This window comes from Myxine glutinosa, chromosome 7 (assembly GCF_964187855.1).
Source record: "Myxine glutinosa chromosome 7, kmMyxGlut1.1, whole genome shotgun sequence".
NCBI lineage: Eukaryota > Metazoa > Chordata > Myxini > Myxiniformes > Myxinidae > Myxine > Myxine glutinosa.
Window position 1 is genome coordinate 44,845,904 of NC_136267.1, and position 144,179 is coordinate 44,990,082.

General features: G+C 44.8%; 2 protein-coding genes across 8 annotated transcripts in view; both read left to right on the forward strand.

Annotated features, from left to right (window-relative positions):
- The first annotated feature begins 54,491 nt into the window (after nucleotides 1-54,491).
- LOC137431191 (CD9 antigen) lies at nucleotides 54,492-116,401 on the forward strand. Of its 3 annotated transcripts, none has more exons than XM_068122219.2 (8): nucleotides 54,492-54,872; nucleotides 68,158-68,257; nucleotides 78,876-78,973; nucleotides 91,519-91,593; nucleotides 101,385-101,465; nucleotides 103,919-103,984; nucleotides 106,461-106,547; nucleotides 113,774-116,401. In XM_068122219.2, exons 1-8 carry the CDS (start codon nucleotides 54,807-54,809, stop codon nucleotides 113,837-113,839), a joined length of 639 nt encoding a protein of 212 aa, XP_067978320.1. In that variant the 5' UTR covers nucleotides 54,492-54,806; the 3' UTR covers nucleotides 113,840-116,401. The 3 variants fall into 3 exon arrangements, with proteins under 3 accessions (XP_067978320.1, XP_067978321.1, XP_078637723.1); XM_068122220.2 differs by having other exon boundaries at nucleotides 106,464-106,547; nucleotides 113,774-116,277; XM_078781597.1 differs by lacking the exons at nucleotides 54,492-54,872; nucleotides 68,158-68,257; nucleotides 78,876-78,973; nucleotides 91,519-91,593 and adding an exon at nucleotides 93,515-94,781 and having other exon boundaries at nucleotides 106,464-106,547.
- Nucleotides 116,402-126,268: 9,867 nt separating this feature from the next.
- DNAAF3 (dynein axonemal assembly factor 3) overlaps nucleotides 126,269-144,179 on the forward strand; it is a 66,491-nt gene continuing 48,580 nt past the window's right edge. For 2 of the 5 annotated variants that reach the window (XM_078781613.1, XM_078781615.1), the window contains exons 1-2: nucleotides 126,269-126,329; nucleotides 139,814-140,036. Coding sequence is in view for 4 of the 5 variants with exons in the window: in XM_078781615.1 (XP_078637741.1) it covers nucleotides 140,004-140,036 (33 nt within the window). In the remaining variant the exon portion in view is untranslated. Of the gene's footprint in view, nucleotides 126,330-138,682; nucleotides 138,873-139,813; nucleotides 140,037-143,153; nucleotides 143,358-144,179 lie in introns of those variants that run through there. The other 3 variants (XM_078781616.1, XM_068122210.2, XM_068122211.2) reach the window with 3 other exon arrangements.

A 144,179-nucleotide genomic window follows, 5' to 3' on the forward strand; every position in this document is an offset into this window, starting at 1 on the left:
TACGTTTGAGGACGCTGAAGGATGGGTGGAGTGCTGGAGAGTTTAGGGAATGAATGAAAGATGCACTATAAGAGATGGAATTTTTTTTTGGAATGAATAGATTTGGTGAGCAAGTCGAAAGCATCCTTTTATAGAAGAAGAAGAAAAAGGTGTTATAGAATATGACAGAATACAGGTCTTCAGGGGACAGATTAGACATTTTTTAACAACGTGATCACGTGATCACAAACAACGTGGTCGAAGAACGAATGAACAAATAAGAACGAATAAACGAATAAGAACAGAAGGAAATATTTTTTGGTTTTTTTTTTTTTGAGGAGATTTTAAAACAAGGAAGTATGGGGTGAAAAGACCTGGAAAATCAGAGACAAGAAAGTAATTGCAGCGCGATCGAAGAACCGCTGAGACAAAAACAAAGCCTCAAGCCAAGGTCGGACACGGTAGCCTAGTACTACACTTAGGCCTCAGAATACGCGATACGAAAGACCGACGATTCTGTACACAGGTATGAAAAACCAACACCAAGAATACTATTAAAGACACACCAATAGTTACATACACCGAGAGAAAGATACAGTTTCGACAAAAACACAATTGTGAAAAGTTACTTAACTTCGAAAGCGTGCGCGCATGGACAGCTTTGAAGAGACAAGACCTCCAATCTTGCACATGCGCTGTCCCCCTTCATTTGAAGTGTAGGTTTTAAAGGCCAATCTTTTAAAACGAATGTGTGTTCACTGCAGTCTATTTTTGAGGATAAAACAAACTGGAAAACATTTCCCATAAAAGAGTAATTATGTCTCTTCTATTTGAATTGTAGATGGTGGCTTGTAAACCGAGCCTCAAGGGCGGTGTACAGAAGCGTTAATTTTTTTAAATAACAATAAATACAAGGTGCAGGGAGGTGAAATTATCTGCACGTGATGTGCAATGCTCGCAGTGTAAAATGAGTGTTCATTTACTTCCGTATGATCTCTAATTAATAAAGAAGATATAAGCACACCTGACACTAGGCCGAGGCTTCTGACTTTTGCATGCTCAAGAGGCTGCACCGTTGAATAAACTATTCCAACCCGGCATTCTTGATGGGCTTTTACTAGTATTCTGATAAAACTCCCCAAATACAGGCTGATTCAGTATGATCAATCTCATTCTTTCCTCCATGGCTTCAAGATGACTGTTAACCTCCTCCTAATGTCATCCCCTTTGCATACTCATGATATTTTTCACACTCATTAACTCTCCCCTCGTCCACCCCATCCTTTACAGGTTACTTTGTTTTCTCCTCTCCCGCTCCACCCACCTTTAGTTCATTTGTTCCATTGCTGTTTCTTCCCCAGTTTTCCCTTCTTCCGCCTTATTGCTGTTTAAGCTTTTATCCAGCTGGTGCCCTCCTCCTACTCTCCTTGCTTTCATTCTTCTCCTCGCTCATTCTTCCCTCAAGTGTCCATTTTGGTGCTTCTTCTCTTTCCACTGTGTTTATTATGTCTTGTTCTGCGATTAAGATATTCATAAGCCTCGACGTTGTATACAAAGAACCAGACTCAGTGTTTAATGGTAAGATTGTCCACTCCGAGTCTGGAAGGTCTGGGGTTCAGACCACAGCCAAGTCATAGCAAAGACATTAAAATGGTATGTGCTGCTTTCTTGCTTCTTGATGCTCCGCATTTAAAAGGACAAGGGCACGGACAATCCCCTTACATTGGCATCCATGAGGAGGAGGAAATTCCTCCTGAGTAAAATCCCCTGCTGAGTGCAATGAGAAAAGCAACATTATTGTTGTTGTGGTGTTGCTGGTACCTAGAGTGCCGCAGGAAGTGCCGGCACTTCCCCCAAGCTCAGTGGATGTGGTTGTCTCATCTAACAGCCCTGTGTTGCCTCATGTATTTGTCTGTATGTCCAGGTGTGTGTGTGTGGCATCTCCACTGTAAGACTTAGATCCTGTAAAAAAAAAAAAAAAACCTTTCTGCTGTAACTCAGCATACAAATCCAGGACCTCTGTGGAGGCTTCCCATATTGATGTATTGAGCTCACCTCCCTCTTTGCCTCCAAAGTATGAAGGGATTGGAAACATTCACCTTAAAAGTCAAGCTAATAAGTCTTATGGGAGGTGTACCTCTTAAATAAAGGCCACACTCATGGAAATGAAATCATTTTTACTTAAAATAACGCCCCACATTAAAGTAGTTTAATACAGTTTGCTAAGTGAATGCATGATGAGTATTTTTCAACTTTTCAACATAAAACATAACAATCTGTGAATAGAACTTCATACGATAAGCAGCTGCACAAGTCAACTTAACCTTTAGCTGAAGCACCTCAAGGAATTAAACTGGAAAGACAGATTGTTTACAAAACGACATTTACTCTGCACAACCTCATGACTTATCACCTATTTAGTGAACCTCAACATGGCGAGGAACGGCACACTGACTTCATTCACTTGAGGAAGCCACAGCCCTCAAGCTGCCCTTTCCCTCACTGCACCTTCTGTTAATGGAACTGAGAGACCACTGTGTGTGAAATTTATCCATAGCCATTTCACAAATGGAACAACTCGTTTTGTTCTCTGCAAACCCCTACATATTGAACTTTTGCTTTACACTACAAAATAAAGTGCAAGAGAGCATACAAAAAAACGAAGAACAAAAAAGCCAAATATTTACAAACAAAAGCATTGGAAATTGATGAAGAAATAAATCACTCACAGAACTACCATCACTGCAAAATAGAATGCCAAATTATGCACAATATAAATACCAATATGCAATAAATGTGAAGACTGACAACAAAGAAAGGCGAAAGACAAGTAAAAGAAAATCTACAACAGGGAAGCTCAGAAGTTATGGAAAAATCTCTTCTAGATTTGTTTTTTTTAAAGCTTCAATTATAAGGACTAGCAACGGTACCCGCCCTACGGGTGGCGCTTCAATTGGGAGGCCCAAATAAAAAGGCAAAATATCAGAAATTGAAGGCTTTTTTATTTATTTTAAACGATTTATATAAACATCCGTTGAATCATATCACACGCAAATCATAAAAATCTAAACAGTATTTGTAGAATTTCAATAAAAGCCACATCACTGTTCATATCGGTAAATATTATTCCATCGTGTTTGGAAAAACTGGAAAATTGGAAAATTTGAAAAATTGGAAATTGGACAAATTGGAAAAAAAAAATTGAAAAACAATATAGCCTATTTTACTCCAGGGGGTCCCAGGATTACCCACCCAAAATTTCGTTGCGATCGGTTCAGCCGTTTTTGCGGTACCTGGGAACGGACGGACAGACGGACATTTGGTGAATTTTAGTAGGATGGTAAAGACAGAAGCTTAAATTTATAAAGATTGTAAAGTCATAACCTTAAACAACAACTCTTCTCCAGTGGGGCCAATTTTGTGGAGACGGAGGTACAAGGTATGCACAACATAGCAAGCTGGCTTCTCCATAATTGGAGTTGAATGACTCCTCAAACTCTGTAGTTGTACAAAGATGACTGAAAATGAAAAGGGGCCATCTATTTTTTTCACAAGTGTTCTGAGGGTGGAGTGGTGGGGTATGTGGGAGAGGTTATCATAATTATAACTAGACGCACTTTTAATAATTGTGGGCAGTAAAGGCCTGGGCACAACCGTGGATCAGACACGTGACCCATGACGTTCTCTTGATAAAACTGAATTCAGAATGGGTATTGGGCTGCCAGGTTAAAAAACAAAACATCAAAAAATATGTCGACCAGACAATGTGACTTAAGGTGTTTAAATTATCAAACTATATTCCCCAAGGCTTGGTGATCATGTGTATAAAGCTTCGCATTGATCTAACTAGAACAGCACTCAGTAAAGATCATACCTCCACCTGGTGAGCAGTTTACGTTTTGTATCCCACTGAAAGGCCGGATCTGGATTCGGACCTGAACCAATGTCTAACGGCTTGTTCTTGTAACCCAACCAACTCATCCACCAAGTTTATTCATAACTCGTCTCTAACTTTTTTAAATATCATATTATATATCGATGTTCACCCGATCTTTCAATGGTGAAGAATCACTTAAAAATAAATAATTATTGTAGCCGAATCCATATTCAGATCTTCACAAAAATCGAATCAATTTGTCCTTGACAGACACCCAACCGGTCCATCAAGTTTTGTCCAAATCCGTCCACAACTATTTGAGATATCCTGCTATGTATCGTTTTTGGCCCGATCTCCCAATGGTGAAGATTCACTTTAAAATTCTAGTAGCCGGATCCGAATCTGGATCTTCACCAAACTCTAATCATTTCGTCCTTGTCACACATGCTACATGCGTCCTTGTCTGCCAAATTTCGTCTGAATCCGTCCACAACTTTTTGAGATATATTGTTCACAAACGGACAGACAAACAAACAGACAGACAGGGGTGAAAACATAACCTCTATCCACCTTTGGTGGCGGAGGTAATAAGCTGTTCTGCAAACAATTAAATTTTAAGGTTTATTCTTTTTTTTTTAATGTGGCTGCCAGACCACGTGACCAACGATATCATTAATTTAATTCTCTTGACCAATTTCTCCGTAGATCACTCTCAATAATTTTCATATTGCATGATTGGATAAAGATTTCAATGCATCCAATTGCGGCTGCCATACCACTTCCCCAATGACATCATAATTGTCATTTTAAAAGAGCTACATGAGTAGTTGCTCTTAAAATTAAAAGCTGTTGCAGAGAAAATGAAGTTAAAAGTGAACTAAACGTGCTACTTATAACTGCTAGAAGTTATGCTGAGAACCGAACACCGCCTGTGCCAATGACAATGCCATCGCATGCCGCTGGTTCCGATGATTTAATATTGTATTGAAGGAAAACCTTTAAAAATCACTTTCTCTGAAACCACTTAACCAATGATGTTTTATTTTTCAAACTTTTATCGTCATGGGTCCTCGATGATATACACAACGTTTGGCAGTGATTGCTTCAGTGGTTTGACAGAAGGAAGTTTGAAAAGGTTTTAGCTTCCATCCAATATAGCTGCATGACCGTGCCACAAAGGACATTTTAGGTATCAAAGTTAATTTATCATGGTTAGTCGATCATAGATATGAAGTTTCGCATCAATCTGTTAAACGGTTTCAGAAAGAGTTTTAAAGGATTATTTCTTCAATCTAACACAGCTGGCGACCATATCATCTATGTTGAAGGAGCTGCGCTCCAACACGAGTCGAAAGAATTGACGCGACCAAAGACGGAATTCGTCCGAGTTGCTTTATTGAAACAAAACAGCTCAGGTATTCTGAAAAGCCCGTTTATCGGGCAGCAATATATATACACATTTATGCCCGGGCAAACCGAGACCGGGCATGCCCGGGTGTCAAGGGCGAGTCCTGGAAAGGCGAGTCTGGACATGCCCGGGCGTCCTGGACGCGGCCTGGCAAGTCGAGGCTGGGCGTGCCCGAGCGCTCTGGGCGAGCCATGGAAAGGCGAGAGCGGGCATGCCCGGACGCTCTGGGCGAGCCCTGGAAAGGCGAGTCTGGACATGCCCGGGCGTCCTGGACGCGGCCTGGCAAGTCGAGGCTGGGCGTGCCCGGGGGCTCTGGGCGAGCCCTGGAAAGGCGAGAGCGGGCATGCCCGGGAAAGACGAGACCGGGTGTGCCCGGGAGGTTCGAGCGTGCCCGGGAACAGCGAGTCCGGGCATGCCCAGGAGAGGCGCGTCTGGGCCCGTCCGGACGAGCCCGGCATGGCGATCGCGCCCTGGCCGCGTCCTGGCAGGTGCAAGGCGATTGTGTACATTCAGCGGGAACCGCTACACATGCCCCTCCAGAATCGACCTGCACCGGCAGGGTCAATTTAAGGGGGGTCCGGATGACCCGGCTGAAGCGACCCCTGGAGGGTCGTGGGGGGGGGGTCCTATCCGGTGGTGGGTGGTCGAGCGGGGGGAACTGTAGATGGGGGGCGGCCTCGCCGCGGAGGAAGGGCCAACCGTGGTGGTCGGTCGACGTCCACGTGCGCCGGTTTGAGGCGGTCCACAGAGATCCGGTCCGACCGGCTGCCGACGTCGACGACGAAGGACTTGTCGCCCCATCGCAGGACCTGGAAGGGCCCGTCGTACGGCGGCCGGAGTGGCCCCCGGTGCACGTCATGACGCACAAAGACGTACTCCGCTGTGCGAAGCGCCAGGGGGACGTAGGACTGGGGGCCACCGTGGCGGGACGTTGGCACGGGGGCAAATCGGCGGGCGGCCTCCTGGAGGTCCGAGCGCTGGTGTGCGGCGGACCAGGGACTGGTAGCGTTGGGCACGAACTCGCCCGGGACGCGGAGCAGCTGGCCATAGACGAGCTCGGCAGCGGACGCCCGGAGGTCCTCCTTGGGGGCCGTGCGGAGGCCAAAAAGGACCCAAGGCAGCCGGTCGGTCCACCCGTCGTCCTGAAGGCCGGCCATGAGGGCGGCCTTCATGGAGCGGTGAAACCGCTCGCACAACCCATTGGCTTGGGGGTGGTAGGCCGTGGTGCGGTGCAGCGTGACCCCCAACGAGCGGGCGACCGCGTCCCAAAGTTCGGACGTGAACTGTGGGCCACGGTCGGACGAGATGTCCGCCGGTGCGCCGAAGCGCGCGACCCAGGTGGCGATGAACGCCTGCGCCATGTCGACGGTGGTGGTGGAGGTGAGGGGAACGGCCTCTGGCCACCTGGTGGTCCTGTCCACCATGGTGAGCAGGTGGGTGAACCCCCGCGATGGGGGCATGGGACCCACCAGGTCCACGTGGACGTGGTCGAAACGCCGTGCAGGCACGGTGAAAGGTGCTAACGGGGCCTGAGTGTGGCGGTGGACCTTGGCCCGCTGGCAGGCCGTGCAGGCGTTGGCCCAGTCGCGGACGTTCCGTCGAAGGCCGTGCCAGACAAAACGCGCCGACACCAGCTTCTGAGAAGCTGTCCGGCCCGGGTGGGAAAGGCCGTGGATGGAGGCGAAGATGCGGCGCTGCCAGGAAACGGGCACGATGGGGCGAGGCTGGCCCTGGGAGACGTCGCAGTGCAGGACGGTGCCCGCGAAGGGGATGTCGGCCAGGCGGAGGCCCGTGTCCGCCGCCCGGAGGGCCTGCACCGAGGTGTCGGTGGTCTGGTCGGCCGCCATGAGCGCGAAGTCCACGCCGAGGTGGACCGCGTTCGCGCTGGCCCGAGAAAGACAGTCGGCCACGGCGTTGTCTTTGCCGGCGACGTGCCGGATGTCCGTGGTGAATTCCGACACGGCGGAGAGGTGGCGCTGCTGGCGGGCCGACCACGGCTCCGTGACTTTGGCCATTGCGTAGACCAACGGCTTGTGGTCGACGAATGCCGTGAACGGGCGGCCCTCCAGGAGGTGTCGGAAATGGCGAACGGCCAGGAATAGACCGAGCAACTCGCGGTCGAATGTGCTGTATTTTAACTCGTTCGGCCGGAGCTGCCGGCTGAAAAAAGCGAGTGGCTGCCAAACCCCGTCCACCCATTGTTCATGGACGGCACCCACCGGGTAGTTGGAGGCGTCCGTAGTGAGGGCGATGGGCGCGTTGAGCACCGGGTGAGCCAGCAGCATTGCGTCGGCGAGGGCCCGTTTTGCGCTCGCGAAGGCCGCGTCCATGGCCGCAGACCAAACGATGTCATGCTTGGCCGGCTTGCCCCGGAGGGCCTCGTAAAGGGGCCGCATGAGCTGAGCAGCGCGGGGCACGAATCGGTGATAAAAATTCACCATGCCGAGGAACTCTTGTAGGGCCTTGATGGAACGGGGACGAGGGAACGTGGTGATGGCCTCGACCTTGGTCGGCAGCGGCACGGCCCCGGTCTTGGTGATGCGGTGGCCCAAAAGGTCAACGGTCATCGTGCCGAAGTGGCATTTGGCCGGGTTGACAATTAAGCCGTACTCGCTGAGGCGACCGAACAGTGTTCGGAGGTGGAGGAGGTGCTCGGCGCGGGACGTGCTGGCGACGAGGATGTCGTCCAGATAGACGAAAAGAAATGGCAGGTCGCGCAGCACGCCGTCCATTAAGCGCTGGAACGCCTGGGCCGCGTTCTTGAGGCCAAACGGCATCCTCAAAAATTCATACAGGCCGAACGGCGTGATGACGGCCGTCTTCGGGACGTCGGCCGACCGGACAGGTACCTGGTGGTATCCCCGTATCAGGTCAATTTTGGAAAATATGACCCGTCCCGCCAAACGGGCGGAAAAGTCCTGGATGTGCGGGATCGGGTACCTGTCGGGGGTGGTAGCGTCGTTGAGGCGGCGGTAGTCGCCACACGGGCGCCATCCGCCCCCCGGCTTTGGCACGATGTGCAGTGGTGAGGCCCACGCGCTATTGGAGCGCCGCACGATGCCGAGGTGCTCCAACACGTCGAACTAGGCCTTTGCCACGGCGAGCTTGGCCGGGTCGAGGCGGCGGGCCCTGGCGTAGACCGGCGGGCCCGTAGTGGGTATGTGGTGCTCGATCCCATGCCGCACTGCGACGGCCGAAAACGTCGGCCGCGTGAGGGCCGGGAATTCCGCGAGCAGGCGAGCGAACTCGTTCGCCGTCGGGAGGGCGCACGCCAGTTTGGTCGGCGCAGAGCTGCTCATCGTGCACGCCAGGGAGCTGAAGGTCTCGGTGTTGACAAGGCGACGACGTTTGACGTCGACCAGCAGCCCGTGCGCGCAGAGGAAGTCGGTGCACAGCAAAGCCATGGGGACGCAGGCGGTCACAAAGGTCCACTGAAAGCGCTGGCTGCCGAAGCAGAGGGTGACGTCGCGCGGGCCGAAAGTGCATATGGCCGAGCCATTAGCAGCGACCAAAGAGGGTCGCAAACGACGTCCCGCCTGTCCAGCTCGGAGGCGGGTATGACGCTCAGTTGGGCGCCGGTGTCACAAAGGAAACGCCGCCCGGACGCTTTGTCCTGAATAAAAAGCAAGTTGCCCGAGTGGCCGGCGCTCATGGCTGGGAATGAACGCCGGCCCGGCCATTTCCCGACTTGCCTTAAGTGCATGGGGGTCGGCACGTCCGAGCCTTGTGTCCGAACCTGGCGTGGTAATAACCACGCCTGGTCAGGTGGAGGCCCCGGCCGTCGTGTCGGAAGCGGTCGGCGCGGCGTGGCGGCCGCCAGTTGCACCAGCAGTTCGGCCTCCAACCGCGCAGGGCGCTCGGGCGTCGTGGGCGTCGCCTCGGACGGCGGCAGGCTCCAGGTAGCCGCGCCGATGTGTTGGCCCGCCGAGGAGATCTTATCGGCTTCCCTGGCGAGGGCGCGGGGATCGGTGATCGACGTGCCAGCCAGGGCGAGGCGTACCGGGTGAGGCAGCTGGCGAAGGAACAGCTCGCGGAACAGAAAATCCGGAGAGTGCTCACCGAGCAACGAGAGCATATAGTCCATGCACTCGGACGGGCGCGTGTCGCCGAGCTCGGGCAGGTCGAGCAGGCGCCGTGCGCGTGCCGCCGGTGAGAGGGCGAAAGCGTCGAGGAGGAGCGTCTTCAGCGCGTCATACTTGTCGGCAGCCGGCGGGTGCTCGAGGAGGCTCAGGGCGTGGGTCGCGGTGGCGGAACCGAGCGCTGCCACGACGTGGTGGAAGTGGGTGTCGTCCGCGGTGATGGCTCGCAAGGCGAACTGGGAGTCCGCCTGGGCGAACCAAACAGCCGCGTGAGCCTCCCAGAAGGTAGGCAGTTTAAGAGTCACTGCCGTGTCCATGTCGGTAGGTCACCAGTGAAGGAGCTGCGCTCCAATGCGAGTCGAAAGAATTGACGCGACCAAAGACGGAATTCGTCCGAGTTGCTTTATTGAAACAAAACAGCTCAGGTATTCTGAAAAGCCCGTTTATCGGGCAGCAATATATATACACATTTATGCCCAGGCGTTTGCCCGGGAAAACCGAGACCGGGCATGCCCGGGTGTCAAGGGCGAGTCCTGCAAAGGTGAGTCTGGACATGCCCGGGCGTCCTGGACGCGGCCTGGCAAGTCGAGGCTGGGCGTGCCCGAGCGCTCTGGGCGAGCCCTGGAAAGGCGAGAGCGGGCATGCCCGGACGCTCTGGGCGAGCCCTGGAAAGGCGAGTCTGGACATGCCCGGGCGTCCTGGACGCGGCCTGGCAAGTCGAGGCTGGGCGTGCTCGGGCGCTCTGGGCGAGCCCTGGAAAGGCGAGAGCGGGCATGCCCGGGAAAGACGAGACCGGGCGTGCCCGGGAGGTTCGGGCGTGCCCGGGAACAGCGAGTCCGGGCATGCCCAGGAGAGGCGCGTCTGGGCCCGTCCGGACGAGCCCGGCATGGCGATCGCGCCCTGGCCGCGTCCTGGCAGGTGCAAGGCGATTGTGTACATTCAGCGGGAACCGCTACAATGTAGTCATAAATTTTAATATTTCTGGTCTTCATCAATGATCTCTCCAACTCTCTGGAAAATCCTCTCTATCTCTTTGCTGATGACTCCACTCTCTGCCGCTCCATTCCTCATCCCTAAGATCAGCAGTCTGCAGCCTCCTCACTCTCTGCAGACCTGGACAAAATCACAAACTGGTCAAACAAGTGGAACATGTCTTTCAATCCTGACAAATCTCACACTCTTACGATGTCTCTCTGAAAAGACCGACTGGACAACCCTCCCATCTACTTTCTCAACAATCCTCTCCAAGAAGTTCTGTCGCTCAAGCTTTTGGGTCTCACTATCTGCCATGATCATCCTTGGGAAAACCACATTTCCAAGCTGGCCTCCAAAGCCAGTCGCCGACTGGGCATCCTCCGTCGTGTGAAGTCCTTCCTTGGCACACCTGAGCTCCTCACCAGATACAAGGCTTTCATCGGCAGCTCAATGGAATACTGCTCTCCCCTCTGGCCTGGTGCTCCTGCCTCACACCTAGCTCAGCTTCACGCTGTTGAAACCAAAACATTCAGAATCATTGGAATCTCCTGCAATGAAGCTAACTCCAAGGGCCTTTCACTCATTCACCGCAGGCAGGTTGGTGGTCTTTCTATCTTCCACCGACTCCTCTCCAGCCTTGCTCCCCCAGCTCTCTCCGTGATATGTCCCCCAAATATTCCTACAGGTCGCACAAGATCTGCCAACAACCCTCTTATGGTTAAACTGCCAAAATCTAGGCGCTCTGCTCACCTACACTCTTTCATTCCCCTTTTCTCCCGCATCTGGAACAAACTCCCCCACTCCCTTCAATCCGACTCCTCCCTCCAGGTCTTTAAAACAGCTGTTCACCACCATCTCTTATCTTCCCCCATCCAAAACCTTGAGCTTTTCTACCCCCGCTAATTCACACCAGATCCACTTTTTTGAAATTCCAATTTCTTTCCTGGAAGTCCTTGTAGACTGTAGTGTCCATATGTTTTATACCTGTCCCACCTCCCCCCAAGCCCTCTCCCTCCCACAGTTCTCTCAATGTCCCTGTTGTACAACTTAGAGATGTACAACAACAACAACAACAACAGGCATTTTAAGGACATTTTCCCTGCTAGAGCGGGGGTTAGCCTTGCAAGCCCCATGACAATCTTCTTCATCTTGCCCTATTTTCTGCATCTCCCCTTGTTAACCCCCTTGCCCGCATTTCTTCTTCCACCACCTTTAGCCAAGTCTTTCTCGATCTTCCCCGTCCTCTATTTCCTTCTACATTCATTTCCATCACTCTTCTCAACCAGTCACTTTCATCCGTCCTCAACACATGACCAAACCATCTCAACCTGTTCCTCTTCACAGCATCAATCACAGGCTCTATTCCCATCATCTTTCGCAATTCATCATTTGTCTTCCTCTCTCTCAACGATACTCCGCACATCCGTCGAACCATTCGCATTTCCACCCTTTCCAGCCTTCATTGCTGCTCTACGTTAATTACCCATGTCTCGCTCCCATAAATCATAAGACTGATTGTGACCTGTACGCATAACTGACTGACACATAACACTGATCATAACACTGATATTGAAATAACAATTGTGACCTGTACGCAATAGTGTAGCAGCATAGCAAACCTGTTGTGCATTTTGTGATACAAGCACCAAATTTGGCACAAATGTACATTAATGTGTTGCGAACATTTTCAGATATTGGGCCACTTGAAATTCCGTAATTTTTTTTTTCAAATTTTTTCAAATTTCGTAATTTCAAACTTTTCGGGTGACACCGTCACAATTTCGGTCTTCGAGGCCGGCCGATATAGTGGGGCGGCTTAGCCCAAATATTCAAAAGAATTGTGCATTTTGTGATACAAGCACCAAATTTGGCACAAATGTACATTAATATGTTGCGAACATTGTGTGGTCAGCAATGAAGACGAGAGTCTGAATTACATGTATGCAAAAGACCTTGTGAACCAGTGAAGCAAATACACGGGTAAGCATGAATTAAATCTAGGGCATGATATAATTTCCATGATGTTTACCTCTACACTCAATGGTGGAAGGAGGTAATGTTTTGATCCCAGCTTGTCTGTATGTCTGTTTGTCTGTTAGTCCACAAAATTCCAGACAAAGCTTGTAGTAGTGGTAGTTGTAGTGGTAGTGGTGATAACAGAAATTGTTATATAGAACTGAACTTATATTATTATTATATGCAGAAAATAACTTCATTTCTATATGCCCTGCAGTGGACAGGTTAATTGGTTTATGCACTGAAGGGGTCACCCTGGTGTGCACTGCTGTGTTCTGCCTCACTGAGTTGTTCAGGTATGATGTACTCAGCACAAGCTTCCGGTCGGCCCAGAGGTGGGGGTGCGGGGCCTGTCACGGAACGTCAAAACAAACGGCCTGCCGGGGCCGCCCAAAAGTCGGGCGTGAGGGGCGCGTCCACTAATGGAACGCCTCTCGCTTCCCAGATCGAGGGCCACGTGGTCAGGAGAACCTCGTCCCTTCCGGTCACACTTTGCCTATCGGCCGGCCTCGAAGACCGAAATTGTGACGGTGTCACCCGAAAAATTTGAAATTACGAAATTTGAAAAAATTTGAAAAAAAAAATTACGGAATTTCAAGTGGCCCAATATCTGAAAATGTTCGCAACATATTAATGTACATTTGTGCCAAATTTGGTGCTTGTTTCACAAAATGCACAATTCTTTTGAATATTTGGGCTAAGCCGCCCCACTACAAGTGAAAAACAAGCAGACAAAAACAAACAGACAGAATAACAAAGTCGACCAACCAATACACTTGAAAAATCTTCGATGTAAACAAACAAACAGACAAAGAGACAACGATGTAAACAAACAAACAGACAAAGAGACAACGATGTAAACAAACAAACAGACAAAGAGACAGGGGTGAAAACATAACGTCCATCCACCTTCGGTGGCGGAGGTAATGACTGATTCATTTTTTTCTGGAATCGATTAAAATTGACTTTCAACCCTCAATTAGTATACTATTTTTAAATATACGTTCTAAAATCCCCTTCCTCTCCCATTATGAAAAGGTAAACCTGAAAAAAGGTATTTTTCAGTACGGGCCCCTTGATGGCCTGGACCAAGGTGCCCGAATCCCTGACTGCTCAGTCCGCCCATGGTACCAGCCCGCCCCAGATGTTGAAAACCCCATAGTAGAGTACATAGTGAAAACTACATCACTTTGTGAACTGTCTTTCTTGCCAAATTACAGTTCTCACTCATTATTTATCACCTTGTACCAAAAAGATTGTTGCTACATTCACAGAGAAATATATGAGGTGAGGAAACAAAAACATGAAACGGTTATTTGAGCTCTCGTACACTCACTTTCACTTTGAAATAATCCTGAAAGAGAAAAAAAAATGTCTTGGACTAATATTAGAGCAAACAATTTCCATGTCGTTGTGTTCCATTTTATTTACAGGGACGTCTAAAGCACGTGGCTGAGCTGTCGCACAAACCATGCACATACATGCATACAAAAGACAGACACCAAACAACACAGGGCATGACTTTAGACAAACACGCTAGCTGGTTACCTTGGGAGAAGTACTGCAACCTCCTGGTGCATTCTGGGTGCCAGCAACACCATATTGTGAAGTCCTTTTCTCTCCATAGTCAGCAGGGCAATTATGTAGAAATTAAGTAGCAAAAGCAACTTTTCACAACAATGTGAGACTTTTAGACAGGACAAGAGATGTGTTCTTTTACGTTCAGATACCGACAAGACATATTTGTCCAGCTAGTGAAAAGTTGTTTTTGCTATTTAATGGTCAATTTTCCCCCCACTAATATGATGTAAAGTGCAAAAAGCAACAACAATCGGGCCTCCTAAATCTGAATTTTTGAAATTTATCTCATGTTTCACTTTAAGTTGAAATCGTTAGTTGTAAGAGAGACATCACAACACAAATGTAAGTGATATTGTACAAACTTGGATTGTTTCGTGCAAATGGAAGCGCTGGCTTACGTTCAATATTATAAAATATAAAGCAAAAGTAATGTCTCTTGTGCCTTTTCAAATATAGTGATCACAAATGGTGATTTGAAATAATGACTTTCTCTAAGTGCATCGACCTGCTAATGCAATGTTTGGAAAGGCACCATTGCATTGAGCAGGACATTATCATTTCCATTCCTCAGCAACTACAGGCCGCACGTGAATTTATGATCTGCAAACTCCTGATGTGCAATACATCAGGTGAGGAAGAGGGTAAAGTCAATGACTATGTCGACTCAAAAAAGTAAAGGTATCAGAGGTATTCTGTAGGATCGAATAAGTTGATTCCAAACAAGAGAATTTAAAAGTTGGGAGAGGAGGTGAATTAATTATATATTAAAGTTTGAGTGCACTGAGTAAACAAAATAATATATTTTATCAACTTAAAGATGACAAGAGCAGGTTAACTGCTGTGGCAAGTTAGGAGTTACTTTGCTCTGATGAAGGGCCAATGCTCAAAACGTCAGTAACATCTCACATTCACACAGTATTTAACATGTTTTCATCTGCTTGTTGATTAACTTTTCAGCTGACGCAGACCAACACTAGAGATACATGTTCTCTTTGCCAAACTTATATTGCAAGTAAGAAGATTGCTTGGAAACTTTTAGCCAGCTGTGTAGAGCAGAAACCATATATAAACAAGAAAGAGCAATCAGAGATTGCAGACACTCGCCAGGACATGTTTCTAGTGTTTTTTTAGGCTTTTGTGTTAAAACAAATATGGCGGCCGAACCACGTGACCGATGACGTCATAATTATTTGTTTTTTCCAACAATTTATCCCTACATGATGCTCGACAAATTTCATCTTGATCAGAAGACGTTTTGTACTTGTTGAATTACGACGTCATAATGGAGGCACCTGTGGCATCATTAAAACATGTTATTCCCCATGGAGCGTTCTTTACATTGAGACACATCTCAATTTTTTCTATGCAGCGCTTTTGAAGATATAGAGGTGCAAAGTTTTTCGGTTTTTCCAAGATGGCGCCTGTACCACGTGACCTATGGTGTCATAATTATCAATAAAAGTTGTACAGGAGGATGTGCACGTATGGTGAAAATTTCCTGTCAATTGGACCAACGGTTGTAACCAAAAAAACCAAGACCAGCCAAATTGGACCAATATTTATTCTGTGCGGACAAACAAACAAACAAACAAACAAACAAAAGGACAAACAGACAGACAAACGGACTCAAATGCAAAACCCTCTCCCCTGGCGAGGTTAACCAGAATGCTGACTGAGATTTGGACAAAACCTTCTCCATCATCGGTTCAAGAAGTCCAAATGCATAACCATCATGAGACAAAAAGTTTTACACATCTTTATAGAGAATAAAAATTAGTTTTATTTTTTATTACTGTATCATGTTCTGTCATTAATTTCATATGACAAATGATTATGAATCAAGGGCATCGATCCGTCATTTGAATTACATAAATATGTTGCAAAAACAAACAATGTCGATACAAAAATGAAAATTTTTTTTTTGTTGTTTTGGTATACAAGATCGAGGCTCGTGTAAGAGCTTAAAATAATAATATAGTACATAAATGTGGATGAATGAATGGTCGTTTTAAGGCCATTTTCCCCACTTGGGCGGGGGTTAGCCTTGCGGGCCCCATGACAATCTTGGTTCCCTGTTTGAGGCAATGCTTTTATGGCCGAATGCCCTTCCTGACGCCAACCGCGATTAATTCAGCGATCATCCGGGATTCGAAATCAGGATCCTAAGATCCCAAGTTTGCACCCTAACCGCTAAACCAACACCAGGCTATAACTTCACAAATGTGAAAATAACTTCACTGGTCATGGCTTAAAAGATTTATTTTCTTCTTGATAAATAATGCTATAAAATGTATAATTTGCCCTCAATCACTATGATGTGTATATATATATATATATATATATATATATATATATATATATATATATACATATGTATATATATATATATACATATGTGTGTGTGTGTGTGTGTGTGTGTGTGTGTGTGTGTGTGTGTATACTATATATATATAACATGTTTAATAAATAAAAAGCCATAATTTTGAATAAACTTAAAATAGTGAAAGAACCATGAAACTATCAAACACACTGCATTTAAACCTCACACACATCAATTTTATAACCATCTGGATCACTGGACAATAAAGCAAATAACTAGGTAGTGCCTGCCAATTGAGATGGTCGATGGTAAATATTCCTCCAGTAATTTAACTGCCGCAGTCGTTAATTGGATTCTAAAATTTAAAGGTCTATCCACAGCCATCCCATATAGAAAATGTTTAAAGTAACGAGGTAAACTATTGCATCTAATTCCAATGGTTGTTATCAAAGTCGGTGTCCATTGCCCTTACAAATCGCGTCGACCACATACTCATGCCCGTTACCTGTTACCTGATGCATCAATCCCCAGCAGATCTGTGCAGGTCCCACTTATCCTGAGGCAGGTTGTTTCAAGAGGAACAGGGAGCAATAGCGCTGTAAAGCAATCACCGGAATTAATGGAAAGAGTGAATAAGAACTTTTGGCAATGGCATATTAATATTACAATCTCCCGCCCCTTTATCTCAGTAATAGGACATTCTCCTCCCCTACAATAATTAATATATGTTCTGTCTCTATTTTCAAACATGCCACCCTTTATCTCGAACAACATGGGCAACCGCTCTTCTCCAATAATTCACAACCATGCGTGTGAAATACCCCACCTTGGCCCTTTCATGTTGAGCCCCTGCCTTTGCCACCACCCACCCAACACTATCAACCATACCTTCTCAAGCTACCCACATACCACCTGCTCCTGCATCTATAAGCCTCATTTTGATATTCATCAGGAACAAAAAGAGATCGTTTGACACCTCACTGCACGTACTCGATGAATGAAGAGCAGGAAAGCTGTGTAACGAAAGGGTGCATGACAGCTCTCTCTGCTACCATTAACAGGCCAAGGAAATGTATGGAATTGCACAAATGTGGCATGGAAAGGCAAGGCACATATAAAATATCGGTGGTCCATTGGATTTATACATGTTAAGTTCACGTGTGCTATTAGGTGATTACTTTTCACATGACCTCCATGCAATTAGTTGCACAGAGTCCATCTTAAGGGGCCATTGCTTGCATTCCTTCGTATACAAAGTCATGATGCAACATTACAAAAGGGACAGCAGAGGGAGCAGTGCGAAATACCAACAGCAGCGCTGAGAGAGAAAATACAAGTAAGGGATGTGGGTAACAATTGGGAGTAGGGGAGAGTCTCAAGGGGTGGACAAGATGGCGACAGAAGTAAGATTAGTGTGGGGTAGTAGTGGTTTAAAGGGTGCAGAAAATATCATGATTTTGGATAGGGGATGATTTGAGATCGTGGTGAATATATGTCCTGAAGACCTGGAAGGAAGAATGAGATTGAAGAGAATGTGGAAGTTGTTTCCACAGGTGGGGACACAGATTTGGAAGCAACACTGAATTGAGGCGCTCGGCCTTCTCGCGAGCGGAGTCGGTCGTGGCGCCATTTGAAGCGAGGGGAGCGATGGAAGGGGAGGATACATCGTAGACAGACCGGTCAAGGCACCACCAGGTTTTAGAGGAGGGAGACAAGTTTGAAAGCTCATTCTTGAGAATGTGCAGATGTTGTTTTCTGGCTCTCCTGAGAATAGACACAATTGGTGCAGACTTTGTGGAATGATTTGAGGTTGCGTTCGGGTGGATTCACCTCACAGGAGGAGAATGGAAGTTGTTTCAAGGCAACTGCCTCACCACAGGGTTCAGTGTACCAAGGGCAGGTATGATAACTGAAGATGAGATGGGAATACTCTGTGCACAAGGGAGAGCACCTTGCTATGTCAATTGGCAACTTCTTCCTCTTGTACTGACAGGAATGGTGTTCGTTGCTGTTAGGTCCCGGTGGGCTATTGGTCATACAGTCATACATCCCTTTTGCCAGGATCCTCATCACCGATGGACAAGCAACAGAGCGATGTTCATTTTGTGTAAACATCTTTGGTGACTAAAAAAAAAATGTATACTAGTTGTAAAACTGTATTATCATCCTTTGTGCCACTACAAAGTGGTAAACATGGCACTCAATAAATTGTACTTAATTATATAATTTAGGCTTGAGTTGACGTATTTTACTTTGGCGTTTATAATATGTTTCCAACAACAAATAAACAACTAGAAAGCATCCTGGTGGTGCCTCGCCCATCTGCATCCGTTTGTATTCAGACGTCTTCTTCTTCCGTATGCTCAAAATAATAAAAACAGTTTAACAAAAAATACAAAACGAAAGTTGCTGATTTTATGCAGCCTTGACCTTTTAGCTTTAGATCTACAAAAAAAATCAGCTTCTAGCTTTTGATTGACCCAATATGCAAATGTCAGTGACCTTTGCATATTAGATGTCAGTGACCCAATATGCAAATTATTTAAAATTTCAGGTCAATTGGACGAAAATTGAAGATTTTATGCAACCTTGACCTTTGACCTTTTGATCTAAGAAAAAAACAATCGGCTCCTATATTTTGATTCATGAACCAATTCAACGACCTGATATGCAAATTATTTAAATTTCAGGTCAATCGGGTGAACATTGGTGATGTTACGCAACCTTGACCTTTGTCCTATTGATCTAAAAAAAAACAATTAGCTTGTACCTTTTGATTGGAGAAACCATTTCAGTGACACAATATGCTAATTCTTAAAACTTCAGGTCAATCAGATGAAAATTGACAATTTTATGTAACGCTGACCTTTGACCTTTTGTCAAAATTATTAATTTGCTTTCTCCATATTCTTATAATAAAGCTTTGGTGAACATTTTATGAAAATATCTCAAATGGTAAGAAAAAGTTACGGCCTGGACAGACACACACACATGCACGTACACACACACACACACACACACACACACACACACACACACACACACACACACACACACACACACAAGTGATTACAAAACCCCATCTCCTGCCGTGCAGGGGACGGGCTAATAAATCATACAATCATATAAACCGGGTGTTGGCTTAACGGTTAAGGTGCCTGTGGCTCAAGTCTATGTCTTTTCGTGGAATTTACATCAGGTGGGTGGGTTGACTCAGCCTGTCATCCTTCCGCAAAATGGGTCCCAATTAACTAGTAATGGGGGTGAGGGGTTGCATCAGTGGCACAGCCGGGCCACCAGACAATGATGCAGTCAAGCAACCACAGGCTGCATACGAAGCACCACCACCACCATCATACAATCATGTGAAAAAAAATTAAAAATGCCTTGCAAATAAAACTGCCAAAGATGTGTGGGGGTGTGTTAGTTATTGTTCTTGTTGATTAGCCCCAGACAGTTCTCTTGAACGAGCCCGCGGAACGGAGACAACCGATTGATCTCCCAGGAGCGTCCCAGAGATCACCCACATCCAGGATGGTGTACCCCCGTCTTCACGAAGTCTTTTCAACTTGGAGAGGAAAATAAAGCGTGGGATGCTGTAAGAGCAGGAAAGGCATTGAGCTAGAGAGGCAATGGGGTAGGGGTGGGGAAGAAATAAACTCGGAAGGAAAGAGGAGAAGCAGAAGCAAAATAACAAAATAATATTTGCCAGGGTATAAAGAAAAATAATAATGAAAAGAAAAAGAGGGGGAGGGGGGAATTCAGGCCTGTTTGATATGACTTCCAGCGGCCCCCATCTCAGCTGCAGGCCCGAAAGATTGCGCCTCACCACCCTCCTCTCTCTCTCCCTCTCTCCCTCATCCCCTGCTGGCTGTTGTGATTTGGGTGTGGCGTCATGGCCGCCGTATGCAACTGCTCTGTGTTGTGGTGAGCCGTCAGTGTATTGGTTTTGTACCTACAGCCTCCCCCCCCCCCCCATCCCTTCTCTCCTTTCCTGTTACATCCCATGTGCCTCTGGCGTTTTGTTCTCCGGCTTTCGACTCCTTTGTGTACGAGAGAGATTGAGAGCGGGCCTATTTTGGGTGCGGCCTACCCGATTTTGACGACGTCTTGTATGCCTTGGTTATGCTTATAATTCCTTTTTTGTTTTTCATTTTTGCTTGATTTATTTAGGTTTGATACCTTCTTGTCCGGTTCGGACAATAAGGGGGCGATAATATCGCCGACATTAGTGGGGGAGGAACATGTCGGAATCGTGCACTTTGTGACACCTTTTTGAAATTTGGCACGATGTTTGGGCCGGGCATGATATTTTCAAAAACCACTGGCTACAAGTTGGCGCACCCCCTCCTGGAGGTGAGAGGTGGTTTAGTTTATTATTGATATTTCCTCTGTAACCTTTAAATTTATCTCAAATCCTAATATTGTGGTGCTGTGAACACACAATTCGTTTGCCAAGAAGGTAGGCCACAACGCTTTGTACAACCTGAAAAACTTTAATAACAGCTCGCACGTAAGCACTGGGGGGGCTCGACTTTCGAGCCCGCATATATGTCCCGAGGCCAAGCCTTGCCCCCGGGCATGGCCGGTCGGCCGAAAGGCGGGGCATGCATCTCAGTTCCACCCTGCGCCTGGTGACGCCTTTGCTCCGGGCATGGCCTGAGCTGCACTTCCACGCCCGGACACTCGCGCCACCCACTGGTGTGCGGAATTATTGCCCACTGACATTGTGTCCGCCACACGCGCCCCCCCAGAATTCACGCGCACCTGAAGGGTGAGCTTGCGGGGAAGCCGGATGACCCAGCCGAAACGCCCCCTGGCGATGTGTGCAGGGCTGGGGGGTGGCAGGACGGCGGGGCTGGGGGGTGCCAGGGGTCTGACCACCGGGGGGCGGCCTCGACGTGGAGGCAGAGCTGCTTGCGGGGGGTGGTCCAGATCGAGGTGGGCCGGCTTGAGGCGGTCCACGGAGATACGATCCGGAGTACCGCCGATGCCCATGGTGAAATGCTTGTCCCCGGTCTCCAGCACGCGGAAGGGGCCGTCGTACGGGGGCCGCAGTGGCGCCCGGTGGGGGTCGTGCCTGACAAAAGCGTACTCCACCGTGCGAAGCTCCGGGGCGACGTGGGAGGACGGGCAACCGTGGTGTGCCGTCGGCACCGGGGCGAACCTCCTGGCGGTCTCCTGAAGGGTGGAGCGCTGTTGCGCCGCGGACCAATGGGCCGTGGAGTCGGGGATAAATTCGCCCGGTACCCGCAGTGGTTGCCCGAAAACCAGCTCCGCCGAGGATGCGCGCAGGTCATCCTTAGGCGCCGTCCTGAGGCCCAGCAGGACCCAGGGGAGCCTGTCAGCCCAGCTGCCGTCGCGGAGGCTGGCCCGGAGCGCGGCCTTCATTGAGCGATGGAAGCACTCGCACAGGCCGTTAGCCTGGGGGTGGTAAGCTGTGGTGCGGTGCAGCTTGACGCCGAGCCCTTGCACCACTGCTCCCCAGAGCTCCGAGGTGAACTGGGGGCCATGGTCGGACGAGACGTCTGAGGGGGCGCCGAACCGAGCAACCCACGTGGTGATGAAGGCTTGCGCGACGTCAGCCGCAGCCGTCGCTGCCAATGGCACGGCCTCCGGCCACCGGCTGGTGCAGTCCACCATGATGAGGAGGTGGGTGAAACCCCGCGAGGGGGGCAGAGGTCCCACCAAGTCGATGTGGGCGTGGTCGAACTGACGTTTGGGCAACGTAAACGGGGCCAACGGGGCTTGGGTGTGGCGGTGGACATTCGCGCGCTGGCACGCGAGGCATCTCCTGGCCCAGTCGCGGACGTTCTTCCTGACGCCATGCCAGACGAACTTCGCCGCGACGAGCTTCTGGGAGGCCTTTGTGCCCGGGTGGGACAGGCCGTGGATGGCGTCAAAAACCGGGTGCTGCCAGCCAGCGGGCACGATGGGGCGAGGCCGGCCGAGGGAGACGTCGCACAAGAGGGCAGTGCCCGCGACGTCGAACGGCACCTCGGTGACACGGAGGCCCGTGACGGCGATCCGCAAGGCCTGGGCGTCGGGGTCGGCGATCTGATCCGCCGCCATCCGGGCATAGTCGATCCCGAGGTGGACCCCGTGTGCGACGGACCGGGAAAGGCAATCCGCCACCGGGTTGTCCTTACCCACGACATGACGGATGTCCGCCGTGTACTCGGACACGGCAGAAAGGTGACGTTGCTGCCGGGCCGACCATGGCTCGGCGACCTAAGCCATCGCGAAAACAAGGGGCTTGTGATCAACGAAGGCCGTGAACGGGTGGCCCTCGAGAAGATGGCGGCAGTGTCAGACCGCCAGGTGGAGCCCGAGCAGCTCGCGGTCGAAGGTGCTGTACCGGCGTTCGTGCGGGTGGAGCTGCCGGCTAAAAAACGCCAGTGGCTGCCAAGCACCACTCACCCACTGCTCGTGCACCGCGCCCACCGCGTAGTCTGACGCGTCGGTGGTGAGGGCAATTGCTGCATCGGGCGCCGGGTGCGCCAGCATGGTGGCGTTGGCCAAGGCCAGCTTTGCGCCCGCAAACACCGAGGCCAATTGCTCCGTCCAGGCGATGTCACCTTTGCCCGGCTTCCCCCGGAGGGCCTCGTGCAGGGGGCGCAGGAGCTGGGCGACGCGGGGCACGAAACGGTGATAAAAATTCACCATGCCCAGGAATTCCTGGAGCCCCTTGATCGTGCGGGGGCACGGGAAACTCCTGACCGCCTCCATCTTGGCCGGTAAAGGGATGGCCCCGTGCCTGGTGATGCAGTGCCCCAAGAAGTCGATGGCGGTGATGCCAAAATGGCACTTTGTGGGGTTGATTATCAGGCCATGCTGGCCCAGGCGTTCGAAGAGCGTGCGGAGGTGGAGCAGGTGCTCCTCCCGGGACGCGCTCGCGACTAGGATGTCGTCCAGGTAGATGAAGATGCAGGACAATTCGCGCAAGACGCTATCCATCAGCCGCTGGAACGCCTAGGCCGCATTTTTCAACCCAAAGGGCATCCGCAAGAACTCAAAGAGGCCGAAAGGTGTGATGACGGCCGTCTTTGGTACATCGTCCGGTTGTACGGGGACCTGGTGGTAGCCCCGGATGAGGTCCACCTTGGAGAAAATGGTCGTTTTCGCCAACCGGGCGGAAAAGTCCTGAATATGCGGGACCGGGTAGCGGTCGGGGGTGGTGGCATCATTGAGCCGGCGGTAGTCACCGCACGGCCGCCATCCGCCGCCGGGCTTGGGCACAATGTGCAGAGGAGAGGCCCATGCGCTGTTGGAGCGCCGTACGATGCCCAGCCGCTCCAGCATGGCGAACTCCGCTTTCGCCACGGCGAGCTTCGTGGGGTCGAGGCGGCGCACCCGGGCGTAGACCGGTGGTCCGACGGTGTGGATATGGTGCTCCACCCCGTGTTTTACGGCCACCGCTGATAAGGAGGGCCGGGTGAGCGCCGGGAAACTGGCGAGGAGGCGGGTGAACTCGTCCGCTGCCGGAAGCGTACAGACAAACTTCGCCGGGACGGAACCGCTCAGCAAGCCGCTCGGTGAGCCACTCAGCGAGCTGCTCAACGAGCCGCTCAGCGAATAAGCGAGCGAGCTGAAGGTTTCGGTCTGGACGAGGCGTCGACACTTAACGTCCACCAACAGCCCATTCGCACAAAGGAAGTCCGCACCGAGCAGGGCCATTGGCACGCTGGTGGTGACGAAAGACCATTGGAAGCGCTGCCCTCCGAACCGCAGCGAGAGGCAACGCTTCCCGAATGTGCGGATGGGTGTTCCGTTGGCACTGAGCAAGGCGGGGCCCCGGCCCACGGCTTGCTTGTCGGACGCGGAGGCAGGGAGGACGCTTACCTGCGCTCCTGTGTCGCACAGAAAACGACGACCAGACGAGGTGTCTGTGATGAACAGGAGGCTGCCGGAATGGCCGACGCTCATGGCCGTAAGTGAGCGCCGGCCCGGTCGTTTCCCGACCCGTCGAAAGAACACGGCGGGCGGCACGCTCTAGCCTTGCGGCCGAACCTGGCATGATAGTAGCACCAGGTTTGCCGTGGTGGCTGCCGCGTCGGCCGTGCTGGCGGCGGTGGTGGTGGCGGCGGCGTTACTGGGTGGGGCGTAGCTGCGGCCACGAGGGAAGCAGGGGGTGCTGTAGCCTCCGCACCGGGATCCACTACGGCAGCACCGTACACTGACCGCGTGTCGCAGGCCGCGAAAAATTTGTCTGCATCTCCGGCCAGGGCGCGGGGTTCCGTTAAGTTCGAACCGGCCAGCGCGAGCCGCACCTGCACAGGTATCTGGCGGAGGAAAAGCGCTCGGAAAAGGAAATCCGGGCACTGGTCTCCAAGAAGGGACAACATAAAATCCATCCGAACGGACGGTCGTGTGTCGCTGAGGGCGGGAAGGTCCAGGAGGCGGTCGGCGCGTTCGACCTCCGTGAGCCCGAACATGGCGAGGAGAAGACGTTTGAGCGCCGCGTACTTGTGGGCACCCGGCAGGCGCCGAAGGATGGACACGACGCGGGCGGCAGTGCCGGCCCCGACGTCGGCGACCACGTGGTAGTACATGGTGTCGTCCGCCGTGATGCCCCGGAGCTGGAATTGAGCTTCGGCCTGCACAAACCAAATGTCGGCTTGCGCTTCCCAGAACTCCGGGAGTTTGACGGCGACAGCGTTGGTAGCCATGGCGCGTTCAGGGGTCAGCTATGGCTGAACCAGTCGGGGTCACCAGTGTGGTGCTGTGCGCACACAATTCGTTTGCCAAGAAGGTAGGCCACAACGCTTTGTACAAACTGGAACCCTTTAATAACAGCTCGCACGTAAGCACTGGGGGGGCTCGACTTTCGAGCCCGCATATATGTCCCGAGGCCATGCCTTGCCCCCGGGCGTGGCCGGTCGGCCGAAAGGCGGGGCATGCATCTCAGTTCCACCCTGCGCCTGGTGACGCCTTTGCTCCGGGCGTGGCCCGAGCTGCGCTTCCACACCCGGACACTCGCGCCACCCACTGGTGCACGGAATTATTGCCCACTGACATTGTGTCCGCCACAATATACTCTTTAAAATGGATTATCTGTACTCGAAAACATGGAAAAAGTGGTATTACACTTAGATATATGATCAGTAGAAGCTGAGATATTGTCCGCTCCGTATCTATTGGCGGCCATTTTGAAGTTTGCAGCTACCGGCCATCAGAGGGGTGTGCCAACTTGTAGCCAGTGGTTTTCGAAAATTTCATGACCTGCCCTATCATCATGCGAAATTTCAAAAAGGTGTCACAAAGTGCACGATTCTTGTGTTTTATGACATGTTCCTCCCCCGCTACATGGCGAATGCACGCTCTCAATGTGAGGGTTTCGAGGGTTTAACCCGGAAGCACACGTTCGTGTGCGTTCCTCCCGACGGAGTTCCTGTCGAGGACATTATTCTCGCAGTTGGGAATATTATTGGTGATGAAAATATTCGTGCTGCGTCATGTATGAATCAGAAGGTAGTTGTTTTCGTTTCAGACGATGAACTCGTCCATGACGTTGTAAGTGCCGGAATAAGCACAGCGAGTGGTCATTTTGTGAGGGCGTCGCCGATGTTGACTCCCGTGACGAGAGTCGTCCTATCGAACACACCTCCGTTTATTTCCAATGTCAGGATTATGACCGTGTTATCACGTTATGGTAAAACTAGCCGAAACCCGTGGAACATCCACGGAAGGGAGGATGTGGTGTATGGATAGAGGGGGATGGCATAGGGGATTTGCTTGTCCGAGTAAGAGTTAGGAAGAAAGATGAGAATGAAGAGTGCGTATATGAACAACGATCGCCGACACCGGCACAAATGCATGCTCTGGATTGTCCACTCAGTGGACGGCTTGCTTTTGCCTTCGCCTGTCCAATCAGCGGACGGCTTGCTTCGCCTTCGCCCAGCAGACGCCAATACGATGGCGTCGTAAGATGGCGTCGTATCGGCAGTTAATCGGATGCTTTTTGGCCCCAACGTCGGCTAATTCAGATTTTTCGAGTATGGCTGTACGTGATAAACAAAGAGCGCGGTTCGTAGATCGTAAATCCATTAGTGCCGTGGACATCGGGTCACTGGGTGCGGCGTAAAAGGGATAACAAAGTCGAGTCCTTATGCTATTATTATATAGATGGTGTCTCGGATATCCACAATTCCTCTTGGTTGTCGGAATGAACGTGTTAAACATGCCATGAGTTTCCGAAGGCAGGTGTACATGGTCCTACCAGACCGTGGGGACGATACGGGCCTCAATATATCATTCAAAATAAACTTCGAGGACACGAACTACCAGCTGTACGCATCGTCCGCCACCTTAACGTGTTTTCAGTGCGGAGCGTTCGGACATTTAAAACGGTTTTGTCCCGAAGCCTCGTGCGTCAGGTGTGTAAAAAAGGTCACTGATGCGGTGTGTAAGGAGGAGGTTACCGTGACTCCACGAATTAATATTCCTATTGGGAAGGAGGTTAACGTGACCACACAAATGAACATTCCCAACGAGGAGGAGGTTACCCGTACGCCACAAACTAACATTCCCAATGAGGAGGAGGTAAACGTTACTCCACGGGTTATTGTTCCCAATGAGGGTGAAACCAGCAGCTCAATCGACAATATTATTCCTCCTCGGCAAAGCGTTGCTATGGAAACCAAATCTAAATTGGTGACGAGTAAACGAAGATCACCTGATGAGTCGTCAACACCAGGTGCTGTTAAAAAGGTTGTGCTGGATGTGCAGACCTTCCGTGCAGAAACTCTTCAGGATACTCCTGAAATCTCAGTGCAAAACGTGGACCAAATAAATAAAACGGAACACCTGGAGAAGTGTAACGGGATTCAAACGGTACAACAAAGTGCTTCCATTACCCACACGGACGAGGGTGATGAGGTAAATATGGCTGAGAGTGAGTCAGTGAATGATATATCATCGATCCGATCACATGAAGGTAATCAAAGTATGGTCCAACATAATTTTGCCCATTTAGCACTTGAGGGTGTAAACACAAATCCACAGGAGTGTGGAAACAATGATTTGACTCCATTTGAGGAAAGTCGTAGTCAGGCTGCCGATGTTTCCCAAACCCAACACTCTGGGGACCCCCAGACACTGGCATGCTTGTTCATAAAACAGGAATGGCTGAGGGTGACCCAGACCCCTTTGGGGCAATGTCTGACTTGTCGGAATCATAGGAGGAGGTGGATGTGACGGTTGTATCACCATCAATGGTAGATCATCCCCAAGTCCCCCGTCATCTTGTTCTCTCGTTTCTCAATGAAACGTACAGACAACGGAATGTTGTCATTTTTGATCATTTCCCCGACTTGGCTTCCTTTATTCAGGCTGCAAAACTGGTCCTAACCACACGGACGAGGTTCCGTCACCTTCCATAATCTGAGGAACTAAACCAAACAAAATCACAGTTCCATCGACTAAAGAAAATAATAACAAGGGCAAAGTTTGAGTTTTCTCAGCGTCAGACAAAATTCACAAACAAATATGAAGACACTCACTCTTGCAACTCTTAATATAAATGGTGGTGGGGTGAATAACATCCGCCAGCTCCAAGTAAATCGTGTATTCAAACGGAAACAAGTTGATGTGATCTTACTGCAGGAAACTCATATTATTGAGAAGGTTGAACATGACTGGAGCAGCATTTTTAAAGGTAAATGCTTCTTCAGTAACATGTCGTCTGTATCTGCTGGAGTTGGGTTCTTGTTAAAACCAGGACTTGTACCTGACTCTTGCCTCTTTCAGGAGGTGATAAAGGGCCGGTTTGCTTCCCTGGAACTGGTGATTAATAACCTAAAATTTATTATTTTTATGTATATGCACCGAGTGAAAGTACTGACCGTAAAACCTTCTTTACTGTCGTGGTAAACCATTTAAAATTGTTTGACCTCAATCAGTGCATATGCATGGGGGGTGATTTCAATTGCACGTTTGAGCCCAAATTGGACAGGAACTCACCAGAACCACATCCCGAAGCCCATGGTGACCTCTCCCATTTCCTTTCCGTCGTGGGTTTTCTTGATGTATGGCGCTTGATACACCCAAATGACCAACAGTACACATGGTGTCGATGTTCCAATGGGCATGTGTCCTTAGCGAGACTTGACAGATGGTACATCACCCCACATTTTAGGAATATGCTAACCTTCTCAAATATTGTCCCGTCTATCTTCTCCGACCACCACATGGTCACTATGGGCCTATCCTTTCCTCATTTTAAGCATACTAGTGCCTATTGGAAATTTAACACTTGTCCTTTGGATGATGCCTTTTTAAGGAAGCCTTTCGCAATCTATGGATAGCAGTAGTTGAAAAAAAGCCCCGTTTTGCTTCCATTAGCCTGTGGTGGAACAATATGAAAACCCATATAAGGCTGTTTTATCACCAGTTTAATTCATACGTCACTCATGAAAGTCGAGTCACACTGGCTCGGCTAGAAACTGAAATTCTAAAACTGGAGAACAAACTGGCGAAACAAGATAATGAGGCAAACTATAAGTTACTCCGTTGAAAGAAAGACCCAACTTAGAGAACTATTGCAGGAGAAAGCTGCAGGATTATTAGTTAGATTAAGAATAAAAAATATTAAAGTATCAGAAAGCCCGAGCAAATCCTTTTTTCACCTCGAATCCGAAACGAAGCCAGCTCGGGTTATTTTATCAGTTATGGACCCCAGGGAAAATGTAATTGCAAATTACATGGGGTAAAAAATGGGGTAAAATGGGGTAAAAGTGATGGGGTAACAAAAATACCATTAGAAAGTACTATTCAGAACTGTTTGCAAAAAAAGATGTTTGTGAGGATAAGATGAAACTCTTTACCTCCCATCTCCCATCCCTGACTGAGACTCAACGGCTGGAGCTGGATGTGCCGTTAACCCTTCCTGAATTAGAATGTGCTCTGGCTGAAATGGAATCTGGAAAAGCTCCAGGAATTGATGGTCTACCAGCTGAGTTTTACTTGGAATGTTGGGACCTTTTGGGTCCAGAACTCTTAAATGTAATCCAGGAATCCCTGCGATCTGGTACAATGCCATTAAGTCTAAGGAGAGCAGTGGTGAGTCTCCTCCAAAAGTCAGATCTCCGGCGGATGGAGAATTGAAGACCAGTTTCAGTATTGTGCACCGACGACATAATGTTTTCAAAAGCGATGACAAATCGTTTGAAGAAAGTCATTGGTGACCTGGTCCTACCCGATCAGACTTTCTGCATCCCCAGTCGATCCATTTATGACAACATTTTTTTAGTTCGAGATTTAATGGGCACTTACCACGATCAAAATGATTTTGGGATAATGTTTCTGGACCTTGACAAAGCCTTTGATAGTATTGATCATGTTTTTTGTGGCGTGTTCTCGAAGCATGTGGCTGTGGGGTTAATTTCAGAGCCTTCATTTCTCGATTGTACACTGACATCTCGAGTGTAATTAAGGTAAACGATGAACTCGTTTCCCCATACAGGTTCAGAGAGGGGTACGGCAGGGTTGCCCAGTCTCAGTATTACTTTTTGCATTAGCAATGGAACCGTTACTTTGTACGCTCAGGGAGAATATCTCTGGCCTGGCGTGTTTCCCAAGGAGTCCACCACTGACTATATCAGCATATGCAGATGATGTGTGCGTCATAATCAGAAGCAACCGGGATATTGATGCTCTTGTTAAATCCTTGAGAACCTTTTTCCAGGCTTCTTCCCTGAAAGTAAATTGGAAGAAAAGCAAAGCTATTTGGGTGACATGCCTTAATAGTTGCCTCCCTGTCTCGGCACATCTACCTCCTCTTCCGGAAAACTTAGAATGGAAGGCAGATGGTATCGACTACCTTGGTGTGTCCCTTGGTTCCACACAATTTATGGAAAATAATTGGGAAGGCTTGATTGGAGAAATAGAGAGGAGACTGAACCTGTGGAAAAGAGCCCGACTGCACCTTTCATTTAAGGGCCGTGTCTTAGTTGCCAATAACTTGGTTGCTGCAACTTTATGGCATCGATTTATTTGCCTACGACCGCCGGAAGTGCTGCTTACAATGATCCAGGCCAAACTTGTGGACTTTATTTTGAGGAGGCCATCATTGGCTGCGGCCAAACGTAATATGCTATACTTCATCTGAAGGAGGCCAAGGCCTTTTCACGTGAAATCCCGCCTCATGGCCTTTTGCTTGTGCTCTATTCAGCGCTATCTATATGTTGAGCACCTGCCAAACCACCCATTGGCCTGCCATATTTTGCAACAGGCGAGCAGAATCGGCTATGGTCGTGAAGTATTCCTGACCCACCTCAAGTATGTGGATACATCAATGCTCCCTATATTCTACCAGAGCCTTCTCAATGCCTGGAAAGGTCTTACAGTGAGTCGCAAAGTGGACACATACTCCCCAGGGATGTTTGAAGTTGAACCACTGTTTTTCAACCCTCTCTTCCCTGATGTATTCAAGAGCCATGATTTGTGCCAATGCTTCATTGATGCAGGCATGAACAAAGTATGGCATCTACGGCCAGACTCTGGTGTAGGGTGGAAGACTGTGGAAGAAATTTCAAATATGACAGGAATTCGGTCCAAGAGGACAATCGGCTTAATATTGAGGAAAGTCGTACAAAAATGTCATCAGCTACGGGTATTATGGACTTAGAATACACATGGACATCCTGATGAGTCATACTTCCCTACACTGATTTTTCACTGCTCCCCCAGAGGGGAAAAAGGAGTTACAAGCTGCAAGCAGCAAGAGCCTGTGTAGGTGTTGCGTGTCCCTAATTATTGGTGTTTCTCCAATAAACGGAGTAGCACGCTGGAAGAGACTACTCCCTGCCGGGCCCCCCACTGAACCTGTATGTGAAGCGATGTATTGTAAACAAATCACCAAAAGAACAGGGGATCTCCAGTGGCGCATTGCCCACTGGATCATCCCATGCAATACATATGTGAGGATTTTTTCCCCAATATCTACATGCTGCCCCTTTTGCTCTGTAAATGAGGATGTATTTCATTTTTTCATTGGCTATGAAAGACCTTTTCCATTATTTAACGGGTTGAACTGTGTCACACAAATTGAATTTCAGATTTACTTTTCGCTCCTTTATTTTTGGGTTCAAAAAGAAATGTACACAAGACAAAAAATATGAACTGTTGTGTTTTTTTTGTAGCAACAGCAAAACTTGCTACATACCTGTCCAGAAAGGAGAAGCGTAATGCTAAACCGCTTCACCAATGCAACGTCATGACGTTTTTCACCGCGCTTGTTTCTGCAAGGGTAAAACTTGAATTTAATTTTTCCAAGACCATGGCTGAACTTGTTGTGTTTGTGGAAAAATGGTGTTCAGAAAATGTTTGTGAAGTTCGCCAAAATGAGTTGGTGTTATCTCTTTCTTAAATAATCAAGTCTTTATATATTTTTGGTAGTATTGCTTTATTTTATGTTGTTGTAAAAATGAAATGATTAATTGTTATACTCGTTGTTTCCTTGCTTTCTTTTTCTCTCCTGTTTTATTGGTATTTTTTTGGATTTGTAAATTGTACATACACACTTTTATATTTTTGTAATAAAAGGACCTCAAAAGTCAACGTCTCTCTCTCCCCTCTCTCCTCCCCCTCTCCCCCCCCTCTCCTCTCTTCCCCCCCTCTCCCCTCCCCTCTCCCCTCCCCCCTCTATCCTCCCTCCCCCCTCTCTCCTCCCCTCTTTCCCCCCCTCTCTCCCCCCTCTTCCCCCCCCCCCCCCCCCTTTCTCTCTCTCTCTCTCTCTCTCTCTCTCAAGACGGGTCCTCAATCCTCACGAACCAATGGATTAGAGCAACTCTTGCAACACCAGGAAACAGCACATTGCCTCAGGTTGTGGATGGATTTGGCCAAGATTTGTTGGAGAGCTTGGGTGTGTGACAAGGACAAAATAATTCGATTTTGGTGAAGATCTGGATCCAATAATTTTTTTTTTTTGGATTCTTCACCATTGAGAGATTGGGTCAAAAACGATTTATAGCATGATATTTCAAAAAGTTGTGGACGAGTTATGAATAAACTAGGTGGATGAGTTGGTTTGGTGACAAGAACAAGCCGATTATATTCCGGTTCAAGTCTGCATCCAGATCCCGCCTATCAGTGGGATACAAAAAACGTAAACTATTCAGCCTGGTGGAGGTATGCCCTCTACTCTATAGATGTTTGTGTGCTGTGCATATAAAAGGTTCTAAATGGCCTAAAGGTCTAAACTCTAAATGGTACATTCCAATAGTAGTTAATTTATAAGGGGTCCAAAGGGTCTAATCTCAAAAACATGTAAATGTCGAAAGGGACTGGAGGCATCCAAAGGGATCTAAAGTATCTAAGACGTTCTAAGTGATCTAAAGGCCGAAAGCTCCAAATTGTCGAGGGTCCAAGTAGTCTAAAAATGTCTCAAGGGTCTGAAGGGTGGTGTAAGGGGTCTAAAGGGTCTAGAGATCTCAAAAGCGGTCTGAAGGGTGAAAGGGTCTAAAAGTGTCTAAAGCATCAAAAGGGTCTTAGAGGTAAAATGGGTCTAAATGGTCCACCAGGGACTATAGGGTCTAAAGGGATCCTTAGGGATCTTAAGGTTCTGAAAGGTATAACGGGTCTATAGGGTATTAAGATATAACGGTGTTTAAAGGGTCTATTCAGGTGTATAGTGTTTTAACGGAGTATATGGGGTCTTAAGGTTCGAAAGGGTCTTGAGGATATAAGGGGATTAAAGGGTCTAATGGTTTCTATATGGTCTCAGGGTTCTAACGGGATAGAGAGGGTCTACAGGGTCTTAGTGTCGAAGGGTCTTAAGGTATTCGGGTTCTAAAGAGTCTTAGGAGGTCACCAGAAACCAATTAATGGCAAACAATTTCCCAGCTTAACATCCTATATATTATACCAGAGTGCCAATTTATGGTCGGATCGGAAATCAAACCAAGATTAGATAATTATACAGGTAAGAATGCTAGAATTTGCCTCATCTGCAACAAAATCAGATTAAAAGCTATTGGCCAGAGTTATTTATTGGCCAGATTGGCCAGAGTGTATTGTACTCACATGTCCAATGACCATAACCTCTGAGAGCAGCTTTCCTTGGAAAGACATGATTGGGATTTATGGGGAGTATATTATGGGACCAAAATTTGTGGTATTAAAAATAACTTTAATTAAAGTATGGGGAATAAACCTAGGATCAACTATGAATACAATATTTAAAGGTAATACCCATATTTGGTCGAGAGATGGTGCCCAAAACCTACTGTCATTGAGCTCCCAGTTGTTGTTTTTTTGTATATGTGAATAAAATTAGTGAGATAGATTAGGCCCTAGAGGTATGCACACTCCCATCCGAGCTATCTATCCTGAGTTTGAATCTCAGCACAGCGATAAATATCATCCTGGTGTTTCGCAAGCAGAGCAAGGAATCCATGTGTGTTGTGTGTGCTCCCTCCAATGGACGTTAAACTACTGTAGGTGTCCCGTCTCCGAGTATTTGTTGGTGAATGTTAAAGATCCCATGGTGTCCCTTGTGAAGAGTGGATGAGCTATCACCAGCACCCAGAACAAATTCCAAACTCCTGCTCTGACCTACTTAGCTGAACGTAGTGCTGGGCCTGCTGGTTCGAGAAAGACTTGGGCCAAAGACATTCCACAACCAATTCAAATTGATGGTGGGAGTAATTCATTATAGCTGAGAAAGAGGAATAACAATACCATCAGTTGCTCTTAATGAAAATATTACATATACCATATATATACAGTCACGTGAAAAAGTAAGTACACCCCATGTAAAGTTTTGACTTTTTCAACATATTTCAACATACAGCTATTGATCTTCATTTCAACAATATTGATAGATAAAGGTGATATAATATAACAAATGTCATGAAACATTTACATTTTGTAGTCCATTGTATAATTTAAATAAACATCAATGCAAATTTCGCATGTGGAAAAAGTAAGTACACCCTTGGCTCGAATAGGTGGTATTGCCCCCTTTGGCAGAAACAACCTCAAGTAGGCGTTCCTTATAACTGTCTACCAGTCTCTGACATCGACGGGGAGAATTTTTTTTCCCACTCCTCGATGCAGAATTCTTTCAGCTGTGCGATGTTTGAGGGGTTTCTTGCATGCACAGCTCGTTTCAAATCCCCCCACAACATCTCTATGGGATTTAGATCCAGGCTTTGACTTGGCCATTCCAGAACCCTCCATTTCTTTCTTTTCAGCCATTCCTTGGTGGATTTACTGGTATGTTGCAGGTCATTGTCATGTTGCAAGGTCCACCTTCGGTTGAGCTTCAACCTTCCGACAGATGGCCTCACATTATCCTCAAGCACCCTCTGGTACAATGAAGAATTGATAGTGGAGTATATGATGGTGAGCTGCCCAGGCCCTGATGCAGCAAAGCTGCCCCAAACCATAATATTTCCACCACCATGCTTTACAGTTGGTATCAGGTTATTGTGGTCAAATGCTTTCTTTGGTTTTCGCCAACATGTCTTCTGGTACTGTGGCCAAATAGCTCTACCTTTGACTCATCTGTCCAGAGCACATTGTTCCAGAAGTGCTGGTCTTTGCCGAGGTGTTCATTGGCAAACTTTAGTCTTGCCCTGATGTTCTTTCTGGACAGCAAAGGTTTCCTCCTGGCACACCTCCCATGTAGATCAAATTTGTGCAGCCTCTTTCTAATGGTAGACTCGTGCACTTTTACATCAACAGTGGCAAGAGCTACCTGAAGGTCCCATGATGACATTCTGGGGTTCTTAGAGACTTCTTTCAGCATCTTGCGGTCTGCTCTCAGGCTGAACTTGCTGGGGCGGCCTGGCCCGAATCTTCTCCACTTGTAGATGATCTTCCGGACAGTCGAATGATTGATTTCAAATTGTTTGGAGATCTTTTTAAATCCCTTCCCAGACTGGTAGGCATCTATAACCTTCTTTCTGAAGGCCTCAGAGAGCTCGTTTGATCTAGGCATGGTGACGCCACACACTTCAACAACAAAGAGCAAACCAAACTAAATGTCTGAGGTTTAAATAAGACAGGTTCCTCCAAGATCCTCTCTAATGATGTTCTAATCATTTGCACCTGAGCTGGTGCACCTGATTCTAATTTTAGGTATTTGAAGTAGTGATAAATGTAGGGGTGTACTTACTTTTTCCACATGCGAAATTTGCATTGATGTTTATTTAAATTATACAATGGACTACAAAATGTAAATGTTTCATGATATTTGTTATATTATATCACCTTTATCTATCAATATTGTTGAAATGAAGATCAAATAGCTGTATGTTGAAATATGTTGAAAAAGTCTAAACTTTACATGGGGTGTAGTTACTTTTTCACGTGACTGTATATATATCTTCATCAGTGGCTATAAAAAAATCTATACCCCTTTCAAAACTTTCACATTAATTTGTTGCCTTATGACCAAGAATTAAAATGCATTAAATCAGACTTTTTCCACCTTTATTTACACATCGTAACCCACACCTTCCAAGTGAAAAACAAATTCTACAAATTACAGAAAATTATTTAAAAACAAAACTAGAATATCTTGGTTGGATAAGTGACGCGTCCACCCCCCTGAGTTAATACTTGATGGAAGCACCTTTGACAGCAACTACAGATGTGAGTCTGGTGGGATAGGTCTCTACCAACTTTGCACACATTGATTGGGCAATATTTGCCCAATCTTCTGTATAAAACTGTTCAAGCTCAGTCAAGTGTTCCATGGGGAGCATTGATGGACCGTAATCTTCAAGACATGCCACAGATTTTCAATTTGATTTAGGTCTGGGCTCTGACTAGGCCACTCAAGGACATTTATCTTTTTGTTCCTTAGCCACTCCAATGTGGGTTTGGCTGTGTGATCCGGGTCGTTGTCATACTGAAAAGTGAACCTCTGTCCCAAATTCAGCTTTCTGGCAGAGGGCAGCAGGTTTTCCTCGAGGATTTTTCTGTATTTTCGCCCCATCCTTTTTCCCTTCCATCTGCTTTCCCCTTCCATAGGCTGACTGTTCACCTTCACTGATTTGTTCCTCTTTTCTCTCGCCAGCGGAACCAACTTTCCCGGTGTGTCCAGTCCCATTCTTCCCTCCAGGGCTTCACGACCCCCATCCATACTCATGATCTCTTCTACCCCAAATGACCACATTCCCAAGCACTCAGTTTTGATTGGCATATATTAGCAGTAGGTGGAGTCCCAAATTGTGCTTCTTTCCCAAATCTAGAGGTTTGGTGGACTATTTTTCTATCACCTCACATCTGCTCTTATTCCTCTTATCCGTCCGTCCTCTCTCAGCCTGTCCAGCTTATACACATTTGTGCAGAATCCTACATATAGTTACTGTTCCACCTTCTAAGCTGAATGCTCACCTATATTCCTTCATCCCTCTCCTCTCTCATCTGTGGAACGGGCAACCCGTATATGCTGTACTGTGCCCAATCTTTCAGTCCTTCAAGGGTGCTGCCCCATTGTCAACTCATGTTCTCTTGTACTCAATAACACTATCCCCCCTTGTCTCCTTGCATCATTTCATCCTCTGTTCAGTCTACGAACTTGCTGATCAATTGGATTTTTAATTCCTCCATTCACCTGAGTGTCTGTATACAAAGTGTGGTTGAAACTATGTTCTTTCAGTTTAATGCAATCTCCCACTATGTCTTCTTTTTCATAATATTTTCACTCAATAAAGTGATCTATTCGAAGATCCAATCTTCTATGGAATGAGGCAGATTGAGGTCCAAGCTCCATTTTTTGTTCCTCATCAAACATGGAAAATGAGTGCAATCAGAAAGCCCCCACAAAGAGGCAGGACTGATGCCACGTGCTTTCTAGCATGTGTGGGGACAAACTTTCAAAGCTTTTCTTTGAAACCAGAAGCAGATAAAAAGCAACGTTGTGTTTCATGATGATCATGTAATTTACCTACTTTGGCCCTTTCAAGTGCACCCCGAAATGTTTCAGAAACTGACCTGGCACAGTGAAATGGCAGTGTACAATTTTGTTAATATTGTACAAATTGGCTTCCTAGACTAATTTCTGTGGTTTCCAGATGAGTGTTTGAATGACATGATGAACACTGGTGAGCCATCACTGATAATTGGCTCTTAGTTTCCCACTGCATGCTGTTGTAGTTGTTTTTGTTTACAAAGTCAAGGCTTGTGGAAGAGCTAGAACGCAGAATGGATCAGGTTGCAACATAACAAAATGAACAGCAGAAAGAGAGGGGGAAATTCCAACAGAAGGACCGAGGGGCAAAATAGACAGAGATGGACAGACAAGGGATGTGGGTAAGAATGTGAGGTAGGAGAGGATGCAGGAGGTGGACAAGATGGATACAGAAGAAAACTCTCAGGAAGGAAAAACTGGAAATTTGGGAACCACGGGGGTGGTTTAACGGGGTTAGAAGATATCATGGTTTTGGATGGGGTATAATCTAAGATAGTGGTGAACAGCTGTCTTGAAAAGCTTGAGTGAATAATGAGAATGAAGAGCATGTCGAAGTTGGTTCCACATGTGGGGAAAAAGAGAAACTAATGAGTGAAGGTGAGCAGTGATTCTGCATTTTGGGAGTTTCGCCAGAAGGGTGTTGCAGGTTGACCGCATATGTTCTGCAGAAATTTGCAGGAAACAAAGCATGGAGAGAACAGAAGGTGCAAGACCAGAAGATAGAAGGTTGCGGTAGAAGACAGAGAGACCACCGACCTGTATGTGATGGCAAAGCAATAGGCCCGTAGATAGACTCAGCTTCATCGCAGGAGATTAAAATAATCTTGAAGGTGTTGCTTTCCATGGCATCAAGCTGAGCAAGGTGTGAGGTAGAGGAGCCACCCCATAGGGGAGAGCAGTACTCTATCAAGCTGCAAATGATATTGAGGCCCATCTTCCCTATGCCACCAGAAACACACTGTTACGTTTATAGGGGTGTTTATAAACCTCGCCGGGACGGAACATTTCAGCAAGCCGCTCGGTGAGCCGCTCAGCGAGCTGCTCAACGAGCCGCTCAGCGAACAAGCGAGCGAGCTGAAGGTTTCGGCCTGGACGAGACATCTGCGCTTAACGTCGACCAACAGCCCATGCGCACATAGGAAGTCCGCGCCGAGCAGGGCCATTGGCACGCTGGCGGTGATGAACTACCATTGAAAGCGCTGCCCTATGAACCGCAGTGAGAGGCAACGCTTCCCGAATGTGCGGATGGGTGTACCATTAGCGGCAAGCTATGCGGGGCCCCGGCCCGCGGCTTGCTTGTCGGACGCGGAGGCAGGGGACGAGTTTACCCGCCTCCTCGCCAGTTTCCCGGTGGGTGGGGCGTAGCAGCGCCCACGAGGGAAGCAGGGGGTGCTGTAGCCTCCGCGCCGGGATCCACTACGGCAGCACCGTATACCGACCGCGTGTCGCAGGCCGCGAAATATTTGTCGGCCTCTCCAGCCAGGGTGCGGGGTTCCGTTATTTTGGAACCGGCCAGCGCGAGGCGCACCTGTACAGGTAGCTGGCGTAGCAAAAGTGCTCGGAATAAGAAATCCGGGCGCTGGTCTCCAAGCAGGGACAGCATGAAATCCATCCGGACGGATGGTCGTGTGTCGCCGAGGGCGGGAAGGTCCAGGAGGCGGTCGGCACATTCGACCTCCGTGAGCCCGAACGTGGTGAGGAGGAGACGTTTGAGCGCCTCGTACTTGTGGTCGCCCGGCGGGCGCCGAAGGATGGACATGACGCGGGCGGCAGTGCCGGGCCCGAGGGCGGCGACCACGTGGTAGTACCTGGTCTCTTCCGCCGTGATGCCCCGGAGTTGGAATTGAGCTTCGGCCTGCACAAACCAAACGTCGTCTTGTGCTTCCCAAAACTCCGGGAGTTTGATTGCGACGGCGTTGGTAGCCGTGGCGCGTTCGGGGGTCAGCAACGGCTGAACCAATCGGGGTCACCAGTGTGGTGCTGTGCACACACGACTCGATTGCCAGAGAGGTAGGCCACAACGCGTGGATACAAGCAAGAGTCTTTATTACAAGCTCGCATATCAGCACTGGGCGGGCTTGAGCTTAGAGCCCGCATATATGTCCCGAGGCCACGCCTTGACCCCGGGCATGGCCGATCGGCCGAAAGGCGGGGCATGTATTTCAGTTCCCTGCCTGGATGCTCGCGCCACCCACTGGTGCGCGGAATTAATGACCATTGTGCCCGCCACAGGGGTAGGAATGAAATACTATCGAGGAGGTAGAATTGTATAAATTAGCATGGACCATGTGCGTGTAGAAAGCCCATCTCGATGTACATAGGCAGGGAAACTGTGAGCTTAAAATCGTTTATGTGTCTTCACGTGGGGGGTGGAGCTTGTGTTATCTAGATAGGGGTTAAGATTAATTTCCCCAGTGTGTGATTTCCCCCTGTGACTTTTCCTACGTTATTACCACTACCAGGCCAGCCATAGGAAAACCCTCCGTTACAACAACCGTTCCCTTACAAGCCAAGAAGGAGCCACCCAGACTAAGCCCCGCCTCCACAGGAAATAATAGGTGAAAGCTCCACCCATGAGAGGCAGAGAAATGGGAGTGGCATTCAGGAAAGGCCGTGAGGCCATGCCCCGAGGGATGTAATTTGACCGTTGGATGTGCGCAGGGTGAGCTGGAATGTGGACGCTGCGATTGGCTCTTGAGTTGAAGGAGAAGAGCGCGCTTGGTTCTTGCTCCGACAAGAAGCTGGCCATTTTGTGTTCTCTGGCAGGAGAACGTTTTGTGTGGCAGATACCAAGAGGTGGGTTACTATTGGACTCACCAAGAAGCTGGAGGCCGTGTTGTGCTCCCCCAGACGGTAGAGGAACCTAAAGGAGGCCGTCTAGGCTACTTGGCTACCCGTGGCTCTGGGTGCCTTCGACGTGTGGGCCTTTTGTCGGCCGTCTCCATCTTGTGCGCTTTCTGTGCAGGCACCACCAAGCTTCGTCACCGCCATCGATCTCTAAAAAGGACCCACTTTGGGCCAAAGATAAGTGCTGGCTAGAGGGGCTTTATTTTCATTATCTTTTCCCTGTGTGTTGCTTCTGTGTCTGATGGAGGATCCTCAATGTAGGAGTTTCAATTCGTTTTTACCTCAACATTTATTTCACCCTGCATTTATTTATAATAAACTCATTATTGGTTGCATTTCTGTGTCGTGTCGTTTCATTATTTGTGGGGTTTGGATTAACACAGTGTGCTGCTCATTCAGGTAAGGACCTCACCGCCTTCGGTCCCGCTCGTGCCATAAAAATAACCGCCATATTTTCAGCTTGTCCACCTCGTAGTTAAAACTCTTCAGCTATCTGTCACTGTTGGCCTCAATCGCCGGGGACACAACAATACATAGTAAAATAGATGGTACTGTACATATTTATTCCCACACTTTAAAAAACAGCAATGCCCAGTGTAATAAGCTGCATCTGTCTGTTTGTCTGTCTTTTTGTCCGTATATCCATCTGTCACGCTATCTCCTTTTAAATGGTTGTGCAGAATTCACCAAACTTTGTAGTTTTGATCACCACACGGCAAGGATGTGGGGCAGGGTCAACAGGGTCAAATACGAAAAAATTCAATTACGGGCATATTTTGAAACATTTGAAAATGAAACTTTGAATATGTAATCAACATTGGGGTATACATGAAATATGTAATGATATTGTTACGTTTGTGGGGGTAGGTGATGACATACCATAGTGGAGATAGGATTGTGTAGTATTAGCATGGACCGCGTGCGAGTAGGAAGCCAATCTCGATGTATTTAAGTAGAAAAACTGTGAACTTAAGGTTGTTTATGTGTTCTTCACATGGGGAAGTGGGGGGGGGGGGGGGGTGGGTGAAGACATGCTAATCAGCTCTAGGGTTTAATATTAATATCCCCAGTATGTGATTGCCTCCTGTGATTTCCCCATGTTCTCACAATTATAATGAGCCAGCCATAAAAACCCACGTCATTAACCAACAAAGACGAGTGCTCCATTAACCAATAACAACAACAACTACCGGCCAACAGAAACCCGAACATTCCCGATCGGGCTAAACCCCGACCCAACATTGCTGACAGGACCCGAACATTTGCCGATCGACAATTAAACCCCGCCTCTAAAGGTTCGTAACTGAGAGACCACGTCCCGAGCTTCGTGATTGATCGTGGAGACATGGGATGATTCGACGGAGCTTGGCGATTGGTCGGGGTGACATCAGAGTGACGTCTTCGAGGATGGGGGAGGAAGAATCTCTCTCTCTCTCGCCCCCTGCAGGCCGTTTGTGGTGGGCGTGGCGTCATGGCGGCTGTGAGCAACTGCTCTGTGTTTTGGTGAGTCCGTTGTGAGTTTTTCCCCCTCTCCTGCCCTCCCCTGCCCCCCCCCCCTCCCTCTCCTTTTCCATCCTGTGTGCTTCAGCATTGTGTTTTCATCCGTTCTGCACCCTTGTCTTCGAGAGAGAGAGGATTGAGAGCGAGCCCATTTTGGGTGCGGCCTACTGGCTTTGACGACGCTTTGTAAGCCATTTTTGTGCTTATAATGCACGTTTATTATTTACTTTAGTTCGATTATTTAGGTTTGATACCTTCTTGTCCGGTTCGGACGGGAGGGGGGGGGGGGGGAAATTTCGCTGGTATGGCGAATACACGCTCTCGTTACGAGACGTTCTAAAATTTAACGCATAAGCATGCATTCGCATGTGTTCCGCCTGAAGGAGCTCCTACTGAGGACAATATCCTGGCCGTGGGATCCATCATAGGAGTTGGTAATGTTCGTGTGGCATCACGAATGAACCAGAAATTTGTTGTCTTCGTGTCAGAAGAAAAACTCGTTCATGACGTCGTTAGTACCAGTCGAACCATAAAAGGGGGTCATTATATTACGGTATCCCCTATGGATACGCCAGCGACCAAGATAACAATATCCAACGTTCCACCGTTCATGCCAGGCGAGAAACTCCTATCCGTTCTGTCTCGTTACGGTAAAATTGTCTCCCGAATCTCAATGATTCCGCTCGGGTGTCGCAGCGATCGTGTCAAACACGTTATGAGCTTTAGGAGGCAAGTGTACATGATTCTCCCGGATTGCGGAGCCGATACAGGTTTAAATATATCCTTCAAAGTATCGTTGGACGATCGGGAATACCACATGTATGCGTCCTCAGCCTCCTTAACATGCTTTAATTGTGGAGAATTCGGACACGTTAAAAGATTCTGTCCTAAGGCCTCTTGTCCGAAGTGTAGTGAACCGGGACATAACGAAAGGGTTTGTAAAAAGGCCAATCCCTCCACCGCGCCTTCTGACACCCCGACCATGCTCGCTGACACCCGGACCGTATCTCCTGTTACCCCTACCGTACCTTCCGTCACCCGGACCGTATCTCCTGTCACCCCTACCGTACCTTCCGTCACCCGGACCGTACCCTCTGACACCCTGACCGCACCTTCGGACGCCCCTACCGTACCTTCTGACACCCAGACTGTACCCTCTGACACCCCGACCGTACCTTCTGACACCCCGACCGTACTTTCTGACACCTCGACCGTACCCTTTGACCCCCCGACCGTACCTTCTGACACCCCGACCGTACCATCTGACACCCCGACCGTACCTTCTGACACCCCGACCGTACCTTCTGACACCCCGACCGTACCTTCTGACACCCCGACTGAGTCGTCTGTCACACCGGTGCTTTCCGATTCCAATGTGATGACACCCACCGATGTGACTGACACAACTAGCATTGCCCCCTTTCCCGAACCCATGAACGAAGAATCCATAGTGTATTCTAAAAAGCGAAGAGCACCAGCGCCAAGCAATTTCGCTGGTGCTGCAAAGAAGGCGGTCATGGGCGGCACCATTTCCGGTGCACATGTGTCCGAGTTTCCCTCTGACATTCCCTCACTAACTGAGTACATGAATACCGTTGTCAATGACACCAGCGAGTCTCATCATGTAAATGAGCCGAAAAATAAAATTTGTACCTCTCACCTGGAAGTTTCCGAGTGCGAAACCTCCAGTGAAAGTATTACCATTTCCGAGGTGGGAAATGTTTTTCCGCTTGTCCCCCCTTTAAATACCGAGCAGACTAAGCATTCAATAAACGTTCCCACTGTACAAACGGGGCCAGTAAATCTGAGTTTGCTGGGATCTCAAACCCAAGCTCCAACCCCAGATACAAATATCCACCAAAGTGTTAACGAGTGCTCTCGGGAACACCTTGGGAAACTTGTGAAGGTGCCTCCAGACAAGACCGCGGGGGCAGCGGGTAATACCCCAGATCCTGACGACATGTTATCTGACGTGACTGAGTCCGAAGATGACATTGAGGCAACCGCGCTGTCACAAGCGATGACAGGTCACTCGCAGGTATCCCCTCAACTCATTTTTACCTTCCTTAACGAAACGTATCGTCACCGCAACATTGTCATTAAAGACTATTTCCCTGACTTGGCTGCATTCATTTGCACCGCAAAGTCAATAATCAAAGCGCGTGAGGATTTTGACCTGACGAAATCTCAATTCCACAGGTTAAGAAAGCTTGTTACCCGAGCAGGTACGGAGTGTTCCCAAGCACAGGGCGATTTCATTACCACGGAATGAAAAACATTTCCTTTGCGACCTTAAATATGAATGGTGGGGGTGCAAGTCACCTCCGTCAGGCCCAAGTCAAAAACTTGTTTGATCGTAAAAAGGCAAATGTTCTTTTACTGCAAGAGACCCACATCACACCTAACGTGGAACATGACTGGTGCCAAACTTTCAAAGGGCAATGCTATTTTAGCAATCTGTCAGCCTCATCTGCTGGGGTTGGGTTTTTTCTAAAGCCAGGTCTAGCTTTTGAGTCTTGTCATTTTCAGGAAGTCATAAAAGGCCAGCTTATTTCCCTTCAGCTTGCACATCAAAACTTCCGCTGTACCATTTTCAATGTGTACGCACCTAGTGAGAGCAGGGACCAAAAGGTCTTCTTCACCTCCATGGTAAACCACCTGAAATCAGTTGATCTCGACCGATGTGTGTGCATTGGTGGTGACTTTAATTGCACCTTTGACCCTTCGAAGGACAGAAACTCTGCAAAACCCCACCCCGAGTCCCATGCGGACCTATCCCGTTTCTTTAAGACGGCCGGTCTACTGGATGTTTGGCGATTGCATCACCCCAACATAGTCCAGTATACCTGGTGTCGATGTGCCAATGGCCGGGTGTCTTCGGCAAGACTCGACCGCTGGTACATTAATGTACCCTTTAGGAACTTCGCGGCCTCTTCAGGCTGTTTTCCGTCATTGTTTTCAGACCACCATATGGTAACCTTAGATCTTTCTTTTCCTCGACCCACATGCAGAAATAGTTACTGGAAGTTTAACGTTAAACTTTTAGAAGATAGTTTATTTACAGACTCCTTTCGTGATTTCTGGGCTGAAATGAGTACTACAAAATCTTCTTTCTCCTCAATTAGTCTTTGGTGGGATAACCTAAAGGCCCAAATTCGAGTATTTTGTCAACAATTTAATTCGCACTGTACCAATGTAAAACATATCACGATGGCTTGCTTGGAAGCAGACATCTTAAGGTTCGAGGGCAAGTTGGCCAATGAGAGCAACCCAGTGATCTATCGGTTGCTACTCGAGAAGAAGGCCCAATTAAGGGATTTGATCCATGAAAAAGCAGCGGGCACACTAGTTAGGCTAAGAATACAGAATATAAAGGTTTCAGATACCCCAACTAAGTCTTTCTTTCACCTAGAAACTGTAGAGTAACCAGCACGACTTATATCTTCGGTTTTGGACCCAGGGGGGAACATCCTAACAAATCCGAGTGATATAAGATTAAATGTAATCGATTTCTTTTCTGAACTTTTCAAGGCCAAAACAGTTTCTCACGAAATGATGAATGTTTTGACCTCTCATCTTCCATCCGTGGCTGAGGCCCAACGTCTGGAACTGGATGCTCCAATTACCCTTCCAGAGCTAACCGGTGCACTTGCTGAGATGGAGTCGGGAAAGGCCCCTGGCATCGATGGCCTACCGGCCGAATTTCTTTCGGCATTCTGGGACATTTTGGGCCCAGAGCTGCTCAATGTTCTGGATGCATTTCTTTTATCCAGAGAATTACCGCTCAGTTTTAGAAGAGCAGTACTCTGCCTGCTACCCAAGACTGGCGATCTCCGACACCTGTCAAACTGGCGTCCGATCTCTTTGTTGTGCACGGATTACAAACTGTTTTCCAAGGTCCTTGCGAACCGGTTGAAGACAGTTATTGGGGACCTGGTGTCACCTGATCAAAGTTGCGGCATCCCTGGCAGATCCATCTATGACAACATATTCCTAGTCAGAGATTTGTTAACTGGTAAATGTGTCAAAGAGGATTTTGGATTGGTGTTTCTTGACCTTGCAAAGGCCTTTGATAGCAATGATCATGAGTTTTTGTGTCATGTGTTACAAGCTTGCGGGCTCGGCACTAATTTTAGAGCCTACATAGCTTTGTTATATGCAAACATCTCCAGCTTGATCAAAGTTAACAACGAATTTTGCCCACCCATAAAGGTTCAGAGAGGGGTAAGGCAAGGTTGTCCACTTTCAGGTCTATTATTTGCCCTCGCCTTGGAGCCTCTCTTAATCGCCCTCAGAAAGGATATCCATGGACTTGTTCTTTCTCCAGGACACCCACCTTTGACCCTGTCAGCTTATGCCGACGACCTTTGTGTCATTATAAAAAGAAAATGCGACAGTGACGCCATGGCAGTGTTTGTCGGACTTCAACCTTGCCTCATCATTAAGGTGTAATTGGGGGAAAAGCAAGGCTCTGTGGATCCCCTTTCCAAAAAATGACTTACCTATGCCACCGTTATTACCACCACCTCCCCTTCCTGCAGAGCTAGTGTGGGCAAACGATGGCATCAAGTATTTGGGCATCTTCCTCGGTCCTCCTCAGTATGTCCAGAACAATTGGGACAGGATCATTGACCAGGTAGATGGGCGTTTGAGCCGATGGAAAAGAAACCCCACCTTTCCTATAAGGGTCGCGTGCTAGTTGTCAACAACCTCGTCACTACCCTTTTGTGGCACCGGTTCATCTGCCTGCAACCACCGGAGGTTTTGCTCCAAGCTATCCAGAGGAAACTGGTGGATTTTTTTGGGGGAGGCTACCACTGGCTTCGACCCAGCGCCATATGTTGTCCCTCGGCCGAGGGTGGTCATGGCCTAGTCGATGTGAAATGCCGCCTGTTGGCCTTCCGGCTCCGCTCCATCCAACACTTGCTTTATGCAGCACACCTACCAGGAAAGCCCTTAGCCTGCTCCATTCTTCAACGAGCTGGGAGGCTCGGATACGGACAGGAACTTTTCCTGACCAACCTTCAACACGTCGATACATCTCTGCTCCCAGTCTTTTATCAGAGTCTCTTGAATGCCTGGCAGGGCATTTCGATAAGTTGCCAAACAGACTCGTATGGCACTAACATGTATGCACACGAGCCTTTATTTTTCAACCCACTTTTCCCCGATATCCCGAGGAGTCGCGACTTCTGCCAGCATTTTATAGTGGCCAACATCCTGAAAGTGTGTCATCTCCGGCACGACTCTGGACAGGGATGGAAGCCTGCGAACGAGCTGGCGGACCTAACAGGTGTTCGGTCCAGGAGGCAAATCGGGAACATACTAAGAGCGGTGATCCAAAGGGGCCACCAGCTAGGCCTACATTGGACGCAGGACACAGAGGTTGAGCCCACAGTCCCAAAATTAGTTGTCGCTTTTACCCCAAACGAGCTGCCCCCCATGAGTGCAGGGTCACCCCCCTTCCATGCTATGAGCAGCAAAAGTATTTATAGGTCTTGTGTGAAACTTCTTCTTGGGGACCCACCTCTAGCTGGGGTTACCCGGTGGAAAGGACTCTTGCCTCCCGGTCCCCCCTCTGAGCCTTTATGGGACACAATGTATGCTGGACTTATTTCTAAAAGAACAGGTGACCTTCAGTGGCGTTTGGCCCACTGGATTGTTCCTTCCAATGCTGTCATTCGTTTTTTTCCCCCCATTTCCGGCTGTTGCCCCTTTTGTCCGGTGAGGGAAGATTTGTTTCATGCTTTCATTAATTGTGAAAGACTTTCTCCTTTGTTTCATTGGTTAAATTGTATTTCCCATAGATTGCGGGTTACCTTTTCTTTGAAAGCTTACATATTTGGCTTTCCTCCCAAAAAGGGAACCACATCTATTGTATTCGGGTTCCTAACCGCTACCGCTAAACTGGCCATATACCTGTCGCGGAAGGCGAAGCTGGGCGGCAGACCCATGCAGGAATGCAGTATTATGGTGTTTTTTAGTTCGTTGGTGTCAGCAAGGCTCAAGCTTGAATTTGGCTGTGTCCAAACTGCAAACGACCTTGCAAATTTTGTTGCGACCTGGTGTGTTGGAGGGATTTGTGAGGTCCAAGATAACAAATTGTTAATTTCTGTATAATACAGTGTGGGTGTTTCTTATACACTGTTCCATGCTTCTCCTTGCCCGCTTTTTTCTCCCCCTGGTCTTGACCTACTCTTTCTTTCTTAAGTCTCTCCTCAGGGTTGCAGATGCGATTGTAAATTTGTACATATAAAATTATGCCTAGTTTAGAAATTATGCCTAGATTTTCTCCTCGTGTTTTTTTTGGTATTTTCACCTTTTCTGTTGCTTGGTTTGCAGTGCACTGATTGTTTTTTCCTTCCAGAATTTCTATGATTTTACTGATTTTCCTGGATGAATTGCCTTTGGTGGTACTCTTGTTTTATACTTTTATAATAAAAAGAGTTTAAAAGTCATCTCCATATATATATATATATATCCATCCATCTCTCACTCTCTCTCTCTCTCTCTCTCTCTCTCTCTCTCTCTCTCTCTCTCTCTCTCTCTCTCTCTCTCTCTCTCTCTCTCTCTCTCTCTATGTGCTGGCTTTGTGGTGGGCGGACGTTTTTGTCTTTGGCTCTCCTCTGCGGCTGGAGTTTGTGCACTTTTGGAGGGGAGCTTTTGTAGCTTTGGAACATTTGAATAGTTGGAGGAGGGGGAGTCGTTTGACTGTGGTACTTTTCGGGGGAAGAGAGAGCCGCGTCTCGCTTGGCGGTGGAGGTGAGGAGGGGCCGGCTGGCTGCTTGCTCATGCCTGGGCGTTTTTGGAAGCATTTGTTGGATCGTTTTCCAAGCGGGCGGCTGCGCGGATTGCCACGACCATCAAGCTCCCAGACGCATATTGAGACGCAAGCTGAGTGCCAGCCGATATAAAAAGGACATCATTTTATTTTATTTTATCATTCCCCTTGTGTGTTTTTGTGTCAGTATGGAGGGTCCCTCAAAGTAGCAAATATTTGATTTTACCTCAATATTAATTTTATTCTGAGCATTAATTTCATTAAATCCATCATTGTCCATTTCATTTGTTGTGTCATGTTTCTGTGTTTGTGGGTTTCGGATATAAGCCCCGTGAGAAGGTAAGCACCCTGGTTCCTTTTCCCACACACGATGGACTGACCGCCAGTTTCGGCTACAGGCCTCGGAATTTAAAACCATTACGGCCATTCGTAAACCTGCGGTGTTAACCGTTTGGGCTGACTTGGCAATCTTTTAGATTTGACCCCCAGTTCATGCCCCAGGGGTTGGGATTTGAGGTTGCAAGGGTTAAAATAGAAGAATTTTTAAAACTCAAAATTTGATAATGGGTCATTCCTCATTGAACCTTTTTCTACCTTTCAACTTTTCTTTAGGTGGGAAGTGTGGCACGTGGGCATTTGCGATGGCGCACCATCGACTTCCTCCTGTTGAGTTCTGTGATAATCTAAATCTGACATTTTATTAGACATTGTGGATTTTTAAGAGAGGTTTTCAGAACACACCAACTATCATTTTTATTTTGCTGGGCATTTCGAAGATATCCGTGAGGCCTTCCACGCATGAAGTCCATGTTAAAAAAACAACTGCTTTTACAAACAGCCCATCACTCCCACAAAAGGATACACAAGGAACGTGGGCGCAGTTGGAAGGCACTTGGCTCATCAAGCTTGTGCTGCATCTTTAGGCTACACCATATTCATTCATTCATTCAACAGTGTATCAACTTAAATACACTGGTGAATGAGTGAGAATGAGAACAGTGGAGCAAGCACAGATATCAATCACCAGGGTGTTTTATACACATATACAATATAATTTTAATAATAAATATATGTTGAAGTGAGTGGAGAATGTGGAGGATAAATTAATAAATGTTTAGCATCGGGGAGAACAGCAATGTCAGGATTGAGAAAGATCTGGAAAGACAAAGATGTGACAAAACAAACCCACAGGAGTGTGGTGAACAGTGGAATTTCCAATTGCAACGTATGCATGTGAGTCATGGACAGTGAAAAAGAAAGAAAAGAAGATTGACAGTTTGAAATATGGTGTTGGAGACGAATGTTAAAAATTCCATGGACTGCAAAAAGAATAAACCACAATGTACATTAGAAGCACTGATGCTAAAATAGAAACAACTGCTTTCCAGACCGAAGGAATACTGTTCTCCCCTCTGGGCCGGTGCTCCTGCCCCACACCTTGATCGGCTTCACGCTGTTGAAACCAAAGCTTTCAGAATCATTGGAATCTCCCGCGATGAAGTTAACTCCGAGGGCCTTGCACTCACTCACCGCAGGCAGGTTGGTGGTCTTTCTGTCTCCACCGACTCCTCTCCGGCCTTGCACCCCCAGCTCTCTCTGGGCTCTGTCCCCCAAATATTCCTGCAGGTCGCACAAGATCTGCCTGCAACCCTCTTCTGGTTAAACTGCCAAAATCAAGACTCTCTGCTCACCTTCACTCTTTCATTCCTCTTTATTCCCACCTCTGGAACAAACTCCCTCACTCTCTTCAATCCCACTCCTCCCTCCAGGTCTTTAAAAGAGCTGTTCACCAAAATCTCTTAGCTTGCCCCCATCCAAAACCTTGATCTTTTCTACCCCCGTTAATTCACCCCAGATCCACTTTTTCGAAATACCAACTTCTTTCCTGGAAGTCCTTGCAGTGTCCATGTGTGTTTATATCCCTCCCACCCCCCTCCCCTTCCCATGCCTCCCAGCCCCCATGCTCTATCCCTCCCACAGATCTCTCGATGTCCTGCTCCCTTTATTATATGTTTTATGTGTCCGTTTTTTTTTGTGACTAATGTTAGCTCTTACACGAGCCTCGATCTTGTGTACAAAAAAAATAAAAATCAATAAATTAAAAATTGCCTTTGCAGCCAAATCACTTTGTCATTGTCATGTCCACATATCAGCTTCCTAATTCAAAAGGGCCTGAGATATTGCCCAGAAGAGAAAGGAAATGGTCTTTTCCTCGCGGTCCCCCTGTGCTGTCTTTCCCTCGCGGTCTCCCTGTGCTGTCTTTCCCTCACGGTCCCCCTGTGCTGTCTTTCCCTCGCGGTCCCCCTGTGCTGTCTTTCCCTCGCGGTCCCCCTGTGCTGTCTTTCCCTCGCGGTCCCCCTGTGCTGTCTTTCCCTCGCGGTCCCCCTGTGCTGTCTTTCCCTCGCGGTCCCCCTGTGCTGTCTTTCCCTCGCGGTCCCCCTGTGCTGTCTTTCCCTCGCGGTCCCCCTGTGCTGTCTTTCCCTCGCGGTCCCCCTGTGCTGTCTTTCCCTCACGGTCTCCCTGTGCTGTCTTTCCCTCGCGGTCCCCCTGTGCTGTCTTTCCATCGCGGTCCCCCTGTGCTGTCTTTCCCTCGCGGTCCCCCTGTGCTGTCTTTCCCTCATGGTCCCCCTGTGCTGTCTTTCCCTCGCGGTCCCCCTGTGCTGTCTTTCCCTCACGGTCCCCCTGTGCTGTCTTTCCCTCGCGGTCCCCCTGTGCTGTCTTTCCGTCACGGTCCCCCTGTGCTGTCTTTCCCTCGCGGTCCCCCTGTGCTGTCTTTCCCTCACGGTCCCCCTGTGCTGTCTTTCCCTCGCGGTCCCCCTGTGCTGTCTTTCCCTCGCTGTCCCCCTGTGCTGTCTTTCCCTCACGGTCCCCCTGTGCTGTCTTTCCCTCGCGGTCCCCCTGTGCTGTCTTTCCCTCACGGTCCCCCTGTGCTGTCTTTCCCTCACGGTCCCCCTGTGCTGTCTTTCCCTCACGGTCCCCCTGTGCTGTCTTTCCCTCGCGGTCCCCCTGTGCTGTCTTTCCCTCGCAGTCCCCCTGTGCTGTCTTTCCCTCGCGGTCCCCCTGTGCTGTCTTTCCCTCGCGGTCCCCCTGTGCTGTCTTTCCCTCACGGTCCCCATGTGCTGTCTTTCCCTCTCGGTCCCCCTGTGCTGTCTTTCCCTCGCGGTCCCCCTGTGCTGTCTTCCCCTCGCGGTCCCCCTGTGCTGTCTTTCCCTCGCGGTCCCCCTGTGCTGTCTTTCCCTCGCGGTCCCCCTGTGCTGTCTTTCCCTCGCGGTCCCCCTGTGCTGTCTTTCCCTCGCGGTCCCCCTGTGCTGTCTTTCCCTCGCGGTCCCCCTGTGCTGTCTTTCCCTCGCGGTCCCCCTGTGCTGTCTATCCCTCGCGGTCCCCCTGTGCTGTCTTTCCCTCGCAGTTGTTCTTTCACGAGCCTCGATTCAGTATTTAAAAAAAAGAAAAAAAAGAAAAAAAAAGTATGTACTTAATTAATCGATAATAATTAAGTAACTAATCAATTAACTGATTAATCAAAACACAAAAATACCGTTTTGGACAAAGTACTTGCTCACTATTGTGTCGAAATTTCAGCTGCCTAGCTCAAAGGATGGCTGAGGTATCGCCTGGACAAGCAAACAAGAAAGAAAGAAAGAAACCAGAGTGAAAACTGAGTACTCCCTTTCAGCGTGCGTCATTGCCAGGCCCCCTTCAGTGCCCGGTAATGACATCATGCAGCGCCTGGAGGTGGCATAGGAAAGAAGCGGTGTTCAATTGTATTTTGTTATAAACAAATGCAAAACACAGAGTTCCATATTGAATTGACTTGTATAGCCAGGTTCTTTGTATCAGGGTTTCCCTGTAGAGTCTTTGTTGTACATGTGAATGCAAGTTGCAGTGCTCATGTTGTACAAGTTATTTGCAAAACGGCAGGACATTGATGGCAGTCGATTAACTGGTTCCATTTCTAGAACTAGTAGCTATGTCCTTCCTCTGCTGTGGTGAGTAGTGACCATAACATTGGTGACAAAATCTGTGGTGGCCCAACATGTGGTAAAAAAACGGTGGTGCCAAACCTGTGGTAAAAACTGTGGTGACGAAAACAGTGGTGGCCAAACCTGTGGTAAATTACTGTGGTGACCAAAACTGTGACCAAACCGGCAGTAAACAGGAATAAAAAGACATAAAATGTTATAGCCCCCCATGGTTTTAGTAATTTCGCTGTAAGCAGTTAAAGGCAGCCAGTCGGCCATCTTTAGTCGCATTACAAAACAAAATCTTCCGCAAATGTATACTCTCATGTATTGTCTTTGTGCCAAGTTGCAACAAAATCGGTCCATGCATGTAGATAAATTGATGGGGACACGTTTAAGTAACAACATCGCCACCGGTCCGCCATCTTGGATCTGATGTAGAAAAAAAATGACGTGCATATGTAACGCGTCCTTTCTTTTATGTGTGCCAAGTGTGAACATCGGTAAATGCATATTCCATAGATGGTTGAGGATGTGGTGTATATTGGGTTTTTTTACAACTAAATTGGCCGCCATTTTTCCCGCTGGCCATCTTTCATCAATCACAAAATAATGTGATGTGCACATGTATGCCATCATGTACTGTGCTTGTGCCAAGTTTGAACAAAATCAGACCATGCATGTCCGAGAAATTGTTGGAGACACGTTAAATAACAAAATGGCCACCAGTCGGCCATCTTGGATGTGATCTCGAAATAAAATGAAGTGCATATGTGTACCATCATTCTTTATCTGTGTGCCCAGTATGAACAAAATTGGTCCATACATCTCCGAGATTACGAGATATATGGTTACGGACACGGGACACACACACGGACGGACAGACGGAATGACGAGACCAAATGCATGACCCCCATTTAGCACCAATTTCAACATGGGCTAATAACTGTGGTGACCCAAACTGTGGTAAAAAAAACTGTGGTGACCAAAGCAATGGTGACCAATCCTGTGGTAAAAAAAAACTGTGGTGACCAAACCTGTGGTAAAAAACTGTGGTGACCAAAACAGTGGTGACCAGAACTGTGGTAAACAACAGTGGCAACCAAACCTGTGGTAAAAAACTGTGGTGACCAAAACTGTGGTTAAAAAACTGTGGTGACCAAAACAGTGGTGACCAAACTTGTGATAAAAAACATGACCAAAACAGTGGTGACCAAATGTGGTAAAAAATACTGGTGACCAAAACATTGGTGACCACACCTGTAGTAAAAAAAACTGTTGACCAAATCTGTGGTTAAAAAAAAAAACTGATGACCAAAACGGTGGTGACCAAACCTGTGGTGACCAAAACATTGATGACCAAACCTGTGGTAAACAACAGTGGTAACCAAACCTGTGGTAAAAAAAACTGTGGTGACCAAAACATTGATGACCAAACCTGGAGTAAAAAACTGTGGTGACCAAAGTTGTGGTAAACAACAGTGGTAACCAAACCTGTGGTAAAAAAACTGTGGTGACCAAAACTGTGGTGACCAAACCTATGGTATAAAAAAACTTGTATCCAAGCCTATTGTCAAAACAAACTGTAGTGACAAAAACATTGTTGACCACACCTGTAGTAAAAAAAAACTGTTCGGCTAATCACATCTGTGGCAAAAAAAACAAAAACTGGTGATAAAAACAGTGGTGACCAAACCTGTGGTAAAAAAAACAACTGTGGTGACCAAAACATTGATGACCAAACATGTAGTAAAAAACTGTGGTGACCAAAGTTGTGGTAAACAGTGGTAACCAAACCTGCGGTAAAAAAACCTGTGGTGACCAAAACTGTGGTGACCAAACCTGTGGTAAAAAAAAACTGTGGTGACCAAAACATTGATGACCAAACCTGTAGTGAAAAACTGTGGTGACCAAAGTTGTGGTAAACAACAGTGGTAACCAAACCTATGGTAAAAAACTGGTGACCAAACCTGTGGTAAAAAAAACTGTCGTGACCAAAACAGTGGTGACCAGACGTGGTAAAAAAAACTATTGACCAAAACTGTGGTGACCAAACGTGGTTAAAAAAACAGTGGTGAGCAAACGTGGTAAAAAAAAAACTGTTGACCAAATCTGCGGTAAAAACTGTGGTGACCAAAACGGTGGTGCCCAAAACTGTGGTGCCCAAACGTGGTTAAATAAAACTGTTGTGATCAAAATAATGGTGACCAAACCTGTGGTAAAATCTGTCGTGCCCCACCTTCCTCTCGCACAAACTGCCAGCAATACTAGTATTCGTACATAGATAGACACCGTACCCAGATTTGTGAAAAATCAGGTCGACGCCATCATTGTCGCGTGAGGTTTCAAATGTTAGCCATCTACCTATTCATGTACTTAATGATTTGTTATTTCGGGGTTCGCGACGGAGAAACGTGCCCCCCTCACCCAAGCGGACGTCTTGGCATCACGTCAACCACGTGACAAGTTCTCACCAATCAGCGCGCTCTCATCGTCAACGCGCTGGAAGGTTTCTCAGGCACTTCGCACTTCGCAGCGAACGCTCCGAGATACCGTCCGTTATGGGGCTCGCTGGGTGTTTCAAATTCGTCAAGGTTCTCCTAATCGTCTTCAACTTCATCTTCTGGGTGAGGATATTCTCCGAGTTTCCGCCATATTTGCTTCTTCCTGTTGTTTATTTCCTTTAATTTGCCTCCAGGTACGAGCGATGGATAATAGCCCACCAACTAATAGTATTACAATAGCTACTCAGCTAGCGACCGTTAAATATATAATGGCAGTTTTATTTGTGTGTGACTCGTTTATATCCCCGGAATCCCACAAAGTGTTCATTTTTATGTCTCGTTTCAAGTCTTTTATTAATTTAGTCTCAATTAGCATTACGACTGTGGTGGTTGAACAAGTGGTTGCCCTCAGAACTAGACAAAGAATGCCTTAATCGGTATGTTCTGCGGTTTTCCCCACTATTTTTGGTTCGTATGGCGATAAAGCATAAACACCAGCACTGCATGACGGGATTTACATCATTTACATGTTCCAATACAAAAGCCTCGAGTTCGGATGGACGCGAGTTCGTGTCGGCATTGCGCATGCGCAGTCGCACGACCTGGAGTATACAACATCGATTGCTACTTGCACTCACTTAATGATGATAAGAATCTAAGGGATTGCTTAACTCAATTCTCATACAACTAGTTAAGCCATCACGTGTATGTATATATTACCTACTACTACTACTACGTACTACTACTACTAGTACAACTACTTTTAACAGTCCCAATTATTCCCACATTTTTGGTGCGGAAAGTTGTTGTCCCAAGTCTTTCATGAATCAGCTGCTCAGATTGATATTTGATAGGAGCTGATTTGCGTTGTGCAACAATTTTTGGTTTGTTCAGGATTACAACTCGTGAATCAATTCTTCGTGAAAAAGACTGCGGCTAATGCCAGCAGACGGAACAACCAGCTTAATATCCATCTGAAATAAAATACGTTTTACACATTAAGTACACCATCAGTATGGATTGTCTGATCCATCTTGCTTTTTTATTTTATATGAATCTGTTGTTTTATTTGTCTGTCTGTCTGTCCGTCCATCACGCTCTCACCTCCTAAATGGCTGTGCAGAAATTCACCAAACTTGGTAGTTATGATCATCACATAAGATGCAAGAGCAGTATCATTTTTAGCTCCTCCCCCTGGGGCAGGTTAAGAGGTCTAGCACCAAAAAGTGCAATTGCGGGCACATTTTAAAACGTTTTTAAATCAAACTTTGTATATGTAATCAAAATTGTGGACGCATGAAATATGTAACAACTTTTTGGATTTAACCTCCGGTTCATGCCCCCATGGGATGAGGTCACAGGGGCCAACACAGAAGAAAAATATAACTCAAAGTTTGCTATTGGTTCATTCCTGGTGGAACTTTTTGCCATCTTTTAACTTTGCTTTAGGTAGGAAGCGTGGGGATTTGCATTATGCACCATTAACTTTGCTTTAGTTCATCATTTGCATCGATGACCTTTACAGTTGGTTTAAGAGTAAACTTTACAAATTTGCAGATTGCAGAAATTTTGGAGGTAATGTAGATAGCACATAGGGGGTGCTCAGATTCAGGAAAGTGTAGATACTCAGAGAGTAGTTAATCTATAGAATGGTCTCCCTGGAAGGGTAATGTCCAATCAACGGTCTGCAGTATTGCGAGCTCCACCCATAGGTCCGGGTTCGGCTCGCTTGGTGCCTATCCATAGCAGGAACCAAATTTAGCACGGGTACTTAGGTACGGTACGGTTCGCTTGGCAATGGAAAAACGAAAAAACGGTTTTGGTTACAGTATGGTACGGTATGGTACCGCGGTTGAAAAGCACCATAAGTCAACACTATCAAAGTGACCTCAGCACCATCCTGACACACACCACTGCGGCTGGAGTGCAAATCCTGCCACCAACCTTGAGAGAGGACCCAGTGAGTTGGTAGTCATTTTGCAACATTTATATTTTAAAGCAACATTTTCTTGGGAGCTATTAACCCTCCAAGTTTCACTCTCGATCTGCTCCTGAGTTTGTATGATCTCACGAAAACAACATTGCGGGTTAGTCAGTCTGCAGCATGTGCAGTTCCTATCCTTATCTGGAATTCACTCTGGTTGGCAAAGATGCGCAGATCGAGTGGGTCTCCTACTCTACTCGCTGCAACTTTCAGCTGTCCGTGTGTAAAAACACATGACAGGTTTGACCGCTTCGACGACATGTTCGACCTGTATGGCATATCATACGAAAATACGCAATTTGGCGTCTGTCTGTCTCATGATTTTTGACCGCGATACGCGATACATTCCGTCGCTACTTATCCAATCTCAACCAAACTTGACAGGATGACGAAGGGTTACACAATTACGGTTTTAGCACATTCATTTGCCACCCTCCCCATTCATTCTCCCCACCATTGCTGCCAATGGGGTTGCGTGTTGAGGTGTATATCCGTATTAAGTTAGCTTTATCGTGGCGTTTTTCCAAGGCTGTTTCTAATAACAAAACGAATGATAATAGCATAATATTAATGTTATTACAAAACAATATTAATACTATTAATGGGGGTTTTTACATCCCAAGGGGGGTTTTCTCCTTGAACAAGCGCCGTGTCAACATTTATAAATAGCTTATCATGGCGTTTTCTTGAGAGCAACGGCCTCTACCAGGAGTAAAAAAATATTATAAACCACAAACACATATGATTAGCTTTTTAAACAGTTGCTAATGCTGCATATAACATTAAACAAAGAAATTTGGAGGAATCCCGACATCCTTGAGGTAAGTTGTACTTACAGAACTGAGCGAAGAGCTACTGTAATCTATATACCCCACAAGGTTTGGGTAAATAACATGACCCTTCCTGCCGCTAAAGTGGCGTTTTTTTGTAGCAGCCTTTTGAAACCCATCAATTAAGGTTGTGTTTCGAAAACCACCATTGAAACCCGCTTTTCCTGTTGTTTAACACTAAACTGAAAGGGAGGAAGCCCGGGGTATGCTCATTTACCATGGAGCTAGCTAGCGCTTGCCAAGCCAGCCGTTCCTTAACGGTTTTGCATGGAGTGCTTGCTCGAATGCTTAAACCACTTGGCGATCTTCTCCACAAGAAACTTGGTAAATGAACACACCCCCAATGTTCTTGAGACCTGGCCATAGATCGACTAATCTATATACCCTAAAGAGGAATGACCCTTCCTGCTGCTCCTGTAGTGAGCGGGTGTACTAGTAAATTAAATTACCATCGTACGCCGTAATGACTTCATAGACGTAATGACATAGCGTGATGGACGAACACAAAACTGCCGCTACTTTAATATCTAGAAGATGATATATTTTAAACTTCAGTAACTTTGCAGTCACAACGAAGGGATTAGTGTTACAATTAGATTTACTACAATATTAACGTTATGTTATCATTATTATGAAAATGATATTGCTATCAAAAAAAACTGAGGCCAATTCCTTACTTCCGCAATTATTAGTACCGTACACCGCTTATCCGTACACCGCTTATCATTGATTCATGAACCATAAACCGCTTCAATCCATTAACTTTGCATTCGCGACATTGGGATTAAAGTGTTATGGTTATATTTACTATATTATTATTATTATTATTATTATTATTATTACGAAAACGATACTACTGAAACGATACTACTGTACTAAGAAACCTCGTCTTAATTTGTCCAAAGCGGCCTGAAGGTGAGGTATGAAGCCTAAGGCCTATACGTACTGTGTCGTTGGAAGATCTGTGTTGTCTATGCTTTTGATATTGTCGATGATTTTGATATTTGATGATCATTTTAACAATCGGTTTGTTTGTGTTTCACACTGAATGAAAAACGTAAAGGTAAAGCATGGTGATTGTGATATATCGCAGGTTTGACGATATGTTCAGCCTGAACGGCATTGGAATCAAAATGCCGGAGTGTGGAGTCAGCCGTTGTACGCCGTAATGACATCAGACATAATCACATTACCCTGTCATGTGACCAGATCCTCAGCTCTGATTGGTATACGTTTGAGGGGACATACATACATACTTGCATACGGACGGACAGTCACTGTTCTAGACAGCTTTGCCCAATGGGCTGTGCTGTAAAAATGGTGGCACACACATAATCTGCGAAGGGATCAATCTTTTCACAACTTCCATTGGTGTATTTTCATCCAGGAGACTTTTCAACTTGTCTTTTTTCATATTATCAGATTGTATAATACAGGACTTTTGGAATAATGCAAACCATCTTAGAATTATTTGCACGCATGCTCAAAAAACACTGGAAATAGCGGCTATCTGGGCACGCAGAAATATATCGTACGTGCGAGACTTATGCCTCAGCCCGGCCAGCTGCTGGGGTTTTGGTTGGGCACTCGGCGGTTCCATGCGGGGATTTTCCTTGCTGCACACTTCATTGATTTTTATGCCCTAGACCATATCTGTAACAATATTGTTTGATTTTGAGTATCAGAAAAATATGACGGTGGTGCTTCACAGGCAGAGTTATTTATCAGTGTGTGTGCCATCCGTTGAATGGACGTTAAGCCAGGTCTCCCATTTGCTATCGTTAATTAGTTGGTGTATTTTAAAGATCCCACGGTGTCCTTCACCAAGAGTAGGCAAGCTATCACTGGCACCCTGGCCAAATTACAAATTCCAGCCCTGACTAACTGCTGGGAAGACACTGGCAAACCACCCAGTATTACCCTTGCCAAGCAGCCAAGGACCTGCCTTCAGGCAGAGCACACAATCAATCAATCAAATCAAGCTCCTTCTCTTTTTACGTGCAACATGATGCAGGTGTATAAGAGCTTTGTATTTATGTTGTTGTTGTTGTTTTTGTTGGGGTTCTTTTTGGGGATTGATTTTTCCAAATGTGCACCCATTGGTCGGACAGCTGCCAGACCACACCCACACCTGTCGCTTGACTGCACCCATCATAACACAAAATAATATGGCCACCATCTTGGTTTTCTTGCTGGTCTAATACATTAGGCCTGTGGGCCTTGCTGCTGATTATACACTGCCTAGGGTTGTTGCGTCAGATTTCCATTGGCTTTGTTTTGGTTAAGTGTTATTCTCAATGAGGGACCCCGAAAATGTCGAATGACAATAAGGTAACGAATCTGCTTGCTCTGATATAACCGTGGGGAGGGAGACATAGATGAGAGGTGTCGAGTTAATCCTGTAAAAAATAGCACATTAAATGCGCGTTTCCCAATCGGGCCGTTACCAGCTTTTATCACAGGTTGTGACCACAGTGCGGTCATTTTTGTTTCATTCACAATTGTTATCTTTTCAAATTTTCTATACTCTTGAAGGTGTGTGCATATGGCATGAATGGTGTGTTCCCATTTCTGTCTTTCACTTTCCTTCCTCCACTTCTTTCAAATTTCTGCATTCTGCCACTACCTATGGATTTCTTCTGCCAACTCGCTCTGTACACCTCAAAGTAGACACTCATCAGTGAGAACTTGAACTCGCGCATTACCACGGTCTCTTTTTTTTCTTTTCTTTTTTTAATTTTCCATGGTTTCTATGATCTGTTTTAAGAAAATCAATCCTGCTGATTGTATGCTTATCCAGATGTGTTCAAAGAACAAAAATAAATCGTTAAGTAATATAATCTCCCTTTTGGGCACAGAGCAAGACAGTTTGATAAGAAAACGGACACATTGCACTTCACACAATGGAAACGTGCTGTATGCCACACTCGATAGAAACAAAATTCTCTATAATGAGGCGACTTTCTATATACTGCATAGCAACCTATAGTTTCTATATACTGTATAGGGATTCTAGCAACCCCTCTCACCCCCCCCCCTCCCCCATCTACTTTCTTAGTGAGGAAGTGCAGTCACTCAAATGCCTTGGTCTCACAATCAGCCATGATCTTTCTTGGAAAAGCCATATTTCAAAGTTGGCCTCAAAGGCCACTAACCATGGCAAACCACGGTACAGTTTTGTTGTTCTATGAAATATAAACTCTCTAGTTTGCTTTTTTTTTTTGGAATGGCTTCACTATCATATACGAATCGACCTTTCTGGACACATAGTGTCTTTATTAGTCCCCTACCAGTTTCACCGGAGACGATAGGTTTGCTCTCCATCTGTCTGTCCATCTCACCTGTTGTTTTTCAGCCTTTTTTCCATACCTTTTAACATGTTCAACTCAAACTTGGCACATGGTTTATTATGATAAGCTACAGAACCAGTTCAAGTTTCAAAGCATTTCATCAATTTTTCACAGAATTATGCCCTTTTTGGGCTTGATTTCTATCTTATGAGATGCCAGTTTAATGTCCATCTGAGGGACATCATACACATTGATGAAACACTTGGACATTATTTTAAAGAAACACATCTTACTATAGAAGGTCCCACAATTGACGGCATGCCAGTGCAGAAACTCCACCACAAAGTGCAAGGAACTGTCCGTATAACTCCAAGATAGAATTGTGAGGAGGCAAAGATCTGGGGAAAGGTATAAAACAATTTCTAGAGTGTTGAAGGTTCCCAAGAGCACAGTGAGCTCCATCATGAGGAAATGGAAAGAGTATAGAACGACCCAAATTTTCCTCGAGCTGGCCATCGGACCAAACTGAGCAACAGGGCAAGAAGGACCTTCGTCAGGGAGGTGTCAAAGACACAATGACTACTCTGACAGAACTACAGAGTTCCTTGGCTGAGATGGGAGAACTGGCTGGAAGGACAATAGTCTTTGCAATAGTCTAACAATAGTCTAACAAATATGGGCTTTATGAGAAAGTGGCCAGACTGAAGCCACTCCTGAGAAAAAGGCACATGACAGCACACCTGGAGTTTGCAAAAATCCATGTGAAAGACCGAGACCATGAGGCAAAATATTCTGTGGTCTGATGGGCCAGAAATTGAACTCTCTGGCCTGAATGCAAAGTGCTACAGTCACGTGATAAAGTAAGTACACCCCATGTGAAGTTTAGACTTTTTCAACATATTTCAACATACAGCTATTTGATCATCATTTCAACAATTTTTTTGTTTTTGTTTTGTATACATAATCGACGCTCGTGAAAGAGCTAACATATATCACACAAACGAATCAAACAGACAAACAAACAAAGTATATAAAAAGGGGAGCGGTAGACAAGCTGGGGAGAGAAGGGGAAGCACGTAAACACAACATTTGTGAGGGACATCGGGAATGTGTGGGAGGGAGAGGGCTTGGGGGGAGGTGGCGTGGGAAGGGGGGGGGGGGGGAGGGGTGGGAGAAGTATAAACACAAGGACACCAAGGACTTCCAGGAAAGAAGTTGGTATTTCAAAAAAGAGGATTTGGGGTGAAATTAGCAGGGGTAGAACAGATCAAGGTTTTGGATGGGGGAAGATAAGAGATGGTGGTGAACTGCTGTTTTAAAGACCTGGAGGGAAGAGTGGGATTGAAGGGAGTGGGGGAGTTTGTTCCAGAGGCAGGAGAAAAGAGGAATGAAAGAGTGAAGGTGAGCAGAGAGTCTTGATTTTGGCAGTTTAACCATAAGAGGGTTGCAGGCAGATCTTGTGCGACCTTTAGGAATATTTGGGGGACAGAGCCCAGAGAGAGCTGGAGGAGCAAGGCCGGAGAGGAGTCAGTAGAAGACAGAAAGATCACCAACCTGCCTGCGGTGAGTAAGTGAAAGGCCCTCGGAGGTAGCTTCATCACGGGAGATTCCAATGATTCTGAACGCTTTGGTTTCAACAGCATGAAGACGAGCTAGGTGTGAGGCAGGAGCACCAGCCCAGAGGGGAGAGCAGTACTCCATTGAGGTGCGGATGAAAGACTTGTATGTGGTGCGGAGCTCAGGTGTGCCAAGGAAGGACTTCGCACGACGGAGGATGCCCAATCGGCGACTGGCTTTGGAGGCCAGATTTGAAATGTGGTTTTCCCAGGAAAGGTCATGGCAGATAGTGAGACCCAAAAGCTTGAGTGACAGAACTTCTTGGAGAGGATTATTCAGAAAGTGGATGGGAGGGTTGTCCAGTCGGTCTTTTCGGAGAGACATCGTAAGAGAGTGAGATTTGTCAGGATTGAAAGACATGTTCCACTTGTTTGCCCAGTCAGTGATTTTGTCCAGGTCTGCAGAGAGTGAGGAGGCTGCAGACTGCCGATCTGAGGGATGAGGAATGGAGTGGCAGAGAGTGGAGGACCTTGAGGTGATGTTGGCTGATTTCCAAGCAGATGGCAGTTGACCTTCAGCAAAAGAGAGGGTGAAGAGAACAGAGAGAGGGAGTGAAAGAACGGAAGAACAGGATTTTAGGACCCGTGGGCTGATGCCGTCAGGTCCAGTTGCAGAATCAGAGTCGAGGGTTGACAGAAACTTTTCCACCTTGTCAGGAGGAAAGGACACAGAGTCCAGGAGCAGCTGGGTACGACTGATATTGATAGATAAAGGTGATATAACATAACAAATATCATGAAACATTTACATTTTGTAGTCCATTGTATAATTTAAATAAACATAAATGCAAATTTCGCATATGGAAAAAGTAAGTACACCTGTTATGGTGAGGCTGTTTCCCAGAAACAACTTGCCTTCGTCTCCTGGAAAGCAAATCCAACGGAAGGAAATCTCATTTCCTTTCACAAAGCCCGAAACAAGTGTGTGTCCACCCTCAGGAGAGCCAGGAAACAATATCTGTCCGTTCTCAAGACCGAACTCTCTTATCTGTCTCCCTCTTCCAAATCCTGGTGGTGTCTGGTCAAATCTGTTTCTGGTGTTTGTTCCGCCTCCATCCCCTCCCTTACCTCAAACGGCTACACAGCTGACTCCGCACGTGAAAAAGCTGAATGCCTCAACTCTGTGTTTGCCTCCAAATCTTGTGTCCCAAACCCATCCCTCTATGTACCCACCGTACCCAGTCGTACCCAGCTGCTCCTGGACTCCGTGTCCTTTCCTCCTGACAAGGTGGAAAAGTTTCTGTCAACCCTCGACTCTGATTGTGCAACTGGACCTGACGGCATCAGCCCACGGGTCCTAAAATCCTGTTCTTCCGCTCTTTCACTCCCTCTCTCTGTTCTCTTCACCCTCTCTTTTCCTCAAGGTCAACTGCCATCTGCTTGGAAATCAGCCAACATCACCGCTTTGCACAAAAAAGGTGCAAAAACAGATCCTAGCAACTACAGACCAATCAGCCTTCTCCCAATTATCAGCAAAGTCATGGAATCCATCATTGCTTCGGATATGAAATCTTTCCTCTTCTCCAATGGCTTGATCTCTGATCATCAATTTGGTTTCAGACCAGGTCACTCTACTCTGGACATGCTGCTTCTGCTGTCTCAACAATGGATGGAGGTCCTCAATGCCAAACAGGAAATTAGAGCTGTCTCCCTCGACATATCACGTGGCTTCGATACGGTCTGGCACCCCGCTCTGCTCACCAAACCCTCCTCCTTTGGTATCAATGGAAATCTCCACGCATGGCTGGTGGACGTCCTCTCTCGTCGTAGTCAACGTGTGGCCCTCAATGGGTTTCTGTCATCTCCTCTTCCTGTTTAGGCTGGAGTTCCCCAAGGCAGTGTTCTGGGGCCTGTGCTTTTTCTGGTCTTCATCAATGATCTCTCTGACTCTCTTGAAAATCCTCTCTATCTCTTTGCTGATGATTCCACTCTCTGCCGCTCCATTCCTCATCCCTCAGATCAGCAGTCTGCAGCCTCCTCACTCTCTGCAGACCTGGACAAAATCATAGACTGGGCAAACAAGTGGAACATGTCTTTCAATCCTGACAAATCTCACACTCTTATGATGTCTCTCTGAAAAGACCGACTGGACAACCCTCCCATCTACTTTCTGAATAATCCTCTCCAAGAAGTTCTGTCACTCAAGCTTTTGGGTCTCACTATCTGCCATGATCTTTCCTGGGAAAACCACATTTCCAAGCTGGCCTCCAAAGCCAGTCGCCGACTGGGCATCCTCCATCGTGCGAAGTCCTTCCTTGGCACACCTGAGCTCCTCACCACATACAGGGCTTTCATCCGCAGCTCAATGGAATACTGCTCTCCGCTCTGGGCTGGTGCTCCTGCCTCACACCTAGCTCATATTCACGCTGTTGAAACCAAAGCGTTCAGAATCATTGGAATCTCCCACGATGACGCTTTCTCCGAGGGCCTTTCACTTACTCACCGCAGGCAGGTTGGTGGTCTTTCCGTCTTCTACCGACTCCTCTCCGGCCTTGCTCCCCCAGCTCTCTCTGGGCTCTGTCCCCCAAATATTCCTGCAGGTTGCACAAGATCTGCCTGCAACCCTCTTATGGTTAAACTGCCAAAATCAAGACTCTCTGCTCACCTTCACTCCTTCATTCCTCTTTTCTCCCACCTCTGGAACAAACTCCCTCACTCTCTTCAATCCCACTCCTCCCTCCAGGTCTTTAAAACGGCTGTTCACCACCATCTCTTATCTTCCCCAATCCAAAACCTTGAGCTTTTCTACCCCCGCTAATTTCACCCCAAATCCACTTTTTTGAGGTGACTTTTGTCTTATTTCCTGGAAGTCCTTGGTGTCCTTGCGTTTTATACCTATCCTGCCTCCCCCCAGGCCCTCTCCCTCCCACACATCTCCCGATGTCCCTGCTCTCAAATGTTGTGTTTGTGTGCTTCCTCCCCTTCTCTCCCCATCTTGTCGACCGCTCCCCTTTTTATACACTTTGTTTGCTTGTTTGTTTGATTTGTTTGTTTGATAAATGTTAGCTCTTTCACGAGCCTCGACTCTGTATACAAAAAAACAGGAAAAAAAACCTTGGGTCTAATCGGTGGTATTGCCCCCTTTGGTAGAAACAACCTCAAGTACGCGTTTCTTATAACTGTCTACCAGTCTCTGACATCGACAGGGAGAAATTTTTGCCCACTCCATTCAGAATTCTTTCAGCTGTGCGATGTTTGATGGGTTTCTTGCATGCACAGCTCGTTTCAAATCCCCCCACAACATCTCGATGGGATTTAGATCTGGGCTTTGACTTGGCCATTCCAGAACCCTCCATTTCTTTCTTTTCAGCCATTCCTTGGTGGATTTACTGGTATGTTTAGGGTCATTGTCATGTTGCAATGTCCACCTTCGGTTGAGCTTCAACTTTCCGACAGATGGCCTCACATTATCCTCAACCACCCTCTGGTACAATGAAGAATTCATCGTGGATTCTATGATGGTGAGCTGCCCAGGCCCTGATGCAGCAAAGCTGCCCCAAACCATAATATTTCCACCACCATGCTTTACAGTTGGTATCAGGTTCTTGTGGTCAAATGCTTTCTTTGGTTTTCGCCAAACATGTCTTCTGGTACTGTGGCCAAATAGCTCTACCTTTGACTCATCTGTCCAGAGCACATTGTTCCAGAAGTGCTGGTCTTTGCCTAGGTGTTCATTGGCAAACTTTAGTCTTGCCCTGATGTTGTTTCTGGACAGCAACGGTTTCCTCCTGGCACACCTCCCATGTAGATCTAATTTGTGCAGCCTCTTTCTCATGGTAGACTCGTGCACTTTGACATCAACAGTGGCAAGAGCTACCTGTAGGTCCCGTGATGACATTCTGGGGTTCTTAGAGACTTCTTTCAGCATCTTGCGATCTGCTCTCGGGCTGAACTTGCTGGGGCGGCCTGGCATGAACAAGTTGGCAGTTGTTTGGAATCTTCTCCGCTTGTAGATGATCTTCCGGACAGTCGAATGATTAATTTCAAATTGTTTGGAGATATTTTTAAATCCCTTCCCAGACTCGTAGGCATCTATAACCTTCTTTCTGAAGGCCTCAGAGAGCTCTTTTGATCTAGGCATGGTGACGCCACACACTTCAACCACAAAGAGCAAACCAAACTCAATGTCTGAGGTTTAAATAAGACAGGTTCCTCCAATATCTTCTCTAACGATGTTCTAATCATTTGCACTTGAGCTGGTGCACCTGATTCTAATTTTAGGTATTTGAAGTAGTGATAAATGTAAGTGTGTACTTACTTTTTCCACATGCGAAATTTGCATTTATGTTTATTTAAATTATACAATCGACTACAAAATGTAAATGTTTCATGATATTTGTTATATTATATCACCTTTATCTATTAATATTGTTGAAATGAAGATCAAATAGCTGTATGTTGAAATATGTTGAAAAAGTCAAAACTTTACATGGGGTGTACTTACTTTTTCACGTGACTGTATGTCTGGCAGAAACCAAACACAACTTATCACCCATCTAACACCATCCCTACCATGAAACGTGTTCGTGGTGGCATCACTCTATGGGGATGCTTTTCAGCGGCAGGGACTGCAAGACTTTTAAGGAAGACTGAATGGAGCTAAATACAGGCAAATCCTTTCGGAGAACCTGCTTCAGAGTGTAAAAAACTTTTACTGCGGCAAAGATTTATGTTTAAACAGGACAATGACCCCAATCATACAGCCAAAGCCACATTGGAATGGCTTCAGAACAAGAACGTGAAAGTTCTTGAATGGCGCATCCATAGCCCATACTTGAATGCCATTGAAAATCTTTGGAAAGACTTGAGGATTGCTGTTCATCGAAGCATAGCGCATGAGCAAATCTGCAAGGAAGAATGGGAGAATCTCCACAAATCCAGATGTGCAAAGCTGATATAGACATACTCGAGAAGACTCACAGCTGTAATCATGCCAAAGGCGCTTCTACAAAGTATTGACTCTGGGTTGAATTATTATGTAAATGAGATGTGTTTCATTTTTAAATATTTTGTAAAAATTTCTAAAATAAAAATTCCACTTTGGCATTACATGGGGTATTGTGTGTAGATCAGTGACAAAAGATCTCAATTGAATCCATTTTAAATTCAGGCCGTAACACAACAAAATGTGAAAAAAGTCAAGGGGTGTGAATACTTTCTGAAGGCAATGTATGTAGCACCTGGTTGCATCTCTCAAGGTGCCACACTATCATGATCTATGCTGCTGATGCCACACTCCTTGGAGTTCAGGGCTGCAGATGTTTTTAATATTGTTCAGATGCCAACACACTGGTCTAGTCTTGTTGATGGGTGCTGTGAGGTCTTTGGCATTCCCCATGTGAATCCTAGCAAGTGGGATAGCTGGTTGACGTCTCCTCCGAAGCATGGGCAGTTTGTAGTCCGGCAGGTAATTTAAGCCTGACTCAGCAGCTCAAAGGTAATTCGGCTACCTCTGAGCTCTCCATCAGTCAGATTTTCCAAATCACTTCTGGCTTATAATGAAATCTCTCTGTAATCCTCACATAATTGTATATTATGCCTTATGGTCATCTCACAAACTGAGAGTGTGTGTGTCATAACTGCTTTCCCATTCAATCCACAGGGATGAACAAAATATCGGTCTTCTGCAAGATTGGCACAATTTTGTATTTGATCGTGTATTAAATTGTACAATTGTTCTCTCCACAGCTGACTGGTTGTTTGTTGCTTGGAGTGGCTTTATGGCTTCGTTTTGGAGATTTAAAGCAAGTTTTTGCTGCCAAGGAAATGCCACCAATGTTCTTTGCAGGTTCGTAGATTTTACTTATACGTTTTGTTTGAAAATTTAATATTTTTTATTTTTCTCTACCTGCAGTGATCTAAAGGCTCATAGAGGATCTCGTAAACATATATAGAACACATAAATGTGTATATGCATCTGCCCACATTATGTGTCAATCCACTGTTATGTGCCATCACAATTAAAGGTCACATTAAAAACTAGAACGGCACTCAGTGGAGAGCATACCTCCGCCTGGTTGCCCATATCACTCAATGGTGAAGAATCTAAATTTCTTCGAAAATTAAATAATTATCATATCGGAATCCATATTCACATCTTCACCAGAGTCGAATCGATTCTTCCTTGTCACACACACAATCTGTCCACCAAGCTTCGTCCAAATCGGTCCACAACCTTTTGAGATATCCTGCTATGTATCGTTTATGGCCCCATCTCTCAATGGTGAAGAATCACTTAAAAATTTCCAGGAGCCGGATCTGAATCCGGATCTTCACCAAAATCTAATCATTTCGTCCTTGTGGCATACGCTACATCTCTGCCAAATTTCGTCCGAATCCGTCCGCAACTTTTTTGAGATATTTTGTTCACAAACAAACAAACAGACAGGGGTGAAAACATAACCTCCATCCACCTTTGGTGGCGGAGGTAATTAAAGGTCACATTGTGGAGTCTGAAAGAGAAAAGAAAGATAAGTGATAACATCAGATACTTGTAACTCGAGTTACGGTATGTAAAATTATATCCAAATTTCACTTGACCTTTAACTTGGGCCCAAATTGAATCGGCTAATCTTTTTATTACATTCCCTACTTGTACTAAGTTTGACCGAAATCCCTTCAGCGGATCACAAGTTATTGTAGTAACAAAATTATTTTAAATTAAAGGTTACCTGCCCACTGGCCTTTGATCTTTTGAAACCAAAATGTAATCAGTTGGTCTTTCGATCATGGTTCATACTTGTGCCAATTTTGGTTGAAATCTCTGTCGTGGTTCACAAGTCGTCGTCGTCGTCGTCGTCGTCGTCATCGTCATCATCATCGTCATCGTCGTCGTCGTCGTCGTCGTCATCGTCGTTTTACAGCCGTTTCCATGCTTGCATGTGTAAGCCATGATTCGCCGAATGGCCGCTTTGTCAAGAGGCATGATTTTTTTGTGGCCGGATGCCCTTCCACTGCCTTGCTGACTGTCATGGAAACAAAAAAAAAACGCTAATGGACAAACAGACAGACAACCCGAAAATGTAATGCTTCTGACCTTCAGCCACGGAGGCCTAAATATGTTTTGGTTACATGAGACAACTTTGTCAAACTGCCTAAGAAAGGCCACCATAAGCCTGGTATTGGCTTGATGGTTAAGGTGGCTGGCTGAAGATCTTAGGGTCTTGAGTTTGAGCCTCTGTCGTGCCATTGAAATAACCCCAGGTGGGTTGACTCAGGCTGTCATCCTTTCGAGGTTGGTAAAATGAGTACCAGCTTACTGGCGACAGGGGCACTGCATCAGTGGCACAGCCACACATATTGAAATGATGCAACCCGCAACCACTGGCTGCATATGAAACAACGAAAAGCAAGCCCGCCTGGATGTGCTATTCAAAGCCTTAGGCCTTGCAATGGATCTCATACCACAGGCTCAACTATTCAGCATGAAATGTGACTAAGGTCACCAGTGTGCATTATTTGAGCCGGTGGTCTGAGGTGCGCTGCAATGCCTCAAGGAAATGCTGTGAATGCTATTTTGAAATGATTTACTTTGGCCCCAGATGCTGCACATGAGCCAGCTATTCCATCTGTGCATTCTCTTTTCTTGTTATGGTTAAACCAGACAACTTTGTTCCAATTTCTTTAGTGAAAAAACCCCACTAGAAAGTACTTTCAACGGCAATGAACAATTTATATTAAAGTGAATCTGGGAGCGGACTTGCACGCCCACTGACACGCAGACTGATTACAATAGCGTCCCTTTGGGGACGGCTGAAGCTAATATTGAATAATCATCACAGGAAATGGAATCGCGTAATTTTGGCATCATGAACTGTGTACTTGGGTGGTGCCAATTACAGCAATGCAATACATTTTGCATTTAATTATAACAGCAAGTCGTGCTCCGTCCCCCACATAATCAAAGAACACGCAGGATACAAAGCTTCCAAAATGAAACAGTATTAATCATTGTATTGCTGCAAACATTTTAAAAGGGAAACAACAAAGGAGGAATGCATTATGGATGAGTGAAGGAATGTGCCAGAACATTCATCTTAACAAACTTGTTTTTTAATACTGGTTTTCAAAAAATTTTTTTTTTTAATGTTGCATATCGATACGTTACTAACATAATTGCCTTCGATCGTTGTTTGCAAAATTTTTTGTCTTCACTATTAAAAATGCCTAACTATACCCAACATCTCCAGAAAATTTCATGACGATCAAACTAATTTTCGATCCAAAAAACGCGATTTTTATTTTTGGAAAAATTGCATTATGCACAAAAGTATTCTCAAAATTGGCAAAGGCAATTTTAGACAAATTGCCTCATGCACAAAAGTATTCTCAAAATCGGCGAAGGCAAGTTGACAAATTGCCTCATGCACAAAAGTAGTCTCAAAATCGGCGAAGGCAAGTTGACAAATTGCACTGAGCACACAAGCAGTCTCAAAATCAGCGAAGGTAAATTAATTTTCAACCAAGTTGAAACGACAACGAAATGTTTGTAGCAAATTTTAAATCAAAATCATTATTTTCGAATAAAGTCTATGCCTCGGTATGAGGGAGTTCATCGTAGAAACGTTGGTTTTCTACGGGCATCACGTCTTTCAATGTCTGTAAATACCGAAATGTACAGAGGGTGATCGGCAGAGGAGCCTGGAACAGTGGTATCCAGGACTTCGGCGTCGTTGTGTCGACGTGTTGTGGGAGCAGCGTCCATTCGTCAACGAGGAAAATCGGCGAAGGCAATTATGTTAGTAATGTATCAATATTGATAAGACTCCTCCAAAACTAGATGGTTATCTGAATGTAGTCCTTGATCGGGTGCAGACCTTGTAAGCTTTGGTTCACAGTATGCATGCGATGAGTTGAGGTAGCATGTGTATACCTATCTTGTGTGCAATGTGAGTCTAACATTCGGTGATATCGCCACAAAAACTTTTTTTGGGTAATCCGGAGTTTTCAAATAAGCTGTATATGTATTGTCTGCGCTTGTGGGAGATGTGGGTTTGAAGAGAGAAAAGGAAGAGAAGATGGAAGGACAGGAATAAGGAAGTGAGCTTAGGAAACTGTAATGACAGGGTTGAGAGGTGATAAAGTAGCAAGGAGAGGTGAGGGAATAGACATCTATATGGCAAAACAAGGTGGGGGTCAAAGTTTCCGCCATTTTCACACATGTGATGAATACAGTCATGGCCAAAAATATTGGCACCCTTGCACTTTTTCCAAATAACTCAAATTTTAAATACTTTTCTGTCAAAATAAGTTGAAATTGACAAAAGTATTTGATCTCCACAATTCTTGATTTCACTGTTAATATTACAGAACCTTTGTTTTTGATTCAGAACTTAATATATCCTTTTAAATTAGAAAATAAAAAGAAATGACAATGAAAAAATTATTGACACCCTAGATTTTATATTTGGTAGCACAGCCCTTGGACAAAATATCTGCAGTCAAGTGCTTCCTATAGCCATGAATGAGCTTCCTACACCTCTCTACCGGCAGTTTGGCCCAATCTTCTTGTGCAAACTGCTCCATTTCTCCCAGATTTGAATAGTGCCTTCTACCAACTGCTGTTTTCAGATCTCCCCACAGGTGTTCAATGGGATTTAGATCTGGACTCATTGCTGGCCACTTCAGAACAGTCCAGTGTTTTGTCTTGAACCGTTCCTGGGTGCTTTTTAAAGTGTGTTTGGGGTCATTTTCATGCTGCAAGACCCATGACCTTTGACAGAGAACCAGCTTTCTGACACTGGGTTGAACATTGCACTCCAAAATGCCAGGGTAATCTCCTGATTTCATGACGCCATGCACACATTCAAGGCACCAAGTGCCAGAGGCAGCACAGAAACCACAAAACATCACTGAACTTCCTCCATGTTTGACTGTCGGGAAGGTGTTCTTTTCTTTGAAGGCTTCATTTTGTTTTCTGTAAACATAGAAATGATGTGCTTTACCGAAAAGCTCTAATTTGGTCTCATCTGTCCACAGGACATTCTCCCAGATGGATTTTGGCTTGTTCATGTGTGTTTTGGCAAACTCCAGTTAGGCTTTCTTTTGTCTCTCTCGAGGTAGTGGGGTCCTCCAGGGTTTTCTACCATAGAAGCCCCTTTCATTGAGTTGGCGACGGATGGTGAGAGTTGAAACTGTCGTACCTTGTGTCTGAAGGTCAGCTTGAATCTGTTTAGCAGTTGATTGAGGTGCTTTCTTCACCATTCAAACAATCCTTTGCTGCAATCTTCGATCAGGTTTTCTCTTGCGGCCACGTCCAGGGAGGTTGGCTGCAGTGCCGTGGGCCGTAAACTTCTTGATAACATTGCGTACAGTGGACACAGGAACATCAAGGTCTCTGGAGATGGACTTGTAGCCTTGAGATTGTCCATGCTTGGCTACAATCCTGTGTCTGCCCTCCTCAGACAATTCTCTAGTTTTCTTTCTCTTCTCCATGCTCATTGCGATACACACAGTGACACAAAACAGCAGAATGACTCCTTTTATTCTATTCAAACTGGTTGATTGAGTGATTTTTATATTGCAGGCACCTGCAACTCACCATAGGTGAGTTCAATTCCAAAGTAAAGGAGAATCACCTGCTTGAAATCTAATTATTTCTAACAACTTCTAAAAGGTGCCAATAATATTGTCCGGGCCATTTTAGGATTTTTGTGTGGTATAAGGTAAGATTTAGTAATTTTTTCAGCTTTTTTTGTTTTGTTCCACTGCAAACCAAAGAAATACATTTGTGGATACCAAAAATTTTTTTTTTCAACAATTTTCTGGAATAAGTGGTGCATTATTTGAAAAAGTGCAAGGGTGCCAATATTTTTGACCACGCCTCGAGAGGGCCAACAGTCTGAAGTGTGATAACGGGTTTTATTTTTTATTTGACGTGATCCTAAGGCCATGGTCACTGAATTGTTTTCTGTTGCGTACTTTTTTTATTTTAAATTATATACTTGGTGGCTGTGCCTCGCTTCAAGGAAAATTGCACACGAAGAGTTACTTGGGTACAGCAGTTACAAACTGGCCTCTAAATCTCGCTAACACCTCTATTCTCCGCATGGCTTAGTCCATTCTGATCTGGTCCAAGCTCATTCTGCCATTCATTGCGTCCTCCATCGAAGGTGGATCAAGAACCGGATCCAATAATTTTTAAAGTGATTCTTCATCATTGAGTGATGGGGGCTAAAGACAATATATAGTACAAAACAAACAAGTAATGGACGGAATCGGACAAAACTTAATGGACATGTTGGGTGTGTGACGAGGTCGAATTGATTAAATTTTTGTGAAAATCTGGATGACGATTTTGGGTGCAACAGGACAAAAAAACGGCAGATTTGGTGGACTACACTTTCGCCTATTGTGAAGAGTTGCCAAGAGCTAACTATATGGATGCAAGACTGAATGCCGGGCATGTGTTATCATATCGCGTTGGTCTCAGCTTCACAGCAAGTGTACATGCCAACATAACATCCATCCGAGGGACAGCACACACATTGTTGAATCACCCTGCCTGTGAAACACCAGGATGGCAGTTTGTAGTTGGGATGAGATACAAACCCAGACTAGACTGTTTAGAGGTGAGTGTGTGTCTAGGTCATCCTGTCAGCCTCTATCCGACCAACATAGCATGTCAATTGACACAAGAGCATGATACATGCAAGATGTTGGTGATTGCATTACCGTATTATGAAATGTTTCACTTTTCTAGTGCCCTCTAGATAAAGCAATCGAAATACAATGACAGGTTTTCATGAAAGCTACCCAAATTTATTGAATAAGATATTGTAGAGGGAAAGAATTCGCAAAACCAGTGTCTACATACTGAAAAACATCAAACTCCAAACTTAGATCCTTAAAATCGGATAACTGTATCAATGTATTTGAGGAAAACCGGAATTAATGCTATGACTGGTGGCCATCTTGAAAAAAAAAAAAGGAGGCCATCTTGGATTTTCAAGTGGCCGATACGTTTTTCTTAACAAGTAACCCCCCAAGGAAGGTGTTGTATATTACAAGTTTTTTCTCATGCCAATTTTATTGCTTGATTCAACATTTGAATGAGTGTTCACTTGTCAGCCAAGCTAGAACAACATTTGCTGCTTTTTCCTCTTCGTTCATGGAGCTTCACTGGTGTTCAGCTCAGATTCATCTGCAATGATATTGGGAGTACAACAGTATCGATTAATCATTCCGTTCAACAACCCCAAAACCTTATTCTTCCTTTCCTTCTTATAGTTCCTCTCCTAATAAATGAATGAATGATCGTTTTAAGGCCATTTTCCCCGCTAGAACGGGGGTTAGCCTTGCGGGTCCCATGACGATCATGGTTCCCTGTTTGAGGCAATGTTTTTATGGCTGGATGCCCTTCCTGACGCCCACCCTTGGTCGCCTCTTACGATGCGCAGGGATACGGTGTACCTATTCTAAACCGGGATACACACCGTGAATACGGTCTCATAGCTTAACTAATTTATGAGAAAGCCTTTCCACATTTTTTTCTTTTTAATGAACAAGTTAGAAAAAAACGTTACCGTCACATGTACAGTATATCAGCTAACAGGAAAGGAAAATAAAGCAGGAAACTTCTTTGACGTTATATTTCCTCTGTGGAAATTTCTTGGTTTTGGAAGAAATAGGGCCCAGTAAAGAGGAACAGTGACGCATTGCTAAATCCATTTGATAACTCATATATTCACTTTTAATGTTCTGCTTGGTTAAATAGCTCTCGAACTGTGTGTAGAACATGTTGTCCTTTGGAGAATGATTAAATCATTATCATTTGGGGGATAGGCTGACAGGATGGCCTAGACGCACACTCACCTCTAAACAGTCTAGTCTGGGTTTGTATCTCATCCCAACTACAAACTGCCATCCTGGTGTTTCACAGGCAGTGTGATTCAACAATGTGTGTGCTGTCCCTCGGATGGATGTTAAACTGGGCGTCCCATCTGCCAGCATTAGTTGGTAGAGGTTGAGCATCCCACTGTGTCCTTCGCAACGAGTAGGTGACCAACTACTGTTGGGAAGGCAATGGCAAATCACCCTACCTAACCCTTACTCAGGAAGCTGCTTTTGTGGCACTGACACTCTAAGAGTGTGGTATATCAGAGAGAGATCAGGTAGTCCAAAAGTTGCTATACTGAATGAATGAATATGAATATGAATGAATGATCGATTTAAGGCCATTTTCCCCGCTAGAGCGGGGGTTAGCCTTGCGGGCCCCATGACAATCATGGTTCCTTGTTTGAGGCAATGTTTTTATGGCCGGATGCCCTTCCTGACGCCAACCCTTGGTCACGCTCTTAAGATGCGCAGGGATACGGTGTGCCTATTCCAAACCGAGGTACACACCGTGATCATCCATCCCAGCAAGCTGGTACTCGATTTGCCGACCTCGGAAGGATGACAGGCTGAGTGATCCCCCCTGGCGTTAATTCAGCGATCGACCGGGATTCGAACCCAGGATCCTAGGATCCCAAGCCGGCACCCTAACCGCTAAGCCAACACCATTATTGCTATACTGAGCAATAACATTTTTTTTACTCACAGTAAAAATACGAGACATTGGTCAACCTGTAACAATTATGAAAAAAAAAGATTTTCTTTTGAAAGGTGTGTGTGCGTGTTTGATTTGGAAGCTTTTGAAAGCTCAACTACCCTTTAATGTAAATAAATAGAAGAGTACTCCATGGTATTTGTTTGCTTCTCCTCAAGCAGGGCGATAACGCTGTGCTTGGTTTCTTCATATTCTCTCCATGGTTACATCCACCAGCGTGACAAGTTGGTGCTTGTTTTGCTATTCTTAGTTTTACCCATGAGATATGGTATGCCCTGGAAAAATGCTAAAATTTGAATTGCATTAAAATGCCTCTTGTTAAAGAAACTTGTGAGGCGTTTAGTATGATTGTGTCTTTATTTAATATCCTTTTGGAAAAGTGGAAGGCAGCGACCCCCGATTATCGTTTTCTTGACCTGCTCACAAATGACCGGATTTTGGTCGCTATGAGCAACACCTCTTAGCTGAGTTCTGCAAACAAGGCATTTGTACCATTATAACCCCATTATAGCATTATAGCCCCGAACAAGGCATTATTATTCTGCCCCCATCGCCAAGGAAAACCTGCCAGTGGGAGTGGGCAATGTCCATTTTCAACATACTTTGATCGTTGCGTGCCCGTGTTGCCTTCATACGCTCCCAGGAGCATCAAGCCCTCCACTACCTCACCCCTTCATCACAACCCAATCCCCTGCCTAAGGCCCTAAACAGTCACCACAATAATTACAATCGCTTCCTCCCATCTAAACTGCCATTTTTACACAGCCATAGTAGAATGCTTACTTACCAACAAACATAGCTGGCTATGTTTTTATGTTATGAATAAAAAGAAAGCGACAGCTTTCTTTTTATTCCATCACCCGATGCAGAACAAGATGAACATATTTGAACATATTTGAACATCGATGAACATATTTGAGTATAATCCTGTCCTGAAATGTGGCAGTCTTGTATATTTCCTGTTTGGTGGAAGTTGCTCTGTACTGATTAGCATTATCAACAGCTTGCATCCAATGGAATCTTTTCTTTTCTTTTTTTCTTTCCTCTTTTGAATAATTTTTTAAAACTCTACCATGTACCTTGAGAAATGCAACTTTAAAATGTACCATCTAATTTTTGATTGGATTCCTGAAACGTTGTGATACTTTACAGCATGTATGGTATATTTTTGCATATAAATATTTTTTGTTGATGTGGTGCTTATTGGTTAGAAGTTCCTAAAATATCAACTATAAATAGAGAGCATGGACATTTTCTTTTTCAAATAGCAGAAGTGGCAGAGATCCTCCAATTGGCGAATCTCTTGTTTGCCTCGAGTTTTCACTGATGCCATTTTCACATGCCAAGTAAACTCGTACGATGCTGCGCTGATTGTGAATCTCCTTGCAAAGCCGATTCGTAAAGTCAGTCAATTCATCTTACGTATCCCCATGGGCATGAGAGAAGGCTCGTGTAATCGATCGATCAGTCAGTCAGTGAGTGAGTATGACAGTCTGCAGCTGCACGCAGATGTGCTTTCATAAAGATCGATCATTCTCAGATCTACTGCAATCTATATACATACCCTGATTATTACCTCTGCCACCAAAAGTGGGCAGAGGTTGTTTTCACCCCTGTTTGTCTGTCTGTGAACAGGATATCTCAAAAAGTTGTTGATGGATTCAGACGAAATTTGGTGGAGAGGTGGGGTGTGTGACAAGAACGAAATGATTAGATTTTGGGAAAGATCCAGACATGGATCCAGATACTATATATATTTTTAGGTGATTCTTCACCCTTGAGAGATATGGCCAAAAACGACGTAGAACCACCTTTAGAGGCCACTTTTCCCCGTGAGCAGAGGTTGGCCTTTTTCAGGCACCTTAGTCCCCTTTTTGAAGCAACGTTTTATGGCCGGATGCCCTTCCTGCCGCCAACCCTGTTAGTCGCCTCTTGCGACACACAGGGAATTAATTACCAGTGAAACTGGTACTCAATTTGCCGACCTCAGAAGGATGACAGACTGAGTCAACCCCCCTCGCGTTAATTCAGCGATCGACCGGGATTCGAACCCAGGATCATAGGATCCCAAGCCGGCACCCTATCCGCTAAACCAACACCAGGCTCCCAAAAACAATGTATAGTATGATATTTCAAACAATTATGGACAGGTTTGGACAAAACATGGTGGATGAGAGTTGGTTAGGTGACAAGAAGAAGCTGATTAGATTTTGGAAGTCCGGCTCCAGATCCGGCCCATCCGTGGGATACAAAACTGGAAATTGTTCAGCCTCGCAGAGGTATGTGGTCTACTGAGTGCGTTCGTTCTAGTTATTATTATTATTATTATTATTATTTTGTATGCAGCCTGTGGCTGCTGGTTGCATCATTGCTGGAAATGTCAATTGTGTGTTTGAAGAAGAGGAATCATTGGGTGACAAAGCATTGGTCAATGGATCGCTTTGCCTGGATCATCTTTGGAAAGGTCCAAATTTTACTGGGAAAATGTCTTAATTAAATATCAACATAGAGTAATAAACAGAAAATGTGGACCCGGTATATCAAAGTGCTGTGGAAAAAGGATTTTTTTTTTCCAGCAATTCATGTTTAATAATTTACGATAATGTGCAGGACATCAGGGTGAAGATTTCTGGCAGTTTTTGTTTTGTTATTCTGGTAAAAGTTGTTAACTCTAGAAATAAGTAATCGTTTTCTTTGACTTGGAGCATCTTCTTAATGTCTCAGTGAAATCACAGTCCGCTTCCAATTTCCCCAGACAATTAATGGTATTTGACATAGAAGGCAAACAATTGTATCTAGCACCATGTGACACACTCATCATTTATAACCCTTGTTCCTATTCCCATCTCTGTTCCAGCTGTGTATGTGCTCATGGCAGCAGGTGCTGTCATTTTCATCGTTAGCTTTCTTGGCTGCTGTGGAGCTGCAATGGAAAACCAGTGCATGCTTGGAACGGTGAGGCCGAGCTTAGTGAGCTTCATGAGGTTTTTTTTTCTTCTTAACTTAAAGGATTTTGGAAACGTTTTGGATTTTATCCCCAAAAACATAATGTTGGTTGATAATACCATGCATTCACAAAAATTGTTTTCATAAACCACCTGAGAAGTCAATAAACTGGGAAAAGTATGTAATTGGCTGTAAGCTGTAATACATATTCTTGGAAGCAGTCTGATTTAATCGTCACATGATGTCAGTGATTACAAACATAGAAGTGAACTGCCACTATGTTAATGAGGTGTGTATGAATATCAGAATTTGATGGACAAATAATGTTTCTTTTATATTAGCTTCCTGTAGAATCCTGTGATCTGAAAGGCAGGATCCTGTATCCGGGCCTTTATTGGAGGCTGGGATATATCCCTGGGCTCACATAACTTGGTATTAGTAAGGGAAACATATGAAAATCTGTTAACTAAATTGTTACCAAAAAATTTCTTCACCAATATGTTTGTAAAGGTGTGAAATAACATGTGTTAAAATGTTGAAGGTCAACTCCTGTGGGAAACCCAGAAAAAAAGCTGTTGAATTCGGGTACCGAAAAATTATTTTCGAGAATTTTTATTTTTTTTAATCGGCCCTTAAGTAACTTATGAGGGGTCAAATAAGGGTTTTTCATGATTCTGAGTTGATTGTTAACATTTATATTTCACCACAGACACTCCTTTGTGGAAAAATAAGTGTGTCTTTGTACTAAAATACTAAATAAGTACTAAAATTAATTTAAGTGTCTTTGTGGAAGATGGGAGCCAGACACTCAGACCCAGTAGTGCCAGTGTTTGAGCAAAGGTTTGAAGAAACCTTCAAACGACTCGCAAAAGGAGGAAGAACACCTGCACTCTGGGTGGAGTACCACCACATGGTAGATGTGATCAAGGTCTTTATCAGAACCGAGCGACTTGCAGACCACAATGGGCATCTGTCCTGCATTGTTACCAAGATGCTTCACATCTTTGCCGCTGCAGGCCATCATCAGTATGCCAAGGGCGCACGGCTGTACTGTCAACTCATGAAGGAACTAGAAACTTTGCCTGCTTACAAAGACACCTTAGAACGTCTCACTGCCCACGGGAACCACGTTGTCCGTTACTCAAGTCATGAGTGGTCCGGCACATGGTGTGACATTTGCATTGAGCAGACATTAATGAAGGCAGCCAAGTCACAAGGTGGACTGAGCAGAGGAAGAATGAGAAACAGTTTTTCTGGCCACAAATGCTGGGTGCTCACCCTCAGTCACCTGTCTGATGTCAACCGGCGGATGGAGGAGGACGTCAGTAAACATGTTCCAGTCCACAGAGACCTTGCCAAGACACACATGAAGCGAGATGCAGAGGCAGTTGAACTTGTCCTAAAATGGTTTGAGGAGATCAAGCCATTCGACAACGATAGAGACAAGGAGTTGCTCGTGTCTTTCTCAACAGGATTCACAAGCACTGGAGATGATGCAGTCAATGCTGAGAGAGCAGCTGAAGTTGGGATGGAGATGCAGATCAAGCTGGATGGACAGTCAGTGACGTCGACCATGGATGTGAAGTCAAAGATAAAAGCCCTGTCATCACTAAGAAAATTTCCCTTGGTCAACGAGAAAAAGATTCACCTTGACTCACTAAAGTTGTTCAACCAACTGATCATTTTCGCCCAGCGGGATATGACAGTTGAGACAAGCTTACAGTATGAGCTGACTCCCTTCCCATTGTCCCTGTTCAGCAACAAAGATCAGAAGATGAACAAGGCAAACAAGGCAGACTTTTCAAATACAAGCCTGAAGGCGTTAACTGATCCACTTGACTTGACTAACCAACCCTGCTGCACCCTCGTAATTGATGGCGGATGGCTTGTCTACATGGTGAAGTGGGAACAACGTCAGACCTGGCAGGAGATCGCCAACAGTTACCTGAGCTACGTGCAGTATCTGGGCCACTGCTCCCAGAAGATCATTGTGGTCTTTGATGGCTACAGCAGATCACCAAAAGATCACGACCACATCCGGCGTACCAAGAATTCCTGCTGTAATCTCCAGATTCGACCGGATATGTCCAACTGGACCCCAAGAGCAAAGTTTCTGGACAACATTTACCATGGACGAGATACTACATTGGGTGAAATTCGGTACAACATGTTCTCAAGGAAGGCAGCGGCAGGAGTGATCAAACCAGAGACTCTACCTCCAACAGAGGGTGCAGCTGCACAACATTCACTCCGTGCCTACCTGCAGACCCGGGACTGGATCCTTCTACAGAGCATGTCTCTGAACCCCAGTGACTATGGATGGACAATAGGTGTGCATGGGTATGAGCCAGTTCCAACACTGGACCCCACGGCTCCTGAGGAGCTATTGCAGTTCACGAGCTGTAATTGTCATGGAGATTGCAGCAACCGGCGATGCAGCTGCAAGAAGAATGGGGTCACGTGCATCTCGGCCTGTGGAGTCGGTGGCATTACATGATGTTGGCATTACATGATGTTGTCCTAAAATGCATTACATGGCATTACATTACATTACATGATGTTGGCATTACATAATGGCATTACATGCAGAAACTGCAGTCATGATGTTGTTGAGTCTGAAGAAGACATAGACAATGACTGTTGAAACTTCTGACATTGTGAATGAGAAATAACTCTTGAGTATTATATATGTATGTGAAATAAAAGCTACTTTGTGTGTAAATGTAAAAGTGAAAATATAAATGTTAACAATCAACTCAGAATCATGAAAAACCCTTATTTGACCCCTCATAAGTTACTTAAGGGCCGATTTAAAAAAATAAAAATTCTCGAAAATATTTTTCGGTACCCGAATTCAACAGCTTTTTTTCTGGGTTTCCCACGGGAGTTGAACTTCAACATTTTAACACATGTTATTACACACCTTTACAAACATATTGGTGAAGAAATTTTTTGGTAACAATTTAGTTAACAGATTTGTGAAATATCTCATAAAATGCCCTTACTATATTTCTTTATCCTCTTTTGAATGTTCAGATTCTGAAGAATTTTCGGAACTGTCACTTTCAGAGAAACTCCCTCCCGTGGCTGACATTGATATAGTTGTACATCAAGTTCAAAATTAATATACAGAGAGGGTGATCTATAATAATGAACTCCCTATCTATGACTATAAGAGGTGTGTGTGCGTGTTCGTGTGCATGCGTTTGCGCGCGCACACTTAAAAATAACTCTCTGCAACCGCTTGTCTGATTTATGCAAAACTTTAAACATATGAGAGACTCCCCATGGAGAATATTTAATTGATAAGTCTGACATCATAGGTCACATGGTATGGCAGCCATATTGAATTAAAGGGAAAAAAATTGACATCTTTTTCTCCCAAAGCGTTCAACGAAACAATTTGAAACTTGGCATGTCATCAACTCCCCATAGGGTATATACTACTGTGTTCAAAAAGTATCCGACCTTTATTTTTCGTGCGTAAAAAAAAAAGAAGCTGGGGAGGCATTGATTGGTGCACGTATGTAGGCGATCCTAATGCGCACGCGTGAATTTTTTCCCACCTGCAGAAGCTGTCATTCGACGGCAGACCGCCGATGAGTGAGGAAATGTAAGTGAGCGCCGTCGGATTTTCGTTTTTGACAAAATGACGGAAAAACTTGAACAACGCTACTGCATCAAATTTTGTGTAAAGCTTGGCGATTCCCAAGTGGAAACAATCCGCAAGATTCAACACCGTTCATTCCATTATGAAGGAGGATTTGGGCGTCAGGAGAATCTCAGCGAAGTTCGTACCAAAGCTGCTAACGATTGAGCAGGAGCAACTCCGTTTGGAGATCGCACAGGACATGCTGGAGACTGTGAACAGCGATCCCAGCTTCCTCAACACAGTGATCACTGGCGATGAGTCCTGGGTTTATGGGTACGACCCAGAAACCAAGTTGCAGTCATCACAATGGAAGCATCCAACATCGCCAAGCTTTACACAAAATTTGATGCAGTAGCGTTGTTCAAGTTTTTCCGTCATTTTGTCAAAAACGAAAATCCGACGGCGCTCACTTACATTTCCTCACTCATCGGCGGTCTGCCGTCGAATGACAGCTTCTGCAGGTGGGAAAAAATTCACGCGTGCGCATTAGGATCGCCTACATACGTGCACCAATCAACGCCTCCCTAGCTTCTTTTTTTTACGCACGAAAAATAAAGGTCGCATACTTTTTGAACACACTACGTAGTGTGATAACAATGACGTCATTCCTGAAATGGTATTCCAGCCATAATTGGTTGAATCGACATACTTATCCAAAAAATCGGAAACTTTATATATTTGGTGATCTAAGTAAGACCCGACGTGAGTGAAGAATTAAATTTATGATGTCATCTGCCATGTGGTCTGGTGGCCATATTGGATTGAAAATAAAAACAAAAATCTTCTTCTCCAGAACCGTGTAAACGGATCGATGCGATACTTCATACATACGATAGACTTGCCATGGGGAATATAGTTTGAATTTCTTTTAATTCACCTTTATTGATGCAGTTTAGCTTTAAAGTGCACAAAATTGGTTGTATCAACAACAACAACAACATGCATTTTAAGGCCATTTTCCCTGCTGGAGCGGGGGTTAGCCTTGCGGTCCCCATGGCAATCTTCTCCATTTTGCCCTATTTTCTGCATCTCTCCTTGTTAACCCCCTTGCCCGCATTTCTTCTTCCACCATCTTTAGCCAAGTCTTTCTCGGTCTTCCCCGTCCTCTACTTCCTTCTACATTAACTTCCATCACTCTTCTCAACCAGTCACTTTCATCCTTCCTCAATACATGACCAAACCATCTCAACCTGTTCCTCTTCACAGCATCAATCACAGGCTCTATTCCCATCATCTTTCGCAATTCATCATTTGTCTTCCTCTCTCTCAACGATACTCCGCACATCCATCGAACCATTCGCATTTCCACCCTTTCCAGCCTTTCCAGGTTGTATCAATAAAGTAAAAATCAATTAATAATCAATAAAGCCGAGGAGAATGGCAATGCATGTGACATAATTGAGTACATGTATGGTACGGGTATGTGGGCCATAATAGTAGCGTGTTCAGTTAACGATGGTATTTTTGTTCACATTGAGTGTGCACGGCGAGACTATGCGCTCTACTGAGTACTGTTCTAGTTACATTTTGTGTGTGTTTGAAAGCTCGTTTATTGCCATTATTATTTGCACGATAACTTATTCCACTCTCCCTCACCTAATTTGGCAGACAGGTCCTTTTTTGAAAAATGGCCGCCATTGTTGTCACAGGACAAATTTGCGGTGGCCCTATAGCCAAATATCTTCCTTAGGGCATACTCTAACTGTGTGCCAACTCTTGTGCTTGTATCATCAAAGTCACAATTCTACCAAATATTTCACCTATCTGCCGTACTACACTTGCCTGATTGATTTATTTGGACTCCTCGTGAATATGTCTAATACCCGGTCAATGTATTTCGGTGATCTCCCTGTGGTATGTCTTCCTGATCTTCTTATGTCCTTGACTGAACCGGTTGTTATAAGCTTTCGATGACGGATTTTAATCGTTTTTGGATCATTAATTGCAATAAACAAACTTCGAAACAAAACAACAAAAAAAGCAAATTAGTGCTCTACCTATAAAAACAACAGAATATTTATGTATTTAAAATATAGTGTTAATTATAGATCACCCTGCAGATTGTTGAAGATAATCACGTTTACTCATGCTGCTAACTTAAGGAAATGCACACTGATAACAGGCCATAGCCATAGTCCCTCTAAAATTATTAAGTAATGTGGTTTCATTAACTTTCAGGCCAAAGCAGAAAATATATCTACCGAGACTCTTACAGGATAACTTTCTTAATGCCTCTGCAGCCGAAGGCCAGAGGCATTATGTTTTCAGGATGTCTGTTTGTGCGTGCGTCCATCTGTCCATTATCATTTTTTGTTACCCTGATAACGTGTGACCCACTGAAGGGATTTCATCCAAACTGGGCACAAGTATAGACTGTAATAGAAAGATTAAATTATTACAATTTGGGTTCAAAAGGTCAAAAGGAATGTACCCTTTAATAGAAATTCATTTTGTTACCGCAATAACTTGTCAACTTGCTCAACCACTGAACGGGTTTCAACCGAACTTGGCACAAGTATGGACCGTAATACAAAGATGAACTGATTACCTCTGCCACCAAAGGTGGGCAAAGGTTATGTTTTCACCCATGTCTGTTTGTCTGTCTCTCTGTGAACAGGATATCTCAAAAAGTTGTGGATTGATTTGGCAGAAATTTTGTGGAAAGGTTGGGTATGTGATGACAGTGAGTGATGAGGATGAAATTATTAGATTTTCTTGAAGATCCGGATTTGGATCCGTAAATTTTTTTAAAGTGATTCTTCGCCATTGAGCGATAGGGCAAAATACCACATATAGCAGGATATCTCAAAGTAGTGGATGACTTACAGTGCATTCAGAAAGTATTCAGACCCCATCACTTTTTTCACATTTTGTTATGCTGCAGCCTTATGCTGAAATCGTTTAAATTCATTTTTTCCCTCATCAATCTACACTCAATACCCCATACTGACAAAGAGAAAACAGGATTTTAGAAAGTTTTGCAAATTTATTAATAAGAAAAAACGGAAATATCCCATTTACATAAGTATTCAGACCCTTTGCTATGACACTTGAAATCTAGCTCAGGTGCCTCCCATTTCTCTTGATCATCTTTGAGATGTTTCTACACCTTGATTGGAGTCCACCTGTGGTAGATTCAATTGATTGGACATGATTTGGAATGGCACACACCTGTCTATATAAGATCTCACAGCTGACAATGCATATCAGACCAAAAACCAAGCCATGAGGTCGCAGGAACTGCCTGCAGAGCTCAGAGACAGGATTGTGTTGAGGCACAGATCTGGGGAAGCCTACAAAAAAAATTCTGCTGTATTGAAGGTTCCCAAGAGCACAGTGGTCTCCATAATTCTTAAATGGAAGAAGTTTGGAACAACCAGGACTCTTCCTAGAGCTGGCCGCCCCGCCAAAGGGAGCAAGCGGGGGAGAAGGGTCTTGGTAAGAGAGGTGACCAAGAACCCGATGGTCACTCTGGCTGAGCTCCAGAGATCCTGTGTGGAGATGGGAGAAACTTCCAGAAGGACAACCATCACTGCAACACCCCACCGATCTGGGCTTTATGGCATGGCAGAGTGGCCAGACGGAAGGCCAAACAGATCAATCTTGGTTTCATCAGACCACAGAATCTTGTTTCTCACAGTCTGAGAGTCCTTTAGTTGCTTTTTTACAAACTCCAAGCAGGCTTTAATGTGTCTTTCACTGAGGAGAGGCTTCCGTTTGGCCACTCTGCCATAAATCCCAGATCGGTGGAGTGTTGCAGTTTTGGATGAAGTGATTTCAGGCGTTACATTCACGTTTTTCGAAGTTAAGTCTGTTCACAATTGTATTTTGTCGAAACTGTATTTATCCTTCGGTGTGTGAAGTTATTGTGTGCAACTTTGGTTGTTTCTCGGTGTTTATCTTTCATAAATTGATCGTCTATTTGCCGTGTCGCGAGCAAGGCCTTTGCCGCGTCGCGAACGATTTGAAATCGAAGTTAAGTGATTGTTCCCATTTGTATTTTCGTTAAAACTGCATTTATTTATGGTGTTGTACGTATATTGTGTCCCGACGAAGATTTTTCGGTGCAAATCTTTCATACCTGTATTGAAAATCGTGTTAATTCGTGTCGTGTCATGAGGCCTTGTACAGTGTACTGTACAACCTTGAGGCTTTGTTTTTCTCTCAGCGGTCCGTCGTTTGTGATCCAATAACTTTCGTTCTCTGTATTCCCAGGCTTTTCACCCATAGCCTACTTCCTTGTGTAAATCTCAACTCAAAAAAAACCAAAAAAAAAACATTTCCTTCTCTGTTCTCATTCGTTTATTCATTCTTATTCGTTCGTTCGTTCTTCGACCACGTGTTTCTCCCCCATTTCCCCAGATAGTTTTCACTGTTATTAACCTTCAATGTTTACACTTTCCCCTCAAGTTATGTATTCCGTCATATGTTATAACACCTTTTTCTTCTTCTTCTTTAAAAGGCTGCTTTCGACTTGCTCACCAAATCAATTCATCCCCAAAAAAATATCCATCTCCTATAGTGCCTTTTTTCTACATTCCCTAAACTCTCCTGCACTCCATCCTCCATCCAGCGTCCTTAAACGTATTTTTAACTCGAAGGTCACAAGAAACTCATTTTGCAATAAATGTTCGTTTCCCATAAATCGTACACTTTCTAAAATCCAATCTCACCCCTCCCCTCCAAATCTTCCCCATAACCCCTCCCCTCCAAATCTTCCCCATCACCCCTCCCCTCCAAATCTTCCCCATCACCCATCCCTTTCAAATCTCCCCCCTTGCCCCCTCCCTCCTAAACTACCCCCTCACCCCTCCCCGCCAAGACGCCCCCTCGCCCCTCCCCTCCTAGACTCCTCCCTCACCCCTCCCCTCCAAATCTCCCCCATATCCCATCCCTTTCAAATCCCTCCCCTTGTCCCTTCCCTCCCAAACTCCCCCCTCACCCCTCCCCTTCAAATCTCCCCACCCTCATTGCTTCTCAATTTCCCCCCTCTCACTCCCCCTCCTCAAAGCGTCCTCCCCGCTTCTTCCCCCTTCCAACTCTCACCTCCATCTCCCCCAACCTTCTGCCTCGCTCTTCCCCCTCCTCAAATAACACCTCATTGTGCCTCACCCAATCACCATCAAACCTTTTGTCCGCCCCATCCTTCCCTTTCTCCGAGCTATTCTGAAATCTCTGACACACCTTCAACAGCTCTCCCTACCTCTTCCACCTCTTCCACATCTTACCCTACCCCTCCTCCCCCCTGTTCTGTATCTGATGCTCCCCCTTCCTCTTCATTAACGGTATGGACCTGAAACATCCGGGGCCTTCGTTCAAACTTGACTGACCTCTCCATACAGGTTGCTTCTGTCAAACCAGACGTGATCTGCTCAGAAACTTTCCTCCTTTATGATGTCTCTGATTCCTTAGTATCTCTCCCGGGCTACTCCCTCCTCCGGTATGATAGACCTGAGCCTCGTCCTGGAGGTGGGGTTGCTATCTTTATCAAAAACTCTCTTCCTCACTCGCCCTGCACTGCACTCTCTCCACCTCACCCCCAGGAATACCTCTGGCTACGGCTTCCCCTTCGCTCCCACCTCTTGTTCATATGTGTGTTGTACCGTCCACCAAACAGTGATGACTCCATCTACATCTCGCTGTCTGATAATATGGACCAACTTCTATCTACTCATCCCAACTCTCTCTTCCTCATATGTGGTGATTTCAACTGTCATCATGCCAGTTGGCTGGGTGTGGGTACCTCTCTCACCAGCCATGGCTCCTCAGCAAAGGACTTCTGCGACTCACTGGGACTGACACAATCTGTCAATTTCCCGACCCGGATCTCAGTCAACGGAACATCTTCTCTTCTGGACTTGGTTATGACTAACTTCCCTGAAAATGTCTGCTGCTCTTCTTCTGCTCCAATCGGATCATCTGATCATGTCCTTGTTAAAGTGGACATCTCTCTGACCATCCTCAGGGAGCCTGCTCAGCGTCGACGAGTCTGGCATTTCACTCAGGCCAACTGGCACGGTCTTCAAGCAGCCATCAATCATCTGGACTGGTCTCCCATCTCTACCACCTCTGACATCAACTCATCCTGGGAATTCTTCCAAAGTAAATTGCTCTCTCTCATGCACAGATTTATCCCATCCCATCTCGTCTTCAGTTGTCATACCCTTCCTCCCGTCCATGGTACACGGAATCTTGTGGTGAGGTTGTGTTGCCCAGAAACAACTTGCCTTCGTCTCCTGGAAAGCAAATCCAACGGAAGGAAATCTGATTTCCTTTCACAAAGCCCGAAACAAGTGTGTGTCCACCCTCAGGAGAGCCAGGAAACAATATCTCTCCATTCTCAAGACCGAACTCTCTTATCTGTCTCCCTCTTCCAAATCCTGGTGGCGTCTGGTCAAATCCGTTTCTGGTGTTTGTTCCCCCTCCATCCCCTCCCTTACCTCAAACGGCTATACAGCTGACTCCGCACGTGAAAAAGCTGAATGCCTCAACTCTGTGTTTGCCTCTAAATCTTGTGTCCCAAACCCATCCCTCTCTGTACCCACCATACCCAGTCGTACCCTGCTGCTCCTGGACTCCGTGTCCTTTCCTCCTGACAAGGTGGAAAAGTTTCTGTCAACCCTCGACTCTGATTCTGCAACTGGACCCGACGGCATCAGCCCACGGGTCCTAAAATCCTGCTCTGCCGCTCTATCTCACCCTCTCTCTGTTCTCTTCACCCTCTCTTTTGCTCAAGGTCAACTGCCATCTGCTTGGAAATCAGCCAACATCACCGCTATGCACAAAAAAGGTGCAAAAACAGATCCTAGCAACTACAGACCAATCAGCCTTCTCCCAATTATCAGCAAAGTCATGGAATCCATCATTGCTTCGGATATGAAATCTTTCCTCTTCTCCAATGGCTTGATCTCTGATCATCAATTTGGTTTCAGACCAGGTCACTCTACTCTGGGACATGCTGCTTCTGCTGTCTCAACAATGGATGGAGGTCCTCAATGCCAAACAGGAAATTAGAGCTGTCTCCCTCGACATATCACGTGCCTTCGACACGGTCTGGCACCCCGCTCTGCTCACCAAACTCTCCTCCTTTGGTATCCATGGAAATCTCCACGCATGGCTGGCGGACTTCCTCTCTAGTCGTCGTCGTCAACGTGTGGCCCTGAATGGGTTTCTCTCATCTCCTCTTCCTGTTCAGGCTGGAGTTCCCCAAGGCAGTGTTCTGGGCCCCGTGCTTTTTCTGGTCTTCATCAATGATCTCTCTGACTCTCTTGAAAATCCTCTCTATCTCTTTGCTGATGACTCCACTCTCTGCCGCTCCATTCCTCTTCCCTCAGATCGGCAGTCTGCAGCCTCCTCACTCTCTGAAGACTTGAACAAAATCACAGACTGGTCAAACAAGTGGAACATGTCTTTCAATCCTGACAAATCTCACACTCTTACTATGTCTCTCCGAAAAGATCGACTGGACAACCCTCCCATCTACTTTCTCAACAATCCTCTCCAAGAAGTTCTGTCGCTCAAGCTTTTGGGTCTCAATATCTGCCATGATCTTTCTTGGGAAAACCACATTTCCAAGCTGGCCTCCAGAGCCAGTCGCCGACTGGGCATTCTCCGTCGTGCGAAGTCCTTCCTCGGCACACCTGAGCTCCTTACCACATACAAGGCTTTCATCCGCAGCTCAATGGAATACTGTTCTCCCCTATGGGCTCCTGGTGCTCCTGCCTCACACCTAGCTCGGCTTCACGCTGTTGAAACCAAAGCTTTCAGAATTATTGGAATCTCCCGCGATGAAGCTATCTCTGAGGGCCTTTCACTCACTCACCGCAGGCAGGTAGGTGGTCTTTCTGTCTTCTATCGACTCCTCTCCGGCCTTGCACCCCCAGCTCTCTCTGTGCTCTGTCCCCCAAATATTCCTACAGGTCGCACAAGATCTGCCAGCAACCCTCTGATGGTTAAACTGCCGAAATCTCGGCTCTCTGCTCACCTTCACTCTTTCATTTCTCTTTTCTCCCGCCTCTGGAACAAACTCCCTCACTCCCTTCAATCCCACTCCTCCCTCCAGGTCTTTAAAACCGCTGTTCACCACCATCTCTTATCTTCCCCCATCCAAAACCTTGATCTTTTCTACCCCCGCTAATTCACCCCAGATCCACCTTGTTTGAAATTCCAACTTCTTTCCTGGAAGTCCTGGCAGTGTCCATATGTTTTATAGCTCTCCCACCGCTCCCTTCCCATGCCCCCCCCCCCCCCCCCCAAAGCCCTCGCCCTCTCTCAGATCTCTCGATGTCTCCATGTCTCTCGGTCCCTGCTCTCAAATGTTGTGTTTGTGTCCTTCCCCCTCTCTCCCCATCTTCTCTACCGCTCCCGATGTTATATGTTTTATGTGTCGGTTTGTCTTTTTGTGTGATTAATGTTCGCTCTTTCACGAGCCTCGATCTTGTATACAAAAAAAAAAATTAAAAAAAAATTGTGCCGCCATTTTGCATGAATATTAATATTCTTCCGCCGATAGAGGAGAGCATGGATATATCGCCGATTAAATATCGATTATAAGAGAGCATGAGCACATAATTTGATTGACTCAGATGGCTTACGTACAATTTTGCCAACTTCAGAGTCAAAGTACTGTTAAATTGCAGGTGTTTGGAACTGATTTTTGTTCTATAGTGTTCAGAAAAAATATATAAATTGAATGGAATGAAGTAGTTCCTCGATCATAGACTGATAGACAGACTGAAGCAATTGCTTTACTCCTCCGAGTGCCTGCATGTGCGGAGTAATAAGACAACCCGGTCTAAGCATAATTGAAAAGTGAATGATGTGCAAGCTTTGAGCATGTATTACCACCTTGTATCATCTTCAGGAATCACAAGTTTAATGTTCCACTCTTGTATGCCCACAGTTTTTCTTCCTCCTTCTGATACTGTTTGCTGCTGAAGTTTCTGCTGCTCTGTGGATCTTCTTGCAAATGGAGGACGTGAGTATAACTGCATTAACTCGATCACTTTTCTCTTTTTCCTCTTCTATTTTAATTTACCGATATTGCATTCATCAAGAGTCTTCGACGCCGACCTCTTGTATCATGCATCCAAGTCTATTTGCAACATAGGCCTGAGGAAATTTGTGGATCACAAATAAAATGTCAACTGAGACTGTCTGCTTTTTCCTTGTTGTTTCAAATTAATAGAGTCCTATTTTGTTGTTTGGCTTTGCCTCAATATTTATTTATTCTGTCTGTGAGTGTTTGTTTTCACTTGCATATGTGCACGTGCGGTAATCACCATTTAGTTGTTGTGGTGATACAAATATGTGTACATGCGAACACCTTGCCTATATCACCATAAACAGTCAAAAGGTTGTAAAAACAGGAAATTAACATGCAAGTTTCGACATCGACTGATGTGTTTGCGACATGGGTGGGCAGCACATCCTGCACAGCCTCTGTTAAAGGGCAATTACGATAATACTTCAGAGGAGACACTTTGTCAGGCCAATGGGATGTGGGTAGGAGTGGATGCTCAACAGCATGCTGAAGGGCTGAATAGCATAAGCATATGTCCACCCTTGTGCCACGCCTCCCTCTTCAAAAGGCTATCCAGCAGACAGACAAATGGCTTAACAAATACCTAAGATTGAAATAACAGATATCTGAGTTTGCCATTGCAGATATCTGTCCTAAGGGGCGGAGGTCGTGCGTGAAGAATGTCAACCAAATGGATGTTGCACACACAAGTCTGTGTCCAAATATGTATGTACCATTTGAGCATGCCTGCTTTGGGAGTCAGAATCTACATGGCAATGGCTGTTTTAGCACTTGGATTCCAGTCTACACAACGGCAAAGTAATTCACTTTTCAATTATATGCCTAAAGGAGGTAGGACCTACATTTGATACATGTCTACATGCACTGAGCACTGAAGTTTAATTTTTTTGTTTTTATGGTGTGTGTGTGTGTGTGTGTGTGTGTGTGTGTGTGTGTGTGTGTGTGTGTGTGTGTGTGTGTGTGTGTGTGTGTGTGTGTGTGTGTGTTGGTGTGTGTGTGTGTGTGTGTTGGTGTTGTTGTTGTTGTTGTTGTTGTTGTTTGGTTGTTGTTGTTGTTTCGTTGTTGTCCCCATTTGCGGGTTTCAGGAGGTGGAACGGAGTCCTCCCAGATCTTAAAGTAACCACCTCCATTAGTGTGTGTCTCTCTGTGTCTCTCATTTGTAATACTCAGTTCCAGAAAGAGGACAATAAGCTTGTTACATACACGTCAGGTGGGTCGACGACAACCGTTGACTACCTGATGGTGCGTCGGCGAGATAGGGGGCACCTTCGGGACACAAAGGTGATCCCGGGGGAGGAGGCTGTTTCACAGCACCACTTGGTTGTCTGCGACATAAGGGTGAAAGGTGCGAGGAGAGCTCGGCGGGTGAAGTACCAACCGAGAATGAAGGTGTGGAGGTTGAAAGAGGTGACAGTAAGGGAGGCATTAAAAGAGAGGCTGAGTAGGGTAGAGGATGATGTGGTTGAGCTTGAAAGTGGTTGGATGTCAATGAAAGCTAGTCTGTTGGGAGCCGTTGGTGAGGTATGTGGATGGATAAAGGACCACCGAGGCACTCGGAAACATGGTGGTGGGATGTTGAGGTTGGAAAGAGGATTGACGAGAAGAGGAAGAAGTTCAAAGAGTGGCAGAAGGCGAAGGGTACGGGAGCAGAAACAGCAGAGCATGAAAGTTATAAGGCAGCCAGGAAGGCTGCAAAGAAAGAGGTAGCAAAGGCGCAGGAGGCATGTAGGAAAATGTTCGGAGAACGCTTGGATTCGGAAGAGGGTCAGAAAGCAGTATTCAGGATTGCAAAGCAGATAGCGAAAGAGAGGTGTGATGTGATGGGGGTGAGTTGCTTGAAGGATGAAGTGGGACAAATCGTTGTCGACCCAGATGGAATTAAAGGAAGATGGAAAAGATATATGGAAATGCTGTTGAATACAGAGAATGAATGGGATGGCAACATAGAGAGTAACCCAGTTTTAGGACCGGCAGAGAAGATAACTGAGAAGGAAGTTGAGGAAGCGATAAAAGCAATGAAGAGTGGAAAAGCGGGAGGGCCGACGGGGGTTGTGGGAGATATGTTGAAGGCAGCAGGAAGTTGGGGTGTGAAGAGAATGACAGAGATCTGTAATCTGGTGGTGAAAGAAGGCCGCATTCCAGTGGATTGGGAACTGAGTACCCTCGTCCCTCTATACAAGGGGAAAGGTGACCCTCTGGAGTGTGGCTCGTACCGAGCGATAAAGTTATTGGAGCATGGAATGAAGGTATTGGAAAGGGTGTTGGAGAGGAGGATAAGGAAGAAAGTGAAGATCGACGAAATGCAGTTTGGATTTATGCCAGGAAGAGGAACGACAGATGTGCTTTTCATTGTGAGGCAGTTGCAGGAGAAGTACATGGATAAGAGGAAGAAGTTGTTTTTTGGGTTTGTTGATCTGGAGAAAGCATTCGATAGGGTTCCACGCAAAGTATTGACATGGGCATTGAGGAAGTTAGGAGTGGAGGAATGGTTGATCAGAGTAGTGATGGCAATGTACAAAAGAGCACGCACAGCTGTAAGGACGAAGGACGGGAACAGTGGTGAGTTTGAGGTGAAGGTGGGAGTGCATCAGGGGTCGGTACTAAGTCCACTACTATTTGTAGCTGTGATGGAGGTGCTGGCTCAGACCATAAAGGAGGGTTTACCGTGGGAATTGTTGTATGCAGATGATCTGGTGTTGATTGCGGAAAGTATGGATGGACTGAAGGAAAAGATGAACAAGTGGAAGGAATGTATGGAGACAAAAGGTCTGACGGTGAATATCGGAAAGACAAAGGTGATGGCAAGTGGTAAAGCATGTGATGAGGTGGAAGGAACTGGGAAGTGGCCGTGTGCTGTGTGCAGGAAGGGTGTCGGAGTGAACTCCATTCAATGTACAATGTGTGCTGAGTGGGTTCATCAAAAATGTAGTGGTCTGAGAGGGTCATTAACCAGTGTGGCAGCTACATTCAAATGTAAGGTGTGCACAGAGGGAGCTGTAGATGGAGGAAATGTTGAGTTGGATCTTGGAGACGGCGTGAAGCTGGAAGGTGTGAAAACATTTTGCTACCTCGGAGACATGCTGAATGGAGAAGGTGGATCAGACTCGGCAACGGTTGCTCGGGTGAGATGTGCATGGAAGAAGTTTCGGGAACTGAGTGGCGTGCTGATGAGGAGGAGAGTGTCGCTGAAGCTGAAGGGAAAGGTGTATGCTGCATGTGTGAGAAGTGTTATGATTTATGGGAGCGAGACATGGGTAATGAACGTAGAGCAGCAACGAAGGCTGGAAAGGGTGGAAATGCGAATGGTTCGATGGATGTGCGGAGTATCGTTGAGAGAGAGGAAGACAAATGATGAATTGCGAAAGATGATGGGAATATTGCCTGTGATTGATGCTGTGAAGAGGAACAGGTTGAGATGGTTTGGTCATGTATTGAGGAAGGATGAAAGTGACTGGTTGAGAAGAGTGATGGAAGTTAATGTAGAAGGAAGTAGAGGACGGGGAAGACCGAGAAAGACTTGGCTAAAGATGGTGGAAGAAGAAATGCGGGCAAGGGGGTTATAACAAGGAGAGATGCAGAAAATAGGGCAAAATGGAGAAGATTGTCATGGGGACCGCAAGGCTAACCCCCGCTCTAGCAGGGAACATGGCCTTAAAATGCATGTTGTTGTTGTGTTGTCTCTGTGTCAGCCACTTGAGCCTAAGGTCAATTCGGTACTTTGAGGTGCGCAGTTCTAACACGAACCTAGATAGAAATTTGAGAGTTAACAAAATAGTGTGGTTGGCAGAAACGCACTGCTCTGTTAAACTTGGAAACGACTGAGCTGGTCACCAATTGGGGCCACTCATGTCAGAAGTTGCAAGGACCAACACCACGCTGATCTCTACTATATAAGTTTTTCTTACACAGAACAACAAATGATGCTTGTTGTCGATACCCGTCAGACAACATCACAAAAACGATGATTAAATGACGAATGAATGAATGAATGATCGTTTTGAGGCCATTTGTCCCCGCTAGAGCGGGGGTTAGCCTTGCGGGCCCCATGACAATCATGGTTCCCTGTTTGAGGCAATGTTTTTATGGCCGGATGCCCTTCCTGACGCCAACCCTTAGTCACCTCTTACGATGTGCAGGGATACGGTGTACCTATTCTAAACCGGGGTACACACCGGGATCATTCATCCCAGCAAGCTGGTACTCAATTTGCCAACCTCGGAAGGATGACAGGCTGAGTCAAACCCCTGGCGTTAATTCAGCGATCGACCGGGATTCGAACCCAGGATCCTAGGATCCCAAGCTGGCACCCTAACCGCTAAGCCAACACCAGGCCAGATGATTAAATGACGATTAAGTATAAATAAATATGTCTAGAACAGCAGGTTCTAGCAGCGTGAGCCGACGGGGGATAAAGTGGGAGCACTGACACTGACATCGGAGCACTGATCGGATTGAGCACTGATCGGAATGAGGACCCCATCGGCCTGGAGGGAGTTTGAGGCTATGTCTTATGCATATAGGCTGTGGGGGTACCACTGCTGGAGTCCAGGCTCAACTCCAGCAGCTGTGCCGCCACAGCCTGTGCCTTGTGCGATGTGACCTGCTCGCTCCAGGAAACTGCTGCACACCATGGGTAAATGCATGGTATGTGCAGGTTGGTGGGCTAGATGAGTGGAACACCAATGCCCCCAACGTTTACTGCTTGCCGCTCGGCTTTCTGGCTTCTCGAGGATGTCTTAGTCTTGCAGTCAAACGTCTACTCTGCCTGCTTCTGTTTCGCCTCAACTTCTCAAGTCTCAACCCGGCGTCTCAACTCAATGTCATGCAACTGTTCACAGCTGTCTCATTGGTTCACGAGTTATCAAGTGACCACTATATTCGTCATGTGTGTGCGTCTGTCTGTGTGTGTGCCTGTGTGTGTGTCTGCCTGTCCGCAGCATAACTACCTGATGATATCATCCGATCTTGATGAAACTTGGGTGGGAGGTTGATATCATGATCTAGTTGTGTCCTGCCTAGAGTGGGCATATTGCGCCCTTTGTGGGCGGAGCCACGCCCGAAAAAGATGTCTTTTTAGGGGGTAATCGAGTTCAAGCTACATCTTCTGGAATTTTGGGTTTGGTGGAATCTGACAGGGGTTTCGATATTTGGTTAGGCCAATGTCATGTGTCCAGCCCCACGGAGGTCGATCTTTCATTTTTTTTTTTTTTTTTTTCATTTCATTTTTCACCGAATTTTCGGTATTGTGTAGCTAACTAACCTCATAACTGCTTATACATTATTTTCTATCTAATTTCAAGGTCAATAACCTTCGTTTTGGCATTTCCGGGCCTGGCCTGTCTGGGCCTGTTTCGGTTATAGTCCGTCCTTTGTCATTGAATACCGCTCGCTCGTGAACCATCGTCATCTCCTGACTTGTCTCCCTTTCTATTCGTTGCTTTTCAGTTTTGCTTCAGTAGCTCTCAAACTCTACTACATCTCTGCTTCTGCCAATTGGGAGTCCATTGTGGATTTTGAAGCAGTCAATCAGTTTGGGCATCTAGCTATCCACTTATGAGGCTGGTTGGCTTTGAAGGGGCCAATTAAAAAGGGATATACCCAGGATTCCACACTGTACTTGTCAATGTCGGGTTTAAGAAAATCGTGGTTTGTGGGAATAATTTGAGGAATGGCTGTACCCACATGTCATGCAGCTCTTTGTCCGCATGGTCCAAATAATGAATTTACTCACTTGCAGCTACAAGCCTTACATAACTGTGGATATTACAATAGCATTACACAAACCAAAAGCTTTTGAAAATCCCATTTGCATTTGCATCCACTGCCATGGTGTATGACACCAACAAAGCAGTGGGGTACTTCCAATTGGCAGCCATGGAAAACGGTATGAAAATTAGGCTGTCTCAACCTTGTCTCACTGCTGCTTGCTGTGTGGCGATCTGCATCACTAAACCAGGACTTGAAGTCCTCCTTTCACTGTAGGCTTACCTGAGGTGAAGCTTTATCTACGAATAAGCATTTCATTTTCATAATCTCAGATTTTCTTTGTTACTATTATTTTTTAAGCTGTAAAGCCGCTTCGATATTTGGCTATCTCCTTCCTTCCATCCGTACATCAGTCTGTTAAAAATGAAGAAGAAGAAGAACCTTTATAACCCACCGAGTTTAATTCTATGGTTCTAAAGGGGAATTCTAGTGGATTCTAAAGGGGAATTTGAATGGGGTCTAAAGGGGAATTCTAATGGGTTCTAAAGGGTAATTATAATGGGTTCTAAAGGGTGATTTAAAAGGTTTCATTCATTTCTAGGCTTTACCTATTTCATATTAAAAATGCCAAACTGAGCCACTTTCTTCGGGCATTGGTGCGATATTTTTTTTATTTTTTTTATATACCTTTATTTTTTTATTATTACTAGTTAGCAGAAAAGTCTGAACAAAACAAAATGACGGGTGACCCTTCTGTATTTTCACACTATTCAGCCTTGAAAACTCGGGCTAAACCAAAAATACATACACAAAACTTGATTTATTGCACAAATTGCTCAGCCATTTATTTGGGTGGTGTATAGACAATAGACCGCTGTAACCCGGATTACATAAATGAAGAAAAAACATGCCTAATGCTTATGATAGGTGATGCTTCTGTATTTTCATACTAATCAACCTTGAAAAGAGGAGCAAAAGTGAAATGACGTTTAAAAAAAACCCTTCATTTATTATACAAATTGTTCCTCCCTTTATCTTGGTGGTGTATATGCCACAGACCGCTGCCGTGATCGCTCCCTCAAATAATAAAAACTAGAGTTCATAAAAAACCTTGCCCCATGCAGTCTTGAGGAAAAAGGACATGGGTGGGGTCTGCAAGCCTCAAATTTGATTGTCCAGATTCACTGGCAGGAGGAATGGGGATGATAAAAGTGTGACAGGCACAGGGACAAGAGTGTTATCAATGCAAATAAAATCAATATTTAAAAACTCGTTTTTACGGTGTAGCCCATAGGGCAAAGCCGTCTTCAATAGTGTTTGTCCATCTGTATGTATGTTCTCTCAAACGTATACCAATCAGAGCTGAGGATCTGGTCACATGACAGGGTGATGTGATTACGTCTGATGTCATTACAGCAGTATGGCGGCTGACTCTCCACACCGGCATTTTGATTCCAATTTCGTTCAGGCCGAGCATATCGTCGAATCTTTCATATATCACAATTGCCATACTCTACCTTTACGGTTTTCATTCAGTGTGAAACACAAACAAACCGATTGTTAAAATGACCATCAAATATCGAAAGCATCGGCGTTACGTCTCTTGCAACTATACGGTATGTATAGCCTTAGGCTTCATGCCTCACATTCAGACCGCTTCTGACAAATGAAGCCCAGGTTTCTTAATACAGTAGTATATCGTTTCAGTATTATCGTTTTCGTAATAGTAATAATATAGTAAATATGACCATAACACTTTAATCCCAATATCGTGAATACAAAGTGGATGGATTGAAGCGGTGTATGGTTCATGAATCAATGATAAGCGGTGTACGGTACTAACAACCGCGGAAGTAAGGAATTCGCCTCCGTTTTTTGATAGCATGCTATTAACACCATCCGTGTGGGGTATATAGATTACAGTAGATCTTCCCTCATTTCTGTAAGTAAAACTTACCTCACAGATGTCAGGATTCCTCCAAATTTCTTTGTTTAATGCTATCAACATCATTAGCGACTGTTTAAAAGCTAATCATGAGTGTTTGTGGTTTATAATATTTTACAAGCCCGGCTACCCCGCTGTTCGACTTTCAGTCTTGTTTTATTACGACTTGCAACTTTCCCTTGTACACGTAGCAGGCTCTGTGTTTACTGACCCTTGCTTTAGAGGACACTAGCACTCTAGCAGGGATGTTCATGGAAAACCCTCCCTTTTGTTGGGTGGTGTATAGGCAGCGAAGTGCTGCCTTGGATGCTCCCGGATGTTTCTTTTTTTAGCAATCGATGTAAAGGTAGGGCATGGAGATTGTGAATACGGCAGGTTCGATGATTTCTGCTTGAACTGCATGAAAATCAAAATGTCAGTGGGTGGGGTCAGCCTTCCTACTAATGAATAATGTCAGTGGAGTCAGGCCAGCTGTCCAACCAATGGTCGGAAAGAGAGAAAGGCGGACAGAAAACCACCGCTTTTATTATACGAAGGCACAAAACAACGAAAATGGAGAATCCCGCGACAAAAGATAGACGGACAAGAAAACAGGGAGATGAATAAATAAAGTACACACGTGATCCGGTACAACGAAAACTCACTTAATACAGGAAATATAATCTTAACAAAATCGCCTTCAGCGCACAACAGGGGTGCCAGGTGAGGTATTTTAGGCAGATATTATGGCATTAACGAGTCCAGTATCCGCCAAGTAAAGAAATGAGTCAGAAAACACAAGGGGATAGTGAATATTCCGGTTTACACTGGGAGCGATGGTGATTTCAGGAAACTCCTACAGTACATGATGTTTGAGTTTAAAGGGGTAGTGAATGCTCTGGTTTTGCACCACGAGTGAGGGAGGGCGATTCGCTAAAGCACGTGACTCCAGTACGTGACTACGTGACACATGACACCCCACCTTACCTTCATAAAACACTTGTATTAAAGTCCCAGAAAGGTATATTCTGTATTCATTTATTTTATGATAACACAATGCACTACTAACTGAAAAATAATCTTCCCTGCAATGGATGTTCAGGTGAAATAAATTCAAAATTCCCCAAATATCACTTTTTTGTTTGCATAGTTTTCTTGCTACAATTGGGACGGGATCACCCAAAAAAATGCATATTTTGGCATCAATTTTTTCATTTCCAGGGAGGGGCATGTTCTCAGGTCATGTCAGGGCATTTCCATGGAACGAGTCGTTTTTTCTTGTTACTTTCCCTTTTTCCAGGTGTATTTATTATTTGGATTTTTTTTTCCAGACATTTTTTGAATTGGATTTTTTTTTTGGGGCCAGACAAATTAATGACTCGCTTCTCCATGTCAACATGGTGCACAGGGAATTTAGTGAGGTTTAAATAATTCTTATATTGCACCATGTGTATGATATGCTTTTTGTGTGGGGTTCACCTCGTACCATTTGCTCCGTGTGTCTCATGACGGCTTTGCAGCCCAATTTGAAGAGGAAGAATGTACCAACAGCTTTTAACATTGTCTTTTGAATTGAGATTTTCATTTATATTGAATAGCTTAACATATGTCTATGATTTAATTAAATAACTAGAACGGCACTCAGTAGAGAGCATACCTCTGCCTGGTTGGCCATATCACTCAATGGGGAAGAATCACTTAGCAAATTCTAATAGCCGGATCCGAATCCGGATCTTCACCAAAATCTAATCATTTTGTCCTTGTCACATACGCTACATTTCTGCCAAATTTCCTCAGAATTCGTTGACAACTTTTTGAGATATTTTGTTCACAAACAGAAACGGACAGACAAACGGACAGACATGGGTGAAAACATAACCTCCATCATCATTTTCCTTTGAATTGAGATTTTCATTTCTATTGAATAGCTTAACATATGTCTGATTAAATTAAATAATAAATATATTGTTTTTTAGATGTACAGCATTGCTTTTGACTGCACAGGTATCTTATCATTTCAGTGTTCCTTTCAGTGAGAATAATTGCTTTCTTATATATATTTTTTTCATTTTTAACATATAGTTTATTTTTGCAGTTACATGCCAAAACAACTCAACACTCCACGAACCTGCTCAAAAATAATAACAGCGATTCACTGGCAATCATTCACCAACTTGTGAGTCTGCATTTAACTTGCTTCATTTCATGTTCCTTTGTTTGCTTGGTCCATGGCCACCTGTGCCTTACTTGCCCATAATATTAGTATAAAATATTATTCTGCCCTTTTTAATCTTCCTCTGCCACGAGCCTCAATTTTGTTTTCAAAATATTTAATTCCATCAGCTGCAGATGATTTGCTTATTCATTTAAATGTTTGCCTGCCTGATAAATGTTTGAAATTATGATTTCCGAAGCACCTCTTGTTTATACATGGTTTGATTAATTTCATGAGCAGCATGTGGCTGCTGGTTTGCATCCTTGTTGAGGGGCATGGCTGTGCCATTGATGTAGGGCGCCCTGTAGCGTTAGAGCAGGAATTTGTAATTTTTCCATGGTGCCGGTGAAAGATCACCTACTCTTGGCAAAGGAGACAGTTGGATCTTTAACGTCCACCAACTTATGCCGGCAGACGCGATGCCCAGTTTAACGTCCACCCGAGGGACGGCACACATTTATGCCTCATTCCTGCCTTCCAAACACCAAGGTGACAGTTTATATCTGTCGAGAGTTGATCCCACACTAGATAGCTTAGAGGTGAGCGTACATACCTCTAGACCATCTTGCCAGTCTTATACGTGGTGAAAAGTTTGGAAGGTTGGGAGAGGGGGGGAGTTTTTTTTTTTTGTTTTTTTTTACCATCCAAGCTTTACCTGTCAACTGAGATGGTTCTACTAGAGTATGTTTGTGCATCTATCCTATAATTTGAGACCTGCTAAAATACAAAGTTCAAACCACGTTTGGTGAATGTTTAAGTTCTTTATAGAACATGTTTATGCATGCTCCCAACTTTTTACTGCACCCTTTTCACAGACTTAAAAATATTGTGGGGTCCCTTTGTCCTTGAGATTGTCTACAGAGATGAGAAAGAAAAAGGAACTGTTGATGTCACTGGTAACAGCAGTTGGTCGTTGTAGAACAAATATATTTGCCAAATTTCCCCGAATTATCGGATTTCCATTTATTTGGTTTCCAAGTTGGTCAAATATAATTGGAAAAAGCAATGGATTCATATTTACGCTGGAAAAATAGTTGTTCTCTACACTGACGATGTAATGAGGTAAACCAGAGCTATTTGGGGGTGATGAGTGTTGTGGGGAGTTTATTCCAGCTTCCTCTCCGAGTGGTGGCTGGAGTTCCTCAAGCAGTGTTTTTTGGCCCAGTGTTTTTCCTCGTCTGTATAAATGACCTTCCGATGCTCTGGAAAACCTATTCCTTTTTGCAAACAACTCCACGTTGTGTTGTACAGTACCCCTATCCCTTTGCTGGCCAGGTAGCAGCTGCCTCTCTTTCTGCTGATCTGGAAATCATTACACACTCGTCTGATAAATGGAACAGGTCCTTCAAATTCTGGAAAATCGCAGTCTCAACCTCTCACTCTGGAAGGATAGTCAAAGAAACCCACGTAGCTATTTCCTTGGTCATCCCCATGAAAATAAAGTTTACTCCGGAACTTCTAAGCCATGACATTTCCTGGGCTGACCACATATCAAAGTACCACATATCAAAGTTGTCAACGTTGGTCTCCAACAGCCAGCCACAGTCTGGGGATCCTCTGTCAATCCAAGTCATTCCTTAGAAACCTGTCTTTCTTGGATCCTGTGGAATCAAAAGCTCTCACAATTATTGGAATGTCCTGTGATGAGGTGGAAGCTCAGGGTATGGTGGTCTCTGCTTTCTGCCATCTATTTTCTGATATTGCTCCAGTTGCTTTCTCAGTCGTCCAAACCTCCCCACAACTTCAGGTAACCTCCTCCTGCTTAAACTTCCAAAATTCTGGCTTATTGTACAAATCTTTTATTCCTTGCTTCTCTCATCTATGGAAGCACCTTCCAGAGGCTGTTTCGTTTTACTCTTCCCTCCAGGGCTTCAAGCAAGCAGTGCACCACCATCTTTTGTCATCCACAATTCTGACTCATGAACATTTCTTACCTCATCTATCTTACTTGCTAGTTTCAGTGTTTCATCCACTCCTCCCTCTCTCTGTCGCTCATTCCCTTTTGTCCGACTGTCAGTTTCTCCTACCTCAAGTTCTTGCTCTTCCATGACCTTCAATCCTATAAATAAAAAAAACATCCAACGAGTCAAAAAGAGTTGCATTTAGGCAAGCCCATCACCATTTCCCACCCCACCCGAATTAATCAATATAAAAAACCGGTGACCATTTTTCGCAATTTACTTTAGGCACTTCAACTGATCTCAAGTGCCCCCAAAATAACTGTAAATGCATGTTCATTGTCTATACTTCTATTTTCTTTTCAGTTTTGGTTACTCTCTTGCTTCTGTCTAACTGCAATGCCTTCCTGTACTTGTTAAAATTTACTGTCATTCGCTAGACTCCGGCAGTCGTTTCACAAGTCTGCGAAAGTAGAAAAATTCTGAACTCGATCCAATTTTCTTCTACTTTTTCAGCTTGATTGCTGTTCTAGTTCTGGTGTACCAGCACGCTATCTCTGCTCAAGCAGCATCAGAAATAATGTAAGTTTGCAACAACATTTTGCAGAAAACATTGTTCAAAATTCAAAGCTAATCACCAGCATATCACACACATCTGTTGCTTTGAACATCCATTTTGTGCTTAAAAGTAATTCAAAGTTGTTTCTTGGGGATTTTCTTTCTGTAACTGCAAATGGTGCCCCATTAAATTTCATGGATTGTATGCAGTGCCCCAAAATTTTCTGAATGCAGAGGCCCAACATTTCCTGGATGCAGTGTTCCTCACAGTACACTCTCCAGATTAATAATAATGCAGAATGCATAAATGGGTGGGTTTGGGGGTGCAAAGCACATCTGAGTTGTAAAGCTGAATGCTATTTTAAAAGGCACCAAGTATATGTCCTGACGTTTAAAGTTAATGAGTAGCATTCATGGCACATTTATTAACTGGAAATGATTATCTTCTTCTTTTTTTTTTCTATTTCTACTGGTTTTTTTACCACATATTTGACAATCACTTTTTGCTTTTTTTTTTTTGTCTTCTTTTTTTTGGGGGGAAGAAGTAACCTACAAGTCAAAGGTTGTTTTCACTGCTTTGGGGGCAACATAGTTAAATGAAAACTGTTACTTATAGGAGTCATCAAATGAGTAAAAACACTTCCTTAAATGGAACAGTATTCATGAAGTCCACTGTCATTGTACAGCAGAAAATACCAGAGAAACGAGGTGCTACAGTTTCACCTCCTCACCCACATGGATGAGGGCTCAACATTAACGGTTGACTGGGACATGGAGTTTTGTCCTTGGACAAGTGAACCCCTCACTATTCCTGTACAAAGGACAGATCAGTTTTACCATGTGGAAGTTTAATAAACTTTGATGACATATCTTAACCTTGAATGTAGTCGGTCTTTTTCATGTAAAGCCACAGCGATTAAAACAGGGGTTCCCAACCTTTTTTGTGTGTTATGGCCCCCTTGGCTCCCAGAGCACATCCCCAGCACCCCCCCCCCCTCCCTTTTGCGAGGGTCGAGCGGCACAGCACGTGTAAGCAGGCTAGGGGGTTCTGGGGGCATGCCCCCCAGAAAAATGTTGATTTCTAGATTCTCTGTGGTGCATTCTGAGAGGTGTTTTTTTCCTTTAATTGGCTATTTTGTTTGTATGAGAATAATTGGTAAATTATTACACAGAAAATGAGGAATTCCAAGTAGACAACATGAACATTTAGTTCCATAGTTTTTTCTGTTCCTTACTGACTCCCAACTTCATCGTTTTTGGAAAAAGCAAATAAAGCAACGTTGCTCGAATGATGCATGTTTGATATGAGATTTTAATATTATCAGTAGCAACACTATGGACAGCATAAAATATAACTGTCACACAAGAAAACAGTATGAAAAGGTTCCAAGTCAAGAATATGTGAAAACTAAAAACCTCTGTTGTGTCTGTATTTAACGCAGTGTGTTATAATCTCACAAAAATAAACTCAATTCGACAACAACTCAGGTAATCAAAACTAGGGACGCGGTGCATGTGCCGTAAAAGTGAATTAAAAACTCAGTGGGATGGCTGAAATTGCATTTTAGCTACCAATTGGGATCTTTTTCATCATTTTTAATCATTAAAAGGATATTTTTCAACCCGACTACCCCCACGTGCCCTGGGAGAAAATTTCAAAAATAATGGTATCACCCCATATGCATCCTGAAGTTGAATGAGGGAACACTGGTCATTCATTCTTCTGGTGTGCAGCCTGTGGCTGCTGGTTTGCCACATTGCTGAGGGCGTGGTTGTGCCACTGATGCGTTACCTCTGTAGGTTATGGTTGGAATTTGGAATTTGGCCAGCGTGCCGGCAGTAGCTCGGTTATTCTTGGTGAAGGACACCATGGGATAATGTCCACTAACTATAGCTGGCAGATGGAACACCAAGTTGAACATCCATCGAGGGATGGCACACAAATTGATGAATCACCTTGCGCATGAAACAATGGGATGACAGTTTATAGCTGAACTGAGATGCAAACCCAGGCGAGAAAGTAGAAGCGAGTGTGCATATCTCTAGGCCATCCTGCCACCCCAGAAGGCTGATTAGCAGGTACCGAACACACAAACGTAGACCCAATGACATGAGCGGAGACCCAAAAGACAGGACCAGAGGTACCGACATTGGTGATGCGCACACTTTGCCCACGCTTTTATCATCCCCATGGGCTCCGTTGAAGTGCGCGTGGGGCCTGCCCTTGCACTGAACCTGCAATCCAACTGTGGGTCAACCTCTGTATATTGCTGGGAGGAAATTCCAGAGAAGAACTGATGGCGAGATTCAATAATATAGGGAAGAGGGAAAGGGCAGGGCTTTGACACAAACACTTGGAGGGGGGAGGGGCTTGATCTTTCTTAACCCATGCTCGACACGTTGTATCACTTACGGGGATTACAACATGTGCTATGAAATAACTCTTTTAATCTATCCCCAATTTTGCCCCCGAGACCAGATCCTAACAATATTTTCTCAGCAGACCTGTGAAGAAGTTCTGCCGGAGTTCATCCAAGCGAAAATGTACATTGGAGGTGGTTTAAGCCTTGGAATTGCTTGCATCATGGTACGGCCTTCATGCATTTAATTTATTATTCTGTTGAATTTCGTAGCTGTTTCTAATATCGATGATATCTGAATAAACATGCAATGATCATAGTTTCGCAATTGGATTTAAAATATATATTTTGTTTGCAAAGTGAGTGAAGTCACATTGCCATGTGATAAAAAAAAGAAATGTGCATAACTTACATGTGCCAAGGTTTAATTTTTCTCTCTACAAGATCTAGGCTCATGGAAGAGTGAGATAATGGGGTGAAATATCAATAACTGGCAGTTATACAATGGAGAGTACACTAAGCAAGGAACACTAAGCACAGTTGAACACGAAGCAAGGAAATGAACAAACAGGAATAGACCCCCACCTTTTAGAGGCCATTTTTCCCGCAAAGCGGGGGTTGGCCTTTTTCGGGCACAGTGGTTGTTGTTGTTTTTTGGTCCCCTTTTTGAAGCAATGTTTTACGGCCGGATGCCCTTCCTGACGCCAACCCTGTTTGTCGCCTTTTTTTTTTTACGACAAACAGGGAATTACCAGTGAACTGGTACTCAATTAGCCGACCTCGGAAGGATGACAGGCTGAGTCAACCCCCCTGGCGTTAATTCAGCGATCGACCGGGATTCAAACCCAGGATCCTAGGATCCTAAGCTGGCACCCTAGCCGCTAGCCCAACACCAGGCTAACAAACAGGAATAGAGAGGAGAGGAAATATTAACCTGCAAGTAATATGGTTTGGTTCGGTAGGGTTAATGTAGGTAAGAATATAAGATTGTGGGTCGGGATGAGGGATGACATGAAATGACACTCTACCACCTGCTTTAAAGCCCGCGAGGGAAGAATAGGATCGACCATGAAGGTCGTTCCATAAACGGGAGAAAAGAGGAACAAAAGACTTCCACCAACTCCAAAATAACTAGCAATAACAAGGAACCTTGGTGCACGTGGAGGCCATTCAGCCCATCATGCCTGCACTACACCAACACCAGATACGATCACCCATGCACATGCAAGCTGCCTGCAAGTCCTGCCAATATTCCTGCACCCATATAAATATATGTACAGTATAATGGATGTGCTGATGTTTAGCACAGAATTACTGGTGGCCATCTTGGAATATGTATTATGGCGGCACCTTAAAGAAAGCTATGTAGCAGCGGTGAGGCAGAATGTTTTGCTATTAACTGCACAAACTACCAAACCGGGGCAAAAGAACGTGGCCTAAGCTTCCACAAGTGAATAAAGTGTTTAATCAGAATTTTTATGATGATCCGTATTCAGCCTTTCTGAGCTTGATTTGCATGATTTATTCAGCAAGGCAAATCACATTTGCTACATCGGTGGCCTACACCTATGTCGGTCTAGCAGATATTATTGTCAACACTACTGATTGTATGGAAGCCAGTCGGACTGTGATTGCATGTGAATGATTGGGACTGATGGGAGGTGGTATCAGGGCTGATTAGGGGAGGGAGGGAAGGGGGCCCGGTGATCCGTTAAAGTGCCCAAGTTCTCCCGTCATTTTTTACGGCGTAGCCCATAGGGCAAAGCCGTCTAGAACAGTTTGTCTGTCCGTATGTATGCATGTATGTCCCTCACAAACGTACATCAATCAGAGCTGAGGATCTGGTCATATGACAGGGGTGATGTGATGTGATTACGTCTGTGATGTCATTGGGGCGTACGACGGCTGATTCCACACTCCGCCATTTTGATTACCGTTCAGGCCGAACATATCGTTGAACCTGTCATATATCGCAATCGCCATGCTCTATCTTTACGTTTTTCATTCAGTGTGAAACACAAACAAACCGATTGTTAAAATGATCATCAAATTTCAAAAGCATAGGTGTTACGGATTTTCCAACGACAACGTACGTATAGGCCTTAGGCTTCATGCCTTCATATCTCACCTTTAGGCCGCTTCGGACAAATTAGCCCAGGTTTCTTAATACCGTAGTATTGTTTTCATAATAATAATTAAAATGCTAATAATAATACTAATATAGTAAATATAATCGTAACACTGCAATCCCTTTGTCGTGACTGCAAAGTTACTGGATTGAAGCAGTGTATGGTTCATGGATGACTCGATGAGAAGCGGTGTACTAATTATTGCAGGAGTAAGGAATTAGCCTCGGTTTATTAATACAGGAACATCATCTTCATAATAATAATAATAATAGCTTTACTAACAATAATATAGTGAATATAATCGTAACACTGCAATCCCTTTGTCATGACAGCAAAGTTACAAGATTGAAGTGGTGTATGGTTCATTGATGACTCGATGAGAAACGGTGTACTAATTATCACGAGAGTAAGGAATTGGTCTCGCTTTATTAATACAGTAACATCATCTTCGTAACATCATCTTCGTAGGACCGCGGGTCCAGAAGCTAACCCCCCCCCCCCCACTCACCCATGAAGACCCTCTTAAAGAGCGCAGATTTTGATGCAGTAATACACCTTTGTTAGGCATCAAATATGAAGCTGGTGGCTAAGTTCCATCAAAATTGTGTGTAGTTTTGGAAAAGAGAGCAAATACCTATTTTGAGATGGTCAAAAAACCCCTGTAGATCCCCACAATGAGCGCAGATTTTGATGTGGTCAATGCACCTTCATTAGGCATCAGATAAGCTTGTGGTTAAGTTTCATCAAGATTGTGTGTGTAGTTGAGGAGAAGAGAGCAAATACCTATTTTGGGGGGGTCAAGGTTAAAATTAATAACGTGTTCGTTGCAGGCGTTGAGCATTCACCCCACCACAAAACCCAGTTTTTCATGCAGGGTTAATAACTCATCACCCACCCAACCTCCAACTCTTGTGATTTATTGTCTTGTGATCTTGTGGTGTATTGAAACCTGATATATTTGATTATTTAATCTTTATTTTACACCACATTTTGATTTTATTTTATTACCAGCCTGGGACACAAGTAGCGATCTTTTTGGATTCAGATTCTACTTTTTAAGGCAACTTTTGTTGCTCCCATGAACATCATTGTCTATTCTGTGTTCTTGCTCTTCCATGAGCCATGATGATGTATAAAAATTTTAAAAATCCAGTATTATTTTATAATGCATCTCTTTATTAATATTAATTGTTTATTAATAAAGTAGTGCCACAAGTGCCTAATATCACCGTCCATGTAGCGACTGTTATTGATACGGGTCCCAGCGGAGTGTTTCTATGTATGGTCTGCACACTACATCATCATCTTCTTTCACTGGCAACATATTTCGCTCCCAAAAACGTGTTTGCGGTTTTGAACTCCAACCCCTGTCCTGTACCATCACCCGATTATATATCGTTGGAATAGCAATCATCAATTTACTTGGTTGAAATAATTGCTGGCACGGTTACATATTCTGTTTGAAAAAGCGGAATCTTTTCAACTATGTTTGAAAAGTATTCTGTTTCTGTTTGAAGATGAAGATACATACATAATACTGTCATGTGGATGGCTCTATTAAGACAGAGCACCCACGGATGACCAATCGAGCTTACTTTGAGGCGACGATCAAATACGGATTTCACTATACAAGCACGGGCGGAAAAGAGAAGAAGAAGAAGCGGGAACTTTACCTGACGCGATCCGCACAAAGTCTTCAACCCTGCAAATTAATAAATCAAACCGAAGACAGAATTTATGCACAAAAATAAACACGGCTTTATTGCCGGACCCCGAGAACAATGAAACGCACCGGTAAATAAAATCCCCTAATGAGCGCTCCTAGACACAGACTTTGAACACACACAAATGGATATATATGAAAGAAAACGCGTCAGGTGTGTGTTGGTGCTGGCTTAGCTCTATCTGGAGTGTGTCAGGGATCGTCAAGTTCCGAGCGCAGTCGTCCGACGCGGGTCCGGTCGGCAGGGAGTAGGCCTCGACGCACCCCCGTTCACCAGGCCCCGACAAGGCCTCTTGCGCCAAGCGAGCAGGCGTGCAACCGGCCTCCTCAGCCGTGCAATGTCCTTCCAGATTCGGCACGGAACTGCGATGCCCCCAATGTTTGGATTAGAAGGGAGAGAGGGTCGAGGGTGAAGGAAAGCGTGAGGGCAAGAACGAACGAGGTCCAGGCACCACTGGCTATTGCAACGAGCAGAGACGAGAGAGATAAAATGTCGGTCTCCTTCACTTTTTGTCAATCCCTCCTGATGTCATCTCTCTCTCTCTCTCTCTCTCTCTCTCTGCCAATCCCTGCCGGCCAACATCACAGGCTCAATTCCCCACCAATGGCCGAGTCACTTCTCGCTCATCCCATCGGTCGGTCACTAATCAGTCTGTCGCTTCCCTTGCTCTTGCTTCACCACTCAGCGAGCTGCTTCTTGCTTTTGCCTTGACCAATCACGCAATGTCGACGTGGCTATTGCCTGGCTTGCTCGATGTTCCTTGCCATGGTGGTGTGCAATGCACGGGCGCTTCCTGACCGTTCTTCCTGTCAGTTCCATTGTTATTGTTGCGGAGGGGGATTAATTAGTGTGTGCGCTAATGGGACTAACTAATATCTATGGTGCGTTGCCATACGGGACACAGGTATGATCACAGGTTTGACACACAGGGGAATTAACATAATCCCTACAACTACTTAGTTTAGATTAACAACTACTTAGATGAACATAATCCCTACAATTCCACGTAATGGGGACGAAGATACACTTAATCCGACATACGGGCTAGACAGGTCCTCTACTTATTTACATCAAGGTGGTTCTTGCTATGCACGATCATCGGAGCACCTACATATGCAGATCTACCTAAATCTATTCATCCCCCTACCCCACCGACAAAACAATACATACAGTCGTGGCCAAAAATATTGGCACCCTTGCACTTTTTTCAAATAACTAACAATTTTCTCAAAAAATAAGTTAAAATTGACAACAGTATTTGGTCTCCACAATTCTTTATTTCACTGTTAACATTACAGAACCTTTGTTTTTGATTCAGAACTTAATATAACATTTTAAATCGGAAAATAAAAATAAATGGCATTGACAAAATTATTGACACCCAAGACTTAATATTTGGTAACACAAATATTAAGCCTTTGGACAAAATAACTGCAGTCAAGTGCTTCCTGTAGCCATGAATGAGCTTCCTACACCTCTCCACTGGCAGTTTGGCCCACTCTTATTGTGCAAACTGCTCCAGTTCTCCCAGATTTGAAGGGTGCCTTCTCCCAACTCCTGTTTTCAGATCTCCCCACAGGCTTTCAATGGGATTTAGATCTGGACTCATTGCTGGCCACTTCAGAACAGTCCAGCATTTTGTCTTGAACCATTCCTGGGTGCTTTTTGAAGTGTGTTTGGGGTCATTGTCCTGCTGCAAGTCCCATGACCTTCAACGGAGACCCAGCTTTCTGACACTAGGTTGAACATTGCGCTCCAAATTGCCTTGGTTATGTCCAGATTTCATGATGCCATGCACACATTCAAGGCACCCAGTGCCAGAGTCAGCACAGCAACCCCAAAACATCACTGAACCTCCTCCATGTTTGATGGTAGGGAATGTGTTCTTTTATTTGAAGGCTTCATTTTGTTTTCTGTAAACAGAGATGATGTGCTTTGCAAAAAAGCTCTAATTTGATCTCATCAATCCACAGGCTATTCTCTCAGAAGGATTTTGGCTTGTTCAGGTGTGTTTTGGCAAACTCCAATCAGGATTTCTTAAGTCTCTGTCTCAGCAGTGGGGTCTTCCATAGAACCCCCTTTCATCGAGTTGGCGACGGATGGTGCAAGTTGAAACTGTCGTACCTTGTGTCTGAAGGTCAGCTTGAATCTGTTTAGCAGTTGATCGAGGTGCTTTCTCCACCATCCGAACAATCTTTCGCTGCAACCTTCAATCACATTGTCCCTTGCGGCCATACCCAGGGAGGTTGGCTGCAGTGCCATGGGCCTTAAACTTCCTGATAACATTGTGTACGGTGGACACAGGAACATCAAAGTCTCTGGAGAAGGACTTGTAGCCTTGAGATTGTCCCTGCTTTGCTACAATCTTGTGTCTGACCTCAGACAATAATTGTCTGGTTTTCTTTCTTTTCTCCATGCTCATTGTGATACACACAGTGACACAAAACAGCAGAATGACTCCTTTTCTCCATTCAAACTGGTTGAATGAGTGATTTTTATATTACAGGCAACTGAAACTCACCATCGGTCAGTTCAATTCCAAAGTAAAGGAGAATCGCCTGCTTGAAATTAATTATTTCTCACAACTTCTAAAAGGTGTCAATAATATTGCCTGGGCCATTTTAGGATTTCTTTGTGGGATAAGCTAAGATTTAGTAATTTTTTCAGCTTTTTTTGTTTTGTTCCACTGCAAACCAAATAAATACAAATGTAGATACCAAGAGATTTTTTCATTTCAACAATTTTCTGGAAGAAATGGTGCATTATTTGAAAAAAGTGCATGGGTGCCAATATTTTTGGCCACGACTGTACATACATACGTACATACATATACACTAGTGAAAAAGCCCATCATAATAACGGGTAACCCTTCTGTATTTTCACACTTCAGCCTTAAAAACACTGTCTAAGACCGAAATTATGCACAAAAACCTTAATTTATTACACAAATTGCCTATCCCTTTCTTTACGTCGTCTATAGGCAACACATCACTGCTTCAATCTCTCCTGAAAATAAAAATAAACCGTGTTACGTACATAAAGCAAAAACATGCCGACTGCTTATGTGCGTACATATAATCGTAGTTGTGACCCACAGGCTGACGCCAGAGTAAAAAGTCAAAATCTGCAGCATACAGTATTCCCATGGTGGCCATTTTGAATAACACCCCCTGGTGTAATTTCCCCAACGTTTTGCAAAGTATTTACCAGCTAATTTTCTTAAAACTATCTCAAAGTACATAAATCCATCTTCAAAACAATTTATATTAAAATATATATATATATATATATATTTTTTTTTTTTCAGGGTTATAGGAATGTGTATTTTCTCCCCACTACAGTGAGCCTTCATTTTGGGAGTTACCAGAAGTGGGTTATTGGCAGGACATGTCCACATTGGAGAAACCTAGGAGGGGGCAGGGGTTGGGTGGACAGACTATGAAAAGGGCAGGGGGTGCAAGACCAGAAAGAAGGTGGTCGGCAGGTGGTATGACTGAAATGAGAGGTTTTGGAGTATATGATGATTGTGTTGACTCCATTGTAATACCATTTATTGTCACCAATCGTGCTTCTTCTAATGGTCTTTTTATTATTCTTCAGGTCATCGGCATGGTTCTCAGCATGATGTTGTGCTGCACAGTCCGACACAGCCCTGATGTATACTGATTGCTTTCTCCAGGCTCAGCTCAAAGCGAAAAGTTGTTATTTCAAAATGTCCACAATGTTCTTTGTTTTTTTTAAATCGTTTATCATTGTTGTGTAGAAATATATATTTTCAGTCTTTCAAGTTCAATGAAGATCGAATCTTTGGAAATGATTCATCAAGGAACTGAGTTTTTCAGTCCTTTTTTTTACCTGAAATTTTAATGTCATTTCAAATGAAGTACTTTTTTTAAATTTTTTTATTTTATGACTTTTGAGAAAGTTGTTCTGCATGATGGCATCTTGAAACAATCTTGACAATTGTTTTCTTTCTTTCTTTCTTTCTCTTTCTTATTCCCAGTTGATTGTAATTTTCACCATCCATGCAATATCGCAGCAAATGGACCACCTCCACAATTCACATTTTTATGCTGAATCGTGCTTAAAAATACATTTTTATCTGGTCATGTGTATCCAGACGTCACTCGTTTTGAAGACACTTGTATTCTTGTTTTCTTTACTTTCATGCCCTGAAAGGGGTCGAAGAGTTATTCACCAATTTAACAAAATTCACAATAACATGAAAATGACGCATCTTCAACTTCCAGCTGCTCCTTTTCTGGTGCCGGTATTTCAGATTATTAAATATATTTTGGATATTTTTAACAATCTGAAAAAAAAAAAAAAAAAATACTGCATAAAAATATATTTGGTTGTCAACATCTTATACTTTAACTTTTAACCAGTCTCGACCCGTATCGCATGTTTATAGACTCTTTTTAAGTTTAATTTTTTTTGTTGCAATTTTGTTTTTTTTCCTATTGTAACTTTATTTCACTTTTATATATGTTTTGCTTGATTGAAGTTGATGGTTTTGATTTTTATTTTTGCATTTTTGAAAAAGTGCCTTTTACCTCAGGAATATTTGTTATTAAAGTACATTAATAATAGCTGACATCGTTAAGCATATTGGAGAAAAGCAATCATACTGGAGGTAGATTTTGCCAACTTATTTCACTCGAGTTTAACAACATCAGTAATTGCAGCTAACGTTTAACTTTGCCTCAATAGCTGAGATGTCTAGGGATTGTACTATAATAATTATTTGATATTTGTCCATTATTTATGGCTTTTGGTACCTTAATAATTATTGATGGGACTGTAGTATGGCCTTACTGCCATGATATTTGCTATAATATGGCATTGTTGCTAAAAGCAACAATATTTTAAAGCTTGTTATTTCACACCTATGTTGATTTTTAATTTTGAGCTATCCCTTGTTTTATCTTACTATAATTCATCAAATGTCTGTACCTATCGCAACGAAATTTTGGGTGGGTAATCCTGGGACCCCCCGGAGTAAAATAGGCTATGTTGTTTTCCAATTTGTTTTCCAATTTTTCCAATTTTCCAGTTTTTCCAAACAATGGAATAATATTTACCGATATGAACAGTGATGTGGATTTTATTGAAATTCTACAAATACTGTTTAGATTTTGATGATTTGCGTGTGATATGATTCAACGGATGTTTATATAAATCGTCTAAAATAAAAAAAAAGCCTTCAATTTCTGATATTTTGCCTTTTCATTTGGGCCTCCCAATTGACGCCCCGCCCATAGGGCGGGTACCGTTGCTAGTTGAAATAATTTTACAATTCAGCTGTTTTTATTTTAATGAAATGCTATTATTTTAGTTTGAAATAATGTAACTATCTCGTGCTTTTATGGTTTTCCTATTGATATTATTTTATGGACATACATGTTTTCCTATTTCATATTGATATTTTTATCACATTTGGATGACTGTTTCAAATTGATGGGACTTAATGAAACATCTTGACTGTTCTAAATCATTTGGCAGCTGTGATGTTTTTATCTGTGACGATTTGCTCTGTTATAAGCATGAGGCGTGTACCTGCTGTTGTCGTTGCAAATGCATATTGGGCTGGGATTCAATCCTGAATTCAGCCTGCTGGTTGCATCATTCTCTGCATGCAGCTGTGCTGCTGATGTAGAGAACCTTTCACTTCAGCAAGAATTTTGTAACTTGGTGATATAATCAGGGTGCCGGTGATGACTTGACTACTCTTGGTGAAAGATACAATGGGATCTTTCATGTACACCGACTAATGCTGACAGACGGGACACCCATTTTAACGTCCATCCAAGGGATGGCGCACACATTGATTAATCGCCTGACTTACTGGTGAAAGTAGAGTAGCTCTCCTTATTGATGGTACTTGTGATTCAGATTTATTTTTGACGTGACCTTATAATCAGTTGTTGTCAGGTTTTTTGTTTATCCTTATAAAAGCAGGTTTGGTAGTGGGAGGTAATTGTTGCTATCCATTGTTGTATATAATCAGCTAATCTTCCAGTGTCTAGTAAACAAGTGATTGATTTCAACATTTTTGTGCTACATTTTGATTGAACTCTCCTTGAATATATTTAAGCACTCTTGTACGGCCATTGTGTTTTTTATTTTTGTTACATTTATTCTGCAAAAAATGTATTTTCTTATCAACATAAGCACTTGTTGGAAATGTATCATTTGGATTCATTAAAGAACGTTTAAAAAAAAAAACTTGCATCGTTATTTGTTTCGTTCATGCTTGCTAACGAAACACTCCGTTTAATGTCCATCCAAGGAATGGCACACACATTGATGCATCACTTTCTTCTTCTTTTGTAGGCAGCACATTGCTGCGGAAAGCATCATTTGCTAGAGGTGAATCTGTGCTGCTGATCACTGCCCCTCGGCCCCCTCCCCCCTAAGCCGGATGTTGGTTTAATGGTTAAGGTGGCTGGCTTAAGATCTTTGCGTCTTGAGTTCAAGCCCCTGTCATGCCGTTGAAATAACACCAGGTCGGTTGACTCAGCTCGTTATCCTTCCGAGGTCGGCAAAATGAGTACCAACTTATTGGTAACAGGAGCACTGCAGCAGCAGCACAGCCATGCTTCCAGAAAATGATGAAACCTGTAGCCATAGGCTGCATCCAAAAAAAACCCCTTCACAACCCCTTTGTGAAGGACACAGTGGGATCTTTAACGTCCACCAACTAATGCTGGCAAATGGGACGCCCAGTTTAACGTCTATCCGAGGGATGGCACACGCTGATGATTTGCCCTGCATGGAAAACATCAGTGTAAAGGTTTATAGCTGGGTTGAGATTCAAACTCAGGCTAGAGAGCTCAAAGGCAAGTGTGCATACCTCCAAGGTATCATGTCAATCCGTGTTAGGATTGCTGTTGCTTTAAAAAGTTGCCAACAAAAACAGCATTTCTGTTTTGGACATGGGGCGTGATCAATCGCTGTGCAAAGTCTCTTAAGTTGGATGCAACCTGGGGTCCTGGTACTATAGAATACCACCTGTTATGGATTGTCTAGAGCACCTCCTGCTAGGGATTGTCCAGAGCACCTCCTGCTATGGATTGTCCAGAGCACCTCCTGCTAGGGATTGTCCAGAGCACCTCCTGCTACACATTGTCCAGAGCACCTCCTGCTATGGATTGTCCAGAGCACCTCCTGCTATGGATTGTCCAGAGCACCTGCTATGGATTGTCCAGAGCACCTCCTGCTATGGATTGTCCAGAGCACCTCCTGCTATGGATTGTCCAGAGCACCTCCTGCTATGGATTGTCCAGAGCACCTCCTGCTATGGATTGTCCAGAGCACCTCCTGCTATGGATTGTCCAGAGCACCTCCTGCTATGGATTGTCCAGAGCACCTGCTATGGATTGTCCAGAGCACCTCCTGCTATGGATTGTCCAGAGCACCTCCTGCTATGGATTGTCCAGAGCACCTCCTGCTATGGATTGTCCAGAGCACCTCCTGCTATGGATTGTCCAGAGCACCTCCTTCTATGGATTGTCCAGAGCACCTCCTGCTGTGGATTGTCCAGAGCCCTCCTGCTGTGGATTGTCCAGAGCACCTCCTGCTAGGGATTGTCCAGAGCACCTGCTAGGGATTGGCCAGAGCACCTCTTGCTTTGGATTGTCCAGAGCACCTCCTGCTATGGATTGTTCAGAGCACCTCCTGCTATGGATTGTCCAGAGCACCTCCTGCTAGGGATTGTACAGAGCACCTCCTGCTATGGATTGTCCAGAGCACCTCCTGCTAGGGATTGTCCAGAGCACCTCCTGCTAGGGATTGTCCAGAGCACCTCCTGCTATGGATTGTCCAGAGCACCTCCTGCTAGGGATTGTCCAGGGCACCTCTTGCTATGGATTGTCCAGAGCACCTCCTGCTATGGATTGTCCAGAGCACCTCCTGCTAGGAATTGTACAGAGCACCTCCTGCTAGGAATTGTACAGAGCACCTCCTGCTAGGGATTTTCCAGAGCACCTCCTGCTAGGGATTGTCCAGGGCACCTCCTGCTATGGATTGTCCAGAGCACCTCTTGCTATGGATTGGCCAGAGTACCTCCTGCTTTGGATTGTCCAGAGCACCTCCTGCAAGCTATTTCCTGATGCAGTGCTTTGTATATATCTGAGAAATAGTCCAGATTTTTTAAACATGTCTAATTTCTCATGAATTATGCTTCCATTTGATCAAACGGCAGTTGTGATGGCAAGTGCCTAATTATCCACCCCAATGTGGTCCACATATTTGACTAAGCGATTTCCGTCTGTTTTCTTTCTACTACGAACAACAAACACATCGGCCTTTTTCTCCACATCAGTAGGACAAATGTCTCTGCGTAGTCTGAGAATGCTTTATCAAACTACATCGTCATTCGATCGAGCACATACCTCCAACCTCCATCAGGCTGAAGAGTTTACGTTTTATATTCCTCCGATAGACCAGATCTGCATGTGGAATTTAACCAAAATCTAGTCGTCGTCTTGTTACATAACCAACTCATCCACCAGGTTTTGTCCGAATCCGTCCATAACATTTTTAGATATCCTGCTCACAGACAGACGGGTGAAAACATAACCTTTCGAGATTTGAGAAAACATAGTACATCTTCGGTGACGGAGGTAATTTGTATGGTGGAATCTACATGTAAACATTTTTTGGAAGGAGTGCAGTGAAACTGCATTGATTTTCATCAGGTAAATCTCTTCTGCTGAAAGATAGGTACAGAGGAGACTTTCAGCAGAATGGGCAGTGTTAGGACCATAATGAAGATGAGTTAGGATTGTATTCAGGTAGGGGGTCTTTCAGTCTGGGAGGAGTTTATACATGGCATTGTCTCCCTGGAAAGGCAGTGGCAGCAGAGGGGATTGTTTTTTTTTGTATAGAGAGTCGACGCTCGTGTAAGAGCTAACACATTGAACATGAAAACATGCACAGACACATAAAGCATACAATAAAGGGAGCAGGAGACAAGAGGGGGAGGGAGAGGGAAGCACACAAACACAACTACAGAAGAGAACAGGGACGCCGGTAGATCTGTGGAAGGGGGAGGGCTGGGGGAGTAGGGAGGGGTACATGGTATAAAGCAAATGAACACTTCTAGGAATTTCAGGAAATAAGTTGGGGATTGAAAGAGGCGGATTTGGGGTGTTTAAATGGTTGTAGAAAAGGTCAAGGTTTTGGATGGGGAAAGATGAGAGATGGTGGTGAACAGCTGCTTTAAAGACCTGGAGGGTGGAGTGGGATTGAAGAGAGTGAGGGAGTTTGTTCCAGAGGCGGGAGAAAAGAGGAATGAAGGTGAGCAGACAGTCTTGATTTTGGCAGTTTAACCATAAGAGGGTTGCAGGCAGATCTTGTGCGTCCTGCAGGATGAAGGCAGATCGTTTGGGTGTTTCACCATATACAGGGTGTGTCAAAAAGATTGATTGGTTTGAAAAAGGAAGGATTCCTTAGGTGAGTGGGAGGTTTCATAAATATCTCCATACAATTACGATTTTGAGTTTCCACCCATACGAAGTCTTTCTCTTTCTCTCTCTCTCTCTCTCTCTCTCTCTCTCTCTCTCTCTCTCTCTCTCTCTCTCTCTCTCTCTCTCTCTCTCTCTCTCTCTCTCTCTGTGTGTGTCTCTCTCTCTCTCTCTCTCTCTCTCTCTCTCTCTCTCTCTCTCTCTCGCGCGCCCCCTGCTGGTCGTTGGTGAGTCGTGCATGGGTGTGGCAATCATGGCTGCTGTGTGTGAGGAGCTGTGAGTACTGTGTTGTGTTGTTGCCTTTCCCATCCCCCTTTTCACTCCCTCTGTGTCTTTGTACGTGTTTGTGAAGTTTTCCCCGTGTTTTCCTTCTTCGTTGAGACAAGAGAGAGAAAGAGAGCGCGCACGGTGAGTTTGGTGCGAGTCCTAAAGAACCTTGTGTTCTTCGGGCCTGTGCTCTGCTTGTCGTGTTTTCATTATCGTCGTTTATCGGCTCCCTTATTCTATTTCTTTTCATTTTACCTTCGCCTGCAGGCTTTGCTTGCGATAGGTTCTATTTTGTTTTGCTTTTTCAAATCTTTTCTTAGTTTTGGTTCATTTATCGCTATGGCAAACAGTCGTTTGCAGAAAAGCATTTACGAGTCACTTACTCGTAAAAATGGGGTAATAGTTAGTCCACCCGACGGGGTTCGGGTCGATGACGTCGTGATGGGCTTGGGTGAACTCGTTGGTTTTGAAAATGTGTTAGCAGCTTCAAAGATGAACCAACGAGTTGTTGTTTTTCTTTCCGAGGAGCGCTATGTCGCTCAGGCGGTTGAAACTGGTTTGTCCTTACCGCCAGATATTTTCGTTAACGTTAGTATGTTGGACTCACCCGCGGTGAAAATCACTTTATCTAATTTACCGCCTTTTGTTAAAAACGAACAGATTTTGTCCGTTTTAACACAGTTTGGCACCGTGGTGTCAAAAATCTCCATGATTCCCTTCCGTTTGCGTTCGGATTCTACAGTCCGCCATATCATGTCCTTTCGGCGGCACTGTTACATGGTGTTAAAAAACAATGCTCAATCGCTCAATGCCTCAGCTACGTTGGTCGTTGAAAATCGAAATTATCGAATGTACATCGCAACAGAGACAATGACGTGTTTCACGTGTGGTGCCTTCGGACATTTAAAAGGTGCTTGTCCGAAGTGTGTATCCGGCGGCACATCTAGACAGTCAGGAACAAATGCCGATCCTAGTGGCACATCTAGACGGACAGAACCAAATGTCGATCTTCGCAATGATAATGGCGCGTCTGGGACGGCAGATCAGCCTTCACATTCGAGCGCGGAAATCGATAATTCACCGGCTGATGACGCGGGTTTTACTACCGTGTCCTCCAGGAGGAGTTATAAAAGAGGAAGCGGTAATGAGGACATACAGGCGAGCGTTTCGAAAAAGATAGCGCCGTCGAATGAACGTAATGTTTCTCTTTTAGAAACAGAAGCTCCTGCAGCTGGTCTTCTGCTGCAGAATAGGTTCAGTGTGTTTGCTGAAATGGAAGAAGACGTTTCTGTTCATTCCTCTCATGAACAAGGACCAAGCGCAATGCCCCAAGATGTTGTGGTAACCACCCCGGTTACTGAAACTAAAGTCAAGAACCACAAACCTGCTCTCGTCCTGCGCCCTGCTGACGATGAAGTGTCTGAGGTAATGGAGGAAGAAGAAGCAGCAGCTCCAGAAGGAGAGTGCAAAGCCTCTGATATAAAAGCGTTAATCCCTGTTACGGTTTTTAAAACTCCCGCTGTGGAAACAGCTGCACCTTTAGTAGAAGACGATTTTCCCGTTATGAGAGCATCGGTTTCGGTGTGTGGGGGAAAAAATGAAGACTTTCCAGATTACGACTCAGATGGGGCCTCGTCGCTTGCCTCTAGTGCTAGTAGCGAGGTCTGGAATGACCCAGCAATAGCCAAGGAACTGGAGGGTGATGATGATTTATCACCCACGGAAATTCTAAAGTTTCTTCAGGACACCTTTCGAAAGAAAAAGGTTAAAATTGTAACCTTCTTCCCGAACCTGTCTGGCTTTATAAACTCCTCAAGACGTCTCCTCCTTAAGGCTGAACAACTTGGTGTGACTGAGTCACAAGTATTTCGCCTGAGAAAGTGTGTATTGAAAGCTCGGAAAGAGCTACAAGCACACCCTAACTTCCCTGTACATGATAAATCTTCCCTACCTACACCATGACCTTCTCTGTTGTAACTTTAAATATAAATGGGGGACGTTCACCCCTGCGTAAAGCTCAGGTAAAGTTGCTTGTCGAGCAAAAACATTTCGATGTTGTTCTTTTGCAAGAAACAAGATGTAGCTCTTCGTGCATGAGCGAATGGACTCGCATCATGAAAGGACAGTGGTTCTTTAGTAGCTTGACCTGTCCTAGTGCTGGAGTGGCTATTTATTTAAATCCTTCTTTCTGTCCTGAAAATGTCACTTTTAAGGAGATTACTAAAGGGCATTTAGTTTCAGTTAATTTCTTTTATAATGGTTATAAACACACTTTCATAAATGTATATTCACCCAGTACGAGCACAGAAAGATTAGCTTTTTTCACACAGTTAGAAATGTCCCTCACACACCTTGATTTTGATGGCCTTGTTTGTCTGTGTGGGGACTTTAATTGCACACTGTATCCCACCCTTGATCGTAATGGAGAAGAGCCCCACCCATCAAGTACAACACCCTTAAAGAGAGCATTGTCCAAATTCTCCCTTATGGATGTATGGAGACTCCAGAACCCATCTGCACGGCAATACACGTGGTGCCGATGTGCAAATGGCCGGCTATCTCTTGCAAGGCTAGACAGATTTTACATCAATAATGACTCTTTAAACGTCATAGACCATGTCGACGCCACCCCAAGTGGTTTTTCGGACCATCACATGGTTGTTCTTCATATACTCTCCCCGGCTCGAAATCGTGGCACTGCCCATTGGACCTTCAATGTGAGTCTTCTGCAAGATGACGCTTTTCCGGTCGCCTTCCGAGCCTTTTGGGAAGCTTTACTACTACGGAAGCCTTCCTACTCCTGCCTCATACAATGGTGGGACAATGCGAAAACCCATATTAGGACCTTTTGCCAGCAATATAGCTCCTTTTGTACAAAGAACGAATCTGCGCTGCAATCTCTAATTGCCAAAGAAATATTGTCTCTCCAGTCAAGCCTCCCAGCTCCCAGTGCCGAAAGGACTAGTTCTTTAATAGCAACGAAGAAAGCACTCCTTGCTCAACTCTGTGCAAAACAAGCCAGAGGGGCTCTAATAAGGCTACGAATGGAGAACTACAGCTTTATTGATACTCCTTCCAAGTTTTTCTTTGCTTTGGAAGCACGAAAAAAGAGAAACCAGCAAATAACTTCGCTGCAGGCACCAGGAGGCCGAACAACGCACGATCCAAAAGACATTAGAAGCTTGACAAAACAATACTTCTCTGACTTGTATTGCGCCAGAAACACTAAAGAAGACATGATTCGTTCCTTAACCACTTCTTTGCCCACCTTGTCCGAACCTGCATGTCAACAACTTGACAAGGAAGTGACTCTTGACGAACTCTTTACTGCGTTGCAAACTTTGCCCACAGGTAAAGCTTCTGGACTTGATGGAATCCCTGCAGAGTTCTACAAAACCTTCTGGGATTTGTTGGGACCTGAGTTGCTTGACCTCTTAGTTGATAGCCTACGAACAGGCTTGTTACCAATCAGCTGTCGCAGGGCTATACTTGCTCTCATACCTAAGAAAGGAGACCTCCAGCAGCTTAAAAATTGGCGTCCCATTTCGCTCCTCTGCACGGACTACAAGATTTTTTCAAAAGTTCTTGCCAACCGCCTCAAACCTCTGATTGGGGAGATTGTACACCCCGATCAATCCTATTGCATCCCTAAAAGGACAATACACGATAGCATTTTTATTGTACGTGACATGATTGACATTTGTATTGCTGAACATAGAAATGTTGGTCTGGTGTTTTTAGACCAAGAAAAAGCTTTCGACACGATTGATCACTCTTATCTCTTTGCAGTTTTACGGGGGTTTGGTTTTAAGGAAAATTTTATTTGTTATATCAAAATATTGTATAATAATATTTTTAGCTTGCTCAAAGTTAATAACATCTTAAGTCAGCCTTTCCCTGTTACCAGGGGTATTCGTCAAGGGTGCCCCCTGTCTGGCCTTCTATACTCCCTATCAATTGAACCTTTACTACATCGTTTACGCACACGGCTACAAGGGTTTTATCCTCTGCCGTTAGAAAATCCCGTAAAGACCATTGCTTATGCGGATGACCTCTGTGCAATTGTGTACTCCGATGACGATGTTCGCGCTCTGGTTGAGTCTGTCGAGGAATTTAGCCTGGCAAGCTCGACTAAAGTTAATTGGGAAAAGAGCAAAACTTTTTACTTAGGTCCACGGAATGAAACTCCCCCTCCAACCCTACCAGGGCACCTTGTATGGACCAATGAAGGAATACACTACCTCGGTGTCTTTCTTGGAACTCAAGATTTTATTTCAAAAAACTGGGAGTCGCTGATTACCAAAACCGAGCAGCGGTTGATAAAATGGAGGGGACTATTGAGGCAGCTTTCCTTCCGGGGTCGTACTCTGGTCATTAATAATCTCGCGGCATCAATGCTCTGGCATGTTTTTAAAGCACTGCAGGCCCCAGGTTTTATCCTTAAAAAACTTCAAAGCTCTTTTGTAGATTTTTTCTGGGGGGGAAAGCACTGGCTCCGGCCAGGAATACTAAGCCTGCCGACTGCAGAAGGTGGACAGGGGCTAATAGATGTGACGAGCAAAGTGATGGCTTTTCGCCTCCTTTCAGTACGAAGGCTTCTATACTCCGACGTCCCATGGAAAGCCTTTGCCCATTGTTTGCTTAGGCAAGCTGGGAAACTTGGCTATGGTGACGAGCTTTTTCTTCTCGACGCGAAGCGCGTGGATATGACATCGGTCCCGTTGTTCTACCGAAGCATGCTGGAAGCGTGGCAGGCTGTTTCTTTTCGCCGCGACACCAGTGCTTACTCCCTTCAGATGTTTTTAAATGAACCAATATTTTTAAATTCTTTTTTTGATGGGGTCTGTACTGACAGATCTTTCATGCAAAAGTTTATTGATGTCGGCGTTACCAGAGTAAAACACCTCAGGAACCCCCTTGTACATAGATGGAAGCCAGCTGCTGACATTGCCGTGGCCACCAGTGTGAGGTCCATCAGAGTCATTGGCAGAATTTTCTCTGTGATTTTACGGACCTTTAAGCAAACCGGGTTAAAATGGGACCCAGACATAGAAGATGCCCTCCATCGATCCCAATGTCCTTTCCCAAATCTTTTAATTTTATTTCAAAGTTTTAGGCTCTTTAACCAGATGGAGAAATCCTCAGTGTACAATCTATGTGTTCTCACTCTTTTTCCTGGCAAACCTGCAGAGCCACAAGCTCATTGGCGAGCGCTGCTCCAAGCTAACCGTTTCACAACAATAAACTGGCAGGTGATGTACAAAGAACCTACTGTCAAGCGCTCGGGTGATCTACAATGGCGGTTAGCGCACCATATCCTGCCTTGCAACATCCTGTCCCACCGTATATGTCCTGAAAACTCGGAATTGTGCCCCTTTTGCGACACCCCAGAGACCATTTTTCACATTTTCATTGAATGTTCAAGGTTGGCCTCGTTTTTTAAAATCCTGTCACGTGTGATCCGGGGGCTCGGTTTGACTTTTACACATTGTGTTTTCATATTTGGTTTTAATGTTTTGTATCAATGTAAAAATGAATGTCTTTTAGCAAACTTTCTGTGTTCTGAGGCAAAACTTGCCATTTATTTATCGAGGAAACGAAAACTGCAGAACACTGACGTTTTAGCTGATGACGTTTTAACTGTTTTTAAAGCATTGGTTACATCGCGTGTTCTTTTTGAGTTTGAAACTCAAGATCCTGCTTTATTTAAAAATCGGTGGTGTGTGAAACAATCCTTATGTGGTATGGTTGGTGGTGTTTTAACAATCAATTTATAAATCTAAAGTATTGCTTCTCTGTTACCCCTTTCCTGCCTGGTTATTTCTTTTTGATGCCTGTACAAACATCTTTCACCATGTAAAACTTGTTTTCCTTGTAATAAAGGGGAAGAAAAGTCAAAAGTCTCTCTCTCTCTCTCTCTCTCTCTCTCTCTCTCTCTCTCTCTCTCTCTCTCTCTCTCTCTTTCTTTCTCTTTCTCTTTCTCTTTCTCTTTCTCTTTCTCTTTCTCTTTCTCTTTCTCTTTCTCTTTCTCTTTCTCTTTCTCTCTCTCTCTCTGTCGTTTGTATGCTGGTTGTACTGTCATGGCGTCTGCTTGTGGAGGCCTGTGAGTGCTCTGTGTTGTTGCTCCATCCCCCCCTCCCCCCTCCCGTTTTCCCCCCTCTGTGTCCTTGTACCTGTTCGTGGAGTCTTCCTGGTGATTCCCATATACGTTGAGACGGGAGAGAGAGCCGGAGAGCACAGGGTGATCGCTGGTAAGGGTTCGCCGTTTTTGGGCGTCGCCCGATCGGTGTTTGCTCCTTCATCTTAAACCTCTATTTCCTTTTTTTCCTTTCGTTCTCTCTCTCTCTCTCTCTGTTGTGAGTCGTGCGTGGGTGTGGTAATCATGGCGGCTGTGGGTGTTGAGCTGTGAGTACGGTGCTGTGTTGGTGGTCTTTCCTATCCTCCTTTCACTCCATTTGTGTCCTTTGTACGAGTTTGTGAAGTTTTCTCCGTGTTTCCCTTCTGCTCTTGAGACAAGAGAGGGAGAGAGAGACAGCACGGTAACGGTTAGCCACCTGTATTAATTTATAACGTGGGCTGGTTATACCGTGCCGATTATTTATTTATTTATTTACTTATTTAACTAATTTTTATTTGTTTGGTTAGTTTATTGCATTGTTACTGTTTAGTTTGTTTAGTTTATTGCCGATAAATGGCTAATAGGAATAGTCAAAGGGCTGCTGATCGTGTTAGTGATGAGGTGTTATCGCGTAAGCACGGGCTGTGCCTTGTTCCGCCGGAAGACGTGCAAATGGACGATGTTCTACTTGCAATCGGGGATTTGATCGGGGTAAATAACATCCGTGCTGCGTCTCGAATGAACCACAAAGTGGTGGTTTTCGTGTCACAAGTTAGCTTTGCAGACATCGTGGTGCAAAACGGGAATGACCAATTTGTTCCGGTATCGTCCATGGACACGCCGGCGGTTAAAGTTATTTTAAGTAACGTTCCGCCCTTTCTGAGGAATGAAGAAATCCTACGAAAATTAGGGGAGCATGGGACTGTCGTCTCACGAATTATCACGGTCCCCCTGCGAACCAGGAACGGAAGGCTGAAGCATGTAGAGTCGTTTAGACGTTTTTGTTTCGTCGTACTAAAGGATGATATGAGGCAAAACAGCTGAACATATCTATAAATTTTAAAATAGGAGATCATGATTACCGGATCTTTGCAGCTACTGAGACCTTGATTTGCTATACATGTGGGGCATACGGACACACTCGGCAGTATTGTCCTGATGTGAGGAAGAGTTATGCCACAGCAGCTGGGGCAGCCCCCCCTCCCCCTGTAAATGACTTGAACGACCCTGTAGATGAGCCAGGTGTCGAAAAAAGGTCAACACCGGAATACGAGGGTGCGGGTGACAGTGGTGCTGGTGGAGAAGCCCATACGGTAGTGGAGCAACCATATGTGGAGGAGAGGCTGCAACCTCAAGAACAAAGGGACTTCGAGGAGGTGAAGCTGATGGAGACCGAGTCGAGGAGAAACTTGAAACGCTCTCTTGCGAGCGATGAGAATGGAGTAAAAGGAAACAAAATGGTTCTCGTGCAGGCAGATGGTAATACAGACCAACCTGATGACATGAGCAAAATGGTAATGCAATAGGTAGAGATGGGAATCTGCCCATTTCACAGGATGAAGAGAATCGAAGCATTACCGAGCGTGTCACCGTGTGTGATGGTGGACACCCTGCACCATGCGACGAGCAGTTAAGGACCCTCATCTCAACGGAAGATGATGAGAAAGAGATTGATAAGTCGGTGGCAGACAACAACGATGGGTTGGTAGTTGGTGCCATGCAGACGCAACAAAAATACCATGGTGACAATGACACAGATGAGGTGCCAGTGCCTGACACACCACTGGGTGAGAGTGGGGTCGAGGCTGATGAGGAAGGATGCAGTCTTGCTGCCCTGAGTGAGTCTCAGAAGGAGCAGGTGAGGCAAGCAGAGGTGACAAAAGGGAAGGTCATTGATTTCTTAAACGAAACGTTTAGACAAAGTCATGTTGTAATTAGAGATCATTTCCCTGATGTTCAAGCTTTCATTAAGGTTTCGAAACCTCTTTTACAGAAAAATGACCCCATGCTCTCGGAGCCTCAATTTCAACGTCTTCGTAAAGCAGTAACAAAGGCGAATAAGGAATTGCAGGCGGACGGTGAGCTACCACTTTAGAATGACAACGCGAGAAATACATATTGCCTCCCTGAACATCAATGGGGGATGTGCCCCCTTACGAAAAATTCAAGCAATCCAGGCAATGGAGAGGGTAAAAGCAGATGTCATGCTATTGCAAGAGACCCATGCCACAAACAATTTGGCAGCTGAATGGTGTAAACTCTTTAAAGGGCAATGGTGGCTGAGTGGGGTTTCCACACCCAAGGCGGGTGTTGCCATCGCCTTAAGTCCCAGGCTTCCCACTCAGTGTTATTTATAGGGAGGTCCATACGGCACATTTGATAGCGGTGGAGTTCTACTGCAATACACAAAAGCTTATTAGAGTAAATGTGTATGCACCAAGTGAACCTATAGAAAGAAGAACATTCTTTTCCACATTGCGGGACTTTGTAGAGGGGCTGGATCCAGCTGCTCTCACCTGTATCGCAGGGGACTTTAACTGTACAATTGATCCTTCAGTTGACAGGAATGGACATGAACCCCACGGCGCTTCTGCAAAGGTGTTAGCGAGCCTCATCAAGAACTATTGTTTTGAGGATGTGTGGAGGTTGCAGCATCCAACTTCACGGGCCTACACATGGTGCAGATGTCATGATGGCGTCATATCAAGGGCAAGGCTGGACAGGATCTATATCAATAAGCCAATGCTGAATGTGGTGTCCACTACCCAAATACTCCCAACAGGGTTTTCAGATCATAATTTAGTGGCAATGTCCTTTAAATTACCGCTGACATCAGGAGGTAGCGCGTACTGGTCACTCAATACTCGGTTGTTAAGTGATAAGAAATTTGAAGATGCCTTCCAAACAGTGTGGGGGAAAATCGGTCCTCTAAGCTTGAGCATGCCAACCTTCGCATATGGTGGGACCTTGCAAAGTGTCAAGTTAAAACGTTTTGTCAACAGTATAGTCTGTTTACTACTAAAATGCAAAGTCTCTCAGTTGACTCATTAAAGGCCGAAATTGCAGAATTGGAACAGAATCGTAATGGGGCTGGGAAAGATTTGGGTTATGATCAGTTACTATGGACAAAAAGGTCGTTACTGACCGAAATGGTGAGGCAGCGGGCAATGGGTACCTTGGTGCATATGAGGATGAGTTACTTGACTTTGGATATGCCAAATAAGGACTTCTTTAGTTTGGAGAACTCTGTCAAAAAAGCACAACAGATTCACGGGCTACGTGCTGCTAATGGGTCAATAGTGACCTCCCAACAGGAGATTAAGTCTGTTTTGAAGGGTTTTTACACAAACTTGTACTTCCCCCAGAGCATAAGTAATGAGATCTTGCAGGAGCTGACTACTGGGCTTCCAAGACTTGAGGAGGACCAGCAACGCACATTGAACATGTCAGTTTCGGCTGCTGAACTTGAAACTGCTATGCGGAGCTTGAAGGATGGTAAAGCCTCTGGGATTGATGGTTTGCCTGGAGAGTTCTATAAGACTTTTTGGAAACTTGTGGGACCTGACCTGCTTGAGGTATTTGATGAATGCCTTCATGTTGGAGAGCTTCTCCTGTCCTGCAGAAGAGCAGTCATGTGCCTGTTGCCAAAGGCTGGGGACACTCAACTAGTCGAGAACTGGCGGCCTGTCTCATTGCTGTGTGCGGATTACAAGCTTTTGTCAAAGGCTTTAGCAAACCGTTTGGGAACTGTGATCAGCTCTATTGTGCACCCTGACCAGACCTACTGTGTACCAGGAAGGTCAATTTATGACAATATTTTTTTGATAAGGGATATTATTTCTTGTAATAAGTACTTGCGTGCCAGTTTTGGGTTGTTGTTTCTTGACCAAACAAAGGCTTTTGATCGTGTTGATCATACATATTTGTTTTCTGTTCTGGAGCGGATGGGTTTTGGCGAAACTTTCATTTCCTATGTTAAGCTGTTATACACTAACACCTTCTGCATGATGAAAGTAAACAATAGTTTATGTCCCCCTTTTCCTTTCCGACGGGGTATCCGTCAAGGTTGTCCCCTTTCTGGACTTCTGTATATAATTGCCCTTGAACCACTCTTAGCATCCATCAGGCAGCGAATAACTCAGGATGTGGGAGACGTTTTTAGTTCAAGATTTGTGGTCACAGCTTATGCTGATGATGTATGTGTTCTGATTAAAGGCCCAAGTAGTGTTGCTGTGGTGCAGCGTTGCCTTAAAGACTACTCTGCGGCCTCTTCTGCCAAAGTAAATTGGGGCAAGAGTGTAGCCTTATGGTGCGGTTCAGATAACCTTTCTTTAACACTGCCACCGTCACTCCCACATAATTTAGAGTGGAAAACAGATGGGGTCAAATATCTTGGTGTCTATCTCGGCAACCAGGAAGTAGAAATGAAGAACTGGGAAGGAATGATTGAACAAATTACACACCGGTTGAAACGATGGGAAGGACTGCTGCGATCTCTTTCTTACAAAGGCCGCACTCTTGTTATAAATAACTTGATAGCAGCAAGATTATGGCATAAACTAATTGCCTTGCAGCCACCCAAGGAGTTGATACCAGCCATCCAGCGGGTCTTGGTCAATTTCTTTTGGAATGGATACCACTGGCTTCGGCCGCAAATACTGTACCATCCTCGGAAGGAGGGTGGACATGGAATTGTGGATGTGTCCACCCGGCTTATGGCTTTTCGCTTACAGTCTGTGCAATGTCTGTTGTATGCTGAAGAGCTGCCCTGGCGCTCATTTGCGTTTTGCTTGTTGCAACAAGCGGGAGGCCTGTGTTATGATAGGCACTTGTTCCTGGTGAACCTTGACCGTGTCAGCTTAGTTTCAATCCCAATTTTTTATCAGGGTTTGCTGAGAGTTTGGAAAGGTTTTGGGGTTCATCGTTGCCTTGAGGCTTATAATTGCCGGTTGTTTATCCAAGAGCCTATTTTCTATAACGGTTTTTTTCCATGCATTCCTCATAGTCCGACTTTGATTAGGAAATTTACTCAAGGAGGAATTGGCAAAGTTTGTGACCTGAGGGATACATCTGGGACAAAATGGACGTCTGCTGGCAGGGTGGCGGCCATTCTTGGTTTAAGATCCGTGCGTATTGTCAGCCAAATTATACGCATCGTCAAGAGGAAGTTTAAGGAGTTAAATATTGGCTGGGAAGGTATAAACAATGTCGAGGATTTTCGGCTGTCTTTCCCTGAAATTAAGGTGCTCCCAGCTCTCCAGTCAAATGGTGAACTTGTATCCCCTTTTCATTTGGTAAAAAAGGCGGGTATTCACAAGCTCCTTCGAGAAAACCAAGCATCACCCTTCTCCAGAGTGGCGCGAGTGGCCTTGTGGTCAGAAAGGTTAGGGCCAGGGTCTCCTGCCATGCCACTGTAGCCTAATATGTACAAACTACCTATTTACGGGTTCCTCGCAGATATCCAGTGGAGACTAGCACATTGGGCTCTCCCTACGAACACCTTTGTTCATCACCTTGACAGCTCAGTGCCAGTAGCATGCCCCTTCTGTGTCCAGAAGGAGGATCTCTTTCATGCCTATGTGAAATGCGAAAGACTAATACTTCTTTTCTTGATTCTCACACACCTTTTTGAGCAGTTGTCTTTTCCTTTTACTTCACACTCTTTTATTTTTGGTGTATCTTTCAGACCCTCCTGCAAGGACTTTGGTGTTCTCCTAAACTTCTTAGTTGCTGTAGCAAAATATTCAATATATAAATCAAGGAAAATTAAAATAGATAATGGGCATGGGTTTGATGTTGTTCCTATGTTTAAAGGGCTGGTGTCTGCAAGAATAAGGTTAGAGTTTGATTATTATGTGGCGAATGAACATGTCAAACTCTTTGAGTGCAAATGGTGTATTAATGAAGCATTATGTGTTGTAAATGAATCGAATTTGTACTTTTCTTTTTAACATTAAGAACTGTTGTTTTTATTTTTATTTTTCTCTCCTGTAAAAATGTAACTTGACCTGGTGTATTTTTTGTGAAATAAATGGTGTTGCAAATTCAATTCAATTCTCTCTCTCTCTCTCTCCCTCTCCCTCTCCCTCTCCCTCTCCATCTCCATCTCTCTCTCCATCTCTCTCTCCATCTCTCTCTCCATCTCTCTCTCCATCTCTCTCTCCCTCTCCCTCTCCCTCTCCATCTCCATCTCTCTCTCCATCTCTCTCTCCATCTCTCTCTCCATCTCTCTCTCCATCTCTCTCTCCATCTCTCTCTCCATCTCTCCCCATCTCTCCCCATCTCTCTCAATCTCTCTCCATGTAAAAGCATTGGTGTGTTCGGCCAGTTTCGCCATTTACCGCATGTGGAAACTGTAAAGTCATTCGTGAGTTCGGCATTAGCAGTTTCACCATTTACCGCATGTGGAAACTGTAAACTCATTCGTGAGTTTGGCATTACCAGTTTCACCTTTTATCACATGTGGAAACTGTAAACTCATTCGTGAGTTCGGCATTAGCAGTTTCACCATTTACCGCATGTGGAAACTGTAAAGTCATTGGTGAGTTCGGCATTAGCAGTTTCACCATTTATCACATGTGGAAACTGTAAACTCATTCGTGGGTTCGGCATGAGCAGTTTCACCATTTATCACATGTGGAAACTGTAAACTCATTCGTGAGTTTGGCATTATCAGTTTCACCATTTACCACATGTGGAAACTAAACTAATTCGTGAGTTCGGCATTAGCAGTTTCACCATTTACCGCATGTGGAAACTGTAAACTCATTCGTGAGTTCGGCATTAGCAGTTTCACCATTTACCGCATGTGGAAACTGTAAACTCATTCGTGAGTTCGGCATTAGCAGTTTCACCATTTACCGCATGTGGAAACTGTAAAGTCATTCGTGAGTTCGGCATTACCAGTTTCACCATTTACCGCATGTGGAAACTGTAAACTCATTCGTGAGTTCGGCATTAGCAGTTTCACCATTTACCGCATGTGGAAACTGTAAACTCATTCATGAGTTCGGCATTAGCAGTTTCATTATTTACCGCACGTGGAAACTGTAAAGTCATTCGTGAGTTCGGCATTACCAGTTTCACCATTTACCGCATGTGGAAACTGTAAACTCATTCGTGAGTTCGGCATTACCAGTTTCACCATTTACCGCATGTGGAAACTGTAAACTCATTCGTGAGTTCGGCATTAGCAGTTTCACCATTTACCGCATGTGGAAACTGTAAACTCATTCGTGAGTTCGGCCTTAGCAGTTTCACCATTTACCGCATGTGGAAACTGTAAACTCATTCGTGAGTTCGGCATTAGCAGTTTCACCATTTACCGCATGTGGAAACTGTAAAGTCATTCGTGAGTTCGGCATTACCAGTTTCACCATTTACCGCATGTGGAAACTGTAAAGTCATTCGTGAGTTCGGCATTACCAGTTTCACCATTTACCGCATGTGGAAACTGTAAACTCATTCGTGAGTTCGGCATTATCAGTTTCACCATTTACCGCATGTGGAAACTGTAAACTCATTCGTGAGTTCGGCATTAGCAGTTTCACCATTTACCGCATGTGGAAACTGTAAACTCATTCGTGAGTTCGGCATTAGCAGTTTCACCATTTACCGCATGTGGAAACTGTAAACTCATTGGCGGGTTCGGCATTAGCAGTTTCACCATTTACCGCATGTGGAAACTGTAAACTCATTCGTGAGTTCGGCATTAGCAGTTTCACCATTTACCGCATGTGGAAACTGTAAACTCATTCGTGAGTTCGGCATTAGCAGTTTCACCATTTATCACATGTGGAAACTGTAAACTCATTCGTGAGTTCGGCATTATCAGTTTCACCATTTACCACATGTGGAAACTGTAAACTCATTCGTGAGTTCGGCATTAGCAGTTTCACCATTTACCGCATGTGGAAACTGTAAAGTCATTTGTGAGTTTGGCATTACCAGTTTCACCATTTACCGCATGTGGAAACTGTAAACTCATTCGTGAGTTCGGCATTAGCAGTTTCACCATTTACCGCATGTGGAAACTGTAAAGTCATTTGTGAGTTCGGCATTACCAGTTTCACCATTTACCGCATGTGGAAACTGTAAACTCATTCGTGAGTTCGGCATTAGCAGTTTCACCATTTACCGCATGTGGAAACTGTAAACTCATTCGTGAGTTCGGCATTAGCAGTTTTACCATTTACCGCATGTGGAAACTGTAAACTCATTCGTGAGTTCGGCATTAGCAGTTTCACCATTTACCGCATGTGGAAACTGTAAACTCATTCGTGAGTTCGGCATTATCAGTTTCACCATTTACCGCATGTGGAAACTGTAAACTCATTCGTGAGTTCGGCATTAGCAGTTTCACCATTTACCGCATGTGGAAACTGTAAACTCATTCGTGAGTTCGGCATTAGCAGTTTCACCATTTACCGCATGTGGGAACATTCGCAATTTCATTAATATTTCAACACAATTGTGATTTTTGCCTTTCCACCCGAATGACACTGATCTCTCCATCCCTAGCAAACACCATTATCAGCATCATAATCATCATCAAAGGTACATTGGTTTTACACAGTGCTACTTCCACAGTTTTGGGGCTAGCCCAGAAAACTTTCTGTGCAGCTTTTGGGGTTCTGCACCGCTGCACATGTCCTAAAATGGGTTGGAGTTTTCATATTTCTCAAAACATTCTGTACACTTTTCCTTTCTATTCCACCCCCAGGAGCTGCATGACATCATTGCAGGGCACCGAAGTGGGCCCAGCGATGACGTGTGCTGAAAGAGAGTACTCAGTTTTCACTCCTGTTTCTTGTTACTTGCAAAATCGAAGATTTTTCAAGTATATTGGTCGGTTCCGTTTGTGGTTCTGTCTGTTTGTCTGTCTGTTTGTCTGTTTGTGAACGGCCTATAGGTCACAATTCTAAACCAATCGTCACGAAACTTCACCAAGTTGTATAAGGCGTCCCAATTGAGAAGCCTATTGATTTTGAGGTCAAAGGTCATCTGGAGGTCAAATTTCTAAAATCGCCATTTTAAATCCGTTTGACTTGAAAATTGAATAGCATTTGTATATTAAGTCACTAAATTGGGAAATGAACTATTTTTGAGGTCAAATGGTCAAAGGTCAACTTAAGGTCAAATTTTAAAAATTATCAATTTTCATCTAAAAAGCCATCAATTCTCAACCTATTGACTTGAAAATTGAACAGCATTTGCATATCGAGTCACTAAATTGGGAAACATACTATCTTTAGGTCAAAAGGTCAAAGGCAACTCAAGGTCAACCTTCCAAAATCATTTTCATCTGAAAAATCGTCCATTTTCTTCCTATTGATCCGAGCTTTGATCAAGATTGTCAATTTTAATCTTGATGACATGGACAATTTGCTGTATCAATGGAATTTTTTTTCTTGGGGAGGGGGGGCGTATTTTGCAAGCATCGTGCTCCGCATGACGTCTGCTTGTTTGTTTGTTTGTCCGGGCGATATCTCAGCCATCCTTTGAGATAGAAAGCTAAAATTTCCGCACAATAGTGAGGAAGTGCTTTGGCAAAAACGGTATTTTTTGTTTTTAGATTAATCGATTAATTCATGAATAACTTAATTATCGATTAATCACTTATTTATTTCCTTTCTCATCTGGGCAATATCTCAGGCACCTTTTGAGTTAAGAGGCTGATATTTGGACATGACAGTGACCAAGTGATTTGGCCTTGAAGGGTATTTTTGATTTACTAATATTAATCAATTAATTATTTAATTATATGATTAATGATAATGATTTATTAATTTTTTTACGTTACAGCTTCGGATGAAACTGTGGTGGTTTCGGTGTTCTTTTAGCCAGTTGATTAATAATTTTTACCCTGCGCTCGCGAAGCTAAAGGCAGGGTTAAGCATTCGGGTACGTACTTACGTACGTGTGCTTACATACGTGTGTACGTACGTGTGTCTGCATTTTAAAAATTCATTTTCTCGGCAATCCTTGGTCCGATTGACATGAAATTTTCACCATAGGAGGGCCTCCTCCTGTAGAATATTTTAGTGAATATGATGATGTCACAGGTCACGTGCTATTGGCGCCATCTTGGAAAAAAAAAACTTTGCGCCTCTATATCTCAAAAACCACCACATAAATAGAGACAGGTCTCATTGCAAAGAACTCCATGCGGAATAACATATGTGAATGATGACGTCATAGGTCCCGCCGTTATGACGTCATAATTCGACAAGTAAAAAACTTTATCCGATCAGGATGAAATTTCTTGAGCATCTTCTCGATATAAATTGATGCAGAAATAAAATTATAATGATGTCGTAGGTCACGTGGTTTAGACGCCATATTGTTTTGAGTGAAAAGCTTTAAAAAACACTAAAATCCAATTTTCTCCTAAACGACTGAACAGATTGAGGCCGAACTTTGCAGGCAGAATCGCATACCCATGACGAACAAAAAAGTCGCCGAGCAGGACGTGATGTGTCACATGGTTTCGGAGTTATGACGTTTTAAAGCATAAACTTTAAAAACCAAGCTCCTCCCTCATTTTTGATCCTCTAGAGGGGAAACTTCACAGATGTATTCAGCATATCAATCTACTAAAATGACCTCATGGAATTTTCGATAGGTCACGTGGTTTGGCAGATATAAATAATTAAACGAAAATATTTTTAAAAAATTGTAACTCTTGAACCGCTTCATTGATCGACGTAAAACTATACATTATAGTAGAGGTAATGAAGTGTAATGTGTGTGCAAAATTTCAAGATGATTGGATGTACGGTCTGGAAACTAGAAGTTGTTTTTGCGTGAAGAAGAAGAGTCTTCTAGAGCGGGCATGGAATTAATTATCACACCACATGACGAGCAGGCAAAGTACGGAACGACCTCACGGGGTCATTTTGACCTCAAATAAAATTCTGATTTCAGATTTGTCAATCGCTGAGGTATATTAACACAGGACCAAAACAGATTTGGCGAAATTCCGATGATTTTTGACGAAAATATAACATTTGTGTATGCATTAAGTGAAGTGTGTGCCGTGTCAGAATTTAAAAAATTGAAACGTGGCTCATCTATCTATAATTCCAGTAATCTCTGTCTGTACGTTTGTACGTTTGTACGTTTGTCTGTTTGTCTGTGACCGCTGTTTCTCGACAACTACCGGTCCGATATACTTGAAACTTGCCAGGTATATTGCTGGGGACCCGAGGATGTGCCTTTTCAAGGTTTGAAATTAATCGGACAAGTACTTACCGAGCTATGGCGATTTAGCCGTTCGCCGTTCGCTTTGCCGTTGCGAATGGACCAAACCATTCATGTAAATAGAGGGGGGGGGGGGGGGGTTCTGTGGTCGTTCGCTTTGGCTTTGCGAATGGACCAAACCATTCATGTAAATAGAGGGGGGGGGGGGGGGGTTCTGTGGTCGTTCGCTTTGGCTTTGCGAATGGACCAAACCATTCATGTAAATAGAGGGGGGGGTTCTGTGGTCGTTGCGAATGGACCAAACCATTCACATCGAATCATCGAATCACATCGAATGGACCAAACCGTTCGCTTTGGACCAAACCATTGCATGTAAATAGAGGGGGGGGGTTCTGTGGTCGTTGCGAATGGACCAAACCATTCATGTTTTTTTTTTGTTTTTTTTTGGCAAGGAACGGGCACCCACGTACGGGCACGTCCTAGCTTATATATAGTACGGGCATGCCCTAGTTATAAATAACTCCATACGGGGAATAGGTGTTGTTAACGATGACGTCATTGGTGCCATAATTATGACGTCATAATTCGACAGGGACAACGCTTAGTCTGATCAGTTTGAAATTTATTGAGCATGATCTATGCAACAATTATTTAGAGAATATAAATTTATGATGTCATGGCTCACGTGGTCTGGCAGCCATGTTGGATCAAAAAAAAAGAAACGTTCAAAAATAGAAGAGTTGGCTCACACCAAGTTGACTGCGCAGGGTAAGTATCCTATGAATACCATCTAGTTAATAATTTAATGATTTATACGATTATTATTTATATATTTTTGGTATTAATTGACTTATTTATTTTCTTTCTCATCTGGGAAATATCTCGGGCACCTTTTTCATGAGGAAGCTGATATTCAGACACGACAGTGACCAAGTAATGTGGCAATAAAGGATATTTTGATGTATTGATTAATCAATTAATCGATTTATTATTTATTGATTAATAATTTTTTATTTTTTTTCGATTAATCACTTATTTAATTTTCAAAAAGTTACAACTTCAGATGATGCACTGGTGGTTGAGGCTAGCCCCAAAACGGAGTTTGGGGGTGGGCAGGGGAGGCAATGCCCCCACCTTCATTTTTTTTCAGTAGTTTTATACAATTAAGATAATAACTTCCCTTATTTAAACTTGAGTAACAATAATGAGCGTAAACTGTATTTGTGATTTCACGTACACTGTAACCACACTAACAAATGGTAATTTTGGAAGTCAGACCTAGCTACCCCTTATTAATATTAAGCCCTTGCCCCCCAAAATGGAGAAGTCAAACTACGCCTTTGGGTTGAGGTAGAGTCCCTGTATAAAGAGAGTTGCGCCATGCGCTGACCCGAGATTTCTGGTCACGTGATTTCGTGGCGCCTTTTTGTGTCTAACTTCACCGTGCGTGAACGTCAGCTTGGTACGGGAGTGTTGTTTATTGCCAAACAAAATGACTGGTTGTTCTGCTTTTGGTTGTTCAAACCAATCTGGGAAATATAAGATGTATAGATTTCCAAGTGATAAAGTCAGAAGACAAATTTGGGAAGCGAAAGTCAGACGAAAGAGCTGGAAAGCGATCGACTCCTCGAGACTCTGCCAGGTAGGCCCACGCCGCTTGATGATCGATGTTCAAAAGCAATTCTATCTGCTCGGTTTTTTTTTGGTTGTCTGTCCGTTGAAAACCCTTTTAAAGGGAAGTGATTTGTGTTTGTTTATAATCTTCAAGGAGCTGACCAAAAATGCATTTCCGTGGGAAGAACCCTGCTCAATTTTTTTCGGGTAGTCCTAGCGGACCGCATATTGTCATTGATTGATGAAATGTCCCGGTACAGTGACATTGCCTGGTCTGCGGTTGGGTAGTCTGCGGGCAATGTCACTGTACTTTTTCAGAGGGAATTAATTTTGATTTTATAGGGGTGGGAAACCCATGGTCCGTTTTGTTTTCAGTTGTCTGTCCGTCCATTCAAAACGTATTCCGAGGCAAGTTATTTTTTTGGTTTAAAATCTTTAGCCTCATCGGCAATCATAAAAGCAATTTTAGGGGGGGACCTGCTCAATTTTTTTGCGGGTTGTGCAGCCATCCATACGTCCAAAATTTGACGAGTTATTGTTTGCTTTGTACAGTGCTCATGCGTCTTGTGGCATATTTGCTCAAATATTTCCCAGCCCGGGATTTATGGCCAAATTGTAGTGATGGAAGATTTTGCACATTGGACAATCCCTATATATTTAACCTGGTGACAGCTATCGTTCCCAAAACATACAATATTTCTAGGTGATTAATGCAGTAAAACAGGTGTATTTGTGTACCCACATTTAAAACTGGCTCAACTTTCAAAAGCTGTTATCCCTGTTTGATATCAATATACATGTGGTCGATAGAGCTCGCGATTTGTCTGGCCATCTTCCGGAAGATTGTCCATGTGATTTTCTGTTGTGGAAGTACTAGTACATGACAGCTCATTAAAATTAAACTGTGTTGTGTTAGAATAAAAATTTCAATAAATAAATACATCAAGGACACTCATTGTATGATTGCAGGAACATTTCGATGTGAATCAGTTTGAGAGGGGGCGAGCTGATGACAAAAAGAGGTTGAAGTGCTCTGCAGTTCCAACAATATTTAGCTACCGGAAACCCGTGAAGCTGCGCAACTCCCCCAAGAAGCGTGGACCGTCCAGAACTGAGAGACTACATCTACCAAACTTGTCCGACCACACCTACTCCACTCATGAACGTATTGACTCCTCAAATGAATCTCAATGTAAGAATTGTTTTATTTATTACAAAATCATGGCTTGTAATATGCATTGCCATACCACTTTTAATATCATCACACAGCTCTTTTTCATGGCAATAGCTGAGTTTTTGACAAAACAAATATCACCTGTATGTAATAATAAGACTAAATATGTGTAGTAATTTTTTTTTAGCAGGTTTACAATATATCACCCCATATCGCGAATGTACATGTATATCTAATCCGACACACTTAGACACAAAATGGCGTCCAAATTTGAGTTGACACAACTCTATATACAGGGACTCTAGGTTGAGGGTTATTAGCCAATTTAGGGAGAGGAGCGGGCAAAAGGGAGCGCGTGGCATGACGGGAAACTAAGCGGACGAGGCATTCGTGTTCATTTTTGTCCGCCGTTCACACCTCATTAGTGTTCGCGGCTCATTTGTACAGGTGATAAAACGATACGAACAAAAAAGCAGAATTTATTCGCACGATTTTTAGAGGTTGAAAATTTATTTTCTTTATTTTCTTTGAAATCCTGTCGGATAAAACACCATATCATCTATTTATTACGTAATCAAAAATAACAGAATTCCCCTTTTGAAGGCCGAGGGGTGGCGGGCTGATGCGACATGGCGCTTCATGGCGGGGACAAGTCACATGACCTCAGGGTCTTGCTGCTGATCGCCATCTGAGAAGAATATTGAGAAGTCTCCTTGTGTTTTATACCTCTCCCCCCCCGCCCCCCCTCCCCTTCCCACGCCTCCTGCCCCCAAGCCCTCTCCCTCCCACACTTCTCCCTGCTCTCAAATGTTGTGGTTGTGTGCTTCCCCTTCTCTCCCCATCTTGTCTTCCGCTCCCTCTTTTTGTATATTTTGTTTGTCTGGTTGATTTGTTTGTGAAATAAATGTTAGCTCTTTCACGAGCCTCGATTCAGTATACAAAAAAAAAAAAAAAAAAAATATATATATAACACAAGTCCTACTTGTAAAAGTACCCTTCCTCCCAGTGTCAGGATTCTTTTGTGATCGATGTAGGAATTTGCTTTTTCCCCCTGAAATTACACACGATTTAGATGAAACTTCACCACAACCTTCATCTTCCGTGATGTACCAACGTTTGTTCAAGGGATTGGAAAAATTGGGGTCTCAAGAGGTACACGGCAAACATTTTGCCCATTTATGCCATTTTGCAAGTAAACAGTCAATATATTTCCAAAAAATTTCATGTTTTTAAACCAAAACAAAACAAAGGCAAAAAACAAAACTTTAACTGTTTACTTGCAAATGTACTGTACCGAATTTGATTTGGAATAAAGTTATTTCATTGGGCTTTGTGTATAATTCAGCATGTGAGTTGCGAGGGGGCGGCAATTTGGACTCGATACGCCACTGTTTGTGTGTAACATCAAATATAACGTCATTTAACCTCGATACGCTACAGTGTGTGTGTAACATCGAATATAACGTCATTTAACCTCGATACGCCACAGTGTGTGTGTAACATCGAATATAACGTCATTTATCCTCGATATGCCACAGTGTGTGTGTAACATCAAATATAACGTCATTTATCCTCGATATGCCACTGTGTGTGTGTAACATCAAATATAACGTCATTTATCCTCGATACGCCACTCTGTGTGTTTAACATCAAATATAACGTCATTTAACCTCGATACGCCACTGTGTGTGTGTAACATCAAATATAACGGCATTTAACCTCGATACGCCACTGTGTGTGTGTAACATCAAATATAACGTCATTTATCCTCGATACGCCACTGTGTGTGTGTAACATCAAATATAACGTCATTTATCCTCGATACGCCACTGTGTGTGTGTAACATCAAATATAACGTCATTTATCCTCGATATGCCACTGTGTGTGTGTAACATCAAATATAACGTCATTTATCCTCGATACGCCACTGTGGGTGTGTAACATCAAATATAACGTCATTTATCCTCGATACGCCACTGTGTGTGTAACATCAAATATAACGTCATTTATCCTCGATACGCCACAGTGTGTGTGTAACATCGAATATAACGTCATTTATCCTCGATATGCCACAGTGTGTGTGTAACATCGAATATAACGTCATTTATCCTCGATTCGCCACTGTGTGTGTGTAACACCAAATATAACGTCATTTAACCTCGATACGCCACTGTGTGTGTGTAACACCAAATATAACGTCATTTAACCTCGATACGCCACTGTGTGTGTGTAACATCAAATATAACGTCATTTATCCTCGATACGCCACTGTGTGTGTGTAACATCAAATATAACGTCATTTATCCTCGATATGCCACTGTGTGTGTGTAACATCAAATATAACGTCATTTATCCTCGATACGCCACTCTGTGTGTTTAACATCAAATATAACGTCATTTAACCTCGATACGCCACTGTGTGTGTGTAACATCAAATATAACGTCATTTAACCTCGATACGCCACTGTGTGTGTGTAACATCAAATATAACGTCATTTATCCTCGATACGCCACTGTGTGTGTGTAACATCAAATATAACGTCATTTATCCTCGATACACCACTGTGTGTGTGTAACATCAAATATAACGTCATTTATCCTCGATATGCCACTGTGTGTGTAACATCAAATATAACGTCATTTATCCTCGATACGCCACTGTGGGTGTGTAACATCAAATATAACGTCATTTATCCTCGATATGCCACTGTGTGTGTAACATCAAATATAACGTCATTTATCCTCGATACGCCACTGTGGGTGTGTAACATCAAATATAACGTCATTTATCCTCGATACGCCACTGTGGGTGTGTAACATCAAATATAACGTCATTTAACCTCGATACGCCACTGTGTGTGTGTAACATCAAATATAACGTCATTTATCCTCGATACGCCACTGTGTGTGTGTAACATCAAATATAACGTCATTTATCCTCGATATGCCACTGTGTGTGTGTAACATCAAATATAACGTCGTTGCCGTAGCTCTGTGTTTGTTTACTTGCGGTTGCTGTGGTAACGCGCGCGAAAAGGACGTCGCTTCGCTTCTCTCCAAATGGCGTCCAGTCAGTGAGGGACGAAGGAGGGAGGTTTGTGGCGCTGTAAAAAGTAAATTTGTTTACACGACTTTTCGTGTTAGGGTTATACGGTGGAATTGCACGGTCGGTAGTCGTGTTGGTAATGCAGGGTTTTTATTTTTGAGGTACGGTATAGAATTAGTGAGGTAGTGCGGGAGGTCGAGGGGCGATCATGTCTTTTGCTGAGGGCACCGGAGAAGGTTTAGGAGCAGTCACCTGGTGGGGCTTCAGTCCAGCCAAAGACCTGCAGAAAGAAGGTTAGCCTGCTCTGCTTGTTCTTCTTTATTATATGTATATACGCATTCATTAATGCCTCAGCAGTAATATTTCATTTCCTCCTCTCGAGATCATTAATAAAGCATGCATACTATTGTGCCGTTTATTTATTACGTTTAATGGGGCGCGATCGTGAAGATTTCACTATATTTTCGTACGTAATAAATATATGACCACTTCACTCATCCAACTCCTCAAGTGCTTGTTCAGTTCGATGGGCGGGGCGATATGCACACAAATGGGATGGGCCAAATGTCCCCCATGCTGTGTTTTCAAACAGTATTAATATGAAAGCAATACTGTACAATATTTACAGTATGAATTATGTGATGTTTGAATTCAGCCAAGCCGTACAGTCTTGCACCAAATATCTAGTGCCACCTGGTGGGTTCTGGACTCGTCTGTAAACGCTGAACTAATTAAATGAACTGCAATTGGCACGCCTCGTTTATGTAAATTAATCATGCGAGTATTGCTCTCATTTACTTGCTGATTCATAAACTCCATCCAGTGGTTTGGAAATGTTCTTCCTGCATCATTACCACCGTCACCGCCACTACCACCATCATCCTCATCACCATCCTCATCACCATCACCATCACCATCATCATCACCATCATCACCATCATCCTCATCACCATCATCACCACCATCACCACCATCATCACCACCACCATCAGCACCATCAGCACCACCATCATCACCATCACCATCATCACCACCATCATCACCATCACCATCATCACCACCATCCTCATCACCATCACCATCACCATCATCATCACCATCACCATCACCATCAC

Coding starts and splice junctions, on each gene's coding strand:
- LOC137431191 (XM_078781597.1), top strand. CDS start 93,561: ATGGAAATGCTGTTGAATACAGAGAATGAATGGGATGGCAACATAGAG. Junction 101,466..103,918: donor TGGCAATCATTCACCAACTT/GTGAGTCTGCAT, acceptor CTACTTTTTCAG/CTTGATTGCTGTTCTAGTTC. Junction 103,985..106,463: donor CAAGCAGCATCAGAAATAAT/GTAAGTTTGCAA, acceptor TTTTCTCAGCAG/ACCTGTGAAGAAGTTCTGCC.